Source organism: Ictalurus punctatus, chromosome 10, assembly GCF_001660625.3.
Source record: "Ictalurus punctatus breed USDA103 chromosome 10, Coco_2.0, whole genome shotgun sequence".
Lineage (NCBI taxonomy): Eukaryota > Metazoa > Chordata > Actinopteri > Siluriformes > Ictaluridae > Ictalurus > Ictalurus punctatus.
Genome location: NC_030425.2, coordinates 23,512,506 through 23,656,684, shown reverse-complemented (window position 1 = coordinate 23,656,684; position 144,179 = coordinate 23,512,506). Strand labels below are relative to the sequence as shown.

The 144,179-nt window shown below is 39.1% G+C and overlaps 1 protein-coding gene and 1 long non-coding RNA gene across 2 annotated transcripts; one reads left to right on the top strand and one right to left on the bottom strand.

Annotated features, from left to right (window-relative positions):
- The first annotated feature begins 32,536 nt into the window (after positions 1 to 32,536).
- On the top strand, positions 32,537 to 123,855 carry gli2b (GLI family zinc finger 2b). The gene is made up of 14 exons (XM_017478493.3): positions 32,537 to 32,958; positions 50,004 to 50,129; positions 82,123 to 82,228; positions 90,160 to 90,353; positions 94,110 to 94,313; positions 102,477 to 102,678; positions 103,901 to 104,090; positions 105,638 to 105,748; positions 109,343 to 109,480; positions 114,976 to 115,125; positions 115,349 to 115,513; positions 117,812 to 118,096; positions 120,146 to 120,473; positions 120,761 to 123,855. The coding sequence occupies exons 2-14, from the start codon at positions 50,015 to 50,017 to the stop codon at positions 123,022 to 123,024; spliced, it is 4,452 nt and encodes a 1,483-aa protein (XP_017333982.1). The 5' UTR covers positions 32,537 to 32,958; positions 50,004 to 50,014; the 3' UTR covers positions 123,025 to 123,855.
- LOC128633695 (uncharacterized) lies at positions 59,577 to 60,084 on the bottom strand. The gene is made up of 2 exons (XR_008397075.1): positions 60,013 to 60,084; positions 59,577 to 59,823 (listed from the first exon to the last, which is right to left on the bottom strand). It is a non-coding gene; the product is annotated as an uncharacterized LOC128633695 (long non-coding RNA).
- Positions 123,856 to 144,179: the final 20,324 nt, after the last annotated feature.

The following is a 144,179-nucleotide window of genomic DNA, read 5'->3' as shown; positions in this document are numbered from 1 at the left end:
TTACATTTGTTAAAGGAGTTTGGCAGCAGTGTCCTGTGTGATGTGCTTGCTATGTTTTCTGTTAAAGTCTATGACAACCTTGCGATAGCTTTCTGATCCAGTGATGAGAATGATTTCAATACGTTCTTTTGTCAAAGTCGTTCTTAAAGTATGTGTATATGTGTGTGTGTGTGTGTGTGTGTGTGTGTGTGTGTGTATATATATATATATATATATATATATATATATATATATATATATATATATATATATATATATATATATATAATTTGTGTGTGTATTGAAACTAGTGGATTTTGATAGCAGTGTCTGAAAAAGTTTGGAAAGTGTTCATTTATGTATAGAGAGACTTTTGGGACACCCTGTATTGTGTTAAATCAAGACATGGCAAGTCTGGAATACATGCAGAGTCTTTTTTTTTTTTTTCGTGCTTAAAGATCCAAACGGGTGCACAGTTCAGCCATCTTGGGTAAAATTTACATAAGAACAATTGGACACTGCACCTGGCCATTGTAAGATTTTATTTTGTAAGATTTTAATATGAATGTGCTTCAAATCCAGTGTTGTATTTTCCCATAACAGAATGCAGAAATGGATGCTGAAGTGAAATAATGACTGACAACATACTGAGAAGCACATTTAAGTCTCAAACATTTACATCTGAGACTGTCATCTTGAACAGACTTCCAGAGCTGACATGGTGCACAGTTGCCCGACTCATGCGAACAACGGATTCAGTTGTTCATGTTCCCAACTAGTTCTGGCCTGTAAGGCATACACATGGCATGATTCACTTTTTATGACCTTACAAATTTCATACCTCAACACAAAAACATTGGTATAGTTTGTTCAGCAAAGTACAGATTAGACGTGAATGAGAAGTTTGTTTGAAAGTACAAGGAACTGGAAATGATGGAAACTAGAACCCTGCAGGCTATAAGATGAGAAAGTTATAACGTGAAGAAAACAGCTGGAGAGAAGATGAGAGGCGGTAATAGGTATTCTCAGGAATGATGAGAATTTACGATCAATCAGATTAATCAGTATAGCTTTAATTTCCTGAATACATCTTAAAAGAATCTATTATAGAAGATCCTCGCACACTTAACAGCCTATCCCTCCTTACACTGGTCACAGTGATGAGCAAAAATGGACTGAGAGTACTGATGTAGAGTCCTTTTTAACTTTGCCCTGAGCAGTATGTGTATGTGCCCAATCAATCCATCACATGATTAAAGTTTATTGCTAAACAATAAGGACAAGGTCATTTTTTTTTTGCTCAGGATATATAACAAGTGAAAATTCAATGTTTTAACACTGGGCATGCGTTCACTTTATCTTAAACTGTAGGCAAACCATTAATGATTGTAATCTATTACAGTAGATCCATCCATTTTCCATATTGCTTATCCTTCACAGGGTCACAGGGAGTCTGCAGCCAATCCCAGGGAACTCAGGGCACAAGATGGGGAAACCCTGGACAGGGTGCCAACCCATCACAGAACACGATCGCAAAGACATTCACAAACTATAGACAATTTGGAAATGCCAATCAACATACAACGCATGTCTTTGGACTAGGGGAGGAAACCCCTGAAGCACGGGGAGAACATGCAAACTCTGCACAGAAAAAGCGGAGGTCGGATTCCAACCCCCAGCTCTGGAGGTGCGAGGAAAACTGCTAAACAACCATGCCCCCCCATTCCAGTAGATGTGGCTATTAATCTATGCTTAGCCTCCACTGTCACATAGAAAACCTCACTATGGTCTGATCAGATAGTGAGGAAAACCTGTGAGATAGTTTGATAGTATTTGGGCTAGGAAAGGAAAAGTAACCCATAATTTTGAGATGATGAAAGCATTTATGGGTTTAAAATACCCAGTATTGTAGGATAAAAGTTAGACGCAAGGAAAACAAAAGTAATGATTAAACATCAGGATGTGCCTTTACAAGAAAATAATCAACAACAGGGTGAATGCTATGGATGAAAGCAGAGTTGCTTAAAATGGCCAGCAGTGTAGAATTTACTGCACTGATTTATTTATTTATCTACGTTGTTGACTGTGTAGCCTAAAAAAGCACTGAAGCTGGAAATGTCTATGGCTGTTAACTGATGTGTGGTGTGATGCGTCCTTTGCTGCTGTTTAGCAGAATTTAGCAGAATCTGCTGTTTAGCAAAATTCTGAAAAAGGTGGCTAACTGACTACTATTTTTACTGGATGAATAGTAAAAATGAATAATCTTACCCCTAATCTTATCAAAGTGATCATAACAACCATGACCCAGCTTTAGGCAGGTTTTAGTCCAGATTTTCAACCAGCCTCCATTAAAATCAATCTCCAGGTGTTTTCATGTTATTTGATAGTAGATGTGCTTCCAGGTAACCTGCTGACAAGGAAGTGGTGATTTATTATAACTTCAGCAACTTGAAGGGATTCCTGTCATTGCATCCAAGATGCAGTTGTCCAAGACCTGCAATTCTCTACCAGTGAGGATTCTTCCTCTTAGACCATTCTACACACTGTACATAAAGGGTTCTTTGTTGTTGCCTGCATGGTGGTAATAGGTATTCTCAGGAATGTAACTATTTTCTACAGACACTGCTTGATTTATGAAGGTCAGCAACCTTTGCTCTTAATTTATGTGCTTGCTGCCTTTCCTCATGTTGATTAATCAGCTTGACTTTACACCGAGTTGATAATTTATTTAATGGTAAACTTGGATATCTAATATATGTTTGTTTACATTGCTTACAGTGAGAGAGAGAGAGAGAGAGAGAGAGAGAGAGAGAGAGAGAGAACTGAAGTTTGGAGTTCTGTGTTGCATAGAAAAGAACAAACGCAGGAAAATAAATAAATAAATAAATAAATAAATAAAATATAACTCCTATGCTTTGGATCATTGTCCTGCTGCATAATCCAGTTGTGCTTGAGTTTCAACTTGCAGACTGAAGAAAGGGAACTTTCTCCTTTAGAGAGCAAAAAAGAAAAAAAAATTCACGTTTCCTTCAGTTGCCCGGTCCTGAAGCAGTAGAGAATCCCCACACTATCACACTGCCACCACCATGCTTAAGTATGATGTTCTTTTTGTGGAATTCCGTGTTTGGTTTATGCCAGATTTAACGGGACCCCTGTCTTCCCAACAGTTCCACTTTCTACTCATCAATCCACAGATCGTTCTCCCAAAAGGCTTGAGGATTATCAAGGTGTGTTTTGGCTAAATTCAAACGAACCTTCAGATGAATGGTCTTCTGGGTTAGCAGTGGTTTTCACCTCACCACTCTTCCATGGATTCCATTTTTGCTCAGTGTCTTTCTGATAGTGGAGTCATAAACAGTGGATTTATTGATGCAACAGAAACCTGTAGGTCCTTTGATGTGCTTCAGGGGTTTCCTCCGGGTACACCAGTTTCCTCCCCCAGTTCAAAGATTGTACGTTGAGTCACTGTAAAGCATGATAGCCCCATTACGTTATGTTATGTCTCCTCTTTAACTCCAGTTGTCATGACGAGCTTTGAACTTAAGTTTATAAGTTTTCAAAAATTAAAACTTAAAGAAATCCATTGTCTTGACTTGAAAAACTTGTAAAATGTTACTTTTTGATTTGAAACGTTTGTTTCGAAGTTTAACCACCTGAAATGTTTTACAGTGTTGGCATCTCTAAATTGTCCATAGTGTGTGAATGGCTGTGTGTGATTGTGCCCTGTGATGAATTGGTACCCCATCCAGGATGTCCCCTGCCTTGTGCCCTGAGTGCCCTGGAACAGGCTCCAGGCTCCCGCAAGACACTGTGTAGGATAAGTAGTACAGAAAATGGATGGATGTTAATTTTTAAAGCATATCATATGTGGCGATTTATATGATGTAACATTATTACACTTGAGGCATAAAATGGTGAGAATCACTTTTTTTTTTCCACATGTGATCACAAATTACTGACAGTCACATGTGAACTGTATGTGGTTTTGTCTGTATTTGTTTGATTTATTTCTCAGTACAGTAGAAAGATTTGGATGACCACCTTCTGAAGGTAGAAGATAGAAATCTTATCTGATTTCATTTTGTTCCTAAAATTATTTCAGAGCAATAATTTAAGATTTTAGTATTTATAAGGCTTTGTCTTCCTCTCACGTTAGAAACATTTTAATTACATGCAACCAAATGTGAGACGTTTACATGAAATTATTTGATGGTGCAATGTGTGAATAAAAAAAACCCATCAATGTCTCTAAAATGACGCATTAGAACTATGATCTCAAATCATATCCCATTTGTATTTGATGGGAAATATTTATTCCTATATTTATTTTCTCTATCTGAACATGTATACCGTTACTAAAGGGCAAATTCTTCATCATTTTAAGTATAAGCTGAAAACTGAAGTTTACTGATAATTAGTGCCTGGAGGGCATTGTGCTTGTTCCCAAGCACTGGAGTGTTGAATACATGCTTATCCAAACCAAGCACTTATTCCCAGAACACCCAGTACTTCCATAAACACAGGTTACATAAGAGGGGTAAAGGATCGTCACCTTTAGTTTGTACTGCAGTAAAACTCATCACATCCATCTATCCAGTGAGGCAGGGTCCTTAACATCAACACAGTGTGAGCTCTCAGTAAAACAGTTCTATTAAAATGAATTACATATCCACACACACACACACACACACACACACACACACACACAAAACGTTGGCCTGTTTATAGTCTCTACACTATAACACTGCAGTGTGGTTTTCAGTGTCATTAAACATGATCTACTGACTGTGTGTGTGTGTGTGTGTGTGTGTGTGTGCGTGAACTATAAAGCTGTGTTAAGTCAAAGTTGAGCCTCTGCCTGGCCACTAGCTGTCCAGTTTAAGAGGTGCTACATGACAACAGGCAATGACAGGAATGCATTCAGCTGTTTACGGAAGACAGGATGAGATGAGAGACAAGAAAACAAGATATCAAAAAGATATTATATCTTTGTGCCTCAGAATCCGTCAGACCAGCTGGCATTAGAATAGGTCTCAGCGGAGATGAGAGGAAATATAAAGAGAAGCTACTTAGAATCCCATCGTGTTTATAAAGCAGATGTTCAGAAATCTCTATCCTTAACATTCTCATATCCCACACAGAGCGCTGAGAGGCTGAGTGCACCGTCTCTGGCTATCCGCGCACTTCCCTTACTCCCTTTAAAGGTTATACGGTGGAAACAATCAGTTACCCCACTGTCAACATTACAACAGATCCTAACAGCATGCATCGCGCCACTTTCCGAACAGTTCCCATGGCCTTCCTGGCTCTTTTTTGCGACTCGATCCAGGATGACTGGACTTAAGAAATGAAAAGAGACCACAAACATGCAAACAAACATCTAATGAGAATCGTGTGGCTTCCAGGCAGCACTGCCATCTCCCTCCCCTCTTTACGGGCAGCTCTCTCTCAGAGAATGCAAACAGCATAGCCAGGAAGAGGTGAGCCGAGGTCAAGAGCGGGTCAGCAGGATTGTGTCAGGCCATGTGTCAGGAATTTATTAAGCCTGTATTATTTCAGACACACAGGGACACCCCGAAAATACATCAGCAACGGCATCCATCTTTTAAAAAAAAAGGGACCTGGATATCGTCACATCTCTTGGAGAGCGTACACACGAAAGCAGGCATCCATTAGAGGAGCCGAACTTGAGGTGGAACCGTGTGCATGAAGGTGAGAGGTCAAGCGGCGCTGGAGTGGTCAAGAGAAGCGCCAGAGATGTCCTGATAACCTCCAGTGGTATGTGTGCGCAGTCTGTGCATGTGTATTTGCGTGAGAGAGAGGCCACTGTTTTAGGCCTCGATTCCTCTCAGATACGGCTGCGTGCCCAAGGTCATCGCTCTCCAGTTACACACAGTGCACTATCAACCCCCTTAAACCAACACAAACTCCCACACACCATCTCAGCTCCATTGTATACTTGGACATGGACTTGAGAATGGCCTTGCCATGGATTGTGACACTGGATGGAAACAAGAAAAAAAAAAGATTGCAGTATATCTTTTAGCAGTGAAAAGCTAGCACGCATTTTTGAAAAAGTGTGTGACTCAAATCTGAAATATGTTGATCCTAATCGAAACCACTCAACCCTCTCAGTGCAACAGAAACGATATGATGCAATTTTCCATATTTTAGAAATGAGATTTCCTTTTTTGAAATCAAGAAATGTGAGAGTAAAAACCAGGGATGGAAAATACTCTTCTTTTTTCTTTTCTTTTCATTTCTATTTTCTTTCCTCTTAGTAAGATGTTGTCTTTTGCTGGAGTTGATGAGTCATATAGGATGAGATGTCTCTTTTGCCTCCTATGTAAAAATGAAATATTTGGCCTTTAAATTTCACTATCAGATCTGTTAAGTTAACTTTAAATGTCGAAAATTAGCTAGTTACGTATTTTAAAAATAAATTAGCTTGCTAGTGAAGTTTTTGTAAATTAACTTGTTAAATTAACTAGCTAGTTAAATTTTGTTTTTGTTGCAAATGCCTTAGCATTCATTCCATCAGGGTTATTGAAGATTAGCTAACCATGGAGCCAAAATTTTTTTTTTTTTTATGAGCTAGCATAATTTTTCCTTAGGACTGATTGCCTAGCTAGTCGTGCGAGTCGGGCACGATGAACTTGTGATCAGCTCTTTTCATCAGTTAAATGTATTTAAACTCTACTCTTGAACACTTGGATGAGTATGTTTAACCCTTTCATGCACAGTGTCTGCACTTATAGATAGTTAGTTTAAAGCTATTTTTAGGAAAATGGATATAAATCACTCCAAATTGCAGCAATTTAACACACAATTTTCCTGATTTCTATAGCTCTCTAGACTATTTTCTGTTCTCAGTGCAGCATGACTCCCATAAATCTTCACCAGCATTCTACACAAAATCACAAATTCATTTCAGAAAAGTGCAGGACTCCAATGCAGAGGTCGAACACTGATCATTTATCTTGACTCAATTTCTATAATGTCAGTCATCAACATTACATTTTTGTTGAATGTTAACAAATTTGTTCATAAACATACTGGAAATTTTTCTTCTTTTCAGGTACAATGTTTTATCATTTCCCAGTCATGGTTTTCCTACACATGGACAATCCATAATATGCTTTGTAAATGAATGAAGCTTTAAATGTAGATACTTTTTGTCTCACTTAAGTAGAATTTTGCCACAATATGCATTCCTTTACTTAAGTACAGCTTTTTGGTACTTTTTCCAGCCCTGGTAGAAACATGGTGATTTACCCTCTTCTGGACTGTTATCAGTAAGACAAATGATTGGCCCCTTCAACATCAACCTATAGCCCAGGCTATTATACTCGAATGTGACCTTTAAAGGTGCCCCTCCGGCCTGAGGAATGAAGAATGTCAATGGGCTCTCTTACAAGGCCTCAATACAAACAAAGCTGACAGATTCTACCGCAAGCGCATTAGTATAATACAGCACAAAGAAAATGTATTGTGCTCAACCGCAATCTCATAGCAGTGGAAGGGGGAAGGGAAATTGTGTGACACTTTTTTTATGCCATTTCATGTGAAAACGGAGCAGTGTCTCTTGTCATCAGGCGCATCTGTCTGAGTGAGAGAGAGAGAGAAAGAAGAGTGTAGCATCTGCGGTGTGACTTCAAAGCAGCATGAGGGAGGGAGAAGAGGGTCTGGTTCAACACTCAAGTTCCAAGTTGAGAGATTGCGGGGGAGGACAAAGGGAACCTGCTGACCTCGGACACAAGTTTCATTCATACACACTCGCGCGCACACTCATATTCGCACGCAGGATGAGCAACAGCCCTTCAACAGCATCCGTCTGGCTTTTGCTACATTTGATGACTTTTGATTTGTGCTAAGCACATTTGGTGTAAATTATTATTTTCTCTTATTTCCTGCAAACAAACCCATATTTTTTAAGGTTAAATGCTTTTCTCCAAGCTATGGCCATTCCAAAACCAGAATTCATCCGGCATAACTATTCTGACTTAGCAGAATTCCAGTTTGTCACTGATGCTGGACATCCATGCAAACAAAACATTTCTATTAATCTATAACAGTGGTTCTCAAGGTAGGGTCTCAAAAATAATTTTGGAAAATTTGGTGAAAATGCAAGATTTTCTTGGGTTTTCTAATGGATCCATTGATTAACCAGATGTTCAAAAATGTTTAACACTAATATCGTATTAAAATTTAAAATAATATATAATGCTTAATATGAGCCATGACATTATTCCATAGCTCAAAATTATTACCAATGTTTATGTGGCAGCTTTTATTATGGGTCCATTATTAAAATATCAATAATAGACCAATAGTAAACATTCTTCTTTGCGCCAAACAGTACATGCATGTGAACAATTACATTACACACATACATATTCCTATGAAATCAAGACAACATATTATTTCATTTACACTCTACATTTTCGGTTAAAAAAGAAAAATGATAGGTGTGTGTGTGTGTGTGTGTGTGTGTGTGTATCTTTTATAATTAAAAAAAAAAAAAAAAAAAAAGAACCCATAATTTCAGTCATAATTGTGACCAGTGCAATTAAATGGATGCCATTTGAAAATCTGGTTTGCATCCACACAATCAAATATTAGAAATCAAACAAGGCTACTTATCCTCCTTTTATTATGTAAATATTATGCAAATTTTTCTTTGTCACATTCTCTCTCCCTCTCATCAACATCCAGACATGAGGCATCTCTACCGTGTCCTATCTGTGAGGAAATGTCAGACATTCAAGCCTCTTGCTGTGCTCCTTTTTCCAAAGCCTACAGGAGTCTCATTTCCTCTGATCATGCTCTTGCTGTTCTTGCAGTGTGTTCATGGGGGATAAACAGTAACTAGAGTGTCAACGTTTAGTGCAAAACAAGCCGCTTGGCCTTCGTCAGATATCTTTTATACTGGGCAGGTGGTTGTTTTTTCTGTTGAACTGGACAGGAATTTGCTTGTTCATCTGGTTCTATGTGAAGTCTGAATGTCTGGAGAAAACATATAAAGCTGTCCAAACCGGATGAAATCTCTTTCTTTGACAAACCAAACACAATGAGAGCAGGGCAGTACTTTGGATATGCTGCAAACAGGTGTATGTAGGTGTCACACTTCCTAAAAAAAATTTAAGTATGGGAAGTACATAAAAGTGCAGTGAAATACCTGTGGTCTGGATTCAGTTTCACCTCTTTTCCCTGAAGATGTTTGTCCATTTTAAATCACTAAAGACTTTCCTCCAGCCCACCAGTACCACAGTATCTTCAGAATATTTAGTCATGTGGGGAAGCTGGACTCCAAATGCCACAGATGTAAATATTTATCTGTGAAAAGATCTGAGAGAGAGAAATACCATGGACACCTCCCTTAGAGGCTGGGGAGTGGTGTGGTGCCACAGAGGCATGCAGCCCCTAGATGTAAAATCATAACACATCACTGCAATTGAAGGTTGCCCATCTGACCCTCAAGTTCAAACCAGAACTACTGTATACTGTCATGTGCCACTCTATAAGGAGCCTCGCCTCCTCATAAGCATTATTTAAAGGTAGGAAGCTGTGCTGCTGCTAACTGGACATCACCTTGCACCTTCTTTGGGTTACAGTTGGCCTTCCTATTGGTGTGTATGCGGAGGTCATGTCTGCGTACTTTTCAAGCTAGTCCTGCTTCTTATGATGTAGTTTGCACATATTATCCAGTTGTTTCTCATCACCACTGGAGATATGGACAAGTGAAATAAAATGGTGATTATGTATGTAACTGTGGACTTATAATAACCCCGGTTAACCACCTGGGTCACTTGTCATTCAGAGCTGATGCCAGCTCAGCAGGAAGGTTCTAGGTTGGCTTTATTGAGACACTATATGACTTTGTGGAAGGTCTTGGCATGCATGTACAGAAGGTATCCAGGTGTTTCTCACCACCCCTGGAAGATATCCAAACGTTCTCAGAACCACAATGTACAAGACAAGTATTTTGCAGTCAAAAATATGCCCTACAGAACGTAAAACTTTTTCAATGCTTGAAACAAAACTATTCATTCCGGATGTCCAAGCTCATAATTGCACTAGTTTTAACATTATTAATTCTAAATAATAATGTTTGCTTATTTTCATGAAGGCTGTCAATTAGTCTGAAGTTGTCTGTGTCCTCATGAGTCTGGTTAATCTAAGGTGAGACCACCTATTTCAGGAGGACTCGGTATACAATGAAGAACTGATACGCTGCAGGTGTGAAGGACACTGGGGACACTCGGTTTGAAGGTCCTCCATCCCCTAGACAGTTCACTACAGATAGGGCAAATGGTGTAGTCCTGCTGCATAGCCCAGTTATAATGAAAGAGGTGTGAAACACAGTTTGTAGAAGAGAGGTGAGGCAGAGGTTACTGAGATGAGTGTTGATTAGGAGAGGCGGTATTTTTTCAAGTGGCAGTCTCGGAGGTCTGCTCGTCTGGAGCGTGAGATGAGGTAGGACAAAAGGGGGAGTGGCGTAACGGGACGTCCCCGCGCTCTCACCTTTCTCTCTCCTCACCTCCCTCGCTTCTCACGTTCCTCTGCCAGCAGTTTCACAGCTCGCACAAAAGAGACCCACTGCCATTGATCTTAGCCAGTCACAAATGGTGCCAAGTCAACAAAGAGCAACTGAAATATCAGCAGCTAGAGGAGATGGAGCTGTGAGTGCCTACATGTGGGACATTTCTTGATAACTTGACAGATAGACAGTGGAAGCAAATCATGTCCCACCACACCCATATGTCACACGTCCTTTCAGATGATAAAAGGAAGGAAGATCGCTTGCCAATCTATTGAGTGTTAGGAGGAACAGAAATATGAGAGCATTAGATTAAAAAAGTAGAAAAAAAATGAACAGGCAGGAACAAAGAGATGTATGTAAGCTTTATGTAGGAATACTATAGTTTTTTGGATGGTGGAAAAAAAAAATATATATATATATATATATATATATATATATAGTACATATATGTATGTACATATATACTCTCAACAAAAAAAGAAACTTCCTCTCTCATTTTTTTTTTATTAACATCCACGACTGAGACATAAACTGAACAGGTTTCGCAGACATGTGACAAACATAAACGGAATAATAAGTCGTTGAACAAAGGGTGGGGTTAGGGGGTCAATATCCAATGTAACAGTTAGTATGTGGTGACCACCACTTTAAGTACTACAATGCATCGCGTCCTCATGGAGTGCACCAGATTGGTCAGCTCTTGCTGTGAGACGTTACCCTACTCTTCCACCAAGAGTAGCACTTAGGCGTCTTACATTACAGACATTGCAGTTTATTGCTCTGGCCACATCTGCAGTCCTCATGCCTCCCTGCAGCAGGCCTATGGCATGTTCACGAAGGTGAGCAGGCACCGTAGGCATCATTCTTCTGGTGTATTTCAGTCAGTAGAAAGAGTCAGTAGAAGGGTCTCTTTAATGTCCTAAGTTATTGCAACTGTGACTTTTATTTGCCTACCACCTGTAACTTGTTAAGGACTCTTTGGATTTTACAATATTATCTTTAAAATATAGTCTCCTGAAAAAGGGATGTTTATTTTATATATATATATATATATATATATATATATATATATATATATATATATATATATATATATATATATATTATAATACACATACACACAGTGGGGAAAATAAGTATTGGATGCATCAACATTTTTTTCACTGAACATATTTCCAATGAGGTTATGCACATGAAATTTTCACCAGACTCAAGAAATCCAGAAATATAAAGAATTCACAACATTAAAGTCCATAACTGAAGTTAAGTGTAATAAAGAGGAACGACAGAAAAAAAGCATTGAACATGCTAACTGAATTTTATTTAATACTTATTGGAGAAGCCTTTGTTTGTAATCACAGATTCAAGACGCTTCCTGTATGTAGAAATTAATCGGCTGGAGTTTTCAGGTGTGATTTTGGCCCATTCTTCTAAACATATTGTCTTTAAATCTTGTTCAAATGAATTTGAGTCAGGTGATTGACTGGGCCATTCTAACATTCTAATTGATTTTTTTTTTCTCTGAAACCAATTGAGAGTTTCCTTTGCTGTATGCTTTGGATTGTTGTCCTGCTGGAAGGCCCACCCACGTCTCATCTTCATCATCCTGGTGGATGGCAGCAGATTCTTCTCAAGAATCTCCCGGTAAAGGGCTCCATTCATCATTCCTTCAATTATATGAAGTCTGCAGTGCCATGTGATGAAAAACAGCCCCACACCATGTTGCTTCCACCTCCACACTTCACTGTTGGTGTAGTGTTTTTAGGGTGATGTGCAGTGCCATTTCTTCTCCAAACATGGTGTGTAGTATGACAGCCAAGAAGTAAAATTTTGCTCTCGTCTGACCAGAGTACACTCTCCCAGTATTTCATAGGTTTGTCCAAATGAGTTGTAGCAAACTTTAAACGAGTTTCGACATGCCTTTTCTTTAGTAATGGAGTCTTGCGGAGTGAGTGTGAGCAGTGGAGTGCATTGCCTATTGTTTTCTATGTGACGATGGCACCTGCTGCCTCCAAGTGTTTCTGGAGCGCTTTCCAAGTGGTCTTTGGCTCTTGGGCTACTCTTCTGACTATTTTTCTGACTCCCTGGTCAGAAATCTTGTGAGGAGCTCCTGTGTGTGGCCGGTTGATGACGGAGTGATGTTGCTTCCACTTGCGGTTAATGGCCCCAATGGTGCATAGTGGAAGATTCAGAAATTTTGAAATACATCTGTATCCCATTCCATCAATATGTTTTGCAACAATAAGGTTGCGAAGGTCTTGGGAGAGCTCTTTGCTTTTACCCATCATGACATGTTTCTTGTGTGACACCTTGGTAACGAAAAGCTCAGCACAGTAAGGTGTGTACTAAATACAGAAGGTGTCCATGCCAGAACTCCAAGACGTTCACCACTACTGTCCCAAAAGCACAAGAAAAGGCAGTCAAAATCATATAAATAAGAGGGACGCAGCAGAAAGACTGCAGTCACTGAGAACTAATGTAAAATCAAATGAAACCTCAAATAAAAAAACAGTGAATAAATAAATAAAATTAAAAAAATTATTTTATAAAATTAATGTACTTGGATGAATGGTTCTAGATTTCTAATTATTATTTTTGATACATTTTCTGAAAGGGGTACCTTCTACTATAGGCTTTTACATAGAACCTTTAAGTTCTATAGTTCCTCCAAAGGGTCAATCCAAAGATGTTAGATTTATGAACCTGATGAAATGTCCAGTGGCTCTACATGTCAGGTATTTGCACAAATCGTGCATTCAGGGACCCATTTAACTTCAATCACAGATTGCAAACAATTAATATTTCTTTGTAAATGGTGCAAGAGTTTTTTTTATTATTATTATTTTATTAACTTTTCTGAACATTCTGAACTTTCCACCCATAGAACCTGTTGTCATTAGTTGACATTGACAGTTGACATTATTTCTAGTCATAATAACTTTGATAATAGTGGGTTGTTGTTTCCCCCATTGTAACAAAATGTAAAAAAAAATAATAATAAAAAATACCCTAATTTGAGAACCATGTGTATACATAGGATTAGAAAGAAAGGTAAAAAGTAGAACCATTCTATGGTTTTAATTGTCTGTGTGGGAGAACCTAAATAGAACGCTACAATAGATAGATAGATAGATAGATAGATAGATAGATAGATCTGTCTCAAAAATGCTAATCGACTAAGAACACCCACTCTTTGCCACACATCAGTGATGAAACATGAGGTTATGTTGCTTCCTGCCTTCCTGCCCTCACCACATGGTCCAATTCATAAACGCCACATAAACTCAGCTAGTGGGAAAGTAATATACACGGTAGTTAAATCCCATCTGTAGTGGCAGACTAGCAACTTTAAAAAGGGGCAGTATTTTAAAAGTGATGAACCTTTAAGAGAACACTTGCAGCTTTTGCAAAGAAACCACAGGCTTGGATTTTTTTTTTCAGCATAAAATCACTCCAAGGTCTAAAGTGCGTCTGTGTGTGTGTGTGAGTGTGTGCCTGAAACGAGGTATGTGTCCTCTCCCTGCTCTCTTTTTTCTAGGTGCTCAGTATGTCCTAGAGCTAGGGCTGTCCCCTCTCACTCTCTCTCTACACCTTTATCGCCACACAATACAGGGGGTCAAAGAGCCAGTGCTGCAGCGAGTGCCGCACAAATAAATCAGACATTTAGCTGGGCGGAGGCCATAGCCTGGTGGGCAGGGGGTGAGGGGCTAATATGAGAGGCAGGAGTCAAAGGTCACGGCCCTTCATGTCTAGGAACACTTCACAAAGACGCTCAGAGTGCTGGATGCGTAATGGCCAGGGAGGCTGCGCAGTAATTTATACACCTGTCACAAGTAAGTACACCAGAGCAAGAGGTCAGGCTCCAATTTGTTTAGTCATAAGGGTCTCAAAAACAGCACACTCTCTGGAGGACAACAATGCTGCCTATTTAGAGGAGTGCGGCTTAGATTTGGGTTTTCCAGTGGAGACATTTGTGCTTTCATGACTGGGAAGGAGAGTAAAACAATGTCATGTTATAAACACTGTCCTCAGTTTTTCACATTTATGCTATCCAGTTTATGCCAACACTAATTAGGCTGAATTTTGTGGTAGTTACCTACACTTCTTTGGGTATAAGTTATACGGTATCTCTACTGAAACTTTTTAAAACATTAGTCTCGTCTTACTCTGTGCTCATGGATTCACCTAATCTAGTAACCAGGATCAAAATTCAAGTAAGGTCTACATTGCAGAAATGTGTTAAAAATAATATATAATATTGCAATGCCAAATGTGTACTATGCAGAGGTGGAAAATAACAAGCTACATATATGCCCATTACAGTGCTTGAGTAAATGGTTCACTTTAATGGTACTTTTTTGAGTATAATTTAATCGAAGTACAAAGTATGTGTACATTTTAAATAATTCAATCAAAATAAAACAGTTTCCTGCTGAAAATCCAGTAACAGTGACAGTAACAGTATAGACAGTGGAGACAGAAGAGCATCCCTGGAACAATTTATCAGACATCCTCAGTTTTAAATGCTTCAAAAGAGATGTGAGCTAAAAAACTTGTGGAGATCTATTTTCACAGCTCAACATCCAACCTGCAAAAACATGTACAGGTAAACCATTAGCTAGCTGAGTGAGCTAGACTAGCTAGCCAGAGCTTAGTTACAGTATGAAAGCTCTGTATTAAATTTAAGATCACTTCAATGTTTCATGATGGCTATGACATACAGCTTGTTGCGTATGGGGCTGCGTAGACGAGAGTGCCTATGCTGACCTCTGTCCACCACTGAAAGCACCTACAATGGGTATGTGAGCATCAGAACTGGACCATGGAGCAATTGAAGAAAGTGGCCTGGTCTGATGAATTACATTTTCCTTTACATCATGTGGACAGCCGGGTATGTGTGCGTTGCTTACCTGGGAAGAGATGGCACCAGGATACGCTATGGGAAGAAGGCAAACTGGGCAAGACAGTGTGATGCTCTGGGCAATGTTCTACTGGGCCAGAGCTGCTTTGGTGGCACAAGGGGAACCTACACAATATTAGGCCGGTGGGTTTAATGTCATGGCTGATCAGTCTATACTCTTAATAATGGAGGTGGTGTTTACTTCAGCGCAGCTCATTTGGTTAGTTATTGTTCAAAATCATTGAAAAATGCATTCCTTTGGAACACATTGGAACACATGGAAAAGTTATTTATAAAGTAATTACTCGTCATTTTTTTCACCAGAGGCAATTTGCTCATTTCTAATCCGTAATGTTATCTTTCTTTTCTTCCATAAACTGCTCTGACTGAAGTTAGAAAAATGAATTTGATTGATTTCTGAATTACGTTACGTTACCATGCCATCTATACGAAAGAATTATCATGCTCATATTATGCTATTAATGAGTAGCATCACACACCAACTTAAAACTGAACCAATGTTAAGTGTTAATCAGCTAAGGAGCTTGTAGGCTAACCTTACTGCAATTAACAAGCTGTTTTGGCTAGGAATGCTACAAGTAGTTTAAATAAAAAACACGTATACTCACACATTTATATCATAGCTTTGTCAGATGTTAGCTTATAATACTGCTTGTGCATTGCATACGCCTCAACAAGAATTTAAAGTCCGGTAGTGTAGTGTAGTGAGAGCTAAATATAATGGGCAATTAACTCTATGGGGAAACATAAAGTATCCGTAGCTGCTGTGAGGTAAGTAGAGAAATGAGTACCGCTGATGTACATTTTTCTTCATAGTAGATTACATTTTGTTTACATTACATTAAGTACATTTCCTCCGGGTACTCTGGTTTCCTCCCCCAGTCCAAAGACATGCTTTGTAAGCTGCTTGGCATTTCCAAATGATCCGCAGTGTGTGAATGTGTGTTCGATTGTGCCCTGCGATGGGTTGGTAATCCATCCAGGGTGTCCCCTGCCTTGTGCCCTGAGTTCCCTGGGATAGGCTCCAGGCTTCCCATTACCCTGTGTAGGTTAAGTGGTATGGAAAATGAGTGGGTGGAAGCACAGTGTCCCTCAAATCTTACTATTTCATTTCAGTTCATATGTGTATATAAATTAGATGATGTAACTCAACTTGGCAATCATAGATTGGAGCATAGTAGATGCCTCTCCATTTCACTGCCATAATTTGACGATTTGGTCTGTTCTCTTCTCTTCCATTCTTTTCATGCATTTATGACTTTTTATGACTGCCAGTTTCACTAATTAAAACAGCAGTCAGTAATTATCTTCTTGCCCTCAAAGGAATGAGTTTCATTTAACTTTGGTTTGTGCTGGAGCCACTCCAACCACAAATACAACACAATCCAAGGATTTTAATTTCGAGCAAATAGTAATGTGCAATTCCACATACATGGGAAAAGATATTTTGGCTCACACAAACACGTCTCATTACTTGGACACTCAAGTTCAAAGTCTTTCCAAGCATTACGTTGTCAATGAGCCTAAGTGAGGCCCTCTAGTGTCCCCTAGTGGTCATTTCCCCCAATATTTGATTGCTATAAATCCGCCAGTTGTGTAGTCCTGTACTGCATAATCAGCTTTTGTTTCAAAATTATTTTGGTTTTCTCTTCTGCTATTAATACTTTTATTTAAACATGCCACCACTCTTCGGAGGACAATAAGGACAGTTATTTTTTGGACTATAAAGGCCACTCCTATGAGTGGGAGAGAGAAAAAAAAGTAGGGAAAAATTGAGAGAAAAATTAAACTGCAAATTATTTCTAATGACTTTTTTGGTTCATCTTTAGAATCCATGTTTAAAACAATTATTAGTTGTTCAGACAATTGATTCAAATATGCATGCTTTCTAACAATACTACATTTCAAATGTTTTTCCTTTATAACCCTGAAGGCCAAGGTCTAGTTTTAAAAACACCTGCATTCCACAATACACTCCTGCATTTCTCGGTCACATGCTAAAGGTCCGACAGTCGTTTTAGCTCTGACTGACCTTGCAGTGTGAGCTCTCTGAAGTTGCCATTAAAATAAACCAGGTTTAACGTCCCATGACAATGACCCTTATTTGTTACTTACCGCTCTAGTAAAATGGACCAGAAGGCTTTCTCTTAAGCCTCTTTTGTGAGACCTTTTTTTCCCCCAAGTGTGTGTTAACAAATGCTAGGGAGGAAACAGGAGTTTTAATGTGAATGTAAAAAATACACCAAAAACAAAAAATAGTAACAAATAATTAGGTTATTGTACTAGTTGCTAGTTAGCCTTCTAACATTTTTTTAAATGTTATTTATTTATTTATTTATTTATTTATTTCATTTTGTTTTGTTTTGGTTTTTTTGCTGGGTTCCAGAAAGAGAATCCTAAATGCCTAAATACTGAGTTAACTCAAATTACCTAATGCATAAGCTTTTTCCCCCCAAATCAATGTAATAAAATATAATATAATTTTAAAAAACAAGAACAATTGACTACAAGGCAAATTTTGGATTTATTAAATTTAAGTTTACTCATTTGACAGACACTTGACCAAAGCCACTTGAGTGAGACAAGTGTGAAGATAAAGAGCTACAGCTAAACTTGAGAGTTAAAGTCATTGAGAAGTTCTACACACTCTATTCAGCTTTCATAGCCAAACTATGAATAATTATTCAAACACTTTATAGCATATTATAAGCATTGGACCAATTTGTTATAACAGCACATTCACTACACTGAGAAAGTAGAAGTTATACATAGTGTTTCCTACATGCCAATTTGAATATTGTATTAGTCTGAGGGCATTAAAATCATTCATTTGATTAGCACATGGTGCTAGAATGGTGCTTCAAATAGCTTTGAATGCAAAATGGCCAAAAACACTTAATTTAATTCCTACAGAGTAAACACACCCCCGAAAATTAATATTACAGGTTTTTGGTAAACAATTTTGGAAGACAAAATAATAATGATAAGATATGGTTTAAACAAATGATTTACAGATACAACCTCAAACAGAGACCAATAATAGTACTTTAAGGTTGTCCTCTCTCTTTCTCATAAAAAATATCTCAAGAGATATAGCTCATAAAAATGTTTGTCATTTCATTGGGGTTTGACGTAAGTGTTATAAGTGCTTCAGTATTTCTTTCTAATATTTATGCTTATGAATGTGAATGCAATATATTCATGCTTATGCTTATGAATATGTTATGAAGGTCCAGTGTAGGTACCCTTCAAATAAATTGTTACCTTACAAGTTAAAAATATGGATTCATTAGTAATGTCAAAATAGATAGTTGACCGTGTTTGTGCATCCTTCGTTTATTCTTTAAGAAAAGGCATTCTAAAAACCGAAATTAAACATATCTGGTTTAAGGCTAGCCATTTCCACACAAAGCATAAACCCTGATAAGTGACTCCAGTCCTAACATATGAACCTATCCTTTAAAAATAAAATGTTACAATTATATTTAATTTATTTATTTATTTATTTATTTATTTATTTATTATTTAATTTTTTTGCCAAGTTTATATTCTAAGTTTTAGATGAACTTGAAAACTTAAGTTTAGAATTTCTACATGTAAAATATAGTTTCTGGATTAAAAATGAAAAAAGGATGTTAGAGCTATGCCCCCTGGAGGACAAACAATATATATTTCAGTTCATTTGAGGACTAGAAGGGTAACATCTCACTGATCAGAACTGAGGCTACAATATCTAAGGAATAGAACATTACTGGGACTGTTGTTACAGGAAAATAATTAATGACAGTGGTGAGATGTGGCCTGACATGAAGTGCAATTACAATTAACACCCCAGAGTTGATTCTTTTCCTATAACAGCAAATCCTAAAGCGTGTTACTTTTCTTGCAGCAATTTGGAAACTAAGTTGACATACATTTGATCAATTTATAATTCAATTTAATGTTGTGGAACATCTGTGAAACAAGTTTGATCTTGTTATCACTTATAGAATGAAAGCTATAAACAGTCGTCCTCTCACCTGACTCTCCTTGTCCTATCTCTCTTGAAGTTAGTATTACAAAAAATGCAGCTGTTCATATTATTGAGAAACCATAAAGCGCAAGTCTTCTGTCTTGAAGACTTTCCTGGTGGAAAAGAGTTACAAAGTGCTGACATTGGACACTCCTTCCATAAATGTAACAAATAACTTTACCATGTCAATGCTTATATGTTTTTCTTTGTTAAACAACACATTTTCTAATCGGTTTATCATTAGGCTTAGATTACAAGGAATGTCTGCCATACACTTCTGTCCCTGTGAATTAGTTGCTATTATAGAAATTATGACATTTCAGATTGAGCACATTGAGATAAACCTGTGAGTTGAATTAGAGCCAGTGCTATTCTCAGAGCTGCTGTTTATTCAGTGTTGGAATGAACTTCCAACCTGAATCCAGACCGCAGAATCGGTCACTATTTTCAAAAAACAGCTAAAGAATCATCTCTTCCATGAGCACTTACCTAACCCCTAAAATGCCAACCCCACAATATTTAAAAAATTAAAATAAAATAAAATAAAAAAAAAAATTACTCTGGCTCTTACACCTCTACTCTGCACACTTTGCTTCTCTAGAACACAATTATAACTCTTGTATGTTAGCACTACTTGTATTGTTCTCTGCTTGATATATCGCTTTGCTTGTATTTCCTCATTTGTACGTCCCTTTGAATAAAAGCATCTGCTAAATGAATAAATGTAAATGTAAAAAGATACTTTTATTAAACTTTTTATTCAACTTATCACATTTTATGTAAGTCCCATCATCCAAAATGTTCATTTTCATGATGTATAGCTTCAGGGTGGAGTAGGGAGGGCTTTGAGACAATAGCGCTCTATAATGAAGTCATGGGGGTTAAAATTCCTCCTGTTGAGGCTTCTCTTGGCCAACAATAAGCAGGGCGGAAGATCTCCTGCTGCCCTTTACTGCAGCACTTCCACCCAGCGCCACCCAAAAGTCTTGGATTCATCTTTATTACCACTTCTTCTCACCGCTCATCGCTTTGGAAACCCCACAGCTCTGAGTAAGCATCTCATACAGTGCCTGTAAAAACACCATGTAAGTTCCTCACCTTATTCATGCCCTGAAGCAATTCCTTCATCTTCTGTAAAGCATTTCCATCTGAGACAACACACCAACCCATCAGGTGGTTTGATGACTCCTTCATTGTTCTCTGGTGCCTTTTTTGTTGATGCTGCACAAGTCCACACACTGAAGAAGAAAGAGGTCCACTTTACCTCTGTAGAGGAGGCTAGAAACAAAAACAGGCAGGTACGGGAGGTTTTAGACTCAGTCCAAAGCTTAAACAACACTGAGAATTCTGTTTGATTTCATGGTTAGTATGCCATTTGTGTCCAGCTGAGCCTACATTCACAAATATGTATATAAAGTAAAGTTAACCGACCTTTTAAACACAGGCAATGTGGCCTTCAAAACATCCTGTGTGCATTTTTCAGATAAATAATTTATCAGTAATAAACCTACTCCACGCTATAACTACACTTTACCTTGAAATATAATCATTAAAATACTTTCAAAAGCATGTTATTTCTGCATTAACATTTCATGCATGGAACATGCTTTTACACAAGTTGTCCATTATAGGCTCGAAAAAATGTACCTGAACACCCCTAAGAAACATCTGGAATATTCAACAAGTCACAAGTTCAACAGCATCATCCAAATTTCCTGAAGATCATGGGAAGAAGAAAACTAAGTTCTGTCATTCGTTTTTCTTTATTTTCAGGGATATTGTGATATTGACAACCTTGTTTCCCAAATTATAGATCCAAACTAATTATTCATTTAAGTAAATCTTTACAATATCCGTAATGTCCACATGCATTTAGCATGGATGCTAGTTGTGTATTTGCTAATTCTATGCTAAAAATTTTAAGAAAAATTTTTTAGCAAAGAAACCATGCAAAAAAATTTAGTTGGGTTAACAATTTATTTATTTTTTTTGGTAAATGTATGTTTTATTGGATTAAGTGTTGAAAAATGATCAAAATGTAATATAAAGGTGAATTTTTAAGAGTTAAACAGAGAGTTAAATGGGCTATATGGCACCCAAATTTTGGAATCGCCCAAATAACATATAACAGGGTCAGTAGTAGTATTAGTAATTTACAATTAATTAAAACATCTCTGAAGAAACACCAAAATTTTCACCAGTGCACTGGGCACAATATAGACACTCCAATCTACTAGATCTTGTATAGAGGTCTAGCACTAGAAACACATTCATATGCTTTGATAATTGCCTATTCAATTAAAAAGTACATTCCTAGGGGAAAAAAAGTATTGAGGCCCCTAAGATCAAGAGCTGTTTGATAAATGAATTAGAAATGTGTTCAGGAGCTTAGGAGGCCAAAAACAAAACCAGCAGGTGTGAAAGATTCTGAGGCACAGATTTTCTAATCTAGTAAAGACTCTGACCTGGTGTACCATGAGCTTGCATACAGCAGTACTTCTCAGTCATGGGGACTCCACATATATTCTTTCAGTTTCTTTCATGCACAAACACACCTTTTTCCACTCATTGTGATAATTATTTTGCCATTCATGAGGCTTGAGGTCAGATGTTAGATCTGATACTCAATCTAAACTCTTGGGGATCCTGAGTGTTTGTCTAGAGATCGCAAGTTCAAATCCCAGTGATGCCATAAACATCCCTGGCCAGGAGTCCCAGTGTATAATTGGCTCTTCCTGTGGGAACAACGGCCCCTGTAGATCAGGGCAATAGTTCCTCCGCAGTTCTGGACTACCGATCAGAAGTTTGAGAGTTTATATTCCAACACCAATTCACCAAGCTACCAATGTTGAGTACTTCAGCCTCTCTTAACTCTGCAGAGAAGGCTTTTCATGGTTGATGCTGTGCAGTGTTCTTACCTCAGCTTCCTTCAAGCTGGTGTATGGGCAAAAACAAGATATGCACAAGGCTGTCAGTATGGACGGTACATGGATTCTGAGGATACGTGGTGAAAGAAGTAGCATAGGCAACTAATTATTTGTCTGGGAAGCTTTCAAGTTCATATGAGATCTAGTTATTTTCAAGCTCTGCAGTAAAAAACACAAAACTACTAATATTTGAAATATACTGTAGTACTTTAACAAAGAGGTCTATGCAAATAAAAAAAAAAAAGATTTAATCCACAAGTTTTTGTGTTCTATCGCTATTAGTGATTTGTTCCTCGCTTTCATGTGGTTTTCAAAAAGTATGTTTGAGTACATGAGTCATTGTCATCATTCTGAGGTATTCTACACCCTAAACCTACATAAAGCAACACACTCTGCAGTGTAGACGCAAGGATGCTAAGAAAATTTGTCGTCTGGTTATGTACGGGGGTCACTGTGGCTTAGTGGTTAGCACGTTTGCCTCGCACCTCCAGGGTTGGGGGTTTGATTCCCTGTGTGCGTGCATGTTCTCCATGTGCTTCAAGGTTTCCGCCAGGTACTCTGGTTTCCTCCCCCAAAGACATGTATTGTAGGCTGATTGACATCTATAAATTGTCTGTAGTGTGTGTGATTGTGCCCTGCAATGGGTTGGCATCCTGTCCATTGTGTCCCCAGCCTTGTGCCTCGAGTCCCCTGGGACAGGCTCCAGGCTCCATTGCCAACCCTGTGTAGGATAAGCGGTAGAGAAAATTGATGGATGGATGGCTATATACCTAATTTCCATTTTGGTTAATTACACATTCAACTAAATATTCCTGTATATTTGCTGCTCACAGCCATTCCTCAGCATGAAACCTGATCTATTTGCCTTAGCCATAGACACTCAAGATAATGAATAATCTTGGGACAATTCTTAAAAATTTTGGCTTCCTAGACAAAGACCTAGTGTTTTGTACACAGGTTTTGATGAAGGTTTTAATAATAGAATCAAAAGTGTTACTGAAAGAAAAAATGGAAAACTGCACACATTGGACCGAAACTGAGAACCATTGAATTAATGAATCAGAAAGGAGTTAACTCACATGATAACATTTATCAAATGTTGGAAGAGTCCCAACAAAAATCCAGCCAAAATTTCCCACCCCTAAACCAGTCCAAAGTCTCCAGGTACATCTGGATATTAGTGACAGCTGTGTTTGGGCTGAATGGAAACTCTGCTAGAAGATATCCAGGATCAAGGTCTTGCACCTTTTCTCCATCAGTTTTTATCAGAGTTCCTGAACTCCAGAGCTAGCAGGTCACGGTGCTCTACAGATTCATGTTTTCCTGCTTGAACACAGCTGTCTTAGCTAAAGATTAATAGTGCTTCATAATAAGCACTTGAGTTGAATCAGGTGCACTTAAGCGGGAAAACACTCGTTTTGTGGAACGTTTGAGACAGCTTGACCCTGAAAAAAAAATACAGATTCAAATGATGAAACACAACACTGCTTTGTGATGTTCTGTTTTTATTCTTTTTTTTCTTTTTTCTTTTTTTTCCGTTTTTTCACCTTTTACATACTTCTACAACTGCTGGTTTAAACTGCTGCTTTTGGAGGCCATGTCACTGATATCTCTACAGATTTTCATGGTGTCTTGTTTTATTTTATATTACACTTCTACAGTTATATATGCATACGTTTATGCATGTAGTAGAAATGTACTAAAGCAAATATATTAACGTTACCCTGTCTCAGTGTAGATTAAATATGAAAGTGAGTTGCTAATAATTTGTTTAAAATGCTGTGCTCTTTATTTAAAATATATATATTTTTAATTTATGTATTTTTGAAAAATATATTTAAAAGCACAGAAAATACTTTACATTGGTAACATCATGTAAACTGATGTTCTTGAGACAAATTGGAGATAAAAAAAATGACTAAGAATTATAATTACTGTTGTTGTTATTGTTGTTGTTTCTCTCTCTCTCTCTCTCATATATATATATATATATATATATATATATATATATATATATATATATATATATATATATATATATATATATATATATATATATATACACTAATTGACAAGCTCTGGGAAAGGAACCCCCACTGACTTTCACTCCATTCCAAGCCATTCAGACAGACAAACTTCACCTGTTCAGTGAATGTGTGAACGCTTCATGTGAACAGAGTTTTATAGCATGGATCACCGCAAACCTTTTCCAAGTTCATATGATTTGGACATTACTCTTTCCTCCAGCTCGTGCTTTCTTCATGAAGTCATGCCCTGCTGTGCCCCGCTGACACATTACCTCCCTCTGCTACTCTCTGAGTGGCTACATAATGTATTAACCACATCTCATTGCTGCGTTCATTTGAAAAGCAAAACAGAGGTGACCGCAGTCAGAGCAGGGATGTGGTGTTCATCATGTCTTGAGTTCTATCTGATTGAACACAGCACTGAAGCAGAAGGTCGTCCTGAGAATACTGCGGATATTACGGGTCAGGGGTCACTCAGCATGTGTGCAGAGGATAAAGTTACTGTAGAAAGCGAGGCAGAGCTTGCTAACCCGTATGCAGTGGGTATGGGACTGAGTTCAGCTGATGGCAGAGCAGATATGCAACATGGTTGTCACATTGGTTTGTCTTGCAGAGCTTATTGTCACTAATCCAAAACACCTGGCTGGAATATTCAGATGCTCCAGAAGACTCCAGATACACACACACACACACACACACACACACACACAAATTTAAAAAAGAATTCTGCTATAGACTCAGATAAAGTGGATCGACATAGATGTGCTGGACTGAATATATTTTTCATCATTACTCTCCACTAATAAAAGTAAAAGCATATGGTACTGTATGAGCTGGAATTTGGGTGGCGTGTAGGTGTAGCAGACCTGTGTTCATTTATTCATTTGACATCTATTTATTCTTTCTCAAAAGCAACTCACTATTAAGGCAGAAAACAACCCATGCCTACACTGTTCGAAAAGGACACTGAATACTTAATGCTTCCAGCTTTCTAAAGATCTTATACATGGAAACTTTTACTTAGAACCTTTAATGACTTTTCCCTTTAGTGACAAACTGAGGAACCCTTCAAGGAGCTAGATTGAACCTTATGTACAAAAGGTTCAGGGTTTTTACTTATCGACCTTGTAATTATTCTCACAAGCTTCCAGTCTGGAAGCACAGAACATTAACCTGTGAGTGACCGATGTTTAATACAATTTCATACAAATGATTTAGCTGTTTGAAAACATTGTACTAAATATGAAGTGAAATACTTCTTGTATGGCTTAGTACTTAACCATCTTCGGTCATTCATTTTAAAAGTATATTATTTATTACATGACGGCACTGTTGAATGTTCCAAACTGATTAGTCAGAAGGTGATTAGTTTCCTATAACAGAATTCCTGACAATAGTGCAAAGACAAAGCACAGGTTTAAATTAATGCACGCATCTTAATACGGTACGTTATCATTTCTCTAGTAACAGCTTACACAGGAACTTGCTCCACATGGATGGATAAAAATGTCTGTAATAATTTATATGGGTTTCTGTAAGGAGACCTTTATTTAACATTTATGGAAGGAGTCTCCAATGTCAATGCTTTGTAACAGTTATATATAAAGCTGTAACTAAATATTGTTTAGTTGTCCAGGACAGAGGGTTTGCACTTTATGGTTTCTCTGTAACATATTATTAACTTCGAGAGAGAGAGAGAGAGAGAGAGAGAGAGGGAGGACATTCCACAACACCAAATGTACTGTACTACTGTATATGAGAACTAAAGCACTTTAAGACGTCCTGTTATAGGAAAATAATCAACTTTAGGGTGGTAACAGTAACTCCGCTTTGCATCACCACCCCATAGTTGATTATTGTCCTACAACAGCACACTGCATGACGTTTCCTCCCTTATTCTGCTACTATGAATTACTTAGTAACTACAGAGAAATTAATAGGGGCGGCTGTGGCTCAGGTGGTAGAGCAGGTTGTCCACTAATCGTAGGGTTGGTGGTTTGATTCCCAGCCCACATGACTCCACATGCCGAAGCGTCCTTGGGCAAGACACTGAACCCCAAGTTGTTCCTGATGGCAAGTTAGCGCCTTGCATGGCAGCTCTGCTACCATTGTTGTGTGAATGGGTGACTGAGACACAGTGTAAAGCGCTTTGGATAAGAGCGCTATATAAGTGTGCTATTTAATAGGAAAAGGAAATGTGAGTGAGGAATATAAATCTGGACCCGTCTACAAATTCTGAGAGGTTTTTTTTTAAATTTTTTTTTTTAAATCCCAGAATATTTCTTTCCAAGAGCATGCATGTTAAAATCCTCACAACACCTTCTCCCACTTCTTCTTCTCCACTAGATGGAGCCATCGCAATGCAGACAGAACACTTCCTGTTCTTACATGTAGGAAGAACAAGATCGCTGTTTTGTTTAGACATTTTTTAATGTATTAGAATGACATTATATGATGTATTATAGGACATATTATTGGTAAGAATTCGGAAATTAATTAAAACAAGCAGAGAATAAATTAGTGCAGAAAAATCGATAACATCTTTACAGCAACTAATGGAAAAATATGGGAGGAGGGGATATCAGAGTATGCTAACAGTAAGGGGCCACTGAGGTGAGAGGGTGGATTTTGTTGTTGTTGTTGTTGTTGTTGTTGTTGTTGTTGTTGTTGTTGTTGTTTTTGAGTTTGTTTGTTTGTTTTTTAAGTGGGGCCATGATCACAATTCTAAGTGAATAGACTGAATTGTCTTCATATTAAAAGAGCATATGTTATGGGAGGACCTTTTACCATACCAATTATTTTCTGTATTGTTGGAATTTTTAATCAGCCTTTTAATCATCCTCTAAAAAAGGACATTTCAGCGTTTCCTACGGCTTACCTTTTCTTATATCTTACTTTTTCTGAAGTTTGCTTTCGTGTTTCTTAAAAGCGACAAAGTGAATTGGTCTCCTATTACACTGTATGCATTGCCATTTGTGATAATATACTATTTGTCTACTTATCAGAATTGAGTAATGGAGCATTTTGTTTGTTTCCTTGCATAACTTTCTGTGATTTCATATTCAAACGCATTAGCGCTGAGATGTTTTCATTAATAAATTATCTATTTTACTTCTTAATTCTTGTAAATTATAGAACTGAGATGTTAGGTGTTTTACATATATTTACAAAATGGATTGCTCACATTGAACAAACGTATGCAATGTGAACATGTAATTAATAAGAAAGTGTGCTAACTGTGTAAACTATTCTAGTGTCTACATTTGAACTGAAACAGATGAGTGGCAGCTTTATTTTCCTGCACACCATGGCACACCAGTTTCTTTCATGGCTAGCTTTACTGGAGGCCATGTATTAAGTATGGTGTTCTCATGGTGTGGACTCAAGTTACACAATTCCTGCCCACAGCTTATAACTCAAGGCTTCATTCCATTAATTCGTGGCCACGCCTTATTAAGAAATAACCACCATGTCACCTCAGCAGCTGTTTTATTAGGCAGAGAAGATTTACATCTGTTCCATTTTGTCATCTTTCTTTTTTTCCTTCTTCATTCTTTCTTTCTTTTCTTCTCTTTTTTAATATTAATTTCACTTTGCTCTGCACTTTTGATCAATGCTATCTTAACCTAGGCCAGATTACTGGTGTCATATCAACTTTAGACATAGCTCTTGTCCCTATGCATTCACTGTGTAAAATTGAGGACTTGCCTCAATATATTAATTTGTGGCTACACCTTATTAAAAATGACCACCTTCTCACTGCAGAAGCTCCATATACAATTGTGCAACCAAATATTCAATATTTAGGCCTTGCATTTTCAAAGGCCATGAAATGAAAACGCAAAACTGCAGCTGCAGTGCTGATCGTTTGTCTTAAAGGTCTTAAAGGTATGTTGCTTTTTGTCTTCCATAGTTTACCAAAATAATATAGAAACACCTTTCCCAATGATTTTTGTCTCTTTAATTAAAAAAGCAAACAAGATTTCAGCATAGATCAAGGGAAATGGGACAAAAATATTTATTTTGTGATTGCATCTGTCTCTCTATATTGGTATATTTCCCCGTGATGAAAAATCCAGCTACTCTGAGCCAGCTACCCGCTGCCAAAACACACAGAAAGCCTGTCAAACTGGTCAACCATCACCATCTTTGCCAGCTGGTAGGTTATTTACTTCACTAGAGTCTGAGAATTCCTGATTACCTTACTCTTATGTCATATTCTTAAAAACAACTTTGTATAATGCCATATCCTTATGCCATCATCCCTAATGACACTGGGTTCCACATCTATGAAACATTACAGTTCTTAATTTCCACAATTCCTGTGCCTTAGTATGCTTGCCTCATTTCCCTAATCTTTTTATATATGCAATGTTAAATGAGTATTAGATATTTCAACCAGAAGACGATAGATTCCCTCTTCTTGAGTCTTGGTTCTTTTAAAGTGTTTCTAATGCTTTTATTTATTTTTCCCCCTTAACTTTAGTTTTCTTACCTTCGGTTCTTAGCTTTAGCATCAATGTAGAGCCAATGAAGCAAAAATGATGAGCTCAAGTAAAACTGTCTGATTGACTATACTATCGTAATAAAAGGTACTAAACTGTACCATTTCTTGTCAATGTGGTGGTAATCCCATGCATATACCTTTAGGGGGGTTTTTCCCTAAAAAGTTGTATATGGTACACCTTTAAAGCTTTACTCTAAAAAGTTAAGTATGGTCTAACTGTATATTAAATTACATAAGGTATGTAGGATAGAGAGGCACGGTGGCTTAGTAGTTAGGGGCTTAGGGGTTTGAATCCTGCCTCCGCCCTGTGTGCATTTAGGTTGCATGCTGTCCCCGTGCTTCAGGGGTTTCCTCCCGCAGTCCAAAGACATGCATTGTAGGCTGATTTGGCATTTCAGAATTGTCTGTGGTGTGTTAATGTGTGTGATTGTGGCCTGCGATGGATTAGCACCCTGTCCAGGTTGTCCCCTGCCTTGTCACCCAAGTTCCCTGGGATAGGCTGTAGGCTCCCCCATGACCTTGTGTAGAATAAACTGTATGGGAATGGATGGATGGATGGATGGATGGGTGGGTGTTTATAGGGTACAATATATCCATAAATAAAAGATCCATATAAAATGTACATGTACCACTAATGGTACCAACCCAGTGAAAAGGAAAGGTACAGTTTAGTATCATTTTTCCTGAGTGTACACATTGAAGCTGAGCAAAAACTTTGTGAATTTAATTTTCCCCCAAACCACTTTTCAGGCTCATTTACAATTATGTTTGCATTTACATCATCATTTAACAGATGCTCTTATCTAGAGAGACTTACAGAAGTGTATTTAAATCTATGCTTGAAACACATCCTCGTGCTAGTGCAAATAGGCTATGATCTAAAAATACTGAAGGCTAAAACCCTGTTACATATGAGTTAATGCAAGAGTTTGTACAATAAAGAAGACAGTACATTTTGTACATAATTGGCTTTTTAGATTTAGTGTTCTTTTAAGTGGTGAGTGTTCAGTTTTCGATTGAAGACAGCCGCTGGGTCCACAGACGAAGTTTATTCCAGAAACAAATGTAGCCCTGTGGTGATTTGGGTTTTTCCGCATCTAACACACTTCAGAAGATTTGATTTGGGTGAATAATGTGTGTTAAATAAAGTACAATACTACACATCTCTAGCACTAGAGTCTTGACACCCTGGAAGGAAGACTAGCTCTTTCACTGCAGTTCACTCTTTATCCTCAAGATGGCGGTGGTTGCTATTAGTGCCATCTAATTCTGCTTTTCAGACGACATTTTAGTGTAAATAAAATATGTGATATAGGCATTATCAGAAATAGCAGTGTTATATACCATTTAATTATGATTTAAATTTATATTTAAAAAGAATCGAGCAATAAATTATTTTTTCTAAAGAATCTATATGTTAAAAATCTTGGTAGAATTAGGGTTGTTAAGAGCTGAAACAAAATAGATTTGAAATAGATTTTAGTTTTAATCCAACAATTCACATCCACCAAAATAGGGAATTTTTTTTGTTGTTGTTCTGTTTTTTTTGTTTTGTTTTGTTTTTTACATAAAACTTGAGAGATTTCGAGGTTTTTTTTCTCCTTTGTACACACTTGTGTTTTGATTGTTAGCTGATTCTTACAAATAAACAGAAGCCGTAACTTAGAGCTACATAAAGTACAAATTTTGACTTTTGTATTACAGTCATGTATTTTTGCTTCTGACTTGGTCACAATATTTATTATGGATGGCATCATGGAAAGTAAAATCTCAAGACAAAACATGTCTGAAGTGGAACTTGCATCATCAACACTGCATTAAAGGTGTGTCAGAGAGGAACATTTATATGATTCATATTTTGACCCAGTGTTGTTGGTAATGAAGGATAAACATTTTGATTTGTGAATGCTTGAGCAGTTGTTTCTCTATTTTCCTTTCTGGTCATCACACTTGTGTTTGTATACAATACCTAGAAATATTCATAATTTTTAACAAAGAGCCATGGGCGCTTGAGCTTTCACAGTTTGCATCATTGTCAAACAATCATTGTAAGGGTTAATCCAGATGATGTTCTAGAAACATTATAATGGTTCATCCAACCATGCCATAAATATTTTATGACTTAATTCAGTTCTTAATTCAGCAGTTCTTATGTAAACACTTTAATGGTTAACCAAGCTGTTCTTATATAAACACATTAAAGCTTAATCCATATGTCAGTATAGAAACACTATGTTGAAAAAAAAACCTGGTAGGATTATCTCAGCTGTTCATATATAAACACTGTGATGGCCAATCTGCCTGATTATTTTATAAATGCTTAAAGGTTAATCCAACTGTTCTTATAGAACCATTATAAATGTTCATCTGGCTGTTCTTATAAATACTATAAAGGTAATTGTTATTATTAAAAAAAAAAAAACACTGTAGTTTAATTCAACTCTTCTCATATAGGTGCATTCTGAGGTAATTCTTCTCTTCTGATAGAAACACTTTAAGGGTTAATCCAGCTGTTCTACAAAAAAAATACTGTAAGGATTCATACAGCTGTTCTAATATAAAAGCTTTAAGGTTTAATCTAGTTCTTCCTATACAAACACTGTACATAAACATTGGTGTATTCCTGCTGTTCTCTATAAACACAGAAAGGGTTCATTTAGCTGCTTTATACAGACACGTTGCCAGGATTAATCCATGTTTTATATAAACACTAAGGGTAAAGCAGACATTTTAATAAAAGGGTTCATTAATCACTGTGCATTTTGATGATGCATGTACAGTACGTCTGTGTAAAATCAGTGTTTCTGCATTCAGCTGAATAGTAAGAGAGTTCATTTAACACTGTGAGCGTTTATTTAACTTTCATCAATGAAACTTCTGCTTTAAGCAAACGCTGAAAGATGTTTTAGTGTTCAGACAAAATCACCAGGATGATTTTTATTTATTTATTTATGTTTGAGTGTTGCATGGATGAAAACCCTGTCACGAATCGTTGAGGAGTTCAACTCTAAAGGTCTATAGGCCTGAATATTTGGCAAGCTCTCAAAAACACTCTTTTCAGAAGTACTGACTCGTACTTATATGCACTTTTACACCAAGCAACCAAATCCCAAGTGATGCATTAACACCGTGTTTCCTTCTGGATACAAATGAAGAGTACACGTGCGGTGTTTCTTTTTTTTCTTTTTTTTTTTTTTTCTTTTTTTTTGCTGCGTTTGTTCTTTTCTACGAAACACAGAACTCCAAACTTTCTCCCTCTGTGTGTGTGTGTGTGTGTGTGTGTGTGTGCTATTGCGCGCGCTCCACTAGCCCGGCCCCATCTGGGACAGCAAATGGTTAAACTCACCGAGAGAGAGAGAGAGAGAGAGAGAGAGAGAGAGAGAGAGAGAGAGAGAGAGAGAGAGAGCGAGCCCAAAGGGGAAGAGCATGGGATCGGACTGAACACAGATCAGCCCTGAGAGAGCAACACACACTCACTCACTCTCTCTCTCTCTCTCTCTCTCTCTCTCTCTCACTCTCTCTCACTCACTCACACTCTCTCTCTCTCTCTCTCACACACACACACACACACACACACTCTTTCTCTCTCTCTCTCTCTCACACTCACACACACACACACACTCTCTCTCTCTCTCTCTCTCTCTCTCTCTCTCTCTCTCTCTCTTTCACACACACACACACACACACACACCGTCCCAAATCTCCGTGCGCTTTTTCAGCTCCCTTCTGTTCTGCGCGAGCGATGGTTCGGTTGCAGGAAGGCTTCGTCGCGCGAAAACAAAAAGTTCCTACATGATCTGAAGTGACGCGAACGCGCGCGAACTCTTGTGTGCGGTGCCCTGAATGATCGCGGAGAGTTTGGGCAAAGTTTTGGTGAAGTTTGCGCTGCGCTCGGATGGCGTTTCGGGTCCCGCCGCGAAGGACAAGCTTCTACTTTCTGCAGCGAAACAGCCTGGCGTGAAGAAAACAGAAGACACAGCTTTTTTTTCTTTCTTTCTTTTTTTTGGACACTTGAATCAGGAAAGACATTAACACTCAAAAGGTAAGATTAGATATTACTAAAGTTATAGCTTTTGCACTCACTCCCGCAGAATTACACATAAAACTAGATAGAAATCAAATTAAATATCTGCATGTATAAATAGTGCATGTTAGACAGTGCATATATGAATTTCTGTTTCTATAGAAACGTGGAGTGCTTGATGATACATAATTATAGCCTGTAGAAGTAAACCCCGAATTGTTTGCACTCTTGTTTACATTGTTGCTATCTATCTTGATAAAAAATGAATAAATATATAAACAAACCTGTATTTAAAGTGCATTACACGCTTCATGCTGCAATAAACATAAAGTAAAAGAAATCGGAGCTGCCCTTAGACTCTTGTTTGCACTTTCAACCGGCTTCGCGCTGGAATTTCAAAAATCTTTTTTGTCTGCAACTTGATCCATATGGGACAAAAATGTGATCGGAAAGGTGGAGAGGCGCCAGTGCCATTAGAGCTCGGATCCAGAAAATGTAAATCATACACCATGCCATGAGTGAGGATTGGAGTTTTGTGAAAAAGTTCAGACTATTACCTAAGGTTTGACTGCTTCTTCCTTTTGCGCGCGTGCATTTTCTTTTTCTTTTTGTCCTCCCCCCCCCACACACACACATTAGAAATTCAAATTTCTACTTTTATTATATCATACAATTTTTTTTTGGTTAATTTAGCTAGGCCTACTTAGTAGGTAATGCAATCATGTTTAATTGCGTTGCATAAAATAATGAAAAAAAAGTAAAGGATGTGAAGTCCACGTCATTAAGATCAAACTTTGCATATTCATAGTATATTTAAGTCTTGTTAAGTCAAGCTATCATGAGCTCAAGGGTTTCTGAAAAGCTCGTGCTATTAGTTGAAAGGCCCTGTGTTTGCTCTCCAAACTGAACCAGCTTTTCTTTGCTATTTACTGTGGCCTTATGCTGAAAGTCTTCAAATAAATATCAGTAGTCAGTTGCATGTGTTGTTTGTTATGGGATCTCTACGCAAGTGGCTTTGGTGTGATCATTATATATGGGCGGTGAGGAAGAGAGAAAGAAGAAGAACAAGAAGTAGTATTAATTGGGAGAGACTGAAAGGGCCTGTGTGCTTAGAAATGTAGCTGACAAGGAGACAGGACAAGGCAAAAAAGCAGGGGAAAAAACTCTAATTGGCCCATTTAAATCCTAGAGGAAGAGGCGAAAAAACAGTTGGTGGGAGTGGGATTTTTTTTTTCATGTGAGGACCCGGTCATGGACATTAGCATAAGAAAAAGAAGAAAAAAAAGTTTTAGTGCATTTGCTATTGTCCGCTATGAAGAGTCCCAGCAGTCAGGCTGAAGAGGTTTTGAAAGGATGTGAAAGAGCGCCGGGACCCCATTCAACTCATTCAGTCCGCCCGAGCTCGCGCTCACCGGCCGCGGCGGACCGCGTTATGACCACGCCCCCTTTTAACGCACTCCCGCGAGCCCTCCGGCGCCATTTTCACGCACACACGCACGGACATGCGGTGCACAGTCTAGGCAACTTTAGAGACCACAATGGATTTATTTGACACTGTTTGACATTATTTCTGCTTGTAGGCCCGATTCAACTTTTATGCCTTTATATACATATGTGGGGTACCAGGCAGTTTTAAATGATTACAAAATGAAAAATGGGTCTAGATGTAGACTAGCTGGCCTAGCACATAAAATATTGTGCATGTGCTAGTCTTAAACATCATTTTTTAAAATATATTTTGCATTGAGACACAAATACGTTATTCAAGATCTCTGCTAACATTTAATAAGAGCAGGGTTACTAGGTCTGAACAAAACTTCCAGCCCAAATACATTTTCCAGGTGCTGGAATAGGGAGGCACATTTTTCTTGAGTTTCTCACTTTTTTTGTGTGAGGAAAACAAGGTCACAGTGGTGCGCACGCATTTCTGATTCCAGTACCTGCAATAAGGGCTTTTGATCATCGCCTGCTATGGCCATTATCCACTCCATACGCTTCCTTTCCCTCTCCAAATCTCTGCAATATTCTCTTTTATATAAAACTGAACAAAATGGAATATGTGGTTAGATTTAAATTAACATATACCGCATAAAAATATTAAGTTTCTTAGCAAGACATGATTTCATTGCTCATACTAAACCTAATTTAAATAAATTTCTAAATTTCTAATTTCTACATTGAATTATGTAGAGTGGGTGTGATCCATTCATGTAGTATTAACGTCAACCAGTTACATAATGGAATCTCATGAGGATTTTCATACTGATGGGAACTAAAACTGTAGAAATAAATTCATGCACTTTATATGATGTAAGGTAGTATGGCACAGTGGTAATGTGGGTGTTGCTGATTGCCAGCAAGCTCGGTTCAATCTTCAGCTTGGGTGGGAGGATGGAGGATGATGGAAGTGCAAAAATAAATTGTTTTAATGTAATACAATTCAGTCACATGGAACCAATGTACATATTTGAATTAAGTAAACTCAATGACCCCCCCCCCCCTCCCCCCAAGCGTCTTTAGACCACTATGTCTGTAAGCTATATCAGAAAAAGTGCCTAAAATTAATGATCACTGGTCACACTACTCCACATTGAATACACTCACACATGTGGTGACATAGCTAGCCTACCTATGCAAAAATGTTTCACTGTAATGAGTTGCACTGTCTGCACTTACACTTTCCCTGTGTTTGCCATGGCCTATGCTTGTGGAAATTGGTTAGATTATATTGAAATTATTTTCAAACAAGATATTGAAGGCCACAGACTATTTTGAAAGTAGCCCAAAAACACCACCCACGGACGCAATTTGGTATAAAAACCGCCACCTTAACAAAATGAGAAGCTCACGGGTGCCATATGCATATAAAGCAGCTGTTGTTCAAAATGTTTAATTGCTTCAGAGTTTCTTGCATCTATGTTAACCATAAGCACATTGAAGCTATGGGAGGTTTGTTTTAAAATTTCTTTCACTCGGATTAGTGAGGGCAAAAGGGCAGAAGATCTTGCCCTTTGCCAACCCCACACAGCCCTGCTTCATCAAATAGCCCTTTTCCCTCTTGTGTTTTCTTTTGATGAACTGAACACTGTGTACGGAGAATTGTGGTCCTATTACAAACCTCCTAAATAGTACGGCAAAATACAAACACAACCACAAGTGAGATGTGCAAATAGGTACAAAGTTTAGGGCTTGTGTTATGCTTTATTCTGCTTTTTTCTTTCCCCAGTTTGAAATGACGTTTTTAATAGGCACATTAGATCACATTAGAACCTCCTTTATTTTTCCGAACAAACATTTGGTTTGAAACCTGAAGCACTTTTTAATCTTAACCTTTTCTAAGCCGACATCCTGTCTCCTCTCAGAGTAGTGGACTTTTTCCCAGTCTAGGTAGTAACTCCACATTTCTATGAGTGATTGAGCTTGGAGCCCAGGTCAGCAGGGGACCATCTCTTTCTTTTTTTTTTTCTTTTCTTTTTTCCCCCAAGACTACCAAGCACAATGGGCTTTCTCATTGAAGTATATGAAGTCACTTCTTCTTGGCTATATGGAGGAATCCGAGGGGAGTTGACCCCTGGAGAAGTCACTTCATTGTGGTGTCTCAATGGAGGCAGTGACCCCTGAAAATCTATGTTATGTTATACTGGGCTGATTTTGGATAAATGGGTTCAGAAACTTCTCAGGTTCCATTGTTTTTTGTTGCCATATTGGGTTCATTATCTCCTTCAAGCATGGAGGAATGCGCTTAGATTGATCATTGACTGATTTTACTCTGTGCCAATATGCCATTATTGTTATTATTATTATTATTATTATTATTGTTATTGTTATTGTTATTATTATTATTATTATTATTATTATGTTGCTAATAAGGAAAGTTTTTTTGTTTGTTTGTTAGGATTTTTATTACCAGATGGCATTATCTCCCATGCTAAGTATTATTTCAGTCTCTCCAAAGGGCAAATATTCGTAATTGCCTCCATAAACCCAGACCAGCGGAACACTAATATTTTTGTTTCTTGTCTGCTCTGAGAAATCTCTCCAACAGTCAAGAGTGATTTGTCCTCTGGCAATTTTGTGGCCAGCATCTCTCTCTCCCTCTCTCTCTCTCCCTCTCTCTCTCTCTCTCTCTCTCTCACTCACTTTTCTCTGAATCCCGGCTTGCGTTGACATGCTCTGATGAAGAGCACAGTAAACCGTTCCCCCTCTCCAGCAGCCCGAGCTCCTGACCACATGGGAATGCTCATCAAAGAGACGTAGATAAACTCCATATGGGACACGGGATAACATGGAAGACGAGGGCGCCACAAGACGTGCATGTGTCAAGGTGAATTTTTGCATGAAGGAATGTGGCCGTTCGGGAGATCTTCTTCGTCGGGCTTCGACAAGAAATGACACGTAGGCACTCATGAGAGACAGCTATTAAAACAAAAAAGTTTTGTCATCACGAATTAGGGTGGAATGTTGCATGTCTGTGAAGGTTGCATTAAGTCACTCAAGGAAAAAAAAAGGGGGCAGTACATTATGAAGTATGAATGTTAGGGTAGCGATTTTTGTATTTTTATATGAACCAAGCAGAGTTGCTTAATGAACCGAACTGTGCTTGTTAAAGGAAGTTACTTCTTTCTTGCAATTGCTTTTTAAACAATTATCTCTTGTAGAATTCATAACCTTTTGATCTTCAGGTGCCTTGGAAGGATAATATCATGTAGTGTATGCATTAGACTAGAATATTGCCTCAGAGATTTGTATGAAAAATCTGATTTGCCCAATACGTCATCATTATCGAAAGCTAAACCTTGGTGGCTTCCATAGATATTTATTTTAGTTCATGATTATCAGCTCATTGGACATCGTTTTTGGATAAACTATATAGCAATATTGTGATTGGCTCTGTTTGTCTAAATTACAATCTTCAGTATTTTTTATTTTTATTTTTTAGAAATCTGTGAGGTTGTTCGCAGCATGAAATGCCTTACATATTATTTAATAATTTACCAATTATTTGGCAGAGAAACTTCCATAGCTCTGCAGTTTATAAGTGAAAAAAAGATTAGGGGTTTTGGGCATTTTGTCTAGATTATAAACCTGCAATCAATGAGGGTTATGAATTTTTATTTATTTGTTGTTTGATTTTCATGACAGATAATTGACGGAGATGGTATGATAACACTTAACATACAGGAAAAATACATAGCTAAAAGCATGACAAAAACACAACTCTTTTTTTTATTATATTAAGTCTTTCCCACAAAAAAATCACTTATATTGCAAATATAAATAAATATAATAAGAAATATAATAACATCAACTGGAAGAAAAAAAACACTATTTTGAATTTCCCAAATAATACCAAAACAGTGTTCTTATTGTGAATTAACTGACCATAGCTGACATGAAGGCAACTCACACACATTTGCTTTGCTTAATAGCTCACTGGTTGTTGTTTTTAACATTAGGCCACGTGGCTAGTGTTATTATCACATTATCTTCTTTATCCAGCAACTTTACATAGTTGCACTCCAAGCAGTTCTCTCATACTTCAAGCTAGATTTGTTATAGGATCAGATCAAATTTGCTCTTTTTTTCTAAAATATCTGATCTACCCTTGCTGGTATTGGCTCAAGTGTTTCACCTCACATTGTTAGGCAGAAGTTTTAAGGGTCAAGTGAACTCAGATTCAGTTCATTCAGAAACTAATTCAGCGAGATTAAAATGATCAGTCTGTCTCACATCAACCGAGGCATGAGAAGTCCTCATCAAGCAAAAACAATCAAGCATCAAGCACCATCTAATTACAGCGAATGTCTCATGAAAGGACATCACACACCATGAGATGCCTCGAAATCAAAGGTCTGCATGCCACCAGGGGCACAAGAAACTTGCCTCACTATGAAATGTGATGGGTATCCATAGCGCCTCTTGGCGGCCTTTGATTCACAACTTAATTAATTCCTGGAGGGATGGTGCAACCAAATGATGCTCTTCTGTTTCTTAAAGAACTTTTGACAGCAGCATGCTGTGGGTCTGCCAATGTATCATCATCACTTTCACTCAAGAATTATACACATTTGAGACAAACACTTCATGGAAAACGTCCTAATGAACTACAAAGATCAGCTGCTTTGAGCATCCTTAACAGTTCAGGACATGTTGCAGGATTCGCATGTTTACTTTATAGCAGTTTGGTTATTGCAACTGAAGAGAAATCTTCATTGTGGTGGCGCAACCCTGGATGACTTTTTTGTCTGAGTAACAGAACTACGGCGCAGGCCTACGCAGGGCATGTTCTTCATTAGACTCATATAAAGAGAGATGGAAACGAAAGAAAGTGAAACACAGCCAAGCCGCAGACTCCTAAAACAGCCTGACGGGAAGACGGAGCTTACATGAGATGCCCCGAATAAAAAGCTCCATGTGTTAGCTGTTAGTAATCAAACACGCTCGTACAATCAGTGTTTGGGGTCAGGGCCCAGCTGAGAGATCTTGGTCTGCACTGTCTCAGAGATAGGGATGGCTCTCAGGCAGCTGTGCTTGCATTCTTCATCTTTTCCAACACTTGGAAAATTTAGGTTGTAATAGAGTAGCCTATACGTGGCTCTCTTGGGCCTTTATTTTGTCCCGTCTGGCCGTGTGGTTTTTAACTCAATTCAGCTGGGTACCCATGATACAGTTATGCATGCTATGTTTAAGGTAAGGTCAAGACTGAAGCAGGTGGCTGGATAAATCATACTGACATTTTGCTCCAATAAATTTGTGGTCCCAGGAGTGCACAGAGAGGATTTTAGCAGCAGGATATAGAAAGAAGGAAGAGTTTTTTTTGTTGTTGTTATTGTGTTTTAAAAAAATAAATAAAAACAACTTGGTTTAATGGTGCAGCGAGACAATTGTTTGTGCAGAGCCATGCCCTGGAAATTTTGAGCCTGTTCTAGAGCAGACTTCTGAACGAGATCATGGAGGAGAACTCAGTATACATAGCTGTGGTCTCATAAATCACATAAACTGATGAGAAAAGAAGACAGAAAGAATCACATGGCCATTAGGTTATGAGATTGAGTTTGCTTACAGTTTGATATCTGGACTGCTAGTCATACTATCATGCTATCTGTCCCATAGTTTGGCATCTCTTAAACTGCCATCTGGATGTCTGCACAATGGACCATCTCAACTTGTTGGCAAACTCATCAACTGTAGTCCAGTGTGTGGTGAGGCATTTGACTGGCCTCAGTCCTCAAATGGTGGCAGAAGGGGACGGTTACAGCACGGCCAGGCTGTTAAACTACAAGTGTCTCTTAACAACACCATTTGGCTACTGGATCAAAGGTAGTAACATAAAAAAAAAAACGAAGAAAACATTGCAGAGGCCCAGCAGTTGAAGCAATAGGAAGTTTTCCCAAGGGTTCGCTCTGAAGGCCATAGCCTGAGGCAAGAGCGATGTGCATGTTTTTGGAAAAGCGTCTCAGCTATGTAACCCTGTGAAATGGCTCTGCTTGGCACATTAGAGCGGTAATAATTCTAGAGGCTGATTCAGAAAGACAGGACAGATCCTCCCATCAGAGACTCTTCTCCAGAAGTTCGGCCGGGGTTGTAATCCTAACATCTGTTTGACATTGACCAAACCCACAGAGATCACCCACAGGATATTGCACTTACCAGCAGGGGGTGTGATCCAAGCCATTGGAGCACTCTCTCACCTCAGCCTCCCCCCTGTCTCCATTATCCACAGGTTCACATGCCTCCCCCTACTGCATTCTCTCACAGGGGGAAGCCACAAATACCCCCAGGCTTCCCACTGACTCCAGTGATCCACACAACAGCCCCAACTGCCTCAGAGTTAACTGCAGTGGGCTTGTGCAAATGTAAATCTTTATATGACACTACAATGAAGGGGTCCAGGTCGTGTTATATAAGATCAAGCCTACATTGAATTGGCATTGGTGTAGGATGCTGTGCTAGTTTAGTATGGTTTTTAAAGAGAATTTGGTCACGTTAAACTTCACACAAGTCTTAAAGTATGCCCTCCACATCAGAGATCAAATAAGAGTGATCAAGTCTTCTTTAGGGCAGTGGTAACTCAGTATTAAGACAATTAAATAGTGCTTAGAAGGTCATGAGTTCAAATCCCAGCCCTGCCAAGATGCCACTGCTGGGCCCTTGAGCAAGGCCCTTAACTCAACGGCTCAATTGTATAAATGAGATGAATGTAAGTCACACTGGATAAGGGTCTCTGCCAAATGCTATAAATGTAAAGTCAATGTGAATTTTAGGCCTAGTTCACAGTTACAAAGGGAAGACTTTGAATAATAATAATAATGAAGACACCATTTGTGATTTTGATGATTGTTTTGCCATACTAACCATTTCAGTCCATTTCCTCAAAGTTTCCTGTCCACAACAAAGAGTAAAAAATGTATGCAGCTTAGTTTTTTGAGACATGATCTTTATACAACTTCCCCACTGTTTATTTGTTTCAACAAGAAGATAAAACATCTCATACATAGTTTTTAAGCTTCAAATGAAATACAACATGAAACAAAGGCAACCTGAGTAAATGCACAACTTTTTTTGTTTTGTTTTGTTTTTGAAGCAAAAAAAAGTTATCCAACAGCTATCACCCGTGTCAAAAACTAATTGCCGCGTTAAACTTTAAATCTGGTTGTGCCATCTTTAGCAGCAATAACTGCAACCAAACACTTCCGATAACTGGAGATCAGTTTTTTACTTACTTATAGGACTAGGTATGTTGTTCTTTTTGTGGGATTCTGTGCTTGGTTTGCATCAGATGTAATGGGACCCCTGTCTTCAAACAGTTCCAATTTCGACTCCTCAGTCCACAGAACATTCGTCCCAAAAGGTTTGTGGATCATCAAGGTGTGTTTTGGCAAAATTCAAACAAGCCTTAATGATCTTCTGGGTTAGCAGTGGTTTTCACCTCACCACTCTTCCATGGATGCCATTTTCGCCCAGTGTCTTTCTGATCGTGGAGTCATGAACAGTGACATTTATTGATGCAAGAGCGGTCTGTAGGTCCTTTGATGTTGTCCTTGGGTCTTTTGTGACTTGCTGGATAAGCCGTTGCTGTGATTTTGGAGGAATTTTGGAAGGTCGGCCACTTCTGGGAAGATTCACTACTGTGGCGAGTTTTTCCATGTGGAGATAATGGCCCTCACTGTGGTTCTCTGGAGTCCCAGAGCCTTTGAAATAGCTTTGTAACACTTCCCAGACTCATGTATTTCAATCACCTTCTTCCTCATCATTTCTGGAATTTCCTTCAATTTTGGCATAGTATGTTACTGGGTAAGACCTTTTAACCAACTTCATGCTATTGAAAAAGTTCTATTTAAGTGTAGATTTGATTGAACAGGGTTTGCATTAATCAGGCCTGGTTGTGTCTAGTCCAGCTGAACCCCATTATGAATGCAGTTTCATAGAATTAGGGACTTAGTAATTACGGGTGCAAATATTTCACACAGGCCCAGTTGATATTGGATACCTTTTTTTGCGTCAATGAATAATATTATCATTTAAAAACTGTATTCTGTGTTTACTCAGGTTGCCTTTGTTTTATCTTAGGTTTTGTTTTAATTTCTGAAACAATTTTGTATGAGATATACGCAAAAACAGAAGAAAAATACTTTTTCACAGCACTGTATGTATGTCTGTTTTCAAAGAACTAGGTTTTCTTTTATCCTGTGCAATGAAGGCAAAAGTGGCATCATATTTATCCACTTTACCAGTGTTAGTGTATGCTAGGCTTTAATAAGAGTTCATCTAGCATCTGTACTAGCCAGCCGTTCTCAAACTGGGGTCCGGGAAGAATAACCCAGAGGTCTGTGATTTTTTTCATTTACTTACAAAGGTGGAAATCACAACCATCTATTTTCAAAGTTTTATTTATTATTGATTTCTTATAGTTATTAGCCAGTTGACTAGTCACTTGAATTAATTGGCTTTCATCCAAATCTTAATATCTCAAAAACAAGTCGGCCTATAAATAATATCAACTTGGACTTAATGTGTTCCGTTGGAATAGAAAGATCTTTGGTTCACATAAGTCTAAATCCAAAATGTAATAAAAAAATATTTAAATAATGAAGAGGTAAATGGAATTTATTTTACAATTAAAAAGCTACAAAAAGTTTGGAAACCCCTGCTGTATGAATAAAATTAACTTCTACCTGCTTCTGTAAATGCTAAAATATGTTGGTACTGTTGATGTTTGACCTCCCATCCTGGATACTTGGTGGTTTTTATTTTCTTTCTATCCTGCATATGTAGGTATCATTAACCTCACTATGTACCATAAGAGAGCACTTTGCCTCACCAGCGGTGTATCTGAATGATCGTACCAGACGTGAAGACAAGAGAGAGAAATAGCTCAATGAATTCTCTGGGATTTCACTGCGTGACCTTTCAGTGTTCTGTCAGAGCCATTTGTTTGGCCGACAGCTCGGGCTGTAATTACTCAGCATGATGGGTTGTTGGTTGCTGTAAGTAATCCTGCATGATGAGCCAAACGGCTCTCCAGAAAGCTCGGTGCACCTGGAATATGAAGACATTCATTTTATCAGACATAGAGAATGCCTCTTTCTCTTTCTTTCTCTCCAAACTCTGTCTCAGATGTCTTGAATTTGTCAAATTGAGGCCCCTATGTGCTCTATTGCAGCAATAGATGCTAATTTTGAACCGTGTAGCAAAAGGCTATTTTCACTGCACATTAAACATACGTGACATGTGTGGAATGTGTTGGATGACCACAACTACCTGGTGGTAAAATACGCCAGCATGATACATGTTTCTTCAAGCATAAACATGTAGAATTTGCAGCTTTGCCTGCTTCTGTTAAGGTTTTTCTTAGGTTTGCTAAGTTCAGTTGTCAAAAACAAGTACTTTGAGTTCACTGGGTTCATTTGTAATGCTGGATTTTATTCCAGTGCCTAGAAGATAGCATAATTTTTCGTAGCGGGAGTCGTCAACTGGCGGACAGCAGTCCGGAAAAGTATTTCAGTGAACTGAGCACTTGGAAATAAATGTTGTAGCAGAGCAGATAAACATATGAGAAAACAACTCACAGGCTTACTGAAACTGTACAGTTGCAGATTGGAAAAACATTACTTGGTCACTTTCTAGTTTTCAACTGCTCAATTTCAGTGAGCCTGTGCTCACTATAGCCTCAGATTCCAGGCATGGAACCTGATGGAACCTGATGTGGTCTTTGGTGGTTGTAGCACATTTGCTTCAAGGTTTGACATGTTTTGCCGTCTGAGATGCTTTTCTGATCACCATGATTGTAAAGAGTGGTTTCTTGAGTTATGGTAGCCTTCTTGTCAGTTCGAACCTGTATGTTATTCATTGTTAATCAAGAACCTGAGGAAATGCAGGTTTTGGGTCTTGGGAAAGGACATAAGTGTTTCTCTGGAAGACATTGATTTGAACATGCATATCATGTCCACTTTATGGCTAATTAAACACCTTTGCTAACCCACATTCAATGCCTGCTGAATCAATATCAGCTCAGTTGTTATATCCAGGCCCTGTACAGGCTGCTGCTAAGCAATGGTATTTGATAATGCCATCAAGTTCATCAACAATCAGTCAAAATCTGGGGGGGAAAGTACAAAAACAGTAAAAGTATTTAAATGACATCATCTTAAAGAGCCCATAGAGAGACATCAGTTTAATTCCATGAACAGCCCAGGGATCTAACCATGCATTATGTCTAGCAGCTGGGTTTTATTTGAAATAATGAAATTGTCACACAGGAAATGGACTGGACTACACGTCGGCCCCTACTTTCTCTCTGTCTCTCCGTCTCTCTCTCTCCATAACACAACAGCTGTTCACCTGCGAATAAAACATAGACATTTATTAGAGAATTTGTCAGCTGTCCATCCCAATATCGCAAAGATGTGATGTATTCGTCATGTAGACTGTTTGAAACATTTACTTGTATAAGTGACGCACACAATTTTTCCCCCTGAATTGTTTGTGGCAGTCCAACCAGTGCAACATCTCTTGGAAAGTCAAAGTCAAAAAAAAAAGGGAGGAAGAGAGAGTTAAGATCTTCAAACAAGTTCTTTGAAAATGTGTTTGCATTCCTTTTCAACGTTCTTTGGGTGGATTTTGGAGGGAGGGTGCCTGAACAGAAGCTGTGGGCCTGCTGAGAGAGAACGAGGTGCTAAAACAAACATGTCATTGATTTCAACACAATGAGAGCCTTGAATGGGAGAGAGTTAAGTTCAGAAGTTGTTGTTCTCCTCAATTACCTTTCGCTAAAGCCTCCTATTGTTAGTTATCATGCCCTGTTGAATGGCCGTGTGTGTGTACCTAAAGGAGGCGATCGTTGACAAAGCAAGGTTGGGGTTAACCGCTCTGTATGCGGCCCTTGTGTACGTTAACTCAAGGAGCTCGATGAAGGCAGAACGAATAATTCACTCTCGTTTCTTTAATCCTTCACTTTGTGTGAAGCTGATGAGGAGTTCACATGTGTGCATTATTTAAATGCTTTGCATAATGACACTATGATTGAAGTGATCAAGCTTAATCCCTATCATTCTGGAAAAAAAAGGTGCCCAAAATTACACACATTCACACCCTGGCTGTAATGTCTTGTTCACACTTGATGTGGAGTGACACTTCTGTCATTTAGAAGTCTTGAGGCTTTTGAGCACACACATAGAGTCTCTTTGCCACAAGGCGAATGTAATTAATGAGAGAAAAGTCTTTAGGCCGCTCCTAGGCCTTCGCTCCTAATGAGGCCTCTGATGCGACAAGTATAGCGTCACTGGAGCACATCCGTCTGGTCCATAAAGCAGAATAGCTCCCTCACACCTGTTAAATCTCTTCAAAGACAGCAGGCCATCGCTGTTGCCCCGAAAAACACACAGGCCTGTCCGTCAGACCCTTTCGCGCCTCTTTTCATGTATTCAAGAGCTGGGATTGGAATAGAAATAGCGCCGTGATTGGGAAGCCTCAGGCCGTGTGCAGCTGAATGGCCTGTATGTGAATAGAGGTTATAGATTGCAGTTTGAAATCCGTACATTCTTTCCTCTTTGTGTGTCTTATTTAAATCTGTGTCTTTGACCATTTAGAAAGCAATCAAGTGAAAACATTCACACAAAACTTCTTTCTTATGTTCTGAGTACAAGAGGAGAATCTGACATTTTTTAAATGAGCTCTTATACGTGGGGTATCATAGCTATAGATTTCTTTTTGTGGTGGTGCAGCTTCAGAGTCCCTGGTTCAATCCTGAACTCAGGTTACTGTCTATGTAAAGTTCAGGGCATATAGTTGAGAATATAGGTGAATATTGGGACTGGGATTTCATGGGACACAAAAAATGTTTTTTTGCTTTAATTTATTCATCCTTAGTAACTGCCTGGTCATGGTGGCGGTGGTCTAAATTATGATCCTAATATGTTTATTTTTTGAGAAATAGAACCAGCTAGATTCAAGCAAATATAAGTACTGCAGAAGTAGGATTCCGAAAACAGTCCTGCACGCATCTTTAGTTAAGAGCAGTTATGAACTCGAGTGATGTAGCTGAAGTTGAGGAACTCTCAGAGCCAGAAATCACAAAGCATACTGACAGTGCTGGCGTATCTACCCCGGAGTTTTCTATAAGAAAGAAAGATAGAAAACTCCTTTAGGACACGTCCACTTCATATTTAAATCCAAATATAGATACAGATACTGTATGTATGCATGGTACACTGCAATGGACTGGCATCCTATCCAGGGTGTATTCCCACCTTGTGCCCAGTGTTCCCAGGATAGGCTCTGGGTCAACTGTGATCCTAACCAGTATAAAGAGGTTTCTGAAGACGAATGAATGAACTTTATTTTGAACATGCTTAATTATAAGCTAAACATTTCTCCATTCTTCGTGCAGATCTGATTACTATAAATCAAATTCGATGTTTTAAATTGTTCTTAAAGCCCACTCATACGTAACCTGTTTCATTCAGCATTTGTGCTCACTGCTGTGTGTGTTATCGTTATACTGTAGATGCATGTCTTGCGCAAAACTGTGGAATACTCCATCTTTGCCGCAGCATCTTTCACGTCAGGTCGTGGCAAATCTCTCATCTGAACTGTGATGAACTATGTCTTAGGGAGACGTAGGAGGTTTTGATCAGGGATTAGCCCTTCTTTGTCCTGCCTCCTGCCTCTTCTTCCTCCCTCACTCTTCCTCTCCAGCTCTTGGCAGCTGACCATTGACAGAAAAGAGAAAAAAAAGTGCCTGTTGTTACCTGTTTGCTTTCATGGCCATCTGTCTGTTTGGTCTTTGACACATGTACTATCCTGTCATGTCACGCTGGTGGCCCAGGATGGCTCCATGGGGTCCTGATCTGTGTGGGGGATTGTGGGATAATGAATTAGCGAGGAAACAGAATGCTTTTTCAGGCACTGTTGTCTGAAAAAAGCCTTGGCTTAGACATAGAGTTAGGTGTTAGCCTGCTAAATGTCTTACTATCTAACGCCTAGGTAAACACAGCAGTTATGGCTTACACATAGTTGATATAATGCATAGTTTAGATCTAATGCAGCTGTCAATCAAACAACATAACTCAAGAGTGTGGTCATCACATTGGTCTGCCAATGTTAGGAAGATCTCAGGCCAAGAACCCCAAAAGATTGATTTTATGGGATGATTGTGTTATTCTGACGCATGATAAATGATCAAAGTGATGACTGGGTCTCATAAACAGATCACAGGATTTGTTGCACGTTTCTTTTCTATGACGGGCTTGGCAGCAGAACATCAGGCAGCTGTTACAGTGTTGGAGGAGACGGTCTCAATTTTGCTCTTTGAATCTCGTCACAGGTGCCAGCGAGAGGATTGTGACACAAGTGTCACTTTGTCTCCCCTTTTTTTTTTTGTATAATGTCGGATTCACAATTAGTTTTGTGTACACATTTATTCAAATTTAGAACTAATTAGTTGTATTGCTTTGTTTAAATCTACAAAACAGCCTGTTTTGTCACATTGTACATTATAGGTATTATATTATATCTTACATTTTTTAGAATGTACAAATCTTTGAAACAGAATATAACTCCTCTTAGTTAAATTATTGCATCAATTGCAAATTGATGCAAAATATATAGAAAGCGATTCGACAACAACGAAACAATTCAATTAATGTAATACATTTAAATAACAAATACAAGAATAACAATTAATTGCATCAACTGCAATGCAATATGCACATGATTAAATAATAATGAATTTGAACACAATTTGATAATAATCGAAATAGAAATAAATATAAATGAAGGCATAAAAAGAATAAATAAAATTAATCTAAGCATGTTCATATTAATTATCAACTGATAATTCATATAAACATGATTAGATGATAAACAAGCACACAGATAAGCAAATACATAATGATATATAGAATAAATCTTTTTTTCATATGAACATATGAACACAAGCTTCCAGTTTAATGTGCCAATCTCAGGATTAATAAGGTTAGACAATTAGGTAACTTCATCTATATTGCAGTTGGTTATGTTTTAATACCTGATTAATGTAAAAATTGTGATTATCACTAAAACACTAAAAAACTGTGCAGCCCGGGACAGTCTTGGCCGAGCAAAAACCGAAACAGATGCCATCGAAGTGCGCAAGTGTGGCACCTCCCTTAATCGGCTTACCTTGAGTGAAAAAAGCGAGAGATAAGAGATGGATGAGTGAGTAAACGAATAAAGCCGTCATAGAGGCTGACCGCCAGGACACAGTATTGAGTCATATAGCAGAAAGATGTAATCCTCGTGCACCATTTGGTTGCTGCGACCAGGACGACCCGAGCTTGAGCTGTAGAACACTGTCGTTTTATGATACAGCCCATTTGAAATTATATATATATATATATATATATATATATATATATATATATATATATATATATATATATATATATATATATATATATATATATATCTTCAACAACATCTAAAAAATATATATAAATAATAATAATGATTTATATATATATATATATATATATATATATATATAAATCATTATTATTATTTATATATATTTTTTAGATGTTGTTGAAGATATATATATATATATATATATATATATATATATATATATATATATATATATATATATATATATCTTCAACAACATCTAAAAAATATATATAAATAATAATAATGATTTATATATATATATATATATATATATATATATATATATATATATATATATATATATATATATATATATTTAGATGTTGTTGAAGATACAAATATGTGACTTAAGTATTATCGGTTTAAAATATATTCAATTAATCCAAATAGGAATATAGTAAAATAATGTTGTTAATAATAATAATAATAATAATAGTAATAACCCTTTACCTTAAGATTCCCTTAACTGACATTAACACTAGTGATAACATGATCACACTATGATCTTCATTAATATACTAATTAACACTGGGATGTTTTTTTTTTTTAATAATAATAAAACAAATTATTGGTTAGAAAAGGTTCTCCCACTCATCCTTTACCTAGATCAAAACTTATAATAATATGTCACATTGTTAATATTACTTTAGATGTATTAATGCTAAAGTTCATATTTATTCTCATTGCAGTAAATTATGTTGAACTTTAATGCAAAGTGTTACATAATAATAATAATACATACATACATACATACATACATACATAACTTTGAGGCCATCTCAGCATATACAAATGTATTAAATAAAGCACACCTAGACCGACAGACAGACGTGCGCGCACACAAACACAAAAGAATGATTCTGCATGAAGCAAAGCAATGCAATTCGAAGCAAAGCACTTCAGGTGTGACGTTTGAATAAATGATAAGAGAAATGATGTGAAGTCTATTTGCTGCTAGTGAGTGCGATACCTCTCTTGCTTTCTGATAGCAAAATGAAAAGCTTGAGGCAGATCACCTGAGAAAAGTTGCTCATAATGCCCTCTGTTGGGAAAGAATGGTAGTTGCGTGTCCACACTGTCTCACAAGCGCTTTCTTGATGCATCCTGACTCGTCTCTCCTTTTTCTGCTACAACAGAATCAGTCACAATGGAGACCAGTGCCTCCACAGCTGCTGAGAAAAAAGAGTGCAAAACAGCTGGACTGGATGCCAACAGCTTCTGCGAAATGCCCAAGAAGCCTTCACCTACTCTCCTAAGCAGAGGTACACTTCCACCCCATCTCTAACACCCCTCTTTCACATTATTCTCTTTTATGTAACTCATTCTACTGTAAACTCTCTCTCTCTGCACTCTGCACTTATTCTTTCATTATGGTGATACATCACGTGGTGAACCATGATTTAATGGTTAAAAGGTTTGTGCCAAATTTTTTGGTCAGATGCAAATGCAATTGAGTCTTTAACCATGATACATCACCGGTGTGTTTTAATGTAACTATTATACTGCGAGGTATTTTACAATTACAATATAATCGCTGTACTGTATTTCTGTCCATATTTAGCCATTTTTTGAGAACAAATCATGGCTTGTAAAAGTCCCTGTGAGGTCAAAAGTAAACCACAGCCAGGCTCTGATAGAACTCATAATATAACTTGCGACACGATCCATTTTAAGCAGTGTTTTTAACTAAAGTGAAACATTTTCCAACTTTATTTGCTTGGTTTAGTTTTTTCTAATGAATGGAGAAATATATATTACAAACATTCCATTCAGGAAGCAGAGTGGGTCAGGTGGTAGTATTGCCACCTCATAGCTTCAGGATACCTAGTCTGATCCTGAGGAAATAATTGTTACCTCAATGACTTGGACCGTGGCATGGTTGTTTGTGCCAAATGGGCTGGTTTGAGTATTTCAAAAACTCATAGGCAACAGTTTAGAGAGTAGTAGACTAGACTATAGAGTTTACAAAGATTGGTGGAAAAAAACAAAAAACATCCAATGAGCAGTGAGGCATATCTTAAGGCAGAAAAGCCTTGTTGATGAGAGAGGTCAGAAGAGAATTGTCAGACTGAGTCATGCTGACTAGAACTAAAATAAACACTCTTTACAGCCGCGGTGAGCAGAAAAGCATCTCAGAAGGCACAGCATGCCAAGCTTTTAGTTGGATCGGCTACAACAGCAAAAGAGCATTAATTAATTAATGAATGAGCGATTACATGTATATGCAACATCCATTGCTAGTTCTTTGTATATTATATGGTTCAAGCTTTTAATGTGTTCTAATTAGACCATTTCTGAAAGGGAAAACTCTCTGTTGTAATATTCTACACTGAAGGTTTAACATATAATCAAGAGGGCCCAAAAAAAAATAAATATTACAGCGCTACATAGAGTCGGAATGAACAGAGCATGAGTGTTAATACCGAGAGCATGTAAAGCAGTAAGGCCACAATTTAACAGACAGGTGGTGCGAGAAGCAGGTCACATTTGTGTTGTGGTTAATGAAAGTTACTGGCGGGAGGGAGGGAGTGGAAACCGGGAGCGCATGGAAAAGAGTGAGAAAAGGGAGCATGTCAGCAGGAAAGTGATAAAAGCGACAGATAATGAGCTTGAAAGGCCTTGTTCCTACCTCCAGAGTATAAATGTTATAAATTAGTCAAAACGGAAACCCGAGCAGTGGACGACATGGTCCATGCGAAATTGACAAAGATGCCAGTTGAGGGTTACCTTTGAAATGGAAATAGTGCTTGGGAAAGTATGGCACGTTTACACATTCATGAAGAAGTTTGATGGCATGCCATAGTAAAGGAAAGAAAATTAGAGGAATAATTTTTAATAAATCAAGTGAAATGGACCACACAGTGGCAACATGGGAGTTTAATAGTGTTACTTAGATAAAAGGCGTATTAAAAACCGTTATTAAAAAAATAGCGGTTAGTATTGTGCATACTGGATAAGTATTGGTTTAAATTCCTCATTAGGTCCATTATAATGTAAAGCTAGATTTGTAAAATGATACAGTGGAATTAGAATTAACACATACTATTGTAAATGTCAGAGTTTGCCAAAGGCGAGCAGTAATTACAGCTTCAGACGTGTTTTCATGCCGAGAGAGACTTCCTTCTCTGTGGCAGAGAAATATCAAGGACTCACGAGTGGAAAAGATAGAACGGGAACATGTCGGGAGGAAAGTGATGAAAGTGACTAATAATAAGGCTGAAAGGCCTTGTTCTTACCTCCAGAGTGCAAATGTTATAAATTAGTCAGAATGGCAGTGGACGCGGACATCCTGAGTCTGACAAAGATTCGAATTGAGGGCTACGTTTGAAATGGAAATACTGTTTTCTATTTTATGGTGTTTACAAGTTAATGAGCCAATTTAGTGGCATACCATTAGTAAGGAAGGATCAGGCAACAGAGTTACACAACATTGCTGCTGAATTCTCAAGTCTGTCTACATTAGTCAGAAGGGGTTGATTCATTTTCCATAACAGCAGCTTGGATAGTAATGTCAGCTACAAGTCAAATCACAATTTATATCATATGATTCAAATGATACATGTTCTTGATGTTTATTTAACATTTATAAAAGGAGTCATGGGAGGCATGAGGCTTAGTGGTTAGCACGTTGCGTCACAACTCTGGGGTTGGGGGTTCACATCCCGCCTCTGCCCTGTGTGCGTGGAGCTTGCCATTTCCAGTCCATGTTTCAGGCTTACTCTGGCGTCCTCCCCAGTCCAAAAACTGTGTTGTAGGCTGATTGGCATTTCCAAATTGTTCGTAGTGTGTGATTGTACCCTGTGATGGGTTGGCACCCTGCCCAGGGTCCCCTGCCTTGTGCCCCAAGCTCCATAGGATAGGCTCCAGGCTCCCCCATGACCCTGTGTAGGATAAGTGGTATGGAAAATGGATGGATGGATGGAAAGGAGTCTCCAGTGTCAGCATTTTGTAGGAGTCAATAGGTTTTCCACTACAGAACAGAAGGATTTATTTTCTTGTTTCTTGATTCTTGTTTCTCTAACATGAAAAATTGCATGGTTCTGTCTTATTAACTTCAAGAGAAAGACAAAAGGGATCTTGGTGAGTGAATGACTGTTTCCAACTGTTATAACGTAAGTAATAACGTGAACTAACTTGTCTCATGGATGTTCCACATTAAATATGACCGTAAACGGATAGAAAGTACAACGTGTCATTCTTTAATGAATAAAAATGGAATCATTGGCAAATTGGTGTGAGATAAGACCAATGAAACATTTCAGGACGTGCAATTATTGGAAAAGAATCAACTTTGGGGTGGTTACAGTAACTCAATTTCACTTCATTTTGTATCACTCTACTGCATCATTGATTATTTTTCTATAACAGCATGCTTTGTCGTGTTTTCCTTATGGAATTGGGGCAACTATGTTTCATGAAGGCATCTACCCATATTTTTTTATACTGCAATATTTGCTTAACAACATATCATAGTTTGCAAAATCATTACACAATTGGTTTCCCATGCTTTCCAGTATGTGTTCCTCATTGGCCAGCACTTAAACAGCATCTTATATAAATGTCAGTACTTTAGCTACTATGTAAAACTATCAGCTTTACAGGACAACTGTAACTTTAAATTGGCATAGACATGCTTCTCAAAAATTCTGCCTACCTACAGAACCTCCTCTCATGTAGATGACATAGCTTGCGATAATATTTTACAGACAACAGTAACAATATAGCTGAAGTTTTACCTCACAGTGTATTGAATAACTGATTATCAGTACATTGGACATGTTACAATACACAGCTTTGTTTAGATTCACTAACAATTAGAACACTATTTTTCCCCTTAAAAATCGTAAAGAAATCTGTTTTTCCCATATGTGTATTAAGCAGTAAATCCCCTTCACAATGAGCGTCTTGTTAAAAACCACTGTCTTTCCAATCTGAGCTAACGGTAATTAAAATGACATCTGATCATGCCCGGAGCTGAAATCATAATATAAATATGATCTGACCTGCTTATTAAGTCTGAGTGGTGCGGCTGAATGAAGCCGATTCAGACCCAGATGCTGAGGTCATGTGTGTGAATGGTCTCAGTGAAATGGGGATTCTGCCGTGAACTTAGCTCCGTTATGGCTAATCCCCCCCTTGGAGGGGCGCAGAGTGGGTTTAACCCTCATGCTCGGGCCATTACTTAGCAATGGATTTCACATTGACATGGCCTGTTTTACATTATACAGCGATATACATAATTGTAGTTAGCATCATCTCACCAACGTGGAAAAAAATAGGCATCATGCTCAGGGATCCTGTTGATGGCAGGGTGTGTGGGCCCCTTGGTGCATTTTTTTCCAGGTTGATGTAGTTCATTTGGCCAGGACTGAATGCAGAAATCAGACACGAGTGCAGACAAAAGGAAACTGGTTCAAGACTGCCTGAGTGAGAGAAAGGAGTGATCCGTGCATGAAGTGTACAAGACCTTTGCGATTATGTTTCTGTGTTTTGTTCCCAGTCTGGTTAAATTGGTGCAGTGTGATGCTGAATTAAACCAAACCAAAACAAAAGTATCGAATTCACTCTGATTTGGATTAGGCAGATAAGGCTGATAAGGCAAGGTAAAAGGAAGGAATTTTGACAGCATCTAAAATCAACAACACTGGCTTGGAAACGACTTCAGTAACCACTTTATCTTGGTCAGGGTGGATGTGGAGCCTATCCCGGAACACTGGCTGTGAGGCGTGGGGACACCCAGAATGGGATGCCAGTCCATGGGATGGGATGCAAACACCATGCATGCACTTGTTCATACCTATAGGGGCATTTTAGAGTAGTCAATCCACCATGATGGAGTGATGTGTCAGATAGCACTTTCCACGTCCATCATCTAAACAGCAGTTGAGGCTAAATCTTTTGGAAGAACTGTGTTCCAGTACAGTTCCACAAGCTTGTAACTAGGTCAAACACCTTACTAAGACATTGTTAGTTGTTGTCACCCATCTGTATTACCATTCTGTTTCAATACAAGCCTGTGTCAGGATTCTTCAGGGTCATTATAGATCTCTTGTCAAGTATATTGAGTTAAAAATATACATATTTTAAGTATAGTCTCTGAAAAGCTGGATGCATTAGGACTTGAGTCCTGTACTTGACAACAGCTGTGCTGAGGCAGGGGTAAGAGGACAGATGTGTGCACTCTGATTTGGCATGAAGCACAGCACTATCAAACAGGCACTGTTAGGTTTCCAGCTGAATGACAGAAAAAGAGACACAGAAGACAGAGAGAGCGCGCGAGAGAGAGAGAGAGAGAAAGAGAGTCAGTGTTTTTGTTGAGCATAGATTGATTGCTTGAAAATTGCAGTGAGCAAAGTTTAATTCCTTGGTCTTGTCTCATTCAGAAAAAAGTTGAAAGTTGCTGCACTTTTAAATTATGCCTGAGCAGTAGCTAGGCTTGGATGGCCCTGTTTTCTTGGATGGCTCTATTTTCTCTGACCCCCAGTGGCCCTCGTTTCTGAGAGGAAGGATCACTGTGCTGCAATCTAACTAGACAGCGAACCCACGGGTCAGCCAATAGAGCCTCAGTCCGTACCTTCTGAGCGCTAAAGAGCCTCAGCTGTGTGCCAACACGGCACGACAGGCCAATTACTTATCACAGTAATCCGTATTATTATTCCGGCTCGCAGACGCTGATAAGTGAATATGCAGGGGCTTAGAGACGAGGTCCTTGAACCCAGAGTCGAGTCGGCCGCTTTTAATATATGGCCCTGTTACGCCGCTTTATTGTCAGCATGTGGTTTACAGCGGGCCGCAGGCTTCTCGTCACCTAAGTCATGCCCACCTCAGAGCACGGCCCTGCTCTCTCTCTATTAAAGCCCCTCTCTGGTTTACACCTCCTGTCCGGCGTTATTTATTCCCAACAATTTCCTCTCTATCAGACAACACGCTAATGCTGACTTTTAATATGTTATTTACACATAAAGCAAAAACTATTTGCAGCTCTTGACGCATGCCGAGTGAGGGGAAAATGAATGGGCCTCCCTCTGCCCTCTGCTCCGTTATATCTGCGTTTAACAATCTGGATTGCTAATAGAACCATTTATCACAGGGCCAGCCATTTGTTTTATGTTATAAGGCCAGGTCTTCGTTTCCCTGTTAGCCCTCTATGGAAATGCAAGCCTGTATAATGAAGCGAGCGCAAGTCACTTTGTGTAAAAGTGAAAGCAAAAAGACAAGGACCAGGTTTTACTGGACGCCGGGTGGAATTCCGGATGCAAGAGGGGAGGCTGGGGTTTTTTATGTGGAGGTTATGAGAGAGGCAACTATAAAGTAGCACGTCCTGTGTGGGTTTATAAGAGCTCAATCTGGCATGCTTCATTTAAGAGCTGCAATGAACAGGCCTCAATCTCCCTCAGCAATGTGCCGTCAATTGCTCTTCATTAATGAAGCTAAAAGAGTGGGCCAAACTGTTTTGACAGCGAGCATCTGTCTGAAGAGAAAAACAAATGCGGATGTCCTCTCATCATAACAATGAGCTCAGCTCATTGGTAAGGGTTTGGATGGATTTGGAAATGCAGAAGAGATCCAAGAGCAGTGAGCAGTGTGTGGGTTTGACTTTATCTTCCACTATTTGATTTTATTTGAGTATCGTTTTGCGATATTTTTTCCCCATTTATTTTCATGTTGATGATGTTGCAGTGATGTACATTGCTATCAGAGGGATGAATCATCAACTTTGAAATAATGTCTGACCTCAGATCTGTTCTTTATTATTCAATTCAATTTTATTTGTATACCGCTTTTTACAGTGGACATTGTCGCAAAGCAGCTTTACAGAAATAATTATTTCTATTTATTTCTATTTCTATTTTTTTATTATTCTCATTTCACCCATAATCGCATGTTTGCCTTGCACCTCCGGGGCTGGGGGTTCGATTCCTGCCTCCGTCCTGTGTGCGCAGAGTTCTCCCCGTGCTTCGGGGGTTTCCTCCAGGTACTCCGGTTTCCACCCACAGTTCAAAGACATGCGTTGTAGGATGATTTGGCATCTCTAAATTGTACATAGTGTGTGAGTGCGATTGTGCCCTGCAATGGGTTGGCACCCCGTCCAATGTATCCCCATCGGCTCCAGACTCCCCATGACCCTGTGAAGGATAAATGGTACAGAAAATGGATGTGATGGATGGATGGATTATAGATGTAATGTTGTGGGTGTCAGTATTAAGAATTACAGAGCAGCTATGAAGCCAATACCATATCATAATAATATCATAATCTCTCAACCTTCTCAATTCCAATTGGTCTGAATGCGCTGATTAATTTTCTATAACAGTAGCTCTGATAGTTCTTCCAGCAAGGCAAATCATAGGTTCATATTAATGCTCTTATTCTAATCTGTTATGTCTATAGTAACAGACATGACACAGGGTACTACATAACGATCCATCCATCTTCTATACCTCTTATCCTTCCTTCAGGGTCGTGGGGAACCTGGAACCTATCCCAGGGAGCATGGGGCACAAGGCAGGGTACACCCTGGACAGTGTGCCAATCCATAACAGGGCACAATCACATACACACTCACACACCCATTCATACACACTACGGACACTTTGGACATGCCAATCAGCCTACCCAGAGGAAACCCCCAGAACACACAGGGAATCGAACCCCCGACCCTGGAGGTGTGCCGCGAACATGCTAACCACTAAGCCACCGTGCGCCCTACTACATAACCTACACCTAATAATAAACTATTTTAAAAATGTGTTGTTATTTAAAGGAAACACTCTTTGAGATGGTGAAGCTTTTTGTAAGGAGATGTTTATTTGGCATTTATGGAAGGAGTCTCCAGTGTTAGTGCTTTGTATCAGGCAGAGGTAAAGCTGTAACTTTGTAAGTTTTCAGGCAAAGGAAAGTCCTCAGGAAGTAAGATGTTGCATTTTGAGGTTTCAAGTGTTTTTTTGTTTGTTTTATTATCATATTATTCATATTATTAACTTAGTGAGAACTAGCTTGTTTCACTGATGTTCCACAACATTAAATGTAACTCTAAACACACAAAAAGTATGACGTGTCATGACAGCACATCCTGAAGTGTTTTATTCCCCTTATACCACAGCAATTTGCAATAATTTACAATTTAATTATTTACTGAAGAATTAATTACCCACTTCTATTATATGGTTGCCAAGAAACAAAACAGATATTGCAACTTTGTCTTATATATTATTAGATAATTACACAAGTAAATAAATTCTCCTTTTAAAAATATGCCATGTAGAATCTTTTTAACTTATAGAAAGACAAGGAAGTTTTTTCTTTCTCTCGCTGTGCTTCAGGCCTAAAGGTTTGCTGTAGAGAGTGTGTTAGATGGTAATGACTTGATTAACTGGGTCTGGCGCCTCATGACATACATCATAGCCAAAGTGTGCGTGTCATGCAGGAGGGAGATGGATGGGCCATGCTGAAGCTGTGTTTCTGTTAAGTCGGGTCACGGCGCGCTCACAGCCCAAGCTTTAGGTGCTCCGGACACACCACATGAGAATATCTCGCAGCGGTCTACATTATGACAAAGAAATTGAATATTTGATGTTACATTTTGCCGCATTAGCAAGGTAATTGACTTGACACGTCAGACAGGAAGATTAGAGGTGGAGAGGAGAAAGCTGTGTGCGAAAGATACTTATTTAAGCAAGTCCTTATCCAAAATCAGTCACATAACACTGTGCATTATTCAAACTGTCCCCAGATTCCTGTACTGAAGCGAAAGAGAGAGGTAAAAGATAGCAAGAGGGAGAGAGGAAAGGAGCTGGATGGATGGTTGAGGGCCTGGTTGTGTAAATAGTGCTATAAGAGAGGCTGGTTAGCGATAAGGACAATTTCCTTTATCAACTGGATGAAGTCTCAGTGGCGACAGTGAATAATTGACGGTGGCGAGTCCCGGGCTGCCTGGGGAATGGCCCTAGGGTCATCGCCACGACAGAGAAAAATGTGTCCAAAAAAGCTTGTCGTCCACCTCCTACTGCAAAAGCAGGGCCACTAATCTTCCTGAGAAGGGAATTTCTCTCTTTTTTTTTTTTCCCCTCCCTCCTCACTTGCTCTAAATGAGGTTCCTCATGGAAAAGGTTTTGCTGCAAACTCTCTCTCTCTCTCACACTCACACACACACACACACACACACACACACACACACACACACACACACAATATCAGGAACAATCTATATACATTTCACATGTGATTGTAAGGTTTTCACATGATTATATGGGTAATATGTGATCACTTGTGACAAACACATGAAGGTGTATTTCACCCTGTTATGCCCTGAGGTAACACACAGTAAACACAAATGACATCATGTGAGTAATATGTAATAAACAAAACAATGTGAAAATAAATGAATCACACCGACCTAAATGAATCATGGGTTAGAAAATCAAAATGTGATTAAATTAACTGTGTGAGGAAAAAAAATACTAGTGAACTCAAATGAATCATGAATCATATGAATAAATGAATGTAAAAAAAAATCATGTAAATAAAAAAAGTGAATCATATATTTAAAAAATGTTTCAATAATTTAGTGGGGAAAATCACCTGCAAAAAATGAATCATGTAAAAAAAAAAAAACTAAAAAATAAAATGAATCATGAAGCATTTGTAAAATAAAATCACATATGAACATAAATGAATCATAAATCATATGAATAAATGAATCATGTGTAAAAAAAAAAAAAAAAAAAAAAGGATCAAGGAAAATAAAGGGAATCGTATAAAAATTCTGAAAACAATTTAGTGGGAAAATCACCTGCACAATGAATCACATGTAAAAAAAAAAAAAAAAAAAAAAGCCATAAAAATTAAAATAAATCATGAATCATTTGTAAAATAAAGCATGTGAAATATAAATTAATAATGAATTAATGTGTAGTTAATGAATTGTGAATCATTTGTAAAATAAATCACGTGAACCTGAATGAATCACAAATCATATACAATTAACAATCATGTAAAAAAAGGTAATCATGTATAAAAAAAATTATGAAAATAATTTAGTGGGGAAAATCACCTGTAAAATTGAATCACGTAAACAAAATAAATCACGTTAAAAAAATAATAAAAATGAATCATGAATCATTTGTAAAAATAAATCACGTGAACGTAAATGAATCGTGCATCATGTGTAAGAAATTAATTCAATGAATGTGTTAGAATTCACGTGAAAAATAAGAATACATGCACTAAACACAGGTGAAAGTGACATGCCTAAAAACCATGTGTAAATTCATGTGGTTCTTCACATGTAACGTTTCTGTAAGGGTGCCCCTTGCTCTCAGCTCCTGACTTCTAACAGCTCCTGTAAAAAGTGTCAGCTACGTCGCCGGTCACTGCACTGTTCACTGGTTAAAACTTATTACTGAACGGATCAGTGAAACTGCAGATGTTCTGTCTGGAATCTTCACTTATAGCTCATGCAGTCACACGTCTTGAGGACATTTTTGTGAAAAGGAAATGACTAATAGCAGCCATGTCCGGTTGGTTTCGCGCTGCCCTATATGAAACTTTATCCCAGACTGTATCCTAGGGTCTGCATGAGTCATATGGCCCGCCATATGCTGTGTAAATACAGGCTGCTACACAGACTTGTAAAAGGCTGGGCAATTATTTTCATTTTCTCCTCACATGGGAACACTCTCTGCGCTCGTAGTAATGGCTGTGCAACTTGCATACATCTAAAGGAGCTCTTTGTAAACATTCGGCTTGATGGCTTTAGAAGAAGAAGCCTTCTTCTCTTTAATCGTAACTTCGTCTCAGGCCTGACGAAAGCCAGAGATTAGATATACAATGCTAAGTGAAAGCAGGACGCCTGCTCATTTTCCGGTCTATTTATAGCCGGCCACGTTGATTGCTGGATAAAAATCGGCTGTAGATACGCAACATTCTCTTTTTTTTTTTTCACTTTGCAATGGAAGGGTGAAGCTTTTTTTTTTCCTAGTGTGTGAATGCAGTCATTTAAAACAAGTCTGAGAACGAATGGCCTAGATACCATTAAAACCCAGACATTAATCACCTGTTCTTCATACATTGTGCCATATTTTTCCAAAGATCAGTCATATTTTAAATGAGAAACCAGAATGAGCACGGAACAATTCACACAACTGGAAAAGATTCGTTACAGTTAGTGAAATCCAATCAAATTCTATTTGTATGAATGTCTTAATGAGCTCAGGTTGACCAGAAAGTAAAATTTCTCAACCCTCAAACTTTGTATGAGGATAAAAGACCTACCAATGTGGCTCGTTCTTATTATAATAACTGCGTAATCCGATTCCTGTAAAAAATTTTAAAAAATAAAAATCCAGTGAGTGTATGCTGTAATCGAAATCAGACCTACAAAGAGGCGGCTTTCCTACACAACAGCTGTGCTAGCATGCGAGGCTCTGTAATTAAATATAATCTGATATTACGTGTTGCAATGGAACACTTGATTCAGGCATCAAAGCCCTTAGTTAATATAATAATAAGCTCTGGACGATGTCTGGAGACGTAAATCTCCCCCTCCGAAGCACAACTTGGCCCAAAAACAACACATTCCTTCTGATTTACAAGTGTTGGAGAGAAGCTCCAGCAATAGATTTGAATGCTCCAGGGCATCAATGCAAACTTCCTAATTCTCTCCCGCTCTTTTTTCCTCCCACCCTCGCTTTTCTTTCTGCTTCCCTCCTTCAAGTAACAGCACATTGCTCTCAGCATGGGTCTATTTATCCCTGACTGGCCTGCGTTCCCAACTGCAAATTACCCCTATGTGCAGATACCTGTGTGTGTCTGTGTGTGTGTATGTGTGTGTAAGAGAGAGAGAGATTTGAAAGGCTTTTTCAGTGCACACACCCCTCCTTTAAGCACAGGCGTGGAGAGATTCTCAGGGCTCCTTTGCACATTGTGAGAATCAGGAACGTAACAATTCTGCCATGTCTACAGTCTACAGATCTCAGCGTGTCTCAACAAGAAAACTTTTCTTTGTTTCTCAGGATGTTAGAATTTTAAAAACTGACAGTTATCTAGTTTTGGTTGTATTTTAATTCTTGAACTAGGGGTGTGATGATATAGTGGTATACAGGAGGGGATTCACCAGTTCACATTCTCAATATTTACAATAAGAATGAACTAGTGAATCGATACGCATCACTAACCAGTGAATCAATACGTCTCAATAACCAATGAATCAATATGTCTCACTAACCAGTGAATCAATACATCACTAACCAATGAATCGATACGTGTTACTGACTAATGAATCGATACGTGTTGCTGACCAATGAATCGATACGTGTCACTAACCAATGAATCAATTCATGTAACTGACTAATGAATTGATACGTGTCACTAACCAATGAATCGATATGTGTCACTGACCAATGAATAGATACGTGTCACTAACCAATGAATCAATTCATGTAACTGACTAATGAATCGATACGTGCCACTAAACAATGAATTGATACGTATCACTGACCAATGAATTGATATGTGCCACTAACCAATAAATCAATACATGTCACTAACCAATTAATTGATACGTGTTATTCACCAATGAATCGATTCATGTCCAGGTATTTATATTCCTATTACATTATTATTTTCAGAATTCCTTGGCACTGTATGTGTTTTCCGTTAACCTCTTTCCCTCCATGTTCCTCCTTAGCTGTCAGCCCCAGTAAAAGTGACATGGACTGTCTGCCTGTCCATCCCAATGTCGCATGGCCTCACATTTCAAAGCTAACACTTAGCTAACACAATACAAAATATCAATGTATAACATCTAGGGATGTCACGATACCAAAAATCTAGTAGTCGGTACCGATACCACCAAAAGTACACGATACTCAATACCAAAGTCGATACCACAGTGTGGTATAAAATTTAAAAAAATAAAATAAAAAAAACTCTCCTGGAGGACATCCTTCTCTGGCTGATACTGGCAAGGGGGGGGCACTCCTTAACGCGCGCACACACGCATGCACACAGATGCGCACACAGACACACGCACCTTATACTCTGAATGCAAGCATTAGTTTAAATTCACTGATATGGTGGCAGACCAAAAAGATTTATTAAAAGCATAAACATTTGAATAAATATTAGTGACATTAGGCTACATTTGCTGACAAGACACGGGCGGAATGGCGATGCATGGAGGCCCATTAGGAGGTAGTTTATAACACTGCAATGTGTTAGCGTCATTAACAAATAGCTGGCTATTACTAACATTACATGGAGCATAACATTAGCTGGTTTCATGGCCACAATGCCAGCTGCTTCAAACAAACGTAATATAGGACCATCTTTCAGATGCTTCGCCAAATTCCAGGTGTTTCCTCGCTTTGTTTGAAATGAAAGATAGCATTGGTTGCACACCGGAAACCGATACTAGCTTTCCTCTCTTTTCCTATCAACGAGTTGGGGCGGAGCTAAATTGTTCAGCTAAGCTAATCTTCTGTAGTTTTTCCCGTGTGCTTGTAGGCGTTCTTCTTCTTCTTCTTCACCGCTTGTGGACCGACTGAAACACTTGTGTGTATTTGCTGCCCCCATCAGGTCCGGAAGAATCGCAACACTGGTACTTTCGTTACAATTGGTACCAATGGAAATGCAGAAAAACAAGTACCATCACGTTTTAAGAATGCTGGTACCGACTTGGTACCGAAGTATCAGTTCTCGTGACATCCCTAATCACATCCTATCAAATCGTAAATGCTCTAAGTTGTACCATTTTATCATTTTGGCTGCTTGAAATGCTTCAGCTCTTTGATACTTTGAAGTCATTGATCATGCATTGAGACACACATTGCATCATCATCATATCAAAGATAGTCCACAAATGTTTGTTATTATTTCCATAGTAACATTTCATTCACAGGGATTTGTATGACAAACAAACTGCATAATCTAAACCTGGTTATGTAACGAATAAAAATATCATTATTGTTATGGTGACATTTTCTGTAAGGAGATATTTATTTAACATATGTGGAAGGAGTCTCCAGTGTCAGCACTTTGTGAGTGAACAACTGTTTGCATCTGTTATAGCATAAGCGAGAACAGGAACTTGTTTCTTGTTCCACAACATTAAATGTAACTGTAAACTGATCAAAAAGTATGTTTTCTTTATTTAACACAAAAATGACTATGTTTGACAAAACAATGTGGTATAAAAGGAATAAAACATTTCGGGACATGCTGTTATTGGAAAATAATTAACTTCAGGGGGTAACAGTAAGTCTGTCATTGTTGATTACTTTCTTATAACAGCATGCCCCAAAATGCTTTATTCCTTACATCATAAACGCCAAAATTAACACGTTTATCCAGCCACAGTTAACAATATGAACCAACATCATATTTAATGTCCTTGGTGGTTGCTTTTATATCCACCTGAGTTTAACTGATGTGTCCACATTTAGTAAGACATCATGACACTGATTTACAGTACTTTATTACTGGATTAAACATTTATGTAATGCATGCCCTTATTATTTAGATAACATTTAAATGAACCATTTAATACAGTGTTGATTTCTTGTGTTAGGGTTTCCTTGCTGCTTAATATGTTGTCCTTTTTCAAACTGTGAAGTCATAAGCAAATATGCTATGAATTTATCACACTGTTTCACCCCAAACACAATGAACGGTTTTGGTTCTCCTCTGTGTTCTCATGCTGTAATCCTGCAAAGGAATACAGTCGACGTTTCTGTTGGCTAGTGTGTGTAGCTGATCTTGTTTAGCTCATGCTTTGCTGATGCTCTTTCTGACACCACAGCCAAAGAGCATGTGGATTAAGCAAATAATAACAAACAGATCCATGGGTGGATAAGGCGGATACAGGAAAGAAGGAGCACTGTGTGTGTGTCTGTGTGTGTGTGTGAAAGTTGGTGTGTGTTACCCTGGCACAGCACAGAGTCTACAGGCCAAGCCTAAACAATGTCTCTTTGAGGCCTCAGACACATCTGTCTATGATGTGGTTGGAAAACCCAGCATGTGCCGTGTTTCTCTGTCTCTAAACACAAAGCCATCAAAGCAGAATAACACGAATAAGATCAGATTGATTTAGCTAAAGTACATTTCGGATGGGATAACATTTCCGGACATATGTCCGTTAAGTAATGTTGCCGGATGGCATCTGTAATGTTTACTGGCGATTCACACGGGATATGCGATCTCCGCTAAGCTACGTTATAGACCTCATTGTAGTACAAACTGATTGTTTTTATCTTTATTAAGTGTTTTTTTGTAAGGCTTGTGGCTGCTGTGCATGAGCATTAGTAGGTCACATGACCACAAAGTGTATGTATGAAAGCTAGCCCTGTGCTAGGAACTCAAACCAGGAAGTACTTTTAAATAAGTATATTTTATTGTTCTGAGGTTATTTTCGATCCATTTTCTCCCTAATTTGGTCACCTGCTAATTTCTACGCATCATACCACAGGTACAAAACAGGGAGGGTGAAGCTTAACACATGCTTTCTCCAAGACACGTGAAGCCAGCCAATAATATTTTTTCAAAACTGCTGTTCACGGTACATCCCAGGTCAGCATAATACACTCAGAAGAAAGTGTTATCCACCCTCTTCCACATACATGAGCTCATGGATGCTCACAATTGACTAGTGTCACTGTGATTGACAGGTGAGAGAGAGCATTTTTTGCGAGCATGGACAATTTTGCTCCCATGGGTCCAAGCCATGAATGGCTGTGGCATTGCCAGGATTCAAGCTCATGATTACGTGTCTGCATTTTAAACTCTTCCAGTACTTTTTTGGTGATAGATGATAGAAAAGAGTGAGTGCTACCTGGAGTGTCTTTGTCAAGATATAATGGAATTTTATAATAACATCTAGATGTATTTAATATTATCTGGGATTATTTCTGATGGTCATTTCATAGAAGGTAAAATGTGGCATAATCTGTCCAGACATGTAAACATGAAAATCCCAGAGATTACCCTTTCTTCCCATGTAAAACTAACAGTCTGAATATGCCTTAAGATGGAGAAAATCATCTATCGCATGATATTGCAAGTATGTGTTACACTGTCATAGTCAAAATATAAACATGGTAGGTTTGAATAGGTTTTACTTGACAGATAGAGATCAAGACATGCTTTTTAGCATGTTTTACAGTCCTGCAAAATCCCTCCCAGCTCTTGAGTCTATCATGATTTACTATCGTGCTCCAGTGCAGGCTATAACACTGTCATCTTTGGCTCTGCGAACCTGACTGCTACCCAGCTATCCACACTGCGTGATGCCTCATTGCTCCAGTCTCGCTTAAAAGTGTACCATACACCGCTGCCATGCTAGCTCTGGCATCGTGTCCAGGGTGTGCTCACTTCTGTGTGGCCTTGAGGCCATTTTTAGAATCCTGCATTATAGTTTCTTCTTGAGGAAACCCAAAAAGGGAGGTGCACGATCCAGGACTATAACCATACTAGAGGGAAGCAGCATATTTCCTGCCTGATGTTTTGCCTGGGCAGAGCCAGGGCCTTGACAGGTTTGTGGTTTTTGCATGTCAGTGCCTTAAAAGCTCCAAATAATTGTGGCTTTGGCGAAACAAGTTGGCTTAATGAACTGAACAGCACCTTCAGATGTAGGATAAGAAATTAAGCCTCTTATTATGCCAATTAAAACTCCTTAAAAAGAGTCAGATCCAAGGAACACAAAATATGCCAGGAAAGCTTATGGGTTCTGGCTGAATTTCAGTGATGAGGCAGTTTCTTGCTTCTTGTTTTTACTTTTTCAGAAAATAAAAGTTGCTTCCTGAGAATTTATAAAGCAACTGAAATTATGGAAATTCCAAAATGTGAAATGGCAGTGTATAGTTAGGACATGTAGTGTATATACAGAGGGAGCAGAAAATATTGTGCTGAAGTTTATGCACTAAAATATTCTTTTTGATAAATTCTACATGATGCTGGTTTATTTTTTGTCTTTTTTTTTTTTTTTTTTAGTTTTTTTTAAATCCATCAATTTACTCCTAATTTGGTCAATTCCCACCCACTGGCTAGCTCTCCCAATCATGTAATAACTACCAATCCGACAGGGTGAAGGCTAAAACATGCTTTGAAACCATGCAAACACATATTTTTGAACTGCTGCTCATGCTACAAGGAGGCCGCACACACTCAAATCCGCCCTCTTGTGCAGACGTCTGCACTTATGATTGATAAGTGTCACCCTGATTGACAGAGTAGAGAGAGTTATGCTATAGCAATTTTGCTTTATTGGACTCCTGGCCACGGATGGCTGTCAGGATTCTAACCTACGACCTCCCAGCGATGGGATAAACGCTTTTCTTTCGCACCACTCAGGAGCATGACAATGCTTTTGCTTGAGGTCAGTTGAGTAAAATGACTTCTGTCCTCCATTATAGCGCCCTCTGTGTTTAACAATCCTGCAGATGTTCAACATTTCATTTTGGTTTTTCAGCACCCTTTCATACTGTATCTCCAGGTCTAGCGTCAGTCTTGTAATTGAGAGTCGGCCAATGATTAGTTTGCATGAGCTCAACGCAGATTTGTCAGTAGGAGAAGATAATCACAGACGGTCGTAAAGCAAAAGTGCTTGCTTACTATTGACTGTTCTTACGGCATAATTACGTCGGTTTTGTTTTTCCACTTTGCTTGCTGGATAGTAGCTCAGAAAGGGGAATTACCGATGAGAACTCAGCTTGATTATATTTCACTTAAGCTAAGTAGCATTTTTTGCACTGAGTAAATGGTAGCCCTTGCAACTGGATGAGAGTTAAATAAAGAACATGACAATTATAAGCTGCTGTTTCTTTTCTCTGGACTTTAGAGGAAAAACTCCTTCCCCCCAGAGTCACCACTTAGCATTCGCTCGCACCACAGCCCAGCTGAAGCAACACTGCGGATCGCATGAGACGGATATGAGAGGGATGCTTGGCACAGTGTCAACCCACCGTACTGATGCCCATGCGCTACCCACAGTTACCCAACACTCAGCTCAGGGCCACGGTTTATATATTCTATGACGTTTTAGTGGGAAAATAAACCTTTCTTCCTAGGTCAACAGGCAGTGTGCTTTTTTTTTTGGAAATGTTGGTTTGTTTTGACTGGGTCAAGTTTGCATATGTCTGAGTGTTATATTCTGAGTCAGGTCTTCTTCATGTCTGCTAAAGAGCTCTGCTTTTAGTTGCACTTTGAAAGCTGGTCCTGGTTGTAAGCTGAAACCATAAAAAAAATGTGGTTTCTGTTATGTGATGCATTGTCTGTTTTTGCTTCAGAGAGCTGCTCAGTACAACTTTGAGGCGACATACTACGCGACAAACAGAGACCAGGTTCATCCAAAGGTTTATGTTACTGCGCTTGTTTATTATGTTATTGTTTCTATAGCAACAGCCTTGACAGGGGATTGTTTGGTGGACACACCACGTAAATGGCTTTTTAAAAAAAAAAAAAAAAAAAAAAAAAAAAGAACGTGTAATTGTTCATATGGTGAAATTTCTGGGTAGAGAACTTTTTTTAGAGTGTCTCCGGTGTCAGCACGTTGTAACAGAAGTTCCAAAGGGTTTCTGAAACAAGTCTTCAAGGACAGAGGAATTGGTGCTTTGTAGTTTCTCAGTAACATGTCCTATTAACTTTAAAGTGAAAGTGAGGACACTTTCTGAAAACTGGACATTCCACAACATGAAATGTATCTATAAATGGATAAATAGCACCACATATCATTCTTTAATAAATACATTTGAATAAATTCTAATCCTTGGCAAATTGCTGTGGTATAAGAGGAATGTAAAACAATCAACTTCTTGTTGGGGAGCATTACACCACGTTATTGGTGATTATTTTCCTATAACAACATGCCCCACGTCTTTTATTCCTTACTTAACCCTAAACAACCTTCATTGTTCCTCACATATACATATTATGACAGTTATTTTTTTTAGGGAATATTTTGTCTGCCCAACTTTTACATGATAAATGTTTTATGTGTGGAAATAGTGGTACAAAATATACAAATATGTATTAACCGTTGTGACAGTAATACTTTGCTAGCACTCTGTTGACAATCATATATAGTGAAAATGTCATTCAAATATTTTTGCCATATCGCCCTGCTGTAGTGTACAGTGTTTGCATGTAGCCTGAACTGCACCACTGATTCTGGTGCTGAAGTACGTATAAACTATAAAATACAAAGAAAAGTCTAATAAGGACTGCACACACAGCTTGCACTTTACATAAGCAAGAGTACTCGAGTACAAAGACCTATTTCAGTAATGAAACAAGAAAAACAGAGCTCAGAAAGGTGATTGGTTATAATTTATTTTATCATGTAAATTTATTTTATGATGTAAATTTGTGGGGGGGGACGGTACTGCACATGATAAAGCTTGGCCATACCAGAGATGCCAGTAAAGCCTACTTGTAGTCAAAAAATAATAAAAAACAATGATCAAGCTATGCTATTTTTTCCAAATGTCACCCACACGAGGCTCTTTCAGAAGTTCTGACCTCATGAGCATTGCGTGATTAGTCCTACCATAGATCTTTGAAGGTGTTAAATAAAAGTGAGAGGAGTAAAAAGCCTGGCGCCGCATGCCGTGGGCTGGCATGTTTAGATCTGGGACAAGACCCCAGGTCCTCGAAATCCATTTTATCCTCCTCCTTAAAGTTCTCCATCTTGATGACATGTGATTTTAGCCATCCTACCCACCAGGCTCCCCGGCGAATCAGGGCACCGCTGTGAAGAAAATGCAAAACCAGTGTAGCAATTTATCTTCATACATTTATCTAAAAGCTGGGAAGGAAGGTAGTTATTGCAGGGATATTTGATATTATGCTAATTTAGGGCCTTCCTTTGCAATTGTGCGGACATTTGTTATTTCCGAAAGCCGTGCTTCGTGAAGAGGCGAGCAAGCCTGATGGTTTCCTGTGCTCTTCGGAGATTTCGAAAGCCCTCAGGCTTTTTCCTTTCTTATTTTTTAGTTGACTTGACTGCAGGGTTGCATATGAAGTTATACTGAAAAAGGGATTAGCCTAGTGGAACCCTGGTTTATAAGTAATTTTAAATTAAAAGTTTAAATTTAAGTTTAATGGCATAGGTGACTTCCTTTATCCACACAGTAACAGAAATTACCAGCAGGTCTTAGTCTAAAATGGTTGGACTGTCCATTGGTGAGTAAAGCTCTTTATTTCTACATGAGATTCTTCAAACTTTTATTAAAGCGCTAAAGGGACTCTTTCATACAGTCTCACTAGTTCATATTAGCTGCAGGGAAACTTGTTGAAGGTTATTTTTCCGTCATAACTACAGAAATGCTAATGAAGCCGCACTAATGAACACTGTGCTGTGTTTGTGAAGCCGTAGAGATCAGTGAGCTAATGGTGAGAAACTTTGAGAGTGCATGTGATCAGATAGGAAAGAAAGAAATAAAGAAAACAACATAAAAGGGAGAAAGGAACGTGTGCTTCAGAGCTGCCACACTTGATGATAAATCTCTCTTATTTTATTCCCCTCTTCTTTACCCATACCAGCTAATTGGCAATGTTAAGCCACAATGCAAATTCGGTACTCCTGCTCATGGTAGATATCTTTTTTTAAAAAAAAAATAATAAATTGCTGTTGTGCAGTTTATCAATAACATTACTGGAACTTCTCCAGCACCATAAGTCCTCTGAAGTGGAGGGAGAATTGCTGAATGAATTGCTTTGAGTAATTCTTTACCCTCTTGGCCGACAAAAAAGCCCGCTTTGTGAATGAAACTCTTTGTGTGAGAACATGACGGCTATGGCTCCCCCGACCTGCAGCAGGCAGCCGTCAAGAGGCTCGCAGATGCAAAGGAAGTCAAAATACCCAGTGGCACTCGAGTGAGGTGCCAGGACTTCCTGTGGCACGAGTCTGCAGAAGTGAAGAGGGTGGTGTCACTTCAAGACAGAGAGAGATTGACTTAGAGAAGTCATTGTAATTTTCCCAACTGCACTGGGAAAAACCTTGCACTTTAGAAGGGATGCATTCATATTAGGCTGGAACTGTATGGTAACTCTATAACACTGTGTTTTACAGTTTATTTAGGTATAATCTATATTGGTTTAACAAAACATTGGTGAAACTTTTTAGATTTGTTCATCCTGACAACTGCAGTACATCTTTTTACATCAAGTCTGCAAAGAGGGCTTTCAGAACCTTAACCAATTTAAGTTGATGTGAATTTCAATATGGTGAAATATTACATATCCATTAAGAAACTATGTTCTGTTGCAGTGTAGGTTGGTGTGCAGACATTGCAGGTCTGAAATCATTGAGAACACAAAGTGATGTTGCCGAATAACAACTTATTCCATAATATCATAAATTGGGTTTTGAATGAATGAGGCACAATCATGTGTGGACTAATCCTTCATAAATCCTAGTAAGAGTAGAGCATTGAGCCCATAAGCAAACACCTACCTTTTGCTTAGAGTGTAGGACATTAACACAGAGTGCAATGTATCCTTCTACCAGGAATCTAATTCCTTTTTTTAAATTGAGAGCAAAACTATATCACTGATGACATCCCAGCTTGTTCTGTTATTGGATGCATTACAAACTCTCCGCCAACTCGAAGAGTAACAGGAGGCCCCCACGTTCACCTCCTTACAGGCTCACTCCACAGTTCCCAATAGGGGATAGAAAAGAGGGGAGGGTTCTTTCCTTGGCCTTTGTAGTCAAGCCTTGTGGAGCCTCTTGTTTGTGCTCTGATTTCACAATCAAGGCCACAAAGCCCTTGCATCATATCTTAACCCCCCACAATCACTCTAGTGAGGAATCAGACCCTGGGCTCAGGCTAACATAAGCTTAAAAAAAAAATAGAGATGAATACATTAATAGTTCTATGCATTGTATTTATTATCTATATATTTATCTGTTCATCCATACTGTATATGCACACATACATGCCATCCACCCATTCAACCACCGAACCAGCTCTTCTATCCATCCATCCATCCATCCATCCATCTGACTAACCAATGAACTATCCATGCACACATCTATCATCCAACCAGTTCTTCATCCATCCATCCATCCATCCATCCATTCACAAACATATCAAACTGTCCTGCTATGTTGGGGTTTGCACTTATGATATGATACATACATACATAAATTAATTATAATAATAACTTGGACTTATATAGCACTTTTCTAGACACTCAAAGCACTTTACATTGTATGGGGGGAATCTCCTCAACCACCACCAGTGTGGAGCATCCACATGGATGATGCAACAGCAGCCATGGTGCGCCAGAACGCCCACGACACACCACCTATTGGTAGAGAAGAGAGGAGAGTGATGTAGCCATTTTAGGGATGAAGATTATTAGGGGGCCATTATCGATAAGGGCCAATTGGGGACTTTTGCCAGGACACCGGGGTTATACCCCTACTCTTTACTTAGAGTCAGGACCTCGGTTTAACATTTCATCTGAAAGACGATGCTGTTTTCACAGTATAATGTCCTTGTCACTATACTGGGGCATTAGGACCCACACAGACCACATGGTGAGCACCCCCTGTTGGCCTCAATAATATCACTTCCAGCAGCAACCTTAGTTTTCCCAGGAGGTCTCCCATGAAGGTACTGGCCACGCTCAACCCTGCTTAGCTTCAGTGGGAAACCAGGCAAGAGATGGAGGGTGATATAGCCCTAGATGTATTAATTATTCCATACATCATCCATTCATCCAGCCAGATAACCAGTTAATACTTCATCTATCCATCCATCCATCTATCCATATGACTAATTAATGAACCATTGATCCAACACCATTCAATCAACCAACTAACCAACCCACCAACTTTTTACGCATACAACCAACCAATCACCTATTTATCTATCCAACAAACCCACCACTCATCCATCCATCAATCAATCCTTCCTCCCAGCCATCCAACCAGTTCTTCATCCAACTAACCAACCTACAAACCAAACAGTTCTTCATGCATCAGCTCATCCCTTTGACTAAACAACACACCAACCAACTAACCAACCATCCTGCTATAGATGTGTTAGAAGTTAAACATGCCGTCTTGATTTGAAAGCAATCTGTATTTCCAGTGAGCTCCAGAGAAAGTAACTGCTTTAAGAAGCTGACTTTTTGTCCCCTTACCTGGAGCTAGAATCTCTTAGCAATTTGCATTCCTTTACCACTGCAAGAGATTATAATCTGATTTGATTACACATTCGTTACCCTGGTCCATCTGTATGCTAGTTTTCAGAGCCCTTCTTTTTAATGCAGTGCAGAGCTGAGACTAAGGCTAAGGCTTGAGGGACAGCGGATGAGAGTGTAAAAGCTAATTATGCCTCTAACCAGGCCCTGCTGCTGAAACAGGGTCAGAACGCCTGTAGTCTCAGCCCACTCATTAACCCATGCTTTCTGCCTTAAAGCAACTGCGACTGTCACCAGCCCTGTTAATTATTCAATTAAGGCGATTCAATTAACACGTCTGTCTATGCTGTTCGTTCATGCCGCTTGTTTGAACAGGCCAATTAAAATCGCAAGATATTTTTTATACGATTCCTGGCAGTCAGGTTAAGCCTCAGGAGAAATTAGGGTCTAATTATCTATTAACGCATATTGATTTTCACACCTTGAGAAAGGGTCTAAATCAAATCTGAGAATAAGTTGTAGCTTTGCATTGCTAGTTTTACCTTCATCTCTGTTAACATACATATGATGTCCCTGAAAAACTCTTTCATTTTACTCTTATAAGAGGAAAACCGATGACTGCAATGTATTCCACAGAACTGAATGCTGTATGCCTGCATTGGGCTGGAACTCTTGGTACTAAGCAGCTAAATGGACATGGTCAGGAAGTCAAGAGCTGACCAAAGAGTACTGTCTGCTCAGGACCTGACATTGCACTGGTCTTTACCAGTCAGTTCTTCATCTGCAGCAAAAAAAATCAATATAACACCACAGAAAGCGCGAGAACCAGGTGGTGCCCATATGGAAGTGTATATGTAATGCTGAAATGAGGCTGATGGCCTTTAGTGCATTGGTCTGATTTTAGCGAGGTGCTAAAGAGAATTCAAAGACATGTTAGCAAATATTGCATACAGCTGTTAATTTAGATGTTCACTGATCTAACACCTAGGAAGCATTGCACCTGTTTTAAAACTTGTTTAAATGTAAAGCACCATTATCTTAATAAAAGAGCTAAGGAGAACCATAAATGAATCTGGTTTTACTGAGTAAATTAAGCAATGGCAATAAAATTGTACTGATTTCACAAGAATATGTGAAGAAACACCAGAAGAACTTAGTCTTATTTTACTAAAAGCAAATGTCAGATTTTTATTAACAAGCAAAACTAGGTAAAAACAGTAAAACACAGATTCAGCTATGTCAAAATAGGAAAAAACACCTGATTTTACAACATGATACAAGGAATGCCAGTAAAATATGTCGGGTATTCCTATGTAAATTAATCAAATATGATTTAAATAAGTTAACTGTAAACTGTAAAACCAGGAAAACCACCAAAAGTGTTATTTTGTAAACTAGAACACATCTATACATATGTATGCTGTAAAGAAATCAAAATGTAATAGCGCTTGTCAGGTCCAGAACTCTTTAAATATTCTTGCCATCATTGTTATTGGCTGTAATAATGTTGTCAGTAAGGTCGTCACGCATATGTTATTTATGCCCCGAATACAGCAAGCACATAAGTACGTGGACAGAAAAAATAAAGATGGTGGACAGAAAAAAAAAGAAAGGACACAGAAAAAAATGATTTCCTGACTTTATGAGGTACAGAATACCAGTTGTAAGTTGTAAGTACCTCTCACACGAGACATTTCATGACAAATCCAAAGGCCTCAAGCATACCATCCATGAAGGGGCCTCTCGATCCCCCTTCACCCCCCTCTGGGAAGACAGAGAGAGCCAAGTGTGCAGGAGGAGGCTGCGCCCTACAGCTGTTTCTCATTCTGCGTTTACGAGCGTGTCCCTGGCCGAGGAAAGGCCGCAGCTCACAGAGGCAGCTGGAAAAGCAAAATCTCTCAGCCACGTGCTCAACGCACTGCCTAACACATCCGTTATCACGTTGTTTTGATAGAAGAGTTAAGCAGACTGTTGTTGTTGTTGTTCAGAAAAAAAAAGAATCAAATACAGAAACTCTAGGGTTAGATTGCACAGTGTGGAGAAGTGAAGGGTTAACGTAAAGGACAGGCAGTAAACCGTTTTAGCAAGAGCAGTTTATAAACATGGGTGGAAACCACCAGAACTCTGCTTAGGCTCACCGCCTGCTAAAAGTTGAAACACTTCAGCAAACACCTCAAGAGTTTAAGCAAACAAAGGAGCCGGGCCAGGGCAAGCTGTCTCAGCTCAGCTTCCCTGTGCCATCAGAGAGCATTATTTTCGTTATTGGAATAAACAAAGCTTTCACTCGCATTATTATTGAACTATTATCCAGATTTAAAAAAAAAAAAAAAAAAAACAGCAACAAATACATGTGTCTGGAGGAGTCAAATCAGACCAATTTGTTCATTACTGTACTTGGTGGCATGGTGGTACAGCTCTAGGTTCTCCAGTTCAAGCTTGACCTCGAGTTACTCTATATGTGACTCTATATGAATGACCTCGAGTTACTCTATAGTTGCTCTATATGTCGAGTTACTCTACGTTATTCCTGTTTTTCAGGTTTAATTTGGGTTCTCTGTTTTCCCAAAAGATTGATTGCTTACATTAATTTGCCACTAGGTGCGAACAAGTGTGTAAATATGTGTGAATATTGCCCCATGATGGACACGTCCCATCCACGGTGCATTCCTGCCTCAGACAAGTGTTCCTGGGATAGGCACCAGATCCACAAAGACTCTGACTAGGATAAAGTGCTTAGTGAATATTTACTCTGTTCGTTTGATCATTAGAGATTCATAAACCTTTTGTTCCTTGTTCATTTCAAATATTCAGTTTTTCTGGATGCTGTGACAGGTTTACTTATTGGATCGATCATTTTTTTGGTACTTGGCAACATTGTGTGCGCAAGGTCCTATGGCATAACGTTAGAACATTGCAGGAATGTTATTTCTGTAACATTACACCCTAAACCTCTTAGAGTCGTTCATATATGTAACTGAACATTCTGATTAAGTTCTCTATTGATGGGAGTGTGCTTGAGTGGAACTTGTCAGTGTGATGTGAGACAAACCTGAACCAGCTCTGGACAGCATCCTACTCATGTCCTGCTCTATTTCCAAACTTCACTCAAAGCCCAGAAGGCCACAAAAAGCATCCAAGGGCATGATGGACGAAGCCAGTGTGGCTATTTCAGACTTCAGTCACAAGATGTGAAGGGCTGTGACTGCCCAATTGGCATTATCCCCTGATTTATCTTGTCTTTTCTATCCTGAGTCTTCTTTCTTATTTGTAGTTAACTTTTGTTTATGTCTCAGCACTGTTGTATGCTCAATCTGATTGGTCAAAAGGTGTCAGCAGCTTTGACAGTAGTCACCAACATATCCTTGATTATTTTCCTATAACAGCATGCCCGTCATGTTTTATTGCTTACTTATATAACTCATCAGCTTTCTCTCCCATTCACACCTTCTTCATTGAACACAACGGATAGTTTAAGATATTATTTTTAGCTGGGATGCACTTCTCCCCCTCCCCCTGCTCTTTCTAAATTAGCTGGCTCCTTGTTCAATTTACAGCTGTTCCTGAGGAATAATTCGAGCGCCTCTGGGCCAGCAGTAATCCCCATCGCCCCCCTAGCAAGGGTTCCACAGGGCTAATATGAATGTAAGCAGGGGAACACAGTGACAGCACCCACAGAACAAACCAATTTAATGTATTGTTTCTTAATTATCCTTCTCATTCATTCACCCTCAGCACCTCTCCAATATCTCTCTCTCTCTCCCACTCTCTCTCTCACACGGCAGTCCTTTTATCAAAAGCGCCAGTCTTAAAGATAATAAACTTTTGCTTAAAGGTAATTACTTAATCTGGACAAACCTGTGTGTTAAGCAGAGCTATTAAGAGCAGCAGCGATAAATCAGCAGGTAGAGGGGGCTGTGTGATTACAGCACGGTGTAATCAGTCTTTCAGACCCTTGCCGTCTTAAGTACCTAAATTACACAAACAGCATGCTAACAACATACCGTGGACGGAGGAGACCTGCCGTTCTCTCGCCCTCTCCGCATTCTTATCCAAACTATGATGCATGGACCTTATTAGCATTTTTACCCAGATGCAGCTGAAGGACACTGATAAGTGTCCCCACGCTCTGCCCTTTTGCCCCTGCAGCTGCGAAGCCTAGACTGGACTTCCTGCATTTACAGCTCAAACACATTTTCGGCAGTAACTCTTTATTCCCGCGAACTTCATGGTCACTTCTAGCTGAGCACTTTTATCATAAGTCAATGTAATACATCTTATACATCCATGCAACCCCTGTGATTCAGAGGTAATAGGGATGCTACATCCTGTTAAAAATGCTTATATTTGAAAGAAAAAAAAAAGAGATGATTAAAAAAAGGGCAGCTGTGTAATGAACTACATGCTGAGACTCTGAACCTGCCAGAGGCACTGAGTTACCTTGGCATGTCCCAGAATGCTTTGCGACATGGCGCTTGGTGGTGTGTAATGCTTGGCATGATGATGTGTAGTTAAGCCTCTGGCCAGCTTGTTCCAGAGGAATTTCCTGTCTAATTTCCCCTCCTGCTTGTCTGGATAAAGACAGAAAGCCTTTTAATTATGCTGCCAAGGACTGGCCTTCTCAGAGGATCATTACGCTTATTGAGCACTTCCTATAAGGTGGAACCACTTTAGCGTTGTAGATCCGAGGATTAGGGCTAAACAAAGGCAAGACGCGTCTGTTTGTGTGCCTTAACTATTTATAGTTATAACAGAATAAACTCTTTAACCTTTAAGAGCTCTGTTAATGCTTTGTAACAGTATACGTGGACGTAGGAATTTTTATGTAGTCTGGCTAAGCAAGTTTGATGATTTTGGGTTCCTCGGTGAACTGAGATTGGAGACTAGGACTTTGTTTATTCAGTTACATCAACTGAATCAACAAACAATGTGTAATACGAATAGGATATTATTCTATATATAGTAAAATATATATATGATTTTTTTTTTTTGGAAAGCTTACCGGAAAGTTTCAGATGCCCTATCTAGAGACATGGAGTGTGCATCGGGACTGGGATCCAGTGGGATGTGACAAAAAAGTTTACTTTCATGAGGGTGTGAGCGAGCGATCAGAAATGAAGCTTGCAGGTCAAAGAACAACCATGGTCAGTAACATGAATGTGCAGCGTTCATGCATACATCCTTAGTAACTGCCTGGTCAGGGTTGTGGAAGTTTCTATATGTAGGTATAAATTAGTTCATATTTTGGAAAAATCACTACATTTGTTAAACAATTTCATGATCAGGTACAAAGAAAAATAATATCTGCGTGAGCGGGATTAAAAAAAAACTGTCCAACACACATCTCTCACTGAAACCAATTATGAACTTGAGTGATGAAGATGAGGTTGAGGATACGTCAGAGACTATGCAGACTGCAGTGGCATTTCTACCTCTTGAGGGGCTGCGTGGAGGGAGGGGGGGTTGTTCCAGTGTTTCCCGAGTGTTTATGTGAGTTTTGCATAGTGATACAGGTCATATTAAAAAAACAGCTTCAGTTTTAGCCACACCCACTTTTAAAAGTTTAAATCTAAATACAGATCCAGATATTTGGAGCACTAAACAGATACAGATGACACTGCGTACACCCTGATTGGGTCCCATCACTTCATTTCAGCGCAACAGAGCTCCAACTTAAATCTTTACTCAAGCTCCTTGAGTGTGAACGAAAAACCTCCAGCTCCAGCACTGTGCCCAGGACTGACTGTGAGAAAGTGTCTCCATTCCCTCCAGATGCTAAAACAAATGTTATCACCCAAAGACTAATAGATGTGAGGGCCTGAGCGTGGGCCCCCGGGGAACACAGCTCACTGAAGCAGGTAAACGGCTCTGTTGAACTCTCCAGAGCGCTCGCCTTTTGTTCTCTTGGAACAATGAAGCTGTCCATGTGATCGAATAACCCAACCTGGTGGATCCACAGACACGCACGGAGCACCGTGGCGTACCAGAGGCCCAAGCCTCCTCCGGGGGGCGGCAGATCCGAGCCGAACGGCCCCTAAGAGGCCCAGACAAAGAGGCTGACATGAAAAATGTGACTTCTGGAAATAACACTGCTAATGCGGATAATTGAGGCAGCACTCTGATGAATGGTGGTTGTGTGGAGAAATGTGGAGCCTTAATGACACAGAGTGGGGAGGGTTTTAAAGCTCGTTAATACTACTTTTTAAGCTTGGGCAACAGAAAACGAGGGGTTGGGTCTGTTTACATTGTCAGAAATAATTGACCAGATTTTTGGCCTTGTTGTGTTTATTTAGACACTTATTTCTTCTATGCAAAAGCTCGTTTTCTTTAATCAGACCAGTTGCTTTTGCTTTTTCGGTTCTCTGATAGTGAAACTCAAAAAATAAAAAATAAAAAATAGGCTAACTAATGAAAGTATCATGTAAATTTGTTGAAATGCATAATTTGAGTTATAGATCAATTTTTTATCAGCGATATTTGCTCTGGCTATTACAGAAAAATCACATGAACTTCACATATGAATCACATGATTCACATACAAAACATTTGTACACTTCAAATATTATGTTCCAGACATTTTCACATGTTGCGCATGTTTTTTTTTTTATTCTACATATGATTTAGATTAATTTACTTACATGATTTTTGTTACATGTAAATTTGAGTGTCTAGCGGTTTGTACAGATCTGTTTCAAGTCTTAAGTCTGTCTTAAGCATTACATTTCCGTTTTTCTGTTTCATTCTCCGTCCCTTTTTCCATAGTGGCACAGTTTAAGACTGGCAATAAGTGCACTCCTTTGATTAATCTTAATGACTTGAGTTGTGTTGTGTTCAACTCGTGTTTTGCTGACCTAGTTCTTTCTTAGTTTGTCTCGGCTCTTCCTTGGGCCTTCTCTCTACCCCCCTCTTATTTCACCCCTCCAATAACTCACTCCCAGCATTAGTTAAGGGGCATTAACCGGGGCCGGGAGCTGAATGAATCTGTTTTGCTTGCATCCACTCCACAGCACAGCGCATTCACACATAGCGCTATTATAGTGCTTACTTGAAAAATAGCCCCCTGCCCTTTTTCGTGGGACAGAGAGGCTGGTGAAAGCACCAAGGCCTGTGTTTAATCACATGACCTCCATTGTGCGGTGTAGCGTTGCTTCTGCCGGGAGGTTGTGAAGTGGCTGTGGTTTAATAGGAATCTTTTCAGCTCAAAGGTCAGATCTGAACGCTGCCGTACGAAGCTCCGTAGTCTTGTGTTTTTAACAGCTGCACACCGTTATTGTTGCGGCATGTTCTTTTCTGAATGTCAGGTGCGTTTTATGGTGTTTTGTATCAATTAAACCTGACCAGGGGCATTTTCCATGACAAACTGTAAAGATGGTAGGATGACTAAAACAAGTCACGCACCAACCCTGCAGCTCCAAGGCCCAAACAATTACTGGGTATTATAACAATATAAACATGAAAGCATGTTCTATATTCATGGCTAACCAATTATAGGCTGCAAAAGTTGGATTCACCCCCACCTTATAAGGTTTATCTGTAAGGTTATCACAACATTTCAAACCCAACTTCTCCGAAGCCAAGGCTATAAGCTTTATAAACACTTTAATAAATAAAACCTAGCAGGTCTTACAAAGCTTTTTGAGACAAACCAGAGTTAAATGTGACAAAAGTCAGAGAGAGAACGAAATTGGAAAGAATGTCAAGTACTGGCTTTCAGTCTGAGCTTGTCCGTCATGCCATCATGGATCAAGCAAGAGGAGAAGGATGGAGAGTGCTGACTCATACCACTGTTGAGTGTTTGGCCCCCTAGAGCCCCTCACAGGCTCCTCGGATATAGGTAATAATCCGTGACCTTTGACCTCTCCCAAATTCCCACTCTCGCCGAAGAATTTTAATACAATCCAGAAACCATCAGAGGCGACCCTCATATCTTTCTTTCTCATCTCCTGTCTTTTAATCCCCCATGTCAGAATGTCAGCCTTTTACAATTAGTCCCAAGTGCTAAAAGCCTAAGAAACTCGATCTGCGATGCTGGTGCCAAGTGAGGGGAACAGTGGTGTTAATGTTCTTATAGAAGAAAGTGTAGAAGAAAAAAAAAAGAGAAAGAAAGAGGACTTACAGGAACACTGATGCTAATTAGAAACAAAACTCTGTAAAAGACTTTAAGACTGCAAAAAACCACACTGTTATGGCACTAAAAACAAACTTGGTCCTGCAAAAGATCAACTGCGGTGTCTCGTTATCACAACAGCTAATGAAGGCCCGCTTGGATTTAATGGGCCATCCCGAGCCAGGAGAGTATTTATTACAGGAAAGCGTTGATTTTGATCCCTTTTCATTCCAAATAAAAATTCCCCACAAAAGGAGCCATAATGAAGAAAATGCCGAGCTCATATAAACGAGGTTGACTGTAAACGGAGCGTCATGCGCAACGACATTGCCTAGTAAAAAGTTGCTAAGCAGCGCACACACTCTTTATTAATGAGGCTGTATTTAATTTCAAAGGCATCAGAGGGTTTTCTTCTGTTTCTACCACTGTGTCTTTCCATGATTCTCCCGTTCCTTTAGAAAACAAATCTCACGTCTGATTTTCCGCAACAGAGGGCGATTTGTTTTGAGGCCATTAAGATGTGGGAATGTGGGTATTTGTGCATGAACATGTGTGTATGTGTGATTGAGGAAGGTTATGTAGTCTGCACCACTACAACAGGCCAGAGCAAAGCTTCTCCCCTGCTGTCAACTCCGGTTTGTGTCGAGGCCGCGCTTCTCCTTGATAGCCTCCATCATTCCCACTAGTTCAAAGAGCGTCTGGCTGCAGGTCTTTGTCGAAAGCCCAGTTGGATATCTTTTATGTCTAAGATGTAGGATTTCTTAGGATGACTTTGATTATTTATTTATTCCACTTCTCTTGTGTGATAGTGCCAATATTTTACACGAAACTGCTCAGCCTGCTCTGAGACTCTGCTTTACTGTAGAGTGGTTGGCTTTGAAAGGTTTTTTTTTTCTTTCTTTCTTTTTTTTTTTTTGAAGTTTCTTACAGATTTTTTTCTTCCTCTCTCCCTCGATACTTTTCTCTCTCCTTTTCTCCTCTCTGTCTTTCTGTCTTGTCTGCAGGGCCTCATCATATATTCCCGACTTTCCACACGCCAATCCCCATCGACATACGTCACCACGAAGGAAGATACCACTACGAACCTCATGGCCTTACCCCCTTGCATGGGTAAGTAATGATGTCTACTCTGTCTCTCTAACCAAATAGCCCATTTACGTTCGAGACCCAATGAAAAACCAGAGGCAAGCCCAGTGGGCTTCTGATATACGTCTGAGCCCACAAAATCATCAGACTCCAGTTTGATGGGGCAGATGCTTAACAGATATGACTTAACTCCAGATCTGTTTTCTGTGTAGCATTTTTTTCACCTCAAATCACTGATATATTTTCCCACAACGAAACCCAAGACAATGTGTAATTTCCCAATCATGGGCCAATGAAATATCAAAAACAGACAAGTACTTGACCACTGGCACACACAAACATCTCTAATATTTCCTTTCCAGTCCACACTGTGTGTGGAGATTCTCAACTTTTTGCCATCTCCAGCCTAAAGAGAAACATGCTGGTCGACATGCTCTTCCAATTAACGTGACTTTTTGCATTGATTTCTTCCTAGATCAAGACAGCACAATGTTTTCCCTTCCAGTGTAACCAAATCCTCATGGTCAAAAATGCTGCCCTAGACTTCGACAATAATGTAGGGTAACCTCAAGACCTCAGTTGTTCCATGTGTCCCATATGAATTTTCATCTGGGAGCTTTGTGTTGTATAAACTGAAGTGGGCCAAACAAGTTTTGAAGTTACACTTTGTTGTCAGTACTGTACATTCAACTCAAACTACTTTATTTTCCCCAGCCAGAAATGAGGTCTGCCTCCAAGGCAGGTTTATCTTAAGAAAGGGGCCGAATAAATCAATACAATTCTGGAAGTTGTGTTCTTACATTTAAATTCACCGATTTTGATGGTGATACATATGGTGTGCCTGGTAGCAGCGAGCCTATTCATCATATGCAGTAGCGAGTACAGGGTAGGGGGATGGACATGTCGTACTACTCGGCTACCTTGATTAATGTGATGTGATCTTGACAGTGGACCCCTAATTCATCAAGGCTTTGATCTAGCTGTCTTTCCCTCTGCCTGTGCCAAATTCATCTAATTACAGGGACGTTGCACAGCAAATTAAGCACGGTGTCGCCTGTGGCAAGCCAAGCCACTTTGTTACAGTCTCAGTGCGCCATGTCAGAGGTCCCTGCTCTAATCGTCTAACATGACATCTCCATACAGTGCGCTTCATCACTGTTTGCATATACCGTAATGAGGCCGCTGGTTATTTTGTCAGAGCTGTCACCCAAACCACGCCGGGAAACTTCCCTTGCTTTTTTTTTCCGCAAGAGAAACGTTTGCTGCCTCTCCAAGTGGCTGGAATGACAGAGGATGGGGTGATTCATCTCTAGAGTGGAGCAGTGGAGCACTGTGGGAATTCTTGAGACAGAGATGGCCGGGGGCTATGGAGCGCGCCACCCACTTGTCTCATGGGCTGATGCACACGCGTTGACACACACTTCCCGTGCTCTGTGCCGCTCAGTGTGAGAACGCAGCCAAAGGACTAGACACGGCAGAACTGAAGACAGGGCTTTGAACTGAGAAGAGAAATGTAGCATGATGTCTGATGGAGCTTTTGCTATTTTTACTGGAGACCTCCAGTAAGCCTCAGGAGAACTGGTCCAAAGTGCAGTCAAGCACCTTAAATTAAAAAACTCATGCCAATTAACTGAATTTCTGAATGTCTACCTTATATACTTTGATGTATAATATTTCTGCAAAAGTGAAAATATACTCAATCAGTCTTGTATGTAATAGTGAGAGTTCTATACAACCCAACAACCCTGGATTATTTCTTGATTATATCTTTTCTTCCAAGAGTGTAGTTAATTTTAGTTGATCTGTCTGTATTTCACAAAGGTTCCCGGACTTTTTTTTTTGCAAGGGTGACCCTCTGTTTTTCAATACAGAACTTTTAAGGATTCTGTTATGGAGGGACATGTCAAAGAACCTTTTAGGGTACTAGATCAAATCATTTAAAAAGGCTTTTGTCCACTCACATTATTTGGCTGACATAAAGTAGCTCTTGGTAAAAGTGTAAGTGAGAAGCAGATTAAACTAAGAATGGTCCATTTTTCACACGATAAACTAGAAATCGTTGGGAAGCATGCAGGACTGTTTGGTGGTTCCATCGCTAGAAAGCATGAAGCCAAGCTCATAATGTCTTATTTACAGTATATATTGTCTATCAACCCCCCATAGTGTATTCCTACAGAGCTGCTGAGGTGACATGGTGGTTATTTTTAACAAGGTGTGGCCACAGTAAATATACCGGGGCCAAGACTAAAGCTTTTCAAGATATTTTATTGCCATGAAGTACTTAATTTGTGGGAACTATTTTATTTGAGTGAGACAGAGTGAAATCAATTGAATTAGACCATGGATATACCATTAACCCACAATGCCTTAAGGGAATTCTCGAAGTGAATAGACTTTTCCGCCGGTTCCCACCAAATAATTAACTGGAGGTCACGTTTTAAGTATGATATTCCCACAACATATTTAAGTCTTCGATACAAAATTCAAGACCATGACGTTGGTATCTCATGGTTATATCATGATCATTTCTGGCCATACTTAGTATATATTAATATTAACTCACGATCATGTTTTATTAAAAATAGCCCTGATACATTAATGCAGGGTTTCCCAAACTAGGGGTTGTGACCCCATGTGGGACTGTATGATTTACAAATGGGAAATCAAGAAACTCACAATCTCCTCTTTTGTTTTATTCATCTATTTTGCAACTTAATATTACCATTATTGCTCTAACTACAGTATAAAGACAAATTTGTGTGTGACTTGGAGTCATGTTCAAACAGTCCGCATTTAAATGAAGAGTGTACACAATATTTGAATCTTTTTCACAATCATAACAAGCTACACAAGCTGCACTTGCATAGAAGTTCAGCAATAAAAATGGACACATTTCTTAGTTCCTTGACAGCATCAGGTGACTCTGACTGACTGGAACAACAAAAGGCAACAAAATGAACATGAAACTATGCCAAAACATTTATTAAATATGCATTTACAAGTCCGAAATTATTCATCTATAATTTTTTTTTTTTAAATGTAGAGTGGTCAAGGCTTGAGTTTGCAGAAAATCTCATACAGTTATGTTTTCTGAAGTGGAGATTTAAAATTGTTTAAGATCAAAGAGTGAGATAACCGAGACACACCTCTGTTACACACTCCTTTCCCAAACTACCTAAGTGTATAATGATGTGTGCAATTTTGGAAATTTACATGTATTTAGCTAAGCTCTGAATACGGACCTCTGTGTGGTTGAAAGTACGTGCGAGTGTGTGTGGAATGTGAGTGTACTGTTGGAGTGTGGTAGAACGTGTGATTTATCTAAATCAGAGTGGTGGCCCCTTGCTACTGCCACTCTTGTCTCACTATAATTTATCTCTGTCCAATAAAAAGACACACATGCACACAAATATAAAGTTTAACCTGCAAGTATGTGAAAATATCAGTGTCTCCTAATGCACATAGAGATGCAAAGCATCTGATCTGAAAATCCGCTACTGCGTACTGAGAAATTTAAACCCCAACACAGTGTGATGATCAACTCAGTGGTGCCAGGCGCCCACATGATGTAGCCATGGATGATCCTGGCCCCTGTTGCGTTTGTGAATGGGTATTAAGGCTGAGGCTCAGGCCTCCATTAGCCTGAGAGGCCAGACAATGGGCTCACGTGGGCACCTAACTTCCTGGTAAATGCCAAAACAGGTGCACTGTCCATCTGCCGGGCGTGAATGCTACACCAGCACGGGCACCTGAAACAATGTCCTCATCCCGGGAGTCTGGCATGGCAGCACATCTTCAACAATAGCCTGGCATCAAAAACTCTGGAATAAAAAAAAACCCTCCATCATGTCTGCCTTGTTATTACATGGGGCAGTGTTATGACACAGCCTGATTGCTGACTATCAAAACCAAAGCTGTTTGTCTGTGGTATAATTGCGGTGTGCTACTGTTATTACTCTCAGTGGGAAATATCAGACAGTCCAAAAACATGGCAATTAAATCACACATCTCAAAGCCACAGACCAAAAAAATAATCCACAACAATCTAAACGCTCCAAATAAAGGTTCAGTATCAGTATCTGAGTTGCCAACATTGCTAGCAAGAAAACCCTAGCAGGCAGAGAGAGAGGAAAATATTTAATCACAAAACCTTTAGCATGCATTGGTGGATGGGATGGCAAATTTTTTCCCCAGATGAGCACCAAGCAACAGTAAGAAAGTAGCAAGGTGTGATTGCTACGTCTTAATAAACACCGCCGCCATTTTTCCAACCAAAGAGACCACATCGCCACCTTCTTGTTTTCTAATGGCTTACCTAAAGTTCACCTAGATAAAGTCAGCCCAAAGTGAAAGTAATTACTACAAGAAGCAAATGTGTGTTTGTGTGTCCTTTCCCCTTCGGAGAATTGCCTTTTCTGCTGGACAAATTTTATCTCCATTTGGTCTGAACGCTGAGTTATCTGACAAAGTACATTATCAGCTAACCCATACTCTGATAGAGAAACCCACTGTTGTTGAGTTCTACAACAGAAGGTTGTACTTTAGAACCTTTAAGGCTTCCCCAAGAGCATCAAGCCCAAAGAGGTCAAAGTCCTAGACTTGTACATTTTTATAAGCATGCACTGTATACTTTTATAGCTGGAGTTGAGAAATTAAAAAGGGTACCTCAGGGTTTCTTTCAATAGTTTTCTAAAGTAGTTTTACACATTCTCTCATAGAGAAAGCCACTGTTGTAGAGATATACATAGAACTTTTAAGGCTTACCCGAGAGTTTCAAACCCCCGATATTGGGAGGGTGAGGATGTCTTTGGTTGAGGTGAGGCAAGTTCTAGAGTTTAACCAGTTTTTGTAAGAGAGGTCTATAGCAAGAAGTGAAAAAGGGTCTCTCATCATACCCATATGTCATTGTTGAACATGCCATTCTAGATTTAAGCCTGGCATGTAGTCGGCATTCCAGTTCATCCCAAAGGTGTTCAATGGGGTTGAGGTCAGGCCTCTTGCGGTGCAAGATACTCAAGAGCTTCTACTTCAGCCTTGGCAAACCATGTCTTTATGGAGCACACGTAATGGCATTGTTATGTTAGAACAGGTTTGGGCCCCTTAGTTCCAGTGAATATCTTAATGCTACACCATAAAAAAGACATTTTAGGCTTGACATGTGTGCTTCCAACTTTAATGCAACAGTTTGGGGCCCACACATGGGTGTGAAGGTCAGGTGTCCAAACTTTTGCCCATACCTGTATAGTGTAGTTCTATAGTGGGAGCTTAGAACAGTTGGTTTCTGATGTTTTCTGTTTTCCTGGTGCTTTGCTGTAACTCCCAGGTTTGATGCCTCAGGACTTGAATCTTTCCTTTTTGTAGGAAAATTAGAACCATTGATGCTGGGGAAAAACTGTGATTTTTGATTTTGGGAAATGAAATTAAGTTGGTGCTGTAATTTGTAACAGATCTGATTTTGTGCCCTGCAGCTAGCATTTTATCCTGCAAAACTTTACAGCTCATTTTCAAGAATTTCATTTCGCCAACTGAAATCATACAAATATTTATTTGTAAAGGCTCTGCCAGGGCAAGGCACATTTTGTTTATTCGTTGACATCACACGGACTAATTCAAAACACTCTTTAGGAAATGCTTTTTGCACAACACTCTCTCTGTCATTTTCCAACATTAAAATTCAAGTGATCGTGTTGTTAAAACAGGGTGGAACATATCCCAGCCACTAATGACTTATTGGCTGGGGACCAATTTAATAAAGTTTAATGATGTCAAGCTAGTGGAAAACCTGAACAGACAGGATCAGTTCATCGATACAACATGTCTACTGTGTCAGACAGTTCATAAATCGAGATGCATTCCAGACGAGGAGCTGAATGTCATCATTCTATGACATCCCTGAGATTCCTGAAAAAGAGAGACGGTTTTGCTTTGGAACTGAGTTTTTTTTTCTCTCTCATGTCTCCTGGACGACAGTCACACGAGATGATACTGTAGACAGGGAAGTTTGATAGAGTGCTGGGTGCTGGACTAGAACCCGGTAAGTTTGCTCAAGACAGATAAGATCATGCTGAAGCCAGATTTGTTAGATCAGATCCATACGGAGGATGTTAGATTAATGTTGTCGAGGGGTTGGGAGGCTGTGCCTGGCTGTGTGAGTTTAGCTGTCTGGCATGCAACACTGGAGTCTTTTCAGTGGGCCTAAGTGTATGCGCAACCCGGAAGCCTTCAGAAAAAAAAATTGTGGAAGTCTGTGGCCTCTCAGTGGAAAGTGAAGGGGTTGAGGTCAATCTCATACCAGTACAGAAAGTGAGGACAATGTGAGACACTTTGTTGGTATCAAAAGAAATTCTTACTAGTATTTGTCAAAGGGTTCCACAAATGTCTTGGATAAGTACCAAAACTTATTAGGTTTTAGTATACTTATTTATACTTATTAGGTTTTAAACTACTAGGTTTTAGTATCATAAGGGTTACTACTTGAAACCCTCTCTATGGAGAAATGAAATGGAGCATCTTTCATGAAGTTTTCTGGACAACCTTTCTAGGTTTAGCTACAATGCACTTCATTTTTTTCTTGGGCTAGAAGACAGAAAAATTGAAGGAGCATACATGAAAAGGTTCGACAACCAGCTGTTTTTGTCCTTCAGTCTGAAGGGGGTCTCACAAAAAGGCTCTTTTTCTTTAATTCTGGCCAACTGGTGTGTTCTGACCCTGTGGGGATCAGGCATTCGACGCAAATCTCAGCCCTGTGCAATGAAAAGCTTATAAAACAGCCCAGGAGACATGTGGGCCTAAACCGAACAGTTTCTTTCAATCCAAATGAATATCCTACTGGTTCTTTGTGTGGTCTGGGAAGCATCAAAAAGACGGTGGGGTTGAAAATCAGCCACAGCTAAAGAAAGAAAGAGATGATGGGGGAGTCGAGTGACTGCAATCCCTGGCTGCCTTAACTACAGTGCAATCATTTCCTTCTCAGAGTGGGGGAGACACAGAGAGACAAGGAGAACTGAGATGCTTTGTGTAATGAAGTTTGGCATCTGAGAAAACTCTGTTGCTTTTGTGAGCTGAAGTCCAGATATCAGAATCGCATGTTCTTTGGATAAACCCTTTTTAATCTGGACATCTCTGTAAAAAGACATTATGTCAAACCAAATGTAATTGGATCAGGGTTCTTGGGAGAGGATTTTACAATCAGGGCCGATAAGGATAAATTGTAACCAGATCTGTAGGCAACTTTTTCATCCTGAATAGTTGCTGTCTGGTGCTTATTCATATAGTCTTTCTATGGCTAGAAATGCACTTTCTTCCAATTCTAATTATCTTCTACTTTAGCCTATTATATGGTGAAATAAAGGCGAGTCAGCCATAGTATTGCTGAAATGAACTAAAAGTGGCCAAGTTTTCCCAAGTGCAAAAAGGAGATGTTTGAAAAGTTGGTTGAGATTTGATTTTTCAAATAAATAATAAGCTTCTAAATAGACCAGCCACTGGACCATGATTGACACTCAATAATATGACCCCAGATCTGCTCTGAGTATCACAAAAATCCCCCCACTGTAGGCTTGCATGTTGAGTCTAAATCTATACCAAGATCTCAACCAAAGACCAGCAGATATGACCTCATTTTATTTAATGAAGCAGAGACACGGTAGATACTACATGAGACAAGTCAGCCTTCATTCAGGATGAGACTTGGGTCTTACTGCTGGATTTATGTAGTGAAGATTACCTCAAGCTGAAGAGCCAAACATGATCCATCATATACCTCAACCTCAAGCCTTTGCCTGAACCTCTCCTAGGAGAATTTTACCAGAGTATTTTTTAAACATCCTTTGACACAAAACTCATAGCAAGATCATTCTTTCTTGGCCCTAATTGTTTGCAGATGATGGTTAAAGATGGTCTTATTCGATGTTGTAGTGCTTATTAACCAGTTTCTTCGTTGTTGTTTTTCCCAGAGCTCCAGCGTTAGGGAGTCCGGTTATCTCTGATATATCCCTGATCCGGCTCTCACCAGGCGGCCCGGCCGAGTCGCCCTTCAGTCCCCCTCACCCCTATGTCTCACCCCATGTGGAGCACTACCTGCGCTCGGTCCATGGCAGCCCAACACTTTCCATGATCTCAGCGGCTCGTGGGCTCAGCCCTGCAGATGGTGAGCACACACATACACACACACACACGTTCATGCACTTTGTGTGAATGGATTGTAACTCAGTTTGATTCAGTTCTGTAGCATGAGGTTGGCTCACTTAAATTTAAATTAACTTGTGTTTATTTTTTTAGGGGTGTGCTAGTATGGTCAATTTTAGTTTGTTTTGGTTAGGTTAGTTGAGTCAGTTTTGTTTTGTTCTTCATTTCTATGTAGTTAAATACAATTCTGTTTAGTTCAAATCTGTGTAGCCAGTTTCTGTTCGGTTTGGGTTCTGCTGTAGTGTAGCTAGTTTCAGTTCAATTCAGTTCAGTTCCGCAGAACGAGCCAGTTTCATTTCCGTTTAGGTCAGTTATATTGTAGTGTACAAGTTTCAAATTAATTCCAGTTTTATTGTAGTGTGCAAGTTTCAGATTAATTCAGTTTTATTGTAGTCTACTAGTTTCAGATTAACTTCAGTTCTATTGTAGTGTACAAGTTTCAGATTAATTTCAGTTCTATTGTAGTGTACAAGTTTCAGATTAATTCAGTTCTATTGTTGTCTACTAGTTTCAGATTAACTTCAGTTCTATTGTAGTGTACAAGTTTCAGATTAATATCAGTTCTATTGTAGTGTACAAGTTTCAGATTAATTCAGTTCTATTGTAGTCTACTAGTTTCAGATTAATTCAGTTCTATTGTAGTGTACACGTTTCAGATTAATTCAGTTCTATTGTAGTGTACAAGTTTCAGATTAATTCAGTTCTATTGTAGTGTGCAAGTTTCAGATTAATTCAGTTCTATTGTAGTGTACAAGTTTCAGATTAATTCAGTTCTATTGTAGTGTGCAAGTTTCAGATTAATTCAGTTCTATTGTAGTGTGCAAGTTTCAGATTAATTCAGTTCTATTGTAGTGTGCAAGTTTCGGATTAATTCAGTTCCACTGTAGTGTACACGTTTCAGATTAATTCAGTTCTATTGTAGTGTGCAAGTTTCCGATTAATTCAGTTCTTTTGTAGTGTACACGTTTCAGATTAATTCAGTTCTATTGTAGTGTGAAAGTTTCTGATCAATTCAGTTCTATTGTAGTGTGCAAGTTTCAGATTAATTTCAGTTCTATTGTCTGGCATCCTTCCGTCTTCGGGAGACGATGGTGTAGCATCCGTTTCAGGTGAATTTGTGCAAGTTTCAGATTAACTTCAGTTCTATTGTAGTTTACCGTTTTCAGTTCAATTCAGCTCAGCTCTGTTGTAGTGTTGCTAGTTTTAGTTCAATTTAATTTGGTTCTGTTCTAGTGTGGCCAGTTTCAGTTTAATTCAGTTCAGGTCTGTTGCCTTGAAGCCAGATTCAGTTCAATTCAACTCAGGTCTGTAGTGGGGTACCTAGTTTCAGTTCAATTCATTTTGGTTATGTTGTAGTGTAGCTGGATTCAGTTCAGGTCTGTTCTGTTGCAGAATGAGTCCATTTCAGTTCCGGTTAGGTCAGTTCTATTGTAGTGTAACCATTTTCAGTTCAATTCAGTTTGTTTCTGTAGTAATGTATTAAGTTTCAGTTTAGTTAAATTTAGTTCTGTTGTTGTGTAGGCAGTTCACATTAAATTCTACTGTCTTGGTAAATCTGTTTACCATCAAATCAGTTTTCTTTTTTCATTCTGGGTGTGTACATTATGTAATATATTATGCAATATACTTTAAATTTGTTAAACATACCACAAGTAAAACTTTGAGCTTTCCTGCCCTAACATTTCCTATTCGAATGCACATTGGAAGATGCTGAAAACAAATAAAAAGCATGCAGGCAGTTAAGTTTCCTTTGTCATTGACACTTTTCTCTGCAGAACTGAATTACAACAACAGGGGAACAGGCCAAATAGCAAATAAATCAACTTTTACAGTCTGTCGACAGTAATGGGTCTGTGCTTTAAAACTTAAATAAGCAGCACACAGGAGATTCTGACAGCAATAAAGCTGGAAAGCAGTAGCGAGAGATAGTGGATGGTGTTTTAACTTGTAGATAGGTGGATATGGCCTTGAATGTGAGATCTGTAAATGTGACATCCAACATCCTATTAATCCTATGCCATACTAATGTCCACAAGTGTTCAAATATGGATCAGTGTACAAAGAAATTCTGCAATGGAGTTCACAATTTTTTTTGCCCCAACACATATGGAGGAGTATGAGATACTGCAGTTAAAACACACTTAGAACTAATTGTGAGAAATCAGTAGTAATGTTTTCAATGAGGCACCCAATATGTTCACACACATACGCACACATATGAGCACATACTTCCAAACGCATGTATATCTCTAAGGTCGCAGCAGGAACTCCATAATGCCAGTACGTTTTAACTGTATGCAAATGTGAACCATATGGCAAGCTGTGCTCATGGTCTGTATGACCAAGTGAGTGTGTAAAGCAGATTTGGCCCTCACACACTTATTGGCCCTGACACTTTTAACAGAGCTTTACTGAGTGCAGATGTTAACAGTGCATTGCTGTTGTAGCTCTGAGTTTCTGCTCTCTCCATTATTTCCACTGGACGGCTGTGTGCAAACTTGGGCTTTATGTTTACCTTTTTATTTTATTCATTTGGCAAATGCTTTTATCTAATGAGACTAGTGAGGCAGAATACAATCCAAGAATAGAGCTGTTAAAGGAGCAGACAGGAATTCAAGTGGTGTGAGACTACAAGACATCAACTGACCAAAAACAAGTGCAAATAGTAGGGAAGCAGAGAGCGTCATGTGATCTAGAACCAATTAAAGAAGCAGTTTGTAATTCTGTCTGTGATTAAAACTGCAATAAAAAAAAAACCCTAACAAGGCTCCTCTTTCTCTCCACCCCATCTGTTAAAATAAGGAACTGCTATTCCAGCTGGGGGACGGAGCTTATTTCTGGGCTGGAAAAATGTCAATAGAAGCCTGATACAAAGAAACTAGTAAAATCCATTGCCTGACAATGACAATTTTTCAAAGAATTTATGCAACAACAACTTTATTAAAAATAATTATTATTATTATAATAATGATATTAAGAATAATTATCATCATCATTATTATTATTATTATTATCCATCCATCCATCCATTTTCTATACCGCTTATCCTTCCTTCAGCGTCACGGGGAACCTGGAGCCTATCCCAGGGAGCACAAGGCGGGGTACACCCTGGACAGGGTGCCAGTCCATCGCAGAGCACAATCACATATACACTCACACACCTATTCATACACCACAGACACTTTGGACATGCCAATCAGCCTACCATGCATGTCTTTGGACTGGGGGAGGAAACCGGAGTACCCGGAGGAAGAACATGGTAGAACGGGTAGAACAGGCAAACTCCACACTCACAGGGCCACGGTGGGAATCGAACCCCTGACCCTGGAGGTTTGAGGCGAACGTGCTAACCACTTATTATTATTATTATTATTATTATTATTATTATTATTATTATTATTATTATTATTATTATTGTGTCTGTCTATAAGCATACTTAAAAAAAAAATACAAACTTTCCCTTTAAGACCTTTAAATAATCTTTAAAATGATTTCATACAATTATATATAACATCAAGGATTTGACTTTTTTCAAGGATTTAATATTAAGTCCAGTTGCCTTTACTTATTACTTTTGTAGACACGCGTGTACACTGTGTAAGTCCTAACAGTTTACGAAGTAATACTTTGCTATCATATTGCACGGTTTTGTGTTAGTACTGTATGTAAAACTGTTTCTACTCTCTCCTCTCGTTCATCTCTCTCATACCTTCTACAGTTGCCCATGAGCACCTGAAGGAGCGTGGGCTATTTGGTCTTCCTCCTCCCCCTCACGGAGCCAGCTCAGCTGATTACTACCACCTGATGGCAAGTCACAGGAGTCCATATGGAGATCTGATTGCAGCTGGATCCACCACTGCTGCTGCTGCAGCTGCCGCCGCTGCTGCTGTTCACCTCCCGGACTACATCAACCCGATGGACAGTGAGTTTCAGCCCATGAGGGAAAGAGTACATATGTATGAAGGGGTTAAATATGAATTAGGCATGAATCACGTTAACGTAATGTCCAGTACGATGACATTTTAAGTAACAGTGCAAGTGTTAAATTATTCATTTATGGGAAGATGCTAGAATAATTGACTAGTAAATTTATCAAACATAATAATTTATTCACTGCATCAGTTTTGCTTTATTCTATTAAGAAATAGCTGAAAATGTCACCAGAAAATCTGAGCTGGTATTGATCAAATGGCAGGCAGATGTTATTGTGTCATAAAATGTAGTAACCAATCACATTTCAGTACGTAAATACAGGCCAGGCAATACTGTTTTACTTGAAGAGAGGGAGGGGTGAATGTGTGGTGGGCTGGGGATGTTTCCTATTTGTATTGTCATAGAATCTGGATTTCTCTGTGAATGCAAACGTATGGAAACTTCTTCAGATATGGTGTTTTGCTGTTCAGTTTCATATGACAGAAGTCATGTGAAAAGGTACTAAACCTAAGCTTGGTATATGGTATAATTTCCTATGTCTTTGTTAGACTTAATTGTTTGACTTTTAATTTTCACAATTAAATATTCTAAAAAAAAACATTAGGTCAATAAGAAATCGCCTAAAACTTCAGATAACCTTCCTGGGAGATCTATGATAAACCCTAACGACACATCCTTTTAAAAATATTCCCCTCACAAGTGACTTAAGGTGACTCCTACATGTGCAGTATTTTCCCACTGTCACTGCCAGTGCTCTCTGTAAACACACATGCTGCTCTGACATTTATAAGAGTGTTTCCCTCTGAGGAAAGTGAGTGTGTTTAACATAATGAATGCCTGCTTTCATCTCTCACTTCCTAAGTCACCTTAAAAGGGGACCGGCGTCTGGAGCACAGGCCAATTCTTTCAGAGCGGTTCTCAGAGCTGTAGCATGCCACAGCCGTTGCGTCATCCATCAACGTCTGTTTAATGAAACTAGCCATCAGGACTCATTGCATGACCTGAAATGGAGATGCTAACCAGGTAGTGGAGATGGGAGATGGCTGTGCTTTTCTCAGCTGACACGGGCACCTAGAGTCCTGGGAATTGTGAAAAAACCCAGATGAGTTGTTCACCTTTTCAAAAGTTGTTAATGTTTTGTTCATTTTCCCATCAGCCTGTCAGTTACAGCAAAACTTCCAAAACAATGGTGAAGAACTGGAAGTAAAAATTGTTTATTTAAAATTAGTATGCCATAAAACACAGTAGCTCACTAACCCTGTGCATTACTGAGCAAATATTTGTTCAGCCTTTACCGTCAGCCAAACAGTCAGCTCACAATAACAAACAGCAACTCAGCTTCCTCCTGCTTCACCTCGCATGGGGTCTCAGGCCTGCTCTCTCTTCATTCCTGTTTCATTCTGACTGTCTCCCTCTAACCTCAGTCACATGATGTGTGACCCCAAACAAAACCCTGACCTGTTCAACCCAGTGGCTTAATGGCTCATTAGACTGACTTTGTCTTGATGTCCTGGTCATTCTTCTAGAGTTTGGTCTGAATGGCGCATATTCAGTATGGTGGAATTGATTGAATTCAACCTATTACGTTGGGTGGAAAAACAGACTGAGTAGACATCACTTTCTCTTAGAATGCCAGGCAGTTTGTATTTTGTAAGCTATCAAGAAGCCCAATGCTATAGTGTAAAGTTTTCCAACATGGCTGTGTGGTTGTTTTACCAAATTTATGGTGTCTCTTTCTACCAAGGTTCCACTTTTAGCTCCTAAAAACATGAGCGATGTCAAGTAATGAGAAGTGCAGTTAATTATCATTATTATTATTATTATTATTATTATTATTATTATTATTATTATTATTATTATTATTAATAATAATAATAATAATAATAATAATAAATAGTCTTCTTGTAAAGTACTGCACCAAAATTTCTAAAATTATTTCTAAAATCTAAAATTATTGGCACCCCTTATGGGGGATAAAAAGGATGAAATGGGTGTAGTTTTGAGCTTAACCATATGGGTCTTGTGTGTAGTTTTATTTTAACACTTTTTTTTTTAATGGTCTACTTAAGGATTGTAGGTTCTTTCTTCAAGATGCTATTTTCAATAAAAAATTGTTGATATTGATTTTAAAGAAAAATGCTGAAAATTATTGCCACCCTATAATTAATATATTTTCCTGTAATGAGGACATTCATTGGGGGAAAAACTAAGTTCTTATGAGAATCATTTTTGTTACAGTCATTTCACACATGTAATAAAATTGAGTGGTGTTTATGCAAATGAGAAGCAAAGCAATATGTTAACTTCTTTGCTCAAACAGATCAGCTTCAAAGGTTCAATGTTTATACCAAAACATACCAAAATATACTCAAATGTGCCAAAGTATACCAAAATATACCAAAACAAACCAAATCATAATAAAATATACCAAAATGTACCAAAACATACTGAAACGAACCAAAAATATACCAGAATGTACCCAAACATACCTAAATATACCAAAATGTACCAAAACATACTAAAATATACCAAAATGTACCAAAACATACTAAAATATACCAAAATGTACCCAAACATACCAAAATGTACCAAAACAAACTAAAATATACCAAAATGTACCCAAACATACGAAAATGTACCAAAAGATACTAAAATATACCAAAATGTACCAAAACATACCAAAATATACCAAAATGTACCCAAACATACCAAAATGTACCAAAACAAACTAAAATATACCAAAATGTACCCAAACATACTAAAATATACCAAAATGTACCCAAACATACCAAAATGTACCAAAACAAACTAAAATATACCAAAATGTACCCAAACATACCAAAATGTACCAAAACATACTAAAATATACCAAAATGTACCAAAACATACCAAAATATACCAAAATGTACCCAAACATACCAAAATGTACCAAAACAAACTAAAATATACCAAAATGTACCCAAACATACCAAAATGTACCAAAACATACTAAAATATACCAAAATGTACCCAAACATACCAAAATGTACCAAAACATACTAAAATATACCAAAATGTACCCAAACATACCAAAATGTACCCAAACATACCAAAATGTACCAAAATATACTAAAATATACCAAAACATACCAAAATATACCAAAATGTACCCAAACATACTAAAATATACCAAAATGTACCAAAACATACCAAAATGTACCAAAAACACACTAGAATATACCAAGATGTATCCAAACATACCAAAATGTACCAAAACATACTAAAATATATCAAAATGTACCAAAACATTCTAAAATATACCAAAACATACCAAAATGTTCCAAAACATACTAAAACGGTGGCACTACTTGTATTGTTCTCTGCTTGATATATCGCTTCGCTTGTATTTTCTCATTTGTAAGTCCCTTTGGATAAAAGCGTCTGCTAAATGAATAAATGCAAATATACCCTGGCACATTTTGGTATGTTTTGGTACATTATGATATATTTTGGTATACTTTGCCACATTTTGGCATATTTTATTATGATTTGGCTTGTTTTGGTATATTTTGGTATATTTGGGGATGTTTTGGTATATTCTGGTATGTTTTGGTACATTATGGTATATTTTGGTATGTTTGGGCTATGCTGTTCTCCTTCATGCTGTAGTTTCTCATGGGATTTTAGGAAAGTTTGGGTCCTGACACCATTCCACTGTTCTTTTTTTAATGGGAATTTCGCAGAGTTTTTAGGTATGTGAGGGTTTCGGCAGGTTTTTAGCGGTCTCTGTTGACATAAATCACTAAGGTTGCAGGAAGAGGGGGAGGCATGGAGCAAGCGACGCCCAGCTCTCCATTTGGCCATTTATCAAGGGAAGTGGCACATTAATAAACACATCTCCCCTGAGGTGAGGGCGTAACAGAGACAAATATGAGTGCCAAGGCTGAGCATCTCATGTCCCACACACTCCCCCTCACCCCCATTAACGCCATGCAAATACCATAACAGGCTCACTATAAAGGCCTCACGTCACAGCAGTGTGGCTAGCCATATAATCTTTACATACACACATCTGTAAATGTGTACTCTAGATCCATCCTCTTAAAAGAAAGCGAAATCACGGCTAATGTAATGTCTGGTGTGCACGAATTCTGATGGTGTCTTAATAATTTGGGATGCAGCTTCTAAAAGTTGTTGGTGCTAAACGTCTGGTAGGGGCCCAAGTGCCGAAACGAATGCTTTTATAATTACACAGAACCATTAGCTCATGCTAAAAGTAATGACCTTCACAGCTACAAAGCTGGAGGATTACTTATTAGCTGTGAGCTCAGTAGGGAATGTGTATACACACACACAAACGCACTCACAAACACACACACACACACACATACACACTTACAGAGGAATGGTTTGTGTAAGCTTGCTTGTGTTGGCACCAGATGTGATGGAATCATTATGGACGTCCAGTTGCCAGAGCTTCTGGTTACAACCCCTAATCACACACACATACTCACACATGCGTTTGCCAACACCGGCACTAATGCCTCGCACCTGTTGAGTTAAAACAGAGAATTTTTCACTTTGGAACACCAAACACACTAACCAACACCTTTAACCTATACCCTAGAAAAAAACTTGTTTTCCTATAGCTCTCCAAACAAGACCTTAGGTTACATTACATTATATTATATCGCAACTTTAGTAATAAAAAAGCCCAAATTTTCATTCTTTTAGCTGAATTTATAGCAACTATTAGTCTGTTTGTGTCATTAGAGTTGAAGTGAAAATGTTGCTCTCTGGATGGAGACCCAGGAACTCATTTCAGAAGATTGCACTGAATGCTCAAAAAAAAAAAACCTTAGCAGTCCTGATCAACATGAAAAAATTGGCTGCAATGTAGTGGCTCTAGTTTATTTATTTATTTGTATATTTATTTATTTTTCCGTGAATCATCACGGCTTCGGTAGCACTTTGTTGTGGCCAATCACATCCATTTATGTAAATTATTTAGCTGGAGGCAGGAAAGTTTTCACAGACTTTGTTTGATTGTTTTTAATTTATTAAATATTTACCCTCTGGTCTGATTTCTGAAGTGACAACATGGCTTGTTATGAAAATGTAAAAGTCAAATAAAACAGAATGTTTAAAGACAATTGGACAGAGATGTACGTTGATACACCGTTTCAATTTTATACAAAATAATAAAAAACAAACAAGCACAGACTATTAATTTACAGCTATTATTATAAATAACATTTTAACTTGATCATTTTTCAATCTTATCTGCCATTGCTTTTTTTTTAATATTATTCTTCATGAACACTTCGAATTTTGACAGAGATCATCACAACCCATTATACATCCATCCATTTTCTATACCGCTTATACTTCTGGGTCAAGGGGAACCTGGAGCCTATCCCATCGCAGGGCACAATCACATACACATTCACACACACACTCATACACTATGAACACTTTAGACATGCCAGTCAGCCTACCATGCATGTCTTTAGACTGGGGGAGGAAACCGGAGTACCTGGAGGAAACCCCCGCAGCACGGGGAGAACATGCAAACTCCGCACACACAGGCCACGGTGGGAATGAAAAATGAAAAAAATGAAAAAAAATTTCAGTCACTTTCTGCAGTTGAATTTGGGATGAATCACGTTCACACACTGGGGTTCACCTCTCACAGGCAGTGATTTGGCAGATGTCCTTATAATACAGAGTGACTTACATAAGTGCTTTGTATTATCTGTCAAAATCATATCTTCATACTGGCACAAATACTACAGGCCAGTGTCTAACAGTACTATCATAAACAAACTGTAGAGTGGCCTAGATGTGCAAAACATGTTAATGAAAATCACAGCAGCAAATCAGAAAATGGAACAGTAAGTCTAAACATACCACAGCAAATCAAAATCACAACAACAAAACCAAAAAGCAAAAAAAAAAAAAAGCAACCACAAACACAACAGAAAACACGACAAAAGCAAAAACACAACAGAAAACACAACAACAAAACCAAAAACACAACAAATTAAAAAGAAACAGAAAAACACAACCACAAACCCAACAGAAACTCAGAAAGTGCAATGACAAAAGCAAAAACACAACAGACAAAACAACAAATAAAAAAAGAAAAACAAACATAATAGAAACTCAAAGTGCAATCACAAAACCACAAACAAAACTGAACACACAACAAGCGCAAAAACAACAAATAAAAAACAAACGCAACCACAAACACAACAGAAACTCAAAAAGTGCAGTGACAAAAACACAACAGAAAACACAATAAAATCAAAAACACAACAGAAAACACAACAAAAGCAAAAACACTACTGCGAATGTACATGTTTACTGACACACTTGTGAAAACATTTGTCATTGAGTTTGCCGCTGTGTTTGTAGTTTATGCTGTTAGATTTTTATTGTGTTGTTGTTTTGTTGTGTTTTCTGATTTGCTGTTGCGTTTCTGTTTTGCGATTCCAGCCCAAAGTAAAACGCACCAGGTTTCGACTTTCGACTAAAGTCAGACTTTCGAAACACTGCATATGTGAAAGCTTTCTTAATAGAGACACGCTTACGCCAAAACAACAAACAAACGTTCGGATCATTTTACCCTTCAACGCGATGTTATTAGAATGTCGCCCAAAAAAAATAGACAAAACAACCTCATGGCAGATTGGAGGATCTTGGAGCCTAACATGCCCAGAACTTTAAGTTCCGCTAACCTAAAATTGCTGGCTGCGATAAAGACGATAAAGAAATTTTCCATAAATATTCCACGTCTACGCACACACACACAGACGAGAACGCACCTGCTCCGTTTTTCCTCCTTGTTCCTTTTTTAAATTCTGACGAAGCCTATAAATTGCCCTCATTATCCAAACCGATAGACGCCTGCAACAGTTGATAGTTATCTAAATAATTACAGTAAATTATAGGCAATGATTAATCATCCATGGTCAAATCAGAACGAGGTCATTGTGAGTTTGAGATGAAGCTGATAAAGACACTTGATTGCACTATTTGGCTTTGCTTCTTTTTTTTTTGGCTTTTTTTGTTTTTGGCTTTTTTATTATTTTTTTTTTTTTACATTTGAACATATCAGAACAACATTCCTTCATGGTTGAGTGCGATCCCGGACTCACGTGTTACGTTTTGTTGTGTTCTCTTTCCAAAATGATCTGTGCTAGTTGAGTTTCTCAGTGTCGGCCTCCAGCTACAGTATTAGTGAAGACACAATCTCTGGCACTTATTGATAGGGCTGTGCTATATTCCAGGGAGGCTGGGTGTCGGGGAGAGAGTGCGCAAGCATCGATCACACTGTCTCACCTGGCACACGTGCTCCTCACACTCTACCCAAAATAGCACGGAGGTGGGCCGAGTGGGGAAATGACACAATGCAATCCGCCACTGCAGCGACTCCATGGATTTCTCCTTAGCTGGAGAGACAGAGAGAATAATAGAGAATAATATTTCAGGATTAGTCAATCAGAGGCTCCCATGGTATGGGACGGCACACTTTGGGAAGAACGGCTGCTATCAGCTTGATTCGGGAGTCAGAGGAATGTGGGGATTAAGGAAAATAGGTTAGTGGGAATAATAGTGGATAAAGTGATGAGGGTTGTTGTTTATGGGAGGGAGACGTGGGTGAAATTTGCTTAGCCACGAGCATCAGATGAGGCGAGGAAGTCCACAGAGGCAGAGCAGAACCTACTGTAAATCAGAGTGGGTGTGGTCAAAAATGTTCTTTTATTTGGTGTATTTTGGGGTTTTGTAAAATATGATCCCTATCACGATGCCCCAAAACACTGGAAAACTCTGGGGGGATAAACAGCGGTAGAAATGGTCGGACTGTCAGGCTTTGAGAGTTTCTTCAAGCTCAGCTACATCACTCCAGTTCATAATTGGTATCAACATTTAAAAAGAAAGAAAAAATACCGTTTGAATGACTGTTTTGTTGCATCCTGCAACTGGGACTGGGATCCCAGTCCTTACGCAAACCTCTAGTCTCAATCAGATGGCCTTTTTAGCTTCCTACAAAGAAATCATACAACAAACATGTCTTGACCTATCAAAAATCTTTCCCTGAACCAGGCAATTAATATAGATTACTGTATGTTAAACAAATTCCCATCATGTGTGTCTGTGTGTTATACAGTGTCGCGTTTTCCCAGTCCACGCCTCACACCCAGGCTGAGCCGGAAGAGAGCTCTGTCCATCTCTCCACTTTCAGACGCCAGTATTGACCTACAGACTATGATCCGCACTTCTCCTAACTCTCTAGTGGCCTACATCAACAACTCGCGCTCCAGCTCGGCCGCTAGCAGCTCGTACGGCCATCTCTCCGTCGGAGGCATCAGGTAAAAGCGCAGCCGTGATCATGAATCACTCATCCCACTATCTCACGCAAATTTCTCACGCAATGTTCCATTCAGGTCAAATTCATCCGCTTTAAATGTTGACTATTTAATGTACAGTAATGTGCAGTTTCTTTAATGTACATAATACAGGAATGATATTGAGGTCTTTTTAACATGGTATAAGAGATGTAAGGAATGAAACCCCACAGCAGTTTGGGAACGAATACAATTTTATTTGACAAAATAATCAATTCATAGTTACATTAAATGGTGTGCAACATCCGCAAAACAAGTTAGTCCCTAGTGAATTTTTCTGTTAGGAGATGTTTGTTTAACATTCATGGAAGGAGTCCCCAATGTCAGCACTTTGTAATGATCATAAAGTTTTGCTGCGTGTTTTTCCTTAATTTGTGATGCAACTTGCAGAGGTTTTTTTTTTTGTGCTTATTCGCGGAAAACTACTTGAATTGGTGAAATTGCAATCGCGCTAAATTGTTTCGCAGTGATGTTTGTTGGGAAAAGAGACCTTTTAGATGCACTCATGTTCGACGCGCGTGAATCGGAGAGGGCTTTGATTGGATGATCATTGCGATGACGTCATATTCCACGTCTTGGCCCAAATCTGCGGTAATTTTGAAAAATTGCAAAATACTGGAGGAACTGATGAACTCATAAAAAGTACGTTATCATTTTAAAAATTTGTAATATAAAATGTAGCAAATTACTGCAGGAAAATAATCATATCGGGCCACAATACACTACCATGTCCTAGATTATTTTATAATCTATAACACCACAACCCCAAGTGCTTTATTCCTTACATATTTTATTGTATGCTGTCTTTTTGGTACGTCCACAAGTAAGTCAGTGCTGAACTGATGGTATTTAATCCTGTTTTCTTTTTATTCATTAAAATGCTGAATGAAAACTGAATTCACTTTACAGCTTTACATTTTGGTCGGTGTCTGATTTTATATACGAATTCTATAGACATTTTTTTTGTCTTTGCTATCCTACAGAGTACTCATTTCCAGTCTGATATCTCTATCTGAGGCTCTGTGTGTATGTCTGCAGTGATTTATTGCTCATTATGCTGTTTGTGACAGTAACGTGAAATATGGCGTTCGTGTATTGCGATACAGAGATGTGGGCGAAGACAAAGTGGAACGAGCGCTTATCCCTGTGTATTTTGTGTCTTTTTGTATTTATCTCTATCTTTCAGCCCTTCTTTTCCTTTCCATCACTCCATCAACCCAGTGGCATATCAACAGCTGCTGTCCCATCAAAGAGGCCTGAGCCCTTTTGGACACACGCCTCCCCTCATCCAGCCTTCTCACACATTCTCCTCCAGACAACACACGCTCGCCGGCTCGGGACTGAGTGTTAGCACACATAATGAGGCTGAGACTAAGGTACTGCTAATGCACACACACACATACATATATATATATATATATATATATATATATATATATATATATATATATATATATATATATATATATATATATATATATACCAATACTAACCCAAATACCAAATAGCACATCTGGAACTTTTGGTACTGAACCTGGGGTTTAGGTTTAGCCACACACACACACACACACACACACTCGTACCACTTTCTCCCGCTTCCTCACAGTTTGTTCACAGTTTAACGAGCTTTTTTGTCATGTCATGGAGCTTTTTTGTTTTGAGTACAGACATGCCGTGGCAGTAACAGGAGTTTAATAATACTCTTAATAAAACATCAATAACAACAGTATAATGTTAACAATATTAAACATACACACTACTTCAACACTCCATGCTGTTTGTTCTCAGTGGACGAAGTGCTTATATATAAGTCTGTAATATATAAGACTTAACAGAAGTCTGACCCTCACGGAGGTCACGGGGGGCACATGTAACATCTGTAACATCTGTAACAGCATGTTTAGAGTGTGTTCTTTAAATTCCCATTCCCAGACCTCTGTAGTGGCTTTCATGTGTTTGTTCAAAAGAACTTATCATCATATCTGTGGCCTAAAATCCCCTTGAGTTTAAGTCTCTAATTCCTGTACACAGACTCCCTCAGTCTGGAATACACACACACACACACACACACACACACACACACACACACACACACACACACACACACATACATATACACACACATACTTGCTGAACTAGACCTTTGTGTAAAGCCCAACTTTCACATTTAGCTTTCACTATGTAGTGGTGGGAGGGGTCTGATGATAACTTTTTAAAACTATGTCTAAAACATAGAGCTAACGGGCAAGTCCCAGTTTAACAATGTCGGCCACTTACTTACTCGTCAAACTAGATACAGAGATGTAAAAAAAAAAATGTTTCACCTATTGCCTGATACAGTGCTTACAGATCAATTTCTAACTATTTTTGATGATGTGCCACTTTGTGGAATTAATTGGCTTTAGTTTCTGGTTTCAGCCAATGAGTTCAGCATGTGTGCAGTTGCTTTCCTCAAATAGAATGAACTAGTCTGATAGCCATTTAAGTTCTAATATAAGTCACCCAAGAAAATTTGATGAACTTTTCTGTCAAATAATAAATTGCTTTATGTGGCGGTTCCATGGGTGTCATTTGACGACCAAAAAATGGCTTAAAGCACACTACATTTTAACTCTCATGACAAAGTCCAGATCGTATGAATGTGCAAATTAAACATTCTTCTAGTTCTTTCCCCTAGTAAAGAAGTGCTACTTGGCCTGCATTTGCATTCTAGATACTAATTGGCTATTATATTTTACGACACATTGAAAACTTGCCTTTGGTATTCTGTACTAACTTTTTTCTTTTTCTTTTTTTTTTTCTTGTAGATAGTTTCCTAAAGGAATACAGCAATGACCATGACAATTTTCACCTCATTTATGACTTTTGGGTTAACTTAGCATACTAGACAGTTCTGCAACTTCTCTCCATCTCTCCCCAACAGAACCCGAGTGGTGACTCTGCAGTCAGCAGCACAGTAAACCCAATGCACACCAAAAGATCAAAGGTTAAGCTGGAGTTGGACAGCTCTCGGCCTCTCTCACCCTGCTCACCGGTAAAAACCTGTTTCTCTTCTTCCCTCTTAATGTATCTTTCTTGTTTTTCACCTCTAATCCAAACATGTTGAGGTTTAATCTGTGGGCTAGAGGTGGATGATATGGCACTATGTATGGTGGCCTGGGAAAACCGTTCACATGGGAAAATTTTGCTGTTGTAATATAATATACAGTAATATACAGTTTTGAATAGAGCTGCAGTCAAGACCCCCACTGTCAAGTCCAAGCCCATGACTAGCTGAAATTTAGTCAAGGCTAAGTCAATTTCGAGTGCAAATGGCAGCGAGACTGAAAACTATCCAATCCCTTTCCAATCCAAGCTTTTACTTCAGCTAGCTGGCTTCATTCATGCATTGTGCCAATGATTAAGCTGTTTTCTAAAATAAGGATTTAGTTCAAACTTTAGTTCAAAGTCGAACTTTGTGCATGCAAAAAGAAAAGACAGAACAAATGTTATTTTTGGAAACTTTTTGTCAAGATCAAGACCATATTCAGTAAAACCAAAGCCCAAGTCAAAGTTCTGTACAAATGCCAAAGAATCGAGGGAAGTTAATACAGACAGACTCCAGAACTACAGGCATAGTTTTGAAAGCTTCAAACGTAAAAATTCTGACGGAGGGAGCATCATCACGCTCACAAGGTTCCAGACATCTTTAAGCAGATTAACTTTTTATTACATCGTCTGGTAAACTTGCTCCTTATCTGATGTGATCTTTGCAGGAAGTTTGGTTAGGTAAGATTAGACAGAAAATAAAATTATATCCAAATAATTTGGGCCGAAATGTATTTATTGTTTTTTTTGTCTATATATAAAATACAGATTGTATGTGTGTGTGTATATATATATATATATATATATATATATATATATATATATATATATATATATATATATATATATATATATTAGTTACCACAAGTTAAGTATTTCATGGCAATAAAATATCTTGAAAAGCTTTAGTCATGGCCCCAGTATATTTTCTGTGGCCACACCTTATTCAAAATAACCACCATGTCACCTCAGCAGCTCTGTAAGGAATACACAATGTTATGGTATGGTATGATAGATAATATACAGTTGCAATCAAAATTATACAACCTCCATTGGAAAACAGGTTTATTGTCAAAATGTACAGACTTTCAGCTGTTTGCAATGAACAAATCAAATAAAAGCAGTTGAAATAGTCCAACACAACGAATGCTTCAAGGGGTTTCGCCAAATTCAACTGAAAATGCAACTTATAATGACTTCTCCAGTCTCAAAATTATTCAACCCCTTTATGGCAAGCATCTGTAGTACTTTGTAGAGCATCCTTTTGCTGTTATGACCTGCTGTAATGAGATGCATAGCCAGACACCAGCTTCTGGCACCGCTCCTGAGGAATCTTATCCCATTCCTCATGATCAATGGCCTCCAGTTCAGTAATATTCTTGGGTTTGCATGCTACAACCTCCTTCTTCAAATCCCACCAGAGATTTTCTATGGGGTTCAAGTCAGGTGACTGTGATGGCCCTGTAGAATCTTCCAGGACTTCTTCTGCAACTAAGCCTTGGTGGAATTTGAGGCATGCTTGGGATCATTGTCCTGTTGGAAGGTTCAGTGATGCCCAAGCTTCAGCTTCCTCACAGATGGCATGACATTTTCTCCTAGGATTTCCTGATACTTAAATGAATCCATCTTGCCTTCCACATTCTGCAGGTTTCCAGGGCCAGCGGATGCAAAGCAGCCCCAGAGCATCACTGAGCCACCATCATGCTTGACTGTGGACAGTGTTTTCTTTATTCTTCTATCGCCAGACATCATGCCGAAAAGTTCCAGAACAGAATCCCAAAACTTCTGTGGCTTATTTATGATTTTGAGCGACTTTTCTTGTGCTTTTGGGTCAGTAGTGGTGTACATCTTGGAGTTCTGGCACGGAAACCTTCTGTGTTTAGTACACACCTTACTGTGCTCACTGAAACCTCAGTGCCTGTTGCCACCAAGTCTTGCTGCAGGTCTTTTGCAGTCATTTGAGGGTTTTTCACAACCTGCCTTCTCACAAATCTGCTTGCAGCCGTTGATAGCTTTCTTTTTCTGCCTCGTCCAGGTATTTCATATATTTTCTACCCCTAGCCAGTTCAGGTATTTCATGTGTTCCAGCTCAAGCACACCTGGTGCAATTAATGAAGCCATTGATTAGTTGCATCAGGTGTGCTTTAGACAACACCTGTTTTTCATATTTGTGCTGTTGTGAGGGATTCTATTCAGGGGGTTGAATAATTTTGAGACTGGAGAAGTCATTATAAGTTGCATTTTCAGTTGAATTTGGGGAAGCCACTTGAAGCATTCGTTGTGTTCAACTATTTCAGTTGCTTTTATTTGATTTGTTCATTTCAAACAGCTGAAAGTCTGTACATTTTGACAATAAAGCTGTTTTCCAATGGGGAAAATTTTGATTGCAACTGTAAATTTTATATATATATATATATATATATATATATATATATATATATATATATATATATATATATATATATAATATATATATATATAATATATAATGTGTGTGTGTGTGTGTGTGTGTGTATGTGTAGATAATTGCAATGTTGTAGTGTTGTTGTTCAGCCTTGGCAAAACTAAATACATATCATGAAAAATTATTGCATTACATTAGACATACATTATTTTTTTTCTACCATATCATCGACTCGTACTGCACTTTTCTCCACGGTTGACTTATTCTGTACGATTGATGGCATAAAACAGAGGCGCATCTCCTATGTGTCCTGTTACCCAGAAAAAATATTGCGTGAGCATGTGTGTGTTTTTTTTCTCGCACGCTGATCAGCGAGAGGCCAGGAGACCCCTGGGATTCTCAGTGCTCCCCTCAGCGTGAGAAAAACTCCTCCTGATAAGAGCTTTATGTCCGTTTGTTTTCTTGCTCTCTCCATCCTGAGCTCCTGTGTAAACTGTGCCAGAGCACTTCATTTTAATGAAATATTGGCCAACGGTTATTGTCATGTGAGCGCCTGTTTTCTGTTGTGCTCTGTCTCTTTCTCTCTCTCTTTCTCTCTCTCTCTCTCTCTCTCTCTCTCTCTCTCTCTCTCTCTCTCTCTCTCTCTCTCTCTCTCTCTCTCTCTACTCATCTTTTGAAAAATTTGTGGCTGCTCTCAGCAGTGGACGCAGGTTGGGGCTTGATGCATGGGGACCGAGGCGCCTGTAGTCGTCTCGGGGCCCGCAGAATTGATGAAGATAGCTCACGGGGCAGAGATAAACATGCTGCAGTCAGCATGCTATGTGTGTGTGTGTGTGTGTGTGTGTGTGTTATATTTGAGACCATATATACATCTGCTAGGCCCACAGTTTGGGTTGCAGCTAAGACGCCACACACATATTCCCACATACTCGGTTTTCATGTTTGTTCTCTTCTTCTCATTAGCAAGCCGCTGATTGTTAAATAAATGGGACTAAATGAAAGTGCAAAGTACCCTTTCTTCAATCCTTTCTAATTCAGCCAACGTGTAGGCGTCTGCTTCAGTCCTGTATAAACAAACTGAATGTCTGAAGTTCTCTGTAGTGTGTACATGTGTCTTAATACGTGCTTTCCTCTCAGGACCCGTCACCACCCGTGGACCCGAAAGAGGACGTGGACAGAGAAGAGGGCAAGCAGGAGCCGGAGGTGGCTTATGAGACAAATTGCCACTGGGAAGGCTGCAGCAAGGAGTACGACAGCCAAGAGCAGCTTGTCCATGTGAGTGTCTCAAGATGTGGACCTTTTAGAGTATAGTACGAATAGCTGAATGGTGTGTTTAGGAGAGAGCACGAGAGAGAGAAAATGTGCGATCACATACAGGCGAAAGTTTTGAATTTGAACAATTCTGAAAAAATGCAGATTGCATTTTTTCAAAAAAGTCTATATATTATTTTAAAATGCAGCACAGTGTCATGAAACATTGAAGCAAATTGTATATGCAGAGGGTAGATTGATATATTTCAGTTTCATGTATGGATTTCTCAAAATAAGATTGAATTAAAAGATACATTTTATACTATAATGAATTATCATAAATATATATACATATAATCTAGAATTATAAATTAAAATGATAAATAATAATAGATTATATATCTCTTAAGCTGTATAGAATAAATTATAACAAAATTATACAATAATAATAGTCTTAAATATTTTGAATATAATTAACATAATATAACATAATTTCATATAAATGATGTTAAAATAAATACTTATGCAAGTCGAGACGTATTTGGTGTATGAAGTTCCTCCCGTGATGGGCTAATGTAGTTAATAAATAAGTAAAGTTTAGAGTTACCAGTTTAGCATTGATGACACACTCAGCTCAAGAGACATTGTTTGGCTCATTTCTATGTAAGCACTTTCATAAAATAGAATGAGTTTGTATTACAAAGTGCAATTCTGTCTTCACTATTTAAGCCACACCTCCTACCTGAGTCTGATTCAAATGGTTTTGTTTTGGGTTTTCGTGGGGCTTTTTTTTGGTGCATTTATTAATACCATGTGTCATACGGCGTCAAAAAAGTGTTATTTGAGGTGAATGTGTGAGTACGACCCAGGGGAAGACTGTAAGTTTCATTTCTGGTTGAATTATATCTTTAAGTCTAGATGCATTGTGGGCAGATGAGTGACAAGTTGATTTTGACCTCTGACCTTTTCGCACAAGACTTTTTCCCCACCTCTGACCTGTAAAATCCCAGCAGAAATCCATAATGCCAGATGCTTCGAGTGGCTGGTGTCGTATCGGGTGGTTTATTTGCTGCTGAACTACAAAAAAAACCAAAAGCAAATAAAATTATATTGAATACAGGCAAAGTCAGCTAATATTTATCTTTATTATATACAGTGGTGCTTGAAAGTTTGTCAACCCACTAGAATGTTCTATATATCTGCATAAATATCTACATAAAACATCATCAGATTTTCAGTCCTCAAAGTAGACAAAGAGAACCCAGTTAAACAAATGAGACAAAAATATTATACTTGGTCATTTATTTATTGAGGAAAATGATCCAGTATTGCAAATCTGTGAGTGGCAAAAGTACGTGAATGCTTTTTGCCATACTTTTGCCACTCACAGATACAGTATGTGGCCAAATCAAAGTCCTGATCTTAATTCAATAGAAATGTTGTGGAAAGATCTGAAACAAGCAGTTCATGTGAAGAAACCCACCAACATCCCAGAGTTGAAGCTGTTCTGTACTGAGAAATGGACTAAAATTCCTCCAAGCCCATGTGCAGGACTGATTAACAGTTACCGGAAACGTTTAAGTGCAGTTATTGCTGCACAAGCGAGTGACAACAAATACTGAAAGCAAAGGTTCACATACTTTTGCCACTTTCAGATATGTAATATTGGATCATTTTCCTCAATAAATAAATAAATGATCAAGTACAATATTTTGGTCTGATTTGTTTAATTGGGTTCTCTTTATCTACTGTTTATGTGAAAATCTGGTGATGTTTAGGTCATATATATGCAGAAATACAGAAAATTCAAAAAGGTTCACTGTATATCTCTCTCGCAATGAGAAATATTCTCTTTTATCGTCACAAAAATTGTCTGTTGAATGGATGTAAACGTATATTTTCAACAACTTTCGGACCTGACTGTGAGTAAAATGTACATAGTTCTTCTTGTGAGCACATGAGCATCATTAACAGAGCTGAGGAGAGCAGGAATTTGTGCCTGAATACAACACCTGCAGAGAAAAGTGAGAGAAAATTGGAAATGTGATGGAGGCTTGTTCACGGATCAGCGCTCTCCTTTAGCGATGAGGTGCTGCTGCTCTGAGACTGGCCCCTGAGCTGCTCTCTCCCATAATGCACTGGTGCAACAGGGGGCAAGGCCACATTCCCCAGCATTCCAGACAGGCAGTGGAGCAGAAACAGAGTGCTAGTGGATGAGGGAGATTAGACAGAGAGAGAGAGAGAAAGAGAGAGAGAGATACACACTGGACTTCCCATTGTCCCTGCTCAGTCCCAGTGCTTCAGCTGGATCTTTACCAGATTACACACTCCTGATCGTTTGTTTATACAAGCGATACCCTCTCTAATAACTGCTTATTATGGTCTTACAGAGGAACAAAGACTTCACTGTGTGTATGTGTGTGTGTGTGTGTGTAGCCCTAGCCTTGTTATCAGAGGCCTGACATTAGCGTAACTCACTGGGCAAGCTAAGCAGATGATGGAGTGTGCACAGATGTGGACTATAATAATGGTCATGTGGAGGTGTGTGCGTATGTGTGCGTGTGTGTGTGTGTGTGTGTGCATGAGAATATGTGTGTGTCTGCGTGCATGCTATGGGGACGACGGGGGGAAAAAACAAGAGTGTGTGTGTGTGTGTGTGTGTGTGTGTGTGTGTGTGTGTGACAGACGGAGGGTCCATGTGTAGGGGATAAAGAATTACCCCTGGCTGCTGTAGTGTGCAAGTGTGGAGGTGTTCAAGACTCACTGCTGCCAGCTGTGTGTGTGTGTGTGTGTGTGTGTGTGTGTGTGTGTGTGCGCGCGCACGTGCATCATGTGGTCGTTAGCAACTGTTTTTCAGTTGCGCTCACCTAACAGTACCCAAATTCTTTACTCAAGTAAAAGTGCAATTACTCATTTAAATAAATTCTCTGGTGAAAGCTGAAGTACAAAAAAAAACCCACGCAAATCACACACTGCTTTTAGTTACTGATTGTAAATTAGTGCCCTCTTTCATCGATGAACTAAGGAACATGCAAAAACATTAGCTAAGGCTAACTAGCAAATGCTTTATCCCTAATCTCAGAAATCACAGCTAGCAGGCTAATTACTCATGATAATAGCAAACTAGTTCAATGCTAATCGCTAACTGTAACAATACAAACTGCCTTGATAAAAGCAAAGTGTACATTACAGATAGATTACAGTAGATGACAGGTAGTAAGAGATAAAGTATGGAGTTGTCTGATGCTAAAAAAAAATCACCTCACGGCTTTACAAATATATGATAATAGAGAAATGTATTATGTTTGAAAATGGAGTGAGTAGGAAGTAGATTTTTTCATTTATTAAGTAAAGGTGAAAAGTATAAGGTGTAAGAAAACAAGTAAAGTATAGCTACTAAAATTTTTTTTTAAAAATCAGACTCAAGTACGGTAATTTCTCTTCTCAAGCGGTGATTAGCAGTGTAAATAATATAGGAGAAAGACAAACCTGCCTCTAACTCAAGTGGTCTGTTAAGGTTGAGAATGAAACTGTTAGAAGCAACATTCTGCAAATCATTTCTAACAGTCTGTGGTCAAAATCTATCTGAGGCCAGGAGTCCAAGACAGCAGAACTTCCCAGATTAGCTCTCTCTGAGATGCTAGTGATGCTACAGCCAATTGTGCACAACTCCTGGTTCATGTATACACACAGGAAGATGGAGTTAATCTTTTACTCCAACTGCTTTACTATCCCATGACAGCTGATGAAAAAACATCCAACGAAATGAAGCTTTTGCCCTTCTTGGCCTGACCAGCGGATGGGAATTCTTTGACAGAAATGTCTAGAAAAAATTTAGACAAAAGAAACAAACAAAAAAAAGGTTAGAAACATCCGAACTTACGGCATGTTCCTGTAATTAAAGCTCATATTAGATTCATACAAGCTTAAGGAATGGTTTTATTCGTGATACACCGAAAGGAAAATTCTTTGCCGAAAACTGAACCCGAATAAATAAAAAATTAAAAAACTCGTTTTAAAATAGTTTTATGTATAATTGTATTAATATTACACTTTTTAATTCATTTCATGAAATTAATGAATATGAATTGAAAAACTACAAACCAATAAAATGATCACACTTTTATTGAAATGAACACACCAAAACAAAAACAATATTAAATATAGTATTCTTCATTCAGTTCTGTAACAATCAAATTTAACAGATTTATTTTTTTTATCCAATTATCCAAATAATGTAAAGTTCTAGAAAACTATTAGGATATGCAAAACAGCAGTCACATAATGAACTAGGCCTTTATACTTTTTATGTAAACGTGTTTCCACATGAATTAATGATTATTGTGCAAAACAGCAGCAATAGAACTAAAACCAACCTCAAACTGTAAACAACAGAGCAAAGATTTGTAGGGCTACACGAATTTGAATGTATTTGCTATAGACAGAGCAAATTGGACTGCTTTCTATCTAAGCAAATGTGGCAGGTTTGTCTTCAAGAACAGAAGTTGCTCAGCTTTCTGGCAGGAGAGACGCTTCCTCTTCTCATCAAGAACATGAGATGCTGCACTGAGTAGTCTCTCACTCTCTGTGCTGGTGCTCGGGGCAGATAAATACCTGCGTGCAATCCTCGTAAGCAATGGAAAGTGTAGCTGCGCTTGTTGTGGCGCTGCTGTGGATCGGAGCGCCTTCCTGTAGAATCTCATCAAACATGTCAGACACTAAGGGAGTTTGTACTCATCACTTGTACGTTCCCGTTTCTCCGGCGCACTCTGCTCTGTGCTGCGCGCCGATCCTTCAGCAGATGTGTTCATCACCTCCAGCTCCGCCTGTATCATTTCCCGTGCACGCTGCTTTTTCTCTGCGTCAAAGTAATGTTCTTTAAATCGCGGCCCTAGGAATGTTGCAATGCAACGATAACCGTCGGCTACATGGAGAGTATATATTTTCGGCCTTTCTCTTTCTGCCAAAAACCGAACATGCCATTTCTGTGAAATCCCTAGTTTTTATGCCATAATTATCTAGTAGTCTGTCATGAATCTGAGAGGATTTGCCTGTCAAAACAAAGTTCGTTTAATACACCTTTACATGGGTTTCTTTAAAACCCGTCACGTTTTCTTGTTCGTGGCTGTCAGTGTGGAAATTCTCACACTTGATGAATGTTGTAGCTCTTAATTCAGCAGATAAGCAAATGCATTCCTAAGGAGCTGCAATTGCATTCGTCTCTCATGCTCTCGATTGCGCACCAGATCTGCGTCGGTCCCCAGACGCTGACGCCGTTAGCGTTGTCTTTTAACGTGACATGCAAAAACAGCACAGCCAATTAAAGATTAAACACGACACTGACATTACAAAGGAAGGCCAACCCCCGAGACGCCTAGAGAAACTCCGCGAAGGAAAACAGCGCCTGGCGGCTATGTGGTTAGGTAGTCTGTAGGACGCAAATGAAATCTGAATGTTGCGTGTGTGTGTGTGTGTTTGTGTGTGTGTGTGTGTGTGTGTGTGTGTGTGTGTGTGCGCAGCACATCAATAATGAGCACATCCATGGGGAGAAGAAGGAGTTTGTGTGTCGTTGGGAGGAGTGCTCCAGAGAGCAGAAGCCCTTCAAGGCCCAGTACATGCTGGTGGTGCACATGCGCAGACACACAGGAGAGAAGCCACACAAGTGCACTGTGAGTGAAAGTATCCGGACACACATGTACACACAGGTTTTGTATTTGGACACATCCTCAAGACATGCAATATGTCTATGTCTACACACATACATCACACACTCTCCGAAGTATTAAATATATGCTTTGGTGTTGTTGATCTCTACTCATCTTCTATTTTTCAAAATAATTCTGTCAGTGGAATATGCTTGTGGTTTTGGTTTATGGATTGTGTGTGTTGCAGTTTGAAGGTTGCTCGAAGGCGTATTCACGTTTGGAGAACCTGAAAACACACCTTCGCTCACACACTGGGGAGAAACCATACGTGTGTGAACACGAAGGCTGCAACAAGGCCTTTTCCAATGCCTCGGACCGAGCCAAGCATCAGAACCGCACACATTCCAATGAGGTAAACATCCGAGTGCGCATGCACCCAAACTGTGAAAAGAATCAGTATATACACACATACACATGTCAGAAACTTAGTTATCCCTTTTCAGCTGTCACGGTGCCAGTATAGTTTCTGGAGCTGTTGTTTATTCAATCTTCTTTAAGATTTGCCTCAGGTTTCCACAAGTGTACGCCCTTAACTCTCAGGCTAATAATCAATTATGGATTTGAACGATCACAGCATGGTGGTGTAGCAGGCAGTGTTGCTGCCTCACAGACCCAGAGTCCCCATTTGATCCTAGTCACGAGTAACTGTCTATCCAGTGTTTTGCAAGTCCTCGCCATATCCATGTGGATTTCCTTCAAGTTCTCTGGTTTCCTTGTAGATGGATCGTCTCTGCTAAATTGCCCTTAGGTGTGAATATGTGTGCATGGTGTGCTGAGATAGATTAGCATCCCATCCAGGGTGAATTCCCACCTCACATGGGATAGACTCTAGATCCACCACATCCCTGACCAGGATATAGTCCACTACAGTGGACTAGTTCAGCAAACAGACTTCATATAAAAACCATAATGAACTTTTTTCCGTTCACGCTATCCGTTGTTACCCAGATGAGGATGGGTTCCCTTCTGAGTCTGGTTCCGCTCAAGGTTTCTAAATCTTAACATCTTTGGGAGTTTTTCCTTGCCACAGTCGCCACCGGCTTTCACAATTGGGATAAATTCACACACATAAAATTTGTATCCTGTGTTTATATATTTCTGTAAAGCTGCTTTGAGACAATGTCCGTTGTTAAAAGCGCTATACAAATAACATTGAATTGAATATAGGGTTTATAGAAGGTAGATGCGCTAAAATTCTTGTCATCTTTAGTTCACTTTTAGTTCCTTTCAACTGCCATTAATATCTTTTCATGGGTCCAGACAAGTGGTATGTTGTTGCTGGAACCAAACCAATGCTGCCGATTCGTATGTTATGTGGGTGAACCAGAAGCAGCGTAAATGGAAAAAGTAGTAACAGTGAACAGCAAGCAACATTAAACAGTGTTGTTTTGTAATTCTGCTGCTCATTGCGCTTTAGCTAATCCTTTTCCCAGTGGCACCAACTGCCTAATTCTATGTAAATATACCATTTTCATCATACAGTTTCAAATTAAGGCCAGAATTAGATTTGTTCATGTACTCCCTCATCATGCCTAGTGATTGCTCCTCCATGCCCAACCATGTCCCATTAACGAGCTCTGCATGCAAGTGTGTGTTCAAATAATGAGGTGTGGAACTAATGAGCATGACAGCCCACAGTGCATTAGTAAGAATCAAGCACAGTCCCTGCGGAGAGACCACCTGCGGATCGCGAATACAAAATGAAACCCTGCGCCATTTTAGCCCTCAGAATATCCATCATGGCCAAAAGAGAGAGAAAACAAGACAGAGGGAGAAACAGAGATGCATTCATCACAACTTTTTCAGCACACGGTCATGAATCACGAACACTTAGTGTTGGCAAAATCAACATGGCGGTGCCTCACTACGTAATCAATTCCTCTGAGTCTTCACATGACACGTCAATTGAAGCTAATCTGAACAAAGTGCCAGATAATGTTTGCACTAAAGAGTCGCTTGTAAAAAAAAAAAAAAAATTATGAGGACGTCCAAGATCACAATGTAGAAAAACTTTTGTGCAGTGTAGCAGTCACAATGTACATGAAGCACTTCGTGAACCTCGAACAGTATCCGCTCAGGCATTTTTTCAAATCAGTTTTTACCCGCCTGTAATGTAAACTCGCTCTAAATGTAAATTAAGGATAGCAACTGAAGTGATCACTTTCTGTTCTCACATTATTGATGTTACAGGTTTGACCACCCAAATGGTGAGGTGATATGATTGTATAGAGAGATGTCTTTTTGAATGATAATTATGGTCACATACCCCTTTGTTCAGGGATGGTTTTTGATATCCCAATGATCTCTGCTACTTTCTTCCAAGCTTTATTTTTCATTATAATGTCTCTAGAAAGGTTTAATGAGAGGTCATACAGTATATGACAAGGTAAGATGAGACCATGATTATAGGTTTTTCTTCCGTTTTTGCATTTCAAACAGTAAATTAGTAGGAATTACAGGTAGGACCTAACATTGTTTGTGGGGGACTAAAGAAATGTCATAGGATTAGTCTGAGGAATCACTCGAGCCAACTGTTTTGAGTTATCACATCATCCCTAATTTGCATAGAAATGAGAAAATCTCAATTAAAATGTTGTTTGTTATGCTGTATCTTCGTCGCTTGGATGCTGAGCTCTATTTGTCTTTGCAGAAACCATATGTTTGTAAGATTCCGGGTTGTACCAAGCGCTACACAGACCCGAGCTCTCTCCGCAAACATGTCAAAACCGTGCACGGCCCAGAGGCACACGTCACCAAGAAACAGCGTGGTGACCTGATGCCCCGACCTCAGCCCCCACCACGAGAGAACGGAGAGAACGAAGGAGGAACAAAACAATCTGGCCGGGGAGGACAAGACAAGTTTGAGGCCAACAGCACCACTAGAGGCATGGAGGACTACCTGCAGGTCAAATCGATAAAAACAGAGAACTCTGTGGTATGTTCCTTTCTACTCTAGTTCAGTAAGATAGATAGATAGATAGATCACTTAATTAATTAATCTTTTAGGGAAATTCACATAACACTTCCTTACATGGGTTTCAGTACATCACTAAACCAGTTTTAGACTTTAACCATAATATTTTTTTTCATCCCTGATTAATTCTGCACTAAACAGCAGCCTTGTCCATTACTCAAATTGAAGCGTACTAACAAAAGCATGTCCACCGCTTCAGACAAAACCAATCTGTTTCTGTCTAACCTTCTGTCTCTGTCTTTCTGCTTCTGGACTGCACTCTTTCGCCTCTTTCTGCTTTTTCACTTTTCCTATGGACAGGCATTACTGAGGTGAGCACTAACTTTTAATCCCTTTCAATTCTTTTACTGTGTTAGATGATAATGCATGTCCAATACAACATTTTGTCCAAAAAATGCACCCAAGTTTATTAACTGTTCATTCTTTTTTGGGGAGGGGAGTTTGAGGAGTTTATTATTAGTGGATTTAATTTTTTTTTTTTAATGTAATATTATTTATAAATATAATGGTGTGCTGTAAGTAAAAAGTGTTCATATTGACTGGAAATCAAAGGGACAATGAAAATGGCATAAGGGACCCCATACACATTTAGTCCATATTTAGGCAAAAGTTTGCATTCCCAATGGGTTTAAACCTCCATTGTCAAACTGAACTTTAAACAATAGAATTGTTAAAATAGTTTTTTAAATGATTTAAAATATATATCAGTCCAAAACATTACATGATCTTGATTGCTATAAATTAAATTTCCGATGTTTTATTTTGCCCTAAAGGTGTACAACATTTTGACCTCGACTGTATGGAGTCACATTTGAATGAATAAAGCAGAATTATGTAATATATGTAATATTTTATTTCAATTCAGTTTGTCTGCCTGCAAAACATGGATTATCAATTACACAGAAAGAGTTTTCTATTACAATTATTATTCAAATATTATTCATGTAATAGAAATATACTATGTTCAAAGTGTATTAAAGGATGTGAGAACTATTTTGATCGATATTCCTTTGTAGATTTGAACCACAACAAATCTTTGATTTCCCAAGAACCCTCATGGCCCCCATGTCCTCCACCCTCTTCACAGAGATCTAACTCATCCAGCACCACATGATGAGCAAATACAGGGTGAATATTCACTGTGGCTGTGTTTGCGTGAGAAACAAAAAGTGCCAGTGATCACACTGTGATCAAAAATGACTTGGCAGTTCACATAGGGACAGAATATATTTACGTCATTCAGGGTGTGTGGTGAGATGACACAGATGTGGAGAGGCGGCGTACTTTATTTATTTTGGGAGTGTTTTCCCTTTGTAAATTTGGTCCAGGCTGTATGTATAATGCACAAAGACATTGCCAAAGGAAATTACAATTTGTCAGCCACTTAACCTTAGCTTTCCAAAACAATCACATAGAGGAGCAAAAGAGGGAGACAGTAACATAAGGAATGTGGAAAGGTTTGGCAGAGTTCATTCTCACATAGGACATATTACACAGTCAGGATTAAAAAAGCAGTAAATAGCATTTCCACACTTACAGTAACACACCAACCTAATTTGATTAGATACGTGTGAGAATTTGAATATACAAGAGTGATGCAGTTCGATTTTGGTCATTTTCTTATGAATAAAGTCATAAAGCATGGTACTAATACAAACCACAGCCTAAGCATAACAGTAACCTATGTATCATTCTATATGACTTGGGGCATATAAATCATGAATTTGCATGTATGAGACCATATTTCTGAGTTGCATGGGAGCACAGGTAGCGATGCCTCTTGGTTCATTCAATGAGTGTGTTAATGGTGCCCTGTGGTGGAGTGGCATCTGATACAGGGTATATTCCTGCATCAGAAGTAGTGTTCCGGGGAAAGACTCCAGAACCACTGTAACCCTGAACAGGATAAAGCATTTACTGAAGACTAATAAATAAATGAATGAGACCATGTTGAAAAAACAGACACAATGAAATGACACTTATTGTGCTGCCATCTTCTATCTCTCTTAGATGTATCAGTCCAGCCCTGGTGGTCAGTCATCATGTAGCAGCCAGCCGTCACCGCTTGGCAGTGCCACCCACCATGACGGTGGAATAGAGTTGTCGGGCCCCGGCGGGGGCAGCATGGGAGACCTGAGCATGCTGGACGACGTGCCTCTGGTGGACTCAACCGTCTCTACAGGCACACTGGGCCTCCACCTGCGCAGGAGTGCCAGCCCCGCTCGCAGGCTGAACCACCTGAAGCAAGAGAAGCTGAAGACAGTGAGGGAGTCGTGCTCCTGGGCAAATGCTGTTCCACAAGCTCCTGACACCAAGCTACCACCAATCCCTAGCAATGGTGAGGCTACAAAAATGTTGCACTATGTCTGTGTTTACTTCAGTCATCCATGTTATTAAAATATTTAAGAGAAGTAATTCAAAGTAACTGAATATGTGGTGTGACCAATTTCTCACCAAGAACTGATGAAGCCCTTGAACAAGTCCTGAAATCCACATCCCATGAATTAGTTGTTTATTTTATGTCACAAGGATAATCACAAGCTCAGTTTAGTGCAGATATTATTATAGCTTAATAATTATGATATTATTAGGAAACATCTTAATACCCACTCCATTTTGTTATAGGTTCCTTACTGGAGAGCTCTGGATGTGTCGGCAATATTCCTGTACCCATCACCGGCCTTCGTCTGAGTGACATTTGCCCTGGTGAGACGACAGTACTGTGCCAGCCAGTGGAGCGTCGAGACAGCCTGGCGAGCACGGTGAGTTCAGCTTATACGCTGAGCCGCCGCTCCTCTGGCATTTCTCCCTGCTACTCCAGCCGCCGTTCCAGCCAGGCCTCACAGCCCGGCATCCGCCTCAACAACGTCAGCTCGGCCGACTCATACGACCCCATCTCTACAGACCTGTCACGTCGCTCTAGTGAGGCCAGTCAGTGCGGGGGCCTGCCAGGTCTGCTCAGCCTCACCCCTGCCCAGCACTACCGACTCAAAGCCAAATATGCCGCAGCAACAGGTGGCGCTCCACCCACTCCTTTGCCCAACATGGATCGCATGAGCCTGAGGACACGAATAGCCCTGCTGGGAGATCCACATGATGCAACTATGCACCCACTTGGCCTCCCCACAGTGCCCAGGAGATGTAGTGATACTGGGTATCCAACTGCTAGCATGATGCCCCACGAGGTACCAGGGAGTATAACACGGCGGGCTAGTGATCCAGTTAGACGGGTGGCTGTTGATCAACAACGTCTCCAGCAGGGGCAGCGTTTCAACAGCATGAGCAATGTGAACCCTAATTCACTCCCACACTATGCCTCTTCCAGCCGCCACTTGTCAGTGCAGAGCTTTGTTCGCTCTGATGGTAGTCTACACCGCCTCCAGTACCCTCCCCGGCCTCCCAGCATCTCTGAGAACACTGCAATGGACACAAGCGACATGGATGGTCCAATCAATAGCATTGCTGATGACTTGATGTTGCCTGATGATATGGTTCAGTACCTCACTTCTAATGGAGATTCTACACAACACAATGGGTCTGGGTATCGGCACCAGCAAGCACAGGGCTTCCTAGGGAATGGTGCTCCTCCAAATCAACCATGTTTCTACCAGAGACGCATGGCTATAGTGGATGGCATTGCGAACAGCATGACGCAGCCGACATCAGCTTCTTGCCAGACTAGTCCAGCGCATCAGCACATGTCTCCCAGTGCCAACAAGAGCCACATGCCTGTACAGTGGAATGAGGTCAGCTCAGGGACAGTAGAGGCATCTCCCAGCCAAATCAAGCAACAACAAGCTTTGGATTGGGGAACTATAACTGGTCTCCAGCAAAAACAGAACTTTGGCCCTATCCAGAACCTCAAGTCCAACCAGCAAGTAAGACCCATGAGTCAGAACCTTGCACATGCTGCTCAACAGAGTTCTATGCAGAGGAATGAGGTTATGGCCCAAAGGATGAACTGTAGCCAAACTCTTAGGCAGCAAGGCAACAAGAACCACCTGAACGAGCATATTCACAATCAGCATGTATACCACCAAGGAAATGACATAAACAGAAGCACCAGTCAGCATGCCTCTTGTGGTAATATTATAGGAGGCAATGTAGGTTTGACAAGCCCATCTAAGAAAACAGTGCAGCCCGTGCACATGCAGAATAACAGGGTAAGAACTAAGCCAGTGGTCAGTCAAAGCCATGTAAATTTTGAGAATAATCAAGGAGATTATTCCCATATGAGCAGTGATCAGCATAGCTATGATACTCTTTCCCAGAATCCTACCCTGAACGGAAACCATGGTCTACTGCAGCCAAGGCCGCCCACAGAACCTAAACCCTTCGCCAGGCAGCACTCAGGGCCAAATGCAACGACAGCACAGCAGCTTGGTTACCCACAATCCCATTTCAGCTTAGCATACAACACTTCCGAAGCTAGCCCCAAAAAGCCTGTCAATGTAGGTGTTAGTGACACAGACAGCAATGCCATGTTCTACACAGGACAGATCCACATGTTTCAGTCCAGCAATCTGAATATGCATGACAATACAGAAGCAGTGGACTGTGGTACAGATAATGTAACAATGGTTGCTGTCAGCTCCCCAGGAACTAATCAAGTCTCAAGCACGGTAGACTCCTCCAGTGGAGTGGAGCAGACCCAGATTGACTTTGATGCCATACTGGATGATGGCGACCACTCCAGTCTCATGTCAGGAACTATAAGTCCCAGTATCCTCCGCAGCCTGTCTCAGAATTCCTCCCGCCTCACTACGCCCCGGAACTCTGTGACATTGCCCCCGGTACCCGCAGGAATCGGCAACATGGCCATTGGAGACATGACCTCCATGTTGACCACGCTGGCAGAAGAGAGTAAGTTTCTTAACATGATGTCTTAAAAGGTCCAACAGGAAATATTATTGGTGACTGATGACCTGTTGGCATATCTGAATAAAGAATTAAGACTGTCCTAGCATTTTGTGTTTTATACATGTCTGTATTATCTGTATTATCCTGTATATCATTAGAACAAATACTTAGTAGTTTCCCCTTTGCTAAAAAAAAAAAAAAAAGCCATATTTTGCCTTAGACAATATATGTTCTGTATATAAATACAGAACATTTGATAAATGTCAATCCAGTATTTTTGTATTCTCTTTTATGGTGGTGAAATGAGAGTAGCAACAAGTGCCTAGCTATGCAAATGCATATGCAGGAAAAAAAAATAATACAAAAAAAATCTTGCAGAATTACATTTGATTGTCTTGAACATACAAAGAAACTTTGTACATTATGTAAATCACGAAGGTTTGACTCCTTCTATGTGTCGAAGAGACAAAAAATAAACTGAATGGTAAGGAAATGTATAATAGGATAGAGTGAAATGCAAAACACATGTACAGCATAGTCTCTCTTCAAATGTCAGAGACTAATTCTCCATACAACTGAAATGATACTATACTTTTAAAACAGTGATGCTATTTGAGTGTCATTGGCTCATTTCAAATAACAACACTGACATACCATACAGCACACAAAGGAAGAAGAAACTTCTTACTCAGTGCAGATTTATTCAGCTATAGCATGCAAACCAATTTGCTTGGACTTTGGACTCTGAACCCGGATATGGCATTTAAATGTTTCTTTTTTTGTATGTGAACATGTGTATGGCGCTGGATCTGTAGATATCTTTTGTACATTTTTATGAAATACAGTATTGTTTTTTTCTACTCTGGTGTTGCTTGAAGAGTTTTTTCTGTGGGTCTTCACAAGGTTCTGTAATAATCCTAATACTTTGCTTATCTGCTTTATCTCAGTTATGTTTAAGTCAATTTGGACAGTTCACCAACTGACATCTTTACATCTACACAAGCCCTTTTATAGTAAAAGTACTGTATATACACTTCCAGTCAAGTTTGAACACCTGCTCTTAGAAAAGTTTTCTTCATTTTGACTATTTTCTACTCTTATAATAATAGGAGTAAGAATAATAATGACAATATGAAATAACACATATGGAAGTGTGGATTGAATGAGGAAAGTGTTAAACAAATGAAGACTATTTTCGATTTTACATTCTTAACAGTATTCCTGATGTAGCATTGCAAACTCTTTAACCTTCTCAACCAGCTTTAAGATAGAGCTTCACACAAGACGCCAAGGTGGCCGAGCCTCTCACGACTTCTCCTAGGCTCTAAATGAAAATGACTTGTTTGGGGAAACTGTTTCATTTCGATTAAAAACTACTGAATTTATTTCTGAAACTCAGAAATAAATTTATACAGCAGCATTAAATTAAATATTTTCATTTGTCTTAGAAACAAAGTTCAACCATAAGCCTTTATCAAAATGTGTTTAAGACAATAAAGGTAATGTATTAAATCCAGTGTGTATAAACCTTTAAGTAGTACTGTATGTGTTTTAACTCATTTTATCAACTATGTAGCATGTTAGCCACTTGCATACTTGCATTCCCAGTTCATTACATGACTTTGAAACCCCCCGCCCTCCCCCTCAATCTTTTCTCTTTTTCTTTTCTTTTTTTTTTTTTTGAGTTTTACCACAAAACTCAAAACTATTCAATTCCATAAAAAAAGGTATGCTTACAAAGAGAGAGGTGGAAAGCAGGCAGTTGCATGCAGAGCAGCTTGCTAAAGTTAGACGCCATGTTTTCCAAAATGAGCAGTGGCAGACAGGCCCAGGAGAGTCGGCTGCTGAAAGCACATTAAACACACACTTGAAGGAGGAAGAGGTCCAGGGACGAGGCGTTTGGAGCAAGCCGCAGGAACAAATGGTTTTATTCTGACAGCGAATTCAGCCGAGGCCTCGTTTGATCTTGGGTTGATGATAGCTGAAATTTCTTATTCTCTCTGAGAAACAGAGGACAAGAAAAATAGCCTGAGGATGAATATAAAAAAAGGGAGAGAAAAAATCTTAACAAGTACTCATCTCAGAGATTAGACTGAAAGCAGAGTTGATAAGAAATGTCCAGCATTTTGATTAGAGAGGTGCTGAAGAGGAATGATCACATTCACCTTTACCACATGACTTATTTTCATGAGAAAATGAAATGTTTGCATTGACTAAGAGACTGTTTTAGTTAGTAAATAATAGTTTAATTTAGTTGAACGAGCATTGCCTTCTTTTATTGTAATGATTGGGTTGCATTTGACTATATATTAAATGGTATCTTTATTGCAACATTAAGTACATAAGAATAGAATATAAATGGATTTATAAATACAGGAATAAATGGAAGCCAATAAAACTGCCCCATTAATCAAAATCTAGATCCAGCTTTTTACAGTAGATTCTGCCTTGGGATCCCTTGGAATTGTATGCAATGGAAAGACATGGAGAGCTCTGTGAAAAGTGCATATATAGTTTCTCTTTTTAGACTACAATCGCATCTTGAATGTATGAGTCTTGATTTGAATTGCAAATAGGATTTAAATAGTATTCATTAATAAATTCGGTGCACTTGTATTTCATTTTTGCACCGATGTGTACTATACAGTATTAATGCCCAGTGCAATAAATGTGCTGTATTAACAGTGGTGCGTATTGATGATGAAGAACCCACTCAGCTAATTTCCTTTGTGTCCTATATAAACAGTTCACATACTGTATGGGAGTGGATGAAGGGACAAATTGTCTAGGACAAATCAGGCATTTTCATATGGAACACATCTGTACTGCCAAAATACAGCCAGATCTCCACCAGACGTGAACCATAGTAGAAATGTTTATATAGCACGTATCTGCTAATTTTATAGGATGTGACAATTTAGAAGATATACAAAACCTTCAGTATATCCTTTAGATATAGATATCTTATATTCATATACATACAGTGCCCTCCACTAATATTGGCACACTTGGTAAATATGAGCAAATATGGCTGTGAAGAATTGTCTTTATTGTTTAACCTTTTGATAATTTGTTTAAAAAAAATGTACAACAATACTCTGCTCTCATGGATATCAAACAATTGCAAACACAACACAGGTTTATCCAAATCTATATTTGTTAAATATATGTGTGCTACAATTATTGACACCCCATGAATTCATATGAGAAAAATATATTTGAAGTATATTCCCATTGATATTTTACATTATTTAAGTACACCTGTGTGACTAGGAATAGGAAATTGTTCAACCATTACTTCCTGTTTCAAAAGGGAATAAATATGAGGTAGCACATAGGACAAATTCCCTTAGTCATTCATAACAATGGGTTAGACCAAGAAATATAGCCGTGATGTGCGGCAAAGGGTTGTTGAGCTTCACAAAATGGGCTTGTGCTATAAGAAAATAGCACAAGCCCATTTCCACCATCAGGGCAATAATTAAGAAGTTCCAGCCAACTGGAAATGTAACGAATCAACCTGGAATTGGACACGTCTATATTGTCTCAACGCACTCTGAAGAGCATGGTTTGAGTGACCAAAAAGTTTCCAAGGATCACAGCTGGAGAATTGAAGAAGTTAGTTGCATCTGGGGGTCAGAAAGTCTCCAAAACTACAATCCGAAGTCTCCTACATCACCACAAGTTGTTTGGAAGGGTTTCAAGAAAAAAGCCTCTACTCTCATCCAAAAACTTGAGCAACTTCAGTTTGTCAGACACTACTGGAACTTATAGGAACCAGAAGTGGTTTTTGCACACACAGAGAGGTAGCCATATAGAAAACTACCTCATGCCCACGGTTAAATATGGTGATGGCTCTTTAATGTTTTGGGGCTGTTTTTCTGCCAGAAGTTATTGTTATCCATGAGAGCAGAATATTTTTGTGAATTTTTTTAACAAAAGACCGAAAGGTTAAATAATAAAGACAAATTTTCACATATTTATCAAGGGTGGCTGTATTAGTGGAGGGCTTTGTATACTCTGCCCAAGTCTGTTTAGTCAAGCCATAGCCTGGCCAAATATACCAATGTGCATGCTATCTTGGTATTAGTGACTCCATCTAACGAGGAGGAAGGTATGAGCTTGGCTTTTCACTCTTTTATATCTGGAAATACATCCTTGCTTAAAGGACTAATAATGCTGTACTCAACTTACATCAGAAGTGGGAAGTCTCAGGATGACCTCATTTTTGATCTTCGTGCATTTTAGTTACAAAGTGGGGGTGGGGGGGAATAGACGTTTACATGCTCATCTTTTGTTAGCAACAAGCTAGTCAGCCATCTGTGATGAGTGATGTATGTTTTACTCCTCAAATCAGCAAACTGTATAGTCAATGTTATAGACTTATACAGACTAAATATAGGCTAATACAGTATGTATGTTGATTGTTCTAAAGTAAATACTTATTTATGCAGCATAACTCATTTAAAGGTAAGAAGTGCTACATTGTTCACTGCTGTTGCTGTGAGCAGCCATGTTGATTTGACATCACTTGCTGAGCTAGGAGTTGAAGAGACCATCCTCAATGGGGATCTCAATGAGTTCTCAGTGGGGTGGGTTTTTTTTCCTGGTCGAAGGATGGTAATTGCAAGTTGATGACATTAAGTCAAAGTCAGAATAAGATCATTGCACCATGAAAAAAAAACACCAAGGACTTCTTTAACCTTCACCTGGGCTATTTCCTAATATGGTATCTTTTTCATTTACTCAAGTATGACTATTGGGTACATTATAAAACACCTCTTTTTATCAGCCATGTTGCTTGCTGTGGGGAGCACGGTGGTTTAGAGGTTAGCACAATTGTCTAGCACCTCCAGGATTGTGGATCCAATCCCACCTCCACCCTGGCTGTGTAGAGTTTGCATGTTCTCCCTGTGCTTCAGGGGTTTCCTCTGAGTATTCCAGTTTCCTCCCCTAGTCCAAAGATATGCATTGTAGGATAATTGGTATCTCTAAATTGTCCGTAATGTGAATGTGTGTGACTGGCTGGCACCCCATCCAGAGTGTCCCCCTGCCTGTTGTCCTGAGTTCCCTGGGAAAGGCTCCACTGTGACCCTGTGCCATTTTGAGTTGAGGCAACATTTTCTTTGTTTTTTTTTCCTGGTCAGAGATCAGAAATCCCAAGTTACAAGTTTTAGTCAAATCCATTATTCTGACCTCACCTCAATCCAGCAACCTGTGACCCCAAACTGTTGACCCTGGCAACCTGCGTGAGCTCTATGGTGAACATGCATAAATGGATTATTTTTGCTTAAGCAAGATTAGAAACTAAATAAAAACATTTACACATTATTTTTGTGAAAATATCTAGGTTGTCTCAAAGGAGAGATATCAAAGTATGTTATATGAAGAAAACATTTTTTAGCCCAAACCAGATTTTATTGTTTTTTGGCTGGTTGCCAGAATTCAGCCACAGCAACATCCAATGGGCTTTCTCAGACTGCTGTAAATAAATGATTGATTGGTATAATATGCTTCAGGATTTTTGGGGGGAGAACCTCTGAGCTGAGTGCAAGAACTGAAGAAGCAAACATCTGATACCAAACAATAAATAAATAAATAAATAAAAACCCCAAACCTGCTTTTTTACTACTGAACTGGTGAATGTGAAATTGTGAGTTAAGCCACAGATCTTCTCCACATGATGCAATGTAAAAGCTCTTCACCAAATAATTCCTATATTATTAACCAATATGTTCAATATATGATCCTTCATGGTAACAATGTCTTCACAAACCTTTAAGGGCTAAAAGCTTTAATATAACATACTACTATATTAAGCATATTAAGATTATTATACACAATAAACATTCTGTTAAATGAAAAATAAATGTAAAATGGAAACAGAATTAAATCCAAAATGCTTTAAATGTTTCACTCCATTGTGTACTTGGCATGGTGCAAAGCATCATTCTCAAAGCACTCACACAAACACGTTCAGAAGAAACTTTATATGGGACATGAGGGCTTGATGTTTAGAGCGCGAATGAAAGAGATCAGTCGTACAGACCTGAGATAGGTACAGACAGATAGAGGCAGATGGAGCAGGCGATAGAGATAGAGAGAGACTTGTGGGAGTTGATAATGGTGTGTGTTGAGAGCGGAGGGGGGGGGTGCTCAGGAGAGCGCTGGGCTAACGATGCTATAATGTAGTGCTGCTGTCCACATGAACAGTGTTGTGACTGATTGGGTGAGCAATGAGAGCAGGCCATGGAGCCACACACACATGCCGCCCAATCCATCAGTTAAGCATGTGGGAAGCCCCTCCCGGCACACAGCCAGCCTGAGACGGCTAATTAACACACACTGGGTTGAGACAGGTTCACCCTCTATGTGTTCACGCTCACATTCGTTAGAAATGTTAGCACTCCATGCTGATGTGTAACTTTTAAGTAACAGGGGTATCAATCAATTCTAAATAAACTCAGTCCCAAAGGGGACATCCTGGGATTCTTTCATTTTTTTATACTCTTTGTTTTTGTTTTCTTCTTGTATTGCTTTTTCTTTGTATTTGCTTTTTATTGATATTTTCCTTTTATGTAACACTTACATTTAGGCCTAGTACATTTGGCAAAAGGGCAAGGGAAAATATATATATATATATATATATATATATATACATCCATCCATCCTCTGTAGGACATAGCCTACACAGGGTTGTGGGGAGCCTATCCCAGGAACTCGGGGCACAAGGCAGGGGACACTCTGGTCACCCTGTGCCAACCCATCACAGGGCACAATCGCACACTATGGACAATTTGGAAATGCCAGTCAGCCTCCAACAAATGTCTCTGGGGGAGGAAACCAGAGTACTTGAAGCTTGTGCAAACACACAGGGTGGAGGTGGAAAGCCACTATGCCCCCCATGAATGAAAATGAATTAATAAATTAATGAATGGGCAGAAGCTGCAATCAAATGGAAAAAGGACAGTATAAAATTTTGTGACGATTATAACTAAGCAACTTAGCTCACTCCACTGAGTTCCTTCTTGAAATTTTGTTGGGATCCAGACGACTCTGCAGAACCCTGTAGCTGAGGCCATCCCCTGTGAGTGAGCCTGGCTGATATATTAGAATGGATGCCTCGTTTGAAATACTCTCGATGAAAGAGTGATGCCTCTGAAGGAAGCCCGGGGCTGTGCACTCCAGCTACAGACTAAACCAAAGCACAGAAGTCCCAGTGCGTCTTCATCAGGCCGGAGTTGATCTGTCAGCATGAAAGAGAGAGATCCAGGCTGAGTGAGATGTGGGCTTTAATCTCAGGCCATGATGGTTACAAGAAGCCCACCTCTGTCTGACCGCACTGAGGCAGTCCCAGCAGAAGCAGTTAAGGTGTGAAGCTGGAAAATTTTGTCTTGTAGGTGCATGGCTTCCAAAAAGGAATCTGATGTAAATAAAAACTAGAACAGTGAAAGTTTTGCAAGTTAAGATATGAAGTTAATTTATACCTTGAGGATTCTCTAATCTAGTTGGGGTTTGAGAAATTATGGCTCCATTTATCTTTAGTATCAGTTTTATCCTGGTCATGGTCATGGTGGAGCTTGGGACATAATGCAGGAATAAACCCGAGATGGGCTGCCAGTGCTTACCAGGGCATCTCACACCCACAACCTCATTCACACCTGAGGGCATTTAGATTAGCCATTCCACCTACCAGAAAGTTTTTGGGAGGTGGGAGGATCAAGGAGGACATCCAAAAGTCCAAACAGACTGTATGAGCCCAGGATTGAACCCTGGACCCTGGAGCTGTACAGCACCAACAGTGCCTGCTGTGCTCCCATGCCAGCCCATATTTCACCATCTTCAGGTTAAAAATATGCCAGTGAAGTTAGAGCACCAGGTCTAGATATAGGCTTTCATGTTGTGGTACAATGCCCAGAGACACCAACTGACATGAAAAATCCATGAATGTCCATTGTCTTTTATGATCAGTCTGGCATATAAAAACACTTTGTAATTTCTTCCAACCACTAGGACTCTTCCTAGAGCTGGCCGCCCCGGCCAAACTGAGCGATCGGGGGAGAAGGGCCTTAGAGGGGGAGGTGACCAAAAACCCGATGGTCACTCTGACAGAGCTCCAGCGTGTCTCTGTGGAGAGAGGAGAATCTTCCAGAAGAACAAACATTTCTGCAGCAATCCACCAATCAGGCCTGTATGGTGTAGTGGCCAGACGGAAGCCACTCCTCAGTAAAAGGCACATGACAGCCCACCTGGAGTTTGCCAAAAGGCACCTGAAGGACTCTCTCAGTGGAATGAAACAAAGATTGAACTCTTTGGCCTAAATGGCAAGTGTCATGTCTGGAGGAAACCAGGCACCAGTCATCACCTGGCCAATACCATCTCTACAGTGAAGCATGGTGGAGGAAGCATCATGCTGTGGGGATGTTTTTCAGCGGCAGGAACTGGGAGACTAGTCAGGATCGAGGGAAAGATGAATGCAGCAATGTACATAGACATCCTTGATGAAAACCTGCTCCAGAGCGCTCTGGACCTCAGACTGGAGTGAAGGTTCATCTTCCAACAGGACAACAACCCTAAGCACACGGCCAAGATAACAAAGGAGTGCCTACAGGACAACTCTTTGAATGTCCTTGAGTGGCCCAGCCAGAGCCCAGACTTGAACCCGATTGAACATCTCTAGAGAGATCTGAAAATGTCTGTGCACCGACGCTCCCCATCCAACCTGAAGGAGCTTGAGCAGTCCTGCAAAGAAGAATGAGAGAAACTGCCAAAAAATAGGTGTGCCAAGCTTGTAGCATCATACTCAAAAAGACTTGAGGCTGTAATTGGTGTCAAAGGTGCTTCAACAAAGTATTGAGCAAAGGCTGTGAATACTTATGTACAGGTGCTTTTTTGTTTTTTATTTTTAATAAATTTGCAAAGATTTCAAACAAACTTCTTTCACGTTGTCATTACTGCTTGTAGAATTTTAAGGAAAATACTGAATTTAATCCATTTTGGAATAAGGCTGTAACATAACAAAATGTGGAAAAAGTGAAGCGCTGTGAATACTTTCCGGATGCACTGTATAGTGTATTTGAACATTTCGGCAACAACAAAATCCAGCCAAAAATCATAAAGTATAAACCCAGAGTAAGTCATTAAATTACCAAAATATGTGTCACTTCAATACACAGCAGTGTTTTGCATAAACTCTGGAGGTTTCTATAGAGGTGTTCTTTCTACATGCCACACGTGCAGTGCAGACTAGAGCTGAAACCCAATCCCTTGCCAGACGTGTGTGGACATGTCAAAACTATTAGCCCAAAGGACTGGGACAGGACTTCCTCTTACATGCTGTCTCTTTGGTTACTGTCTGTTATTGCATGTGTGCATTTTAAAAGTTCTTTCTTAAATGTCTCCACTGACTAAGCCTTTCAGACTCTCTTAATCCATTTAATGGGATCTTTAAACGTAAGCCAGGGGCACAAAAAAAATGCTGCACAGTATGGTCTCTAAGTGATAGCCTGGAGGAGGAGGAAGATCTTGAAAATGTCCTGTGTGCTGGACTCTAAAGGGAGTCGAGAACCCTCTGGGAGCGATTTATAAGACGCATTAATATCAAATATGTCTGTCCTACTGACTTCTGCCCCACTCATTATAATAAGACGACCACACAGCCAATCCAAGGGAAGAGTTGATACGTTTGTGAGCGTCAGGGGTCACGAGTCTAGGTCTGGTGAATATTAATATTCCTCACTGAATAATTCTACACTGCCAAGAGGTCGGAGAGGGTGAATGGGACCCTGCGGCAGGGTTACGAAGGCCCTCGAATAACCCACTTCAAGAATCCACTGTTTACCTACAGTACAGAGTAAGGAGAGAGGGAGGCAGTACGTCGGATGATATACTGCTCCTGCTGAGTTTGTGGATCTGTGTTCATTGTAAGGACAAAGCGTGAGCATGTAAGCAGGCAGAAAAAGAGACAGAGAGAAGGTGTAAACACTCATTTTCACGTAGGTGTATGTTTGCAGCTCAGTCTCATATGGGACAGCTTTAGGAAGAACGCTAACTCTGCGCTTGTGGGCCACTTTAAATTGACAGAAATGGACTCCAGCTGCAAGCAAACAGCCCCAGCTGTATTTTCACTCCCCACCTCATTCCCAAACCTGCTGATGATGGCAGCCCCTATTCACCTGATCCTGCCCTGCTCCGCCACCCAGAGCCCCCATGCAGGAAAAGCACCTCCATATGAGCATGCCACTGATCAGAATCAGACATTGTGTGCCTCCTTTCTAGTGCATATCATTTATCACTAAAACCTCACAAAATATTTCACAGTAATGCAGTTATATGTGAAAAAGTGCAAAACTTTGCATACCCTTACCAGAGGTGCCAACAATCCTAGCAGACAGAGATTTTTTATTTTTTTTGAAACATGAAATTTTAACACAAAAACCTCTAGTGTATGTCAGTGGCCAAAATGGATAATTTGTGTGCAAAGCAACAATAAGAAAGCAGCAAGGGAAATGTCCAGTGTTAGGCCTATCTCTTCTTGGATTTTTTTTTTTTACTGAGAAATTTCCACTGGCTCACAAGACCAAAGTTCACAAATCCCTAGGCCAAAATTGATCTAGATAAAAGCCGTTTCTCAATATGCGTTCATAAGCGAACATGCGTCCTTGTGATCTCGTTCTACGTCATCATCCCCCGCCAAAGTTCAATTCCAATACTCAAGAACGCAAGTGTAAGGTACGCATGAAATTACCCGGATGTGTTCTTGATATAGACGATGCATCGGATGCATACCAGAGTGACCCGAACCCACTTGAAGTTCCAGAAGTCATTGCAGCAAAACAATAGCAGATGACGAAAGCCTGACCCATACCTATAGTTTTAACATCTTTATAATAATCTAAATTAATGGTAAACAGTCTCTCATTCATCCATTCACACACACACTCACACACCAATGGTAGCAGAGCTGCCCTGCAAGGCACTAACTTGCCATCGGGAGCAACCTGGGGTTCAGTGTCTTGCCCAAGGACACTTCGGCATGAGGAGTCACATGGGTCGGGAATCAAACCGCCAAACCTGCAAGAACTGCATCTAAAAAGAATTATTATGATATATGATTTAGATTAGATGATTTAGAATAATTTAGGTAAAAAAAGAAGAAAATTTTCATTTTCAGGTGTCTCCTAAATCAGAGCAAACAAGTGATTTTTATTTAAATGCTTGAGCTAACAGATTAATTAATGCATTAAGACAAAAACATTTAAAGACAAAGAAATGTATTTAATACAAACAGGACATTTAGTCTTCCATTCTAGAGTTTCTTCATAATGACAAGTAAGAAAAATGGGCAAGTAGTAAATATTATGACATGAATTGTGACAAAAATCTCAATTATATCAGTTCCTCATTATGCTGTAAATATTATCTAATTTCATTAATAACCTCTTTTGTAGCTTTTTAAGATCATGGTAAATTTTTAACTTCTTGCTTTGAATTTTTAATTCTGGAATTGTTGTTATTTGTAGATTAATTGCAAAATAGACATGTATATTCTATATTCCCATTCAAAAACCATGAGGGATGCAAATTTTTGCACTGTACATATCATACTTAATGTTCAGCATTCTTTTGAAAACATTGCATAGGAGTAGATTGTATATCAGTTTGTGATATTGATCTATATCTGAAAAAATAAATGTCCATCTCAGAAGCAGAATCACTTCATCGCCAACTTTGTCAAGCAAACCAGGAATTTGCTTTGGCCAACGTCCATAAACACACAGACCTTATGCAATCGACATTCTTCAAAAGCAGAGTGCATGTCTAGATTTACCAAAAGCCACAGAATCCAGATCATATCCCATTCTTTGGGATTTGGAAAGATCAACTTTGTTGAAAAGAATCAGATGTGGCCTGACCACTGGTCATCACACTTACTAGACTTACTTAACATGGGCTGTGCATTAAAGATCAGCTCAATGATCAGCTAAGTGTCAAACTCGAGAAAGCTACAGTACACCATCAGCTGAAGGAGCCTGCTGGAGCCTATCAAAATACAGGAGGAGATGGAGTCATGAGAAAGAGCCATCAAGGAGAATAGTGGTTTATTGTGAAAGTGTACAAGCTGCTTTTTCTGCATGTTCATGCAAGTAGAACGGAGATATCATTAACATTACTTAACTAAATTTTTATCCACTGCATTTATATTATTACCACAGTAAATAATTTGACCACATTTCCCTGTACTGAGAAAAGACCAGAACAATAATTTACTCCAGACTCACTTATAATAGAAGTCTATGGATAGTTGTTGCATTCTGTCAGTAAATATTAATGCAAAATACATTCTTGTAGGACACTTTTATGTCAAACATTCAGTGTTGTGCAAAAGTCTTAGGTGCAAGTAAAGAAATGCTGTAGAGCAAAGATGCCTTCAGCAGTAATTAGTAGTCTCAGGTACAGTTTGTGCAGTTTTATAAGGAAATGAGCTGTAAGTTTTACTGAGCATCTTGCAGAATCAGCCACGGTTCTTCTGGAGACTCTGATTGTCGCACTTGCTTCATTTTTTTGTTGCATGCAAAACCCAGCAGCCTTCATTATGTTTTTTGTCTAAAAAGTGCTCCCTTATGTAAAATGCTGCTTTCTTTACTGACAAACAAACATTTTTCTGTAACATTTCATTTTGTGCTACAAGACTAATGTTTCCATTCGTTTTTCACACCGCTTATCCTACACAGGGTCGCAGAGAGCCTGTGGCCTATCCCAGGGGACTGTGGGCACAAGGCAGGGGGCGCTCTGGACGGGGTGCCAACCCATCGCAGCGCACAATTGCACACACACTCACACACTCACACACTATGGAGAAATTGCAAATGCCAGAAAGTCTACAATGCATGTCCTTGGACTGGGGGAGAAAACCAGAGTACCCGGAGGAAACCCCTAAAACAGCGGGAGAACGTGCATATACCGCGCACACAGGGTGGATGCGGAAGTTGAACTCCCAACCCTGGTGGTGCAAGGCAAATGTATTAATGTAGAAGCCATAAAATAAAAATCTATAACAAAGTTTGTACTAGAAAAATTGGGTACACAGTACTGTATTTGTAAATTATGCTCTCCAGCATCAGTGCTTTATACCAGTCAGCTTTTCCTTTAAATTTTCTACCACAGGAAAGTCTTTAGCTCAAAGCTGCATATTTTCTTTCTCACAACATTCAAGAGAAAGTGAGGTAATGACTGTTTATAGCTGCTATAGCTGCTATTAGCTGTTATAAGTGATTACAGGTACTAACTTGTCCCACAGACTTCCACAACATAACAAACATAACTATAAACAGCTTCAAAGAACGATGTGTCATTCATTAATATTGCAGTCATTTTCAATTTTCTGTGGCGTAAGAGAAATAAAACACTTGATGTTATAGGAAATTAGTCATTTTTCAGAAATTTACATTTTTCTTCTAGGGGAGCACGGTGGCTTAGTGGTTAGTATGTTCTTCTCACACCTCCAGGGTCCGGGGTTCGATTCCCGCCGGGGTCATGTGTGTGCGGAGTTTGTATGTTTTCCCCGAGTTTGTATGCTCTCCCCGTGCTGCGGGGGTTTCCTCCCCCAGTCCAAAGACATGCATGGTAGGCTGATTGGCGTGTCTAAAGTGTCCATAGTGCATGAATGGGTGTGAGTGTGTACGTGATTGTGCTGTGATTGGCACCCTGTCCAGGGTGTACCCCGCCTTGTGTCTGATGCTCCCTGGGATTGGCTCCAGGTTCCCCTGTGACACTGAAGAAGGAGTTAGCGGTAGAAGATGGATGGATGGATGGATTTTTCTTCTATATACTGATCTATACAACAGGTTTTCCTGAACGGAATTATTTTTCTCATTTGCATGTACGTATATTAGCATGTACGTATATTAGCATGTACGTATATTATTCAGGGCATAAATTATAAATTATAAATTTATATTTTATAAATATGAAATAATAATTCAGGGCAGTACTAAATATAAAAACTATTTTAAAAAAATAATTAAAAAAAACTTAAGATCCCTCTTATTTTTTTTGTTATTAACATTTTGCAGATTCTGCAAGGGGTATGTACATTTATGAGCATTTATGAGTGATGATTGGGGGAAAACCCATCAAATGTGGATGTGGATGAATTCTAGCACCAAGACAAGACAACAAGACAAAAAAAATATATTTAGTCAAAATTGGAGTTTTCTACCTATAATATACTGTGACATATCAACTTTAAGAAAGTATCAAAACATTTGACCAAAATGATTTTTTTCTCTCCCTTTTTTGCCTAAGCTATTCTCCTGCAAAGATCACGCTGGGTAAGGAAGCAGTTTAACAAATGTGGTGGCAAAAACAGTCATTCTGACTGGTGATTTTATATCTGCAAGTCGCCAGTCGCTGTACTATGAAGTCGTCAGTAGGCGTTCCTACTATTGGTTGCCATAATAACATTTGTCAATGGGTGGCGCAACTAGCATTCCACTTGACAACAAACCAGTTTTATTGGTGCTAAAATGAAACATTCTGGAGGGAGAGCGTTTGTATAGAAAATTCATATATTCGTCATATCCTACGAGATGACAGAGAAGCACCGTGTGCTCTTTGCTATTGCGACTATCTATCAGTGGTGAAAGTGCAAGCGCTGGACTGTCTGGGTCTATGAAACACTTAAGACTCGCAGGCAGCATGGCAGATCACGGATCACGTGCACTCTACTGTCTTCACTCCCATTGGTAGTCACTGTATCAAATCGCTCCAAATTTTCATAAAGTTAAACATTTCTCAACTTTGTCACATCACTGGACACGCCCACATATAGTCGTCAACAGTCGCTGCAGCTCATGTCCCTGGAAGTCGCCAGCTCTCACTGAAAGTGAATGGTCTCAAGACGCTTTGTCACTGCGAGTCCCAAGATATGTGAATGTACCTTAAGTGTGATTTCATCACATAGTGACTCTCATGCTTTGGTCAAGTTTATGGATGTTTTCTCTCTTGCAATTTTCTCTCTTTTCCCTTTTTAGAGTAAGCAGATTTTAAAAACCTAGTATTTGACTTGATTTTCATATAGTCCACAAGACACAATAATAACAGAATTTACACAAATGAACCAGGTTAAAGTTTACATACACTTGATTATTAATATTGTGTTGTTACCTGGACGATCCACGACTGTGTTTATGTTTTGTGATAGTTGTTCATGAGTCCCTTGTTTGTCCTGAGCAGTTAAACTACCCACTGTTCTTCAGAAAAATCCTCCAGGTCCTGCACATTCTTTACTTTTCCAGCATCTTCTGCATATTTGACTCCTTTCCAACAGCTATATTATGTTGAGATCCATCTTTTCACACTGAGGGGCTCGGACTGAGGGACTCGTACACAACTATTACAAAAGGTGCAAACATTCACTGATGCTCAAAAGGCAACATGATACATTAAGAGCCGTAAACTTTTGAATAGGAACAGCGCATAAGCTATGTGAAATAGCTTATGTGGGGCAGTACTAAATAAAAAAATCCTTTTGTAACGATCCCTCTTTTTTATTATTATTATTAACATTTTGCAGATTCTGCAAGGGCATGTTAATTTATGAACACAACTATGTCTTGTATGCCTCCAAATCAGATTAATTACCAGAAGACATCTTTTTCATGTCTCTTAAACTCATTTTTCCTTATTTGTATAAATATTAAAATCTGGTACCAAAAATTATATTCCACTTCAGCCACTTTCTGATCAGATCCAGACACTGGACAGAACATGATGTGATGTGTTAATGAATCAGGCTCAGTGTTAGCATTGGCCACAGCAGGCTGCGTCTTTAGCTGGGGTTACACGTTGGTTTGTGTGAAGCATCTCAACACTTACAGGTCTGTCAGTGTCATGAAATAATTAAGCATAAATATTCATGCCTTGGTTCTATGCAAAATAGCATCTGTTTTGGAATAACATGCCATCTGTTTTTGGAACTTTTAGGGACGACTGTGTTAAAGAGCTGTTATGATGCATGCTATCCATTTTGATCTAAAAAAAGATCATTTTTTTGCATTGTTCTTAAAGATGTATGCTTTTATTAAGGTGAAAAATGTTTCCTGTGCTGATCCTGAAAACCTCATCAAACAAATGGTAACGTTCATAGTTAATTCTGCCTCATTAATTCACCAGGGTGTGTGTAAAATTACATACAGGGGAATGAATCTTTTTATACAAGTAATTCCTTGTTCATAAAACATTGTTTAAATACTGATTAGCATATAAACAGTCTATAAAACACTATAAACATGAAACATTGGTGCAAGATGAGATTCAAAGATGGCTGCCCTGTACCGTATTAGAGTCACTGCTGTACTAAAAACAGGAAGCCATCAAATACAAGCATCCTCAAGGTAAAGCCTACTCAACACACACTGCAAACACATGTCCCATTCACTCATTTGTCTCCCCATCCATCTTTCTTTCCATCTCTACATCTCTTCCCTGTGTCTCCTGTCCCTGAGAAGATATAACTTTGTGTTCTCTCGGTTAAATTCAGAGCTTCTCCACACCTCACATTGCGCTGATGGCTTTTAGCACTCAAAGGTGTAAAACACACACATTATAGGTGGGAAACTATTCCCAACATCCCTCAGGATGGAAGATGATAGAAAAAAAATCTCAGAGACCAAAGATCACCTTGCAGGACAGTGCTGTCTTCGGAAGAAGTGACTCCCAGATTTGTTCCCCTGCTCCGACACACCTGATTCAGCAAATCAGCTAATTCTCAAAACCATCATCGGACAAACACGCTGTGTTAGGACAGAACTGATTTTCTTCTGGCTTGACATTGTAGTTGTGTCTCAAATTGCATATGCACTATTCTAGCAAACTTCCATGAAGCCGTGGAAATTGCTTGGCCTCAAAGTGTCCCATCATGCACCAGGGGACTGAAGAAGCAGGGCTTGTAGAAGATAATAGACATGGATACCGTGAAGGCCATAGAAGGTTAGTCTATGGTGGTATCTCCATTTCAAGCACATAACTGTAACTGTTAATTGTACAATAAAATACAAAAATACATAAAGCATTTTTAAGAAAATCTTCTTTGTTAATTTAGGCAGCAATGAACACAATCCAGTATTGTTCACATCATGTGCATTTTAATATAATTTCCCAAAACAGATAGTGTGTAAGGAATAAAACACTTTGGTAGGTGCTGTTATAGGAAATTAATCCATGACCGAGCAAAGTTGAAGCAAAGTTAGCACAAAGGTGATTATTTTCCAATAACATGTTTTATTCATCTTATACTGTGCCACGACAATTTGCCAATGCTAACAATGTTTTTATTAATAAACGACAAATCATACTTTTTATTCATTTATAATTATGTTGAGGTTCATCCATAAGACAAGTTAGTTCCTGTTGTTCCTGGTGTCTTAAAGTATACATTATACAGATTTAGAGTTACATTTATATATAATGTACCTTTGACTGAAAGATTCATAATTAAAAAAAAATTATATGTTTTGCATAGACATCTATTTAGAAAACATCTGTCCTTAGCCTTCCATTATAAGTGAGTTTCATTTAAAAATTCTGTTCTTTTGTCAGTAAGGGGAAATGTTGGGAAATTCTTGTCTGTGGTAATTACACATACGCATTATTCCTTTAAGTCCTTCAACTCTTTTTTTTTTTATCAGAGGCCAAAAAATGTAGGTGTTCGTGGGTGCCCAAGTTCAGCATTGAATGTATTTGTGATATCCCACTCCACAGCAGTGGTTAATGGTTCATATGAAAGTAGACACTAAGAGTTTAAGAATTTGAATAAGAATTTCATAAGTATTTCTTTCTTTTTTTTTTTTTTTTTTACCAAGCCTACTAGGTTTGAATGCAATAATTTCATTGTGGCAGTTGTATATGGCAGTGTTATTCTATCAAAGAAGCTTTGTGCTGTCTGTTTAATATCTGTGCTAATGTTGTTATGGAGAGGTGTGAATTGTTTGCCCAGCAAAGCCAGTATGGCCAGCATGGCCCAGCATGGCCAGTAGCTGAACACAGTCATGATACTCTACACACAGAAACCCAACAGTGTCCAGATTAATCTTATAACAGACATGAGTCAATAAAATAATTTATTTGTTTATGCTGATTGAATATGTCAGATAACTCGATTCTGACCGGTGGAATGAAGCACCATTGTAAGGAAACCAGAAAGGGTTATGTATTAAGCCAAATTTGACCTAACATGACAATAACAGTGATCAGCAGAGTAAGTGTATTTACTCAACAAACATACATCAACAGAGAAAGTGAATAATCCAAAAGAGATTTATGAAAAGCGGATATGGAGGGGTGAAGAGCCGTGTTAAACTGCAATGAGCAGTGTGTGAGTATGTGTGAGGAGGCGTCTCCAGCAGGAGGCCCAGCTGAGGGAGGTCACAAATGGCAGTTCCCTGAGCTGGAGACCTGCCCACCGATCCTTTACTCCACTTCCCACCTCACATCACCTCATCTCCAGTCCTCTGCTCCTCTCCCCTCTTGTCTTTCCCCTTCCATCCTCTCTTCTCCCCTCTTGTCCTCAAGGGACTCATTAAAACGCCCAAAATCGCACAGGTTCTAACATGGGACTCAATCTGACCTCCCAAACACCCCTAGACCCATCAGTTCAGTGAAATCCTCACTCACACACATCCACACACCCATAAAGTCACCAGCTGCACATTGTTAACATAAATGCCAGCCATTCCATATCCAGACTTCTACAAAACAGTCTTAAATAACACTATTTCTAATCACTGATACATTTAATACAGTACATGTACATCACTGTATATGCCTAATCACCAATCAGATCAGTTCAATCCTGCTAACTGGAGGGATCTGGGTTGATGAAAATTAGCCAATCATAAGTCCTGAGAAGTGAGCAAGTGGTGAAGAGGCTACATTCCAGACAATTAAGCTTAATTTAAGCAATACAGAAATAAATTGTAGCCCAATAACAAACAAACAAACAAACAAATCATCACCCAGTGTCTAAAAATTGTTGATCTTCATCTAATGATGATCTTCATATATTTTTGGAAAATATATCTCCGAAAGCACGGGGAGAACATGCAAACTCCACACACACACAAGGCAGACGCAGGAATCGAACCCACAACCCCAGAGGTGCAAGGCAAATGATGGGATTTGTATTTGAGACTCTCCAGATAATCTAAGACTAATGATAAACAAATAAAAAAAATTGCTGTTATTTAACAAAGAAAACTGTGTAATCATTGCTATCATTAAATTTTGTATAAGAAGATATATCTTGAACAATTATGAATAGAGTCAATAAGTTTTCAACATGGGAATGTCTTTAGATCACAGGGGGTTGCGCTTTCTACTTTGAAAAGTTTAGAGCTGATATAATATAAGTGATAACAGGAAGTGACTTGTTGCATGGATGTTCTCCAACATTAAAAGTAACTATAAATGGAAAGAAATATAATGTGAAGGCCATTGATAAAATTGTTAAGTAAAAATGTAATCACTGGTAAATTGGCATGATCTAAGAAGAATAAAATACATTGGAATGTACTGTTATTGGAAAATAATCTTCTTTGGGGTGGCAACATCATGTTTACTTTCTTACAAATGACACACTGTTTCCAAATCTCCTGTACTGGCCCAGACTGTCTAACAGTAAACACTGTGTGATGTTTACCCGGAGGAGGATAATTTCATGTTTTCCAGGAGACGATCAAAAGAAGTGGAAAGCGACCTGCTTGCTGCTACCATTTCAGTCATGCTGGTATGTCAAGAGAAACCTTCCCACACAAACCCCTTCACTCTCTCAAGACAAACAGGACTAGAGAATTCAAGAGCGCTCACTCACAAGCCCCTGAACCCAAAACACAGGTGCCACCACTCTTTCATCTCCATGGCACTGAAGGTCAACAATGTTATGGTGGTTTGAACATAAATAATATATTTTACGTCTTCACAAAGCCGGTGAGTTTAAAGATTCTGCTCTGTTGTGGGCTGAAAGTGAGATACATGTAAAGGTGGGAGGGAGAGGAAATAGGGGGTCAGAGAGAGAGAGAGAGCGAGAGAGAGAGAGAGAGAGAGAGAGAGAGAGAGAGAGAGAGAGAGAGAGAACTGTGCTCCAGCTAGCAAAACCAAAGATATTTCCTCTTCATAATTTCAAAGTCATACGAAGAACAAAGACCACTGCTGCCTCCTGTGTCAGTGTCTGCGCTTGATTTCTCTCTTTTTCCGACAGCATACACATTGTTCAGCCTTGAAGCTGACGGAAACTGAGAAAGTACATTTTTTTTCCTAATCGTCTTAATATTTGTCTAGTTGTCCATAGAGGGGTTTCTAGGATTTTGTGACATAGCAGTGGAGTTCAATATCAACTACCATCAAGTGCTATTGTTAACTGTATGTTTAGTTATTATACCTATTATAATAGCTTTATTAAGACGTTCTAATGGATCCAATAAATAAAAGGTGGTGCATTGGTGGCACAATGGCTAAGGCTCTGGGATACTTATCAGAAGGTCAGGGATTGAAGTCCTAGCACCTGCAAGCTGCCATTGTTGGGCACTTGAGCAAGACCCTTAACCCTCTCTTCTCCAGGGGTGCTGTATCAAGGCTGACCCTGCGCTCTGACCCCAACTTCCTAAGAACGTGAAGAAAATTAAAAAAATTCACTGTGATATAATGTATATGTGACAAATAAAGGCTTCTTCTTCTTCATATTAAATATTCATTTATTCATTCATTCATTCATCTTCTGGTAACTGCTTTATCCTGCTCTATCAGGCTTCCTTTGAACACAGTGATACACCCTCAATGGGATGCCAATACATCGCTGGGCACCATGCACACACATTCACACTCTCATTCACACCTATGGGCGATTTAGCAAAGCCAATCCACCTACCTGCATTGGGAGGGGGGAGGGAAACTGGAGAACCCACAGGAAATCCTCAGACACAAGGAGAACATGTAAAACTCAACACAGACAGTAACCCGAGCACAGGATTGAATCAGGGGGCCCTGGTGCTATGAGACAGTCCACTTTCCTAAAAACATTGTGAAGGTAACTTCTTCTTAATTGGTACACTCATTAAAAATGGTAAAAGCTATCATTCTAAAGAGTTCTTTCGGTTCCTCTGAGAGAACCCAGAAATCAAGGGATTCT

Excerpts from the sequence above, each read along its gene's own strand:
- gli2b (XM_017478493.3), top strand. The coding sequence starts at position 50,015 with ATGGAGACCAGTGCCTCCACAGCTGCTGAGAAAAAAGAGTGCAAAACA. Across the intron at positions 50,130-82,122 it reads ACCTACTCTCCTAAGCAGAG|GGCCTCATCATATATTCCCG; the intron begins GTACACTTCCAC and ends TCTTGTCTGCAG. Across the intron at positions 104,091-105,637 it reads ATAATGAGGCTGAGACTAAG|AACCCGAGTGGTGACTCTGC; the intron begins GTACTGCTAATG and ends TCTCCCCAACAG.